Raw genomic sequence first — 144,179 nt, forward strand, 5'->3', positions numbered from 1 at the left:
GCATTACCCTTCCATCTTGTTGTTTGGATACAGAGCCTTATCCTCCTCCTTACCACATCATCCACTTCAAAGCTGCATCCCTGTCAGTGAACCCATACTGAGTGTAACAATTCATGTTTAGCAGGTTGACTGGATTCACATTTTGCTTTTGCTCAACAGAACTATCCCAGGACTTTATGGTGTGCACACACTGGTGAATAGGAGGCACATATACCCCTTTCACCATTAGCATGGATGTCTGGCATGGACCAGGTCCTCAACCCACTTATCACCAGCAAATACCTGTGCCCATTTTTGGCAACATTAGTCAATGTAACCAAATCACCTAGACCTAATATTTACACTCTTGAGAGGATAGCCCTGACATGGGGTGAAATCTGTGGCCCATGTTCTCTTATCAAGAGGATATTGCACACCACATTTGAGGCCCAAAGTGGTTGGTCCATACAACTATTCCCTGTGACAGCACCATCTAGAGTCTGTACTTCTACCCACAATTCCATTCCTGTTTGACTTTGAGGTGGAAACATCCAGCATGTTTTTGGAGGTGGGAGGAATCTCACAGAAACACTGGGAGAATATGTAAACTCCACACAGGCATTGGTTGGAGGTTAGGCTCAAATATTGTACCTTGAGCAGGGAAGGCAAAATACCTTAACCATTATGTCAGCTGTGCACAGGTATACAACCCTCCCATGTGACAACTGTTGTCTGTATGTGCACCAGTATTCGTTCCCTCAAATTACACAGCACATCTGCACATATCAGGACTGCTACCCGTGTCCCTATTTTTCAGATAGCACACCCTGACATACAGGCAGTTATAGCATATTTGCTGGCAGTTAGTGAGATTGCAGTGATGTGTAGCTGTAATGCTGTATTAGTATGCAGCCTTCAGTAGTCTGTTTCATATATTATATTATGTGTGTCTTATGCAAATGTTTATCTCTCTCTCTCTCTTCCCCCTTTACCTTCCTTTGTTACAATCATTTCTTTGAGAATTATTTGCTTTTATTTTATATATCTACATTTCTATTTGCATTTTGTACAACAAATACCACTACAGTGCCAGTAGTGTGGCCATTGCCTCCAGTCCCCCAGTAGGCCCCAGACAGTCCCTATGTGTATCCCACCCACATCCTGGCCTGCCCCTGTGGTGCTTCATTTAATGAAAGTGTCATTGTTCCCTCTGGTGACACTGTCAGAATGAAGAATTTGTGACACAGAGGAGTAGACTGGCAGCTACAAATCCACATCAGCCAGCTAAGAAGGGCCTTCTTTTAGCCAGCAGAGTTATGTGTTTTGCTATCAACACATGAAGTGAAGCTCAGTGGGAAGAGTGGTCAGGGTGCTTTATGACCCCCCCCCCCAGGTATCATACAGCCAGTGCAATACAGAAGATCATACCCACTCTAACCTCTGGCCTGGTGTCTCCTCCCTTGAGTGTTGGTGGCCTCCCCTGTTTGTTGTCCATTCCACTCCATAACCAGTTTCCTTCCTTTGTCTGTCTGTCTCTCTAAATCCACTATCCTCCTCTATCTCTCAGTGTGTCCACACCTCCCCTATTAGTCTTTGTCTACTTTATATGTTTGTGAGTCTGCACCTGCTTCTGATCCTCATCCTCCTACCGTACCTTTACCTCCCATAAAATCCTTCAAGATCTTCCTTTCTTAAGAAAATGGGCACCTGTTCCACTAAAAAAAGGTTGTACCCTTCCTCTCGCTCCGCACTACCATTCTTACCATGCTTGTTTCCTTTTTGTATTCTTCACTACTTGGTTCCCTCCCATTTCCATCCCTTTTTATGGTAAAAAACTCCACAGATTTAAACATTGCAGTGGGCCCTTTAAACTGATGTGCCCATTGCCCCGTATTGTTATGTAGTAGCATATGTGCTCTATTTTCCTCATCACACTCCTAGCCATGATTTTAGGATTTCCTTATTTACTGCAGGTCCTCTGCATTGCAGAAGCAGGTTTACTAATTAGCAATGAACTGGACTTTGAATTTCCACCTAGTTAACTGATAATTAGCTTTAGGCCACACTGCACAGTAAGTGAGGCACACTGCAATCATGCTATGCTTCTGAATCTCTGAGTAGTACAGAAATGTGTCTGCTGGAATATCTGTTACATCCTTTTGGGTGAGAAATCACCTCAGTTTTTGTTGACAACATAGTACATTCTCTATTCTCTCCCTTGAGTTTTCTATTGCAGTAAAAAAAATCCTGATTACTGTCATTGACCTTAGTTACCACGCTTATTTTGTTGTTTGATATAGATGATTTGATAAGTGTATTATTTGCTTTGGATGGTTAGGGTTATTTTTTAAAGAGCATGTGCTATACTTCTTTTCTCTTTTATTTATTTTACTGATTTTTCTGTTCTTATCATAGGGATTTATTTTTGTATTTCCATGTGTATTTATTTTGCAAATGTATACAGATTAGATTTTTTTATTTCATAATATCATAGAATTGTTAGGTTATCTCCTGAGGAGTTTTATTAGGATCATTAAGGATGGACTCCTAAACTTTGTGATAGTGTGGAGTATACACAGAGACAGACAGACAGACAGACACACACACACACACACACACACACACACACACACACACACACACACACACACACACACACACGCACGCACACACAGGCACACACACACACACACATGCACACACACACACACACACACACACACACACACACACACACACACACACACACACACACACACACACACACACATATACACATGGGGCACCGGCAAAAGATATAGAGAGACAATGTTAATCTGAGATCCCTTGCCTATGGTGAGTGTGGTGTTGTGCTTCAGAGCCATAAGCATATCACCAGAATGGAGGGAGAGCTTTCCCAAACTCAGTTCCTAACTCCTAGCACAAGCTGCCACATAGCATCTCTGAAACCCTGAATGCCCTAACACGTAGTGAAGACATTTAACTCTTCTTACTGAGCTGTGCGCCAGGCAAATAAGTAAGCACCGTTTCACTATCTGAGCCTTTCCCACCTGCATGCCTCCCATGTATGTGTTGTCATTTACATATAAGAATAATCCCATGTATTGTGATACTAAAGCCGTTATTAACAGAGTTCTCACACTTTTATTTGGTGAATGGAACTGATCCTATGGATGTTGTTATATAATTAGGCTGTCAGTTTCTTTTGTCTTAGTCTTGCAATTCTTTTCTTGTTGTGTTCATTATGTAGCATGGCTATCGTTAGCACTGTTAAGATTTTTGCTGCGACTGCTGCTTTGTTATATCACAATACTGATCAAAACATTGCGTACATTAGTGCTTGTCATACTGTAAACTACTTCACTGCTTGTAATATTGCCTAAATGAGCTTGCTGATGTATTAATTTCTTTTATTATCTGTAGCTCAGACAGGTTCTGTCTGGACAGTCTTCCTACAAAGTTAATAAATACAAAGATACAATGGTGGAGTTAGTTTCTCCTGTGCACTCCTTATATATCGAACCAGTTATTATGCCTTTGTTCCTCTATTGAATTTCTTTAACACTGCTTACATTTATTTTCATATTTCTCTTTTGAAATATGCATTTTACTCTCCTCTTATTATACTAGTTTCATTTTTTTCATTTACTGTACAGTGCTCCAATGAATTTGATTGATTGACTGATTATTTTCCACATATATTTTGCAGTTTTATTTTCTAATTCATTCTTCCATTAAAAAGTTTACAGGTTGATAGTTATTCTTTGTAAATCTGTTTATGTCATTCTTAGTTGAGTTACTACCTACAAAAATGTCACTATTTTTACCTTGATTCTCAGAAGGAAAGCAGATAAGAGGACTGTATAACACATGAACACTATGCAGTATTGGAGGCAATATCCCTTAAGGACATGTCTTTATGGGATTTACATTACATATAATATCCATAAAATAGGTTTTGATCATCTAAAAAAAAAACAAAAAAACGGAAGTTTTTGAACTAGTTTTAAACAGGTAGTTATTACTGTTAGGCAAGTTGAAATCTCCAGTAAGATATTATACTGTGTTTGACTGAATGGGTATAAAGGGTCAATTAAACCCTGAGATCTTATCAAATCTACTATCACTTGTTTGTAAACCTCTGTGTTGAAACACATGCAATCATATTGTTTCTGATTAAAACTTGTTAGAGAATAGGCAACCTGTAGATTGCACCCTGATTGGAGAACAAACATTCTCCAGCAGGGTATTAATCTACAGATAATGCCCGCTGAAAAATGAGTCCACCACTTCATGGCAGCATATCAAGCTGCCTTGGAGCTCAGACTAAAAAACCTAACGGCCGCCATTATTTTATGCTCGCTAAGCAGCACTTTTGCTGTTTTGCAGGTGTAAAATATAAAAGAAAAAATTAAAATAAAAATGTGTGTGTGTGTGTGTTTATGTCTGTGTGTGAATGTGTTTGTGAGAGAGAGTAAGTGAGTGAGATCAACCACTGGCAGCAGCAGTAAAGAGGTTTGCATACCTCTGCACTTTTCAGCTGAAGAAATCTGGATAAAGCCTAAAATAAAGGGGGAACAAAGTCTCAATAACAGGAACAAATTTTAATTATTTCTCTTATAAAATTAGAAATTTGCTTAAATAAAAGGATTTGTGTTAGCATGAATTTTCTGAAGAAAATAAAAGTCTGAAACTCAAATGTATGTCATTATTTAGCAACTCGAATCTTTAATAACTGGCAACAAACTGAATGTTTTAGGAGTAGGGGACCAAAAAATAAAGTATTTTTGAATATTTTTTAAAGTGTTATATTTTGGATGTAAAACGCTTCCTCCAACACCATTAACATATACTACAACAAGTTTGAATAATTAGGTGGAGGAAATATTTTACATCAAAAATATATATAAAAATGATATACTAATAAAAATAAATGAATGAATGAATAAATAAATAAAACACAAAAATTTTACAGACAACCCACTTTCTAAGTGCAATAATATCCTCCAGGGTATGTGTTATTGTGGAAATAACACCCTTCTAGGGATGTAGAGGCCCTCCACCTGTGGAGTCAGGCCTCAGAACACCCCTGGGTGGGTGTTATTTCCATAATAGTACACACCCTGTTGGGCATTATTGCTTGTGTACTAACTTAAGTTTTGCATTCTAATTTAGAAACACAGCAATTTCTCATCCCAACTCTTTGCCAAGCTTCCTATTGCATTTGTAGCTTCCAAAACGCATATATGGAGACAAGTCTTCATCTTTGGAACACATTTTTATGTTCAGCTCCATGTTACTATCAGTTTGAATTAAGTGTTCTCTCCATGTTTTAAATTTAGATTTTATATTCCTTGTACTCTTTAATAAAAAGTGAAGTGACCTAACCTTTAACTCGGATATTTGTTCACTGAACCTTCATCCAGAAAGGGTCTCTTGTATTAGCTCTTATTTTACACATATAAGAATGAGCTAAACTATTTTCCCAGCAACTTAAAGGTATTGGCCTTCTTTTGCAGTCGAATTCTATTTATTTTTGTTGACTTAATAAATATCTAGCTTACAAAAAGTCTTTTAACAGATACATTTATCATATCAGTATTTTTTCCATTTACTAGAATATTCCAATAAGTGTAGTATACTTGAAAAAATAGCTGTAAACTCAATACCCTTATTTTCAATAATACTTGTGCTATTTCTCTTTCAGTTTGATGCAGGATTTGTTTTTATATTGTTTGATCTCTTGTGTAGGTTGATAGTTTTATTTGTTTTTCATATTTTAGAATATCGAACAGAAAGAGACCTCTCCAATATCCTTGATTCTGGCTGTTGTTAGTGAAGTTGCAGATGGGATGTCACCTATGTTCTCACAAAATGAGTATTGAAATGCAGTTTCATGCTTGTATATTACAGTAGATTGTAATGTGTTTGTAGATAATGATTTTTTTCTATTAATTGTTCTTATTCTGTTGTAGGACACATGTCAATACTCTCTTCCCCTCCAGTCATTGTAAGTCCTTTTCTGATTTTAACATTTTTCATAAATATTCTCTTCAGTTTCTATATTTTTATAATTTTATTTTCCCCTTTTCATGATAATTATTTTATTATAGCATAATTGGGCTCTTTGTCATTCCTACCTTATAAATCCTTCTTTCAAGGGGACAAACCAGCCTTGCCATTGCTATGCCTAATGCTATTTTTAATAAAACCTGCAGTGTCTCACTTCCAATTTTTCAACAACTGGTAAGCCTTATATTATATCCCCAGTCATGCTGGATGGTGGGTTTATTTCACCCTTTCCATTAAGGGTCATTAAAATTATTGATTCTTCATGAATCAATTTTTCTGTTGGTCTGTATGTGGCAGAGATCATTATTTCCTTGCCCATAAACCCATATTTAAGTTATACTGTGTTAAAGCATTGCTGATACTAAAAGTTTGTCTTTTCAGTTTTTCCTCTGCAGTTTCACCTGAAACTTATTTGTTACAAGCAAGTTTAATTTGTGGTAAAGAGAAAACATCTTTCTAATATCAACATATACAAACTAACATGAACTAATACCTCATTAGTCCACGACTATACTAGTTAAATGTTTTGTAATTTGTCTCTGAGTCTTTCTTATCTCAAAATATTTCCTACAACATGGGTTTTCTAGACTCTCAGACTTCTCAACATATATTAAACATTGTATGTCTAAACAAGTATCCAGTTTTATAAGGTCTGGCATTACAAAATTATTGAGAAAAAAAACATGGATCAGAGATAACGTTGCAGACTGATTTTATTTCTGGAAAAGGTCAATGAATCGTATTGCATATTTCAGAGTAGTAATGTCATGCAAATTACATTCCACAGTGCTGAATATTATGCAGAGATTGTACTTGAGAACAGTGCAAAGCTAAAAACAGCAGTGGATGTCCAGTGATCCCGAATGCACCACTATACCCACCTGCATCCGTGGAACTGGACCTCTACAACACACCACCTTTTATCAACTTTGTGTGTCCTTTCAAAGTCTCATTGTTCCTAGTACTATTAGATGCACAATTAAGATGGTCAAAAGTTACTATCCTCATGTAATCAAAGAAACTGTAAAGGTGATATTAGTGCTAAAAATTATCTTTGCAAGAAACTTCTTATCTGAATAAATTGTCCATGTGACTGCTATCAACAATTCAACTCAGGAATATTAACACATTTTGCAAAATAAAATTAAACTGCATTCTATATAGGAATTTGTTAATACAGCTGTAGGGAAGTATTGCCACAGGACACAATGTCAACTCCGAAGTAATGATCACAGATTGTAAGACACGCATTTGGGCCAGCATGTTTCAAAGGCTTTGTATTCAGGTATTGTGTTAATGTAACACATGGTACTTGAAGAAGATATGTAAGCCAGATGACAAATGTTCAACAAGTGATTACCTAAAGCAAGACTCCAGTCGCCTTCCTCTCCCCTCCCCTAGCCACTCTGTCTCACACCATTTGATCATTGCATTCCTTCCTCGTCACACTCTGGCTTTCCCTTTACCCTCCCCTACCCTCCACCCTCAATCTCTCTGATCTTCTTAAAACATTCTTAATTACTTACATCATCTCAACTCCAAATACATCTCCAGCTGACTCACACCTACCTTCTTCTCACTACCATGACTACTACTCACTCAGTCTCTTCTCTTACTCCTCTATTTATTTTTTTATTTTATTTCATTTATTTTACATTTGTTAACCAGGTTAGTCTGGCTGAGCTTTTGGCTCATTTTCAGTGGAGACCCGGGAAGAAAAGCTCCTAAAGTTCTCTATCTTCCCCTTCCATCCAATCAGCCCTTCTAGCTTGTTCCACCTTCGTGTGGAGCATCTGCTTTATATCTGCTTGAGTTTAGTGCAATATTTGTATATAAGATTTAGGTATATGAATTTAGAATAGTACCTGTTTGAGCTTAGTACAATCTGTATATACATCCTACCTTTATTCTTAGCCTCTGGCTAGATATCGGTATATCTGTTCATTGCTATGTTTCATACTGTGTTATAGCTAATGTTTGCATATAGCTAATGTTTTCTGCAGTATATATTATTTGCTATTGTATGTATAATCAATTGTGCTTCATGTACTGTGCTGCTCATTTATTGTTCTGTGGAGCTTTTCTCCCTGGGCCTCCACTGAAAAAGGACCTGTGTCCAGTTGGAATTTCCCGGTAAACAAATGTAAATAAATAAAATAAATAAAACAAATGAATGTGGAAGAAGCCCACTGATATATGAGGTGATACCATCAGTGCAGTGACTGCCGTCATCGTTTTGTGGTGGCAGCCTCTTGGATGAATATATGCACAGACCTATAACAGAAGAAGTCAGCTTCACCAAAGCTGTTTCAGAAGAAGATGAGTGATCAGTTTTGCACCAGCAGAAGGATGGTAGACCAGACTGTAGACCTTGACCCTTTCCATAATGTGAGGCCTGAACGTTTTCACATTTCAAGAAGGATGACAGATTAGATGTTTGACCAAAGAAATGGTGGTATGAGGCCAAGTTGCACCAGTGGCACAGATGCTAATACTGTAGTATGACCAGTAGGGGGAACCCTGACAGAAGTATGCAGGTCACATATGCAAGCCCATTGGGGTCACAAAGAGGCTGCTCTGAGCATATGAGATGAATCCTAAGAGGCTCCATCTGTGAAGGAAGTGTATTTTTCATTAAAAAAATGTCAGTTCTACCAAAATGAGTGCAAAAAAGTACTAACATTAGTAAATAAGTACTGCTAAGTAATATATCATGTTTTATGCCATTATTATGGAAAACAAAAACCTTTTTCTTATTGAAATATGGCAGATATCTAGGTTTCAAGGACTACAAATCAAAGAGAATAATGACAAACTTTGCTAAGTGATATGTGCATTTGTAAACGTTTTCTGAAATGGTACTATTAAGTAATGAAGCCTTCTTATGTTGTTTTCTTATCCTAGCTTGAAATGTAAACATTAGTTGATGCAAGTTCAGAATATGTATGCATGTACTGGTTGGATACTCCAGTTCAGCCACAGCCATCATGTGTAAAAGATGCAATGAATACAAATGTCAGTCTCTCTGTATTTATTAATATGTTACTGCAAATGTACATTAGGGCAAATACACTACAACTGCCATCCAATTAAATGAATAGTCTGTCTGGATAGAGTTAGACAAGCATAAGCAAAAGAGAGAGCTGTGTTGCATCTGTCTTCTTCTTTCTGCTTTTCTCAGTTAGGGGTCGCCACAGCAGATCACCTGTCTGCTCATGACTGGCAGTATAGTTTTACAGTGTCGAAGGCACACACATGCACACACGCACACCTAGGGCCAATTTAGAGTGTCCAATCCACCTACAGCATGTCTTTGGGATGTGGGAGGAAACCGGAGCACCCGTAGGAAACCCACACGACCACAGGGAGGACATGCAGACTCCGCACAGAAGGTACCCAGACAGAAATATGTTTTCCAAGAGTTTCTAAGGAAAAGGTAGACACCACATCAATGGTCTATTGATTTTACATCCCTCATCAAAAGTAAGGTATTTAGCAGATTTTGCTTAGTGTTGGAAATATTAATCCTTAGAAATGCTTTTGTACAGAACTGTGGTTACTTCTTATGATTGTGTATTATTTAACATGTTACATGGTGGTTTGTGTGTATGCATTCATCTGCTGTAAAATAAGAAAAATAAAGCCGTCTCTGTGTGATGTTATTGCACACTTAAGACTTCTATCAGTCAGCTGAAAGATTCAGTTTAATCATACAGTTTCTTCAAAGTGTATCTTGGCAAGAACATTTTAATGAGCTGTTTCCTCCCATGCTCAGACTGTCAGCCAGCAGAGATGATGAAACCAAAGGTTAACTGGTTATAATGATGTGGTGCAATGAGGGTGTAGAAAACAAACAGCAACTCTTGCTTTTTCTGAGTAAGAGCAGATATAAAAACAAGGCTGCCTTCAGTGGGAGGTAAATAATGTAATACTTTTATGAATACCATTTTACATCATGATACATTTCTATTTGTTATTTATTTTGAATTGTGTAGGGTGTGTTTTTCAACCTTTTATCCTTAAAATACAAAGGACTGCCTCAGAAAACTTGGAACAGATTATCACAGTGAAAAATAATAACATACTCAAATAAGGAGCTCTGAACATATCTAGAATGTGCACATTTATGTTTACATTTTTATTATTTGCATATTTATTTTTTGTATTTACTACATTAATGCACTATAAATTAAAATACCCATTTCACTGATGACTAGGAGAGAACCTAAAGACTATTCAAAGTATATAACACTAGTATTAAACATTTGACGTTTAGACAAAAAAAATCAAGAAATGTGAGCATCTGCTATTATGTAAACTGAGGTAAAACACAATCCAGAAGGAGCAAAGTTCTAGAAAACTAACTCTATGAAAAAAGGAGTGAATGTGGTTAAGAAAAGTAATTTGTAATGGCTAAGAATCAGAGGCTTTATAAGAAGGCAGTAAGATTAAAGCACAATGGACTATGATGTGTTACCTAAAACTACAAGGTGAGTCCGTGCTCATTTAGCAGTGGACTATATGTAGGAACACAAATGTCTCAGCAGATCACATTCTCTGACAAACTCTCAGAGTTGTTCCTCTGATCCTCACCTGAAACTCTGTATTCAGAGGCTGTTATGATAAATATTTTCCAGAAGTGGGACACCAAAGAAAGCAACATATCTGTAATTAGGAAGAATGGCAGCCCTGCACCAATTCTGCTTAGCAGAAGTGGATGTGTTTTTAGCCTCTCTCTTACAACACATGAGATTCCTGTAAGGTTTATGCTGTTCTACTGATTCCACATCTTATCAGGTAAATCAGGGACAAAAGAATAGAATGCATTCTCATTACTTCTGGCTGGCGGAGAATCTTGTGGCTTCATGTACTCGGTCCCTTGTAGTACTTGAAACTCTTCCTGTCCATTTCAAATGTGTCCCTCATATATGAGATGATTCCACCACAAGGTTTGTTTTCTGATGCAAACCTTTGATTTTACCAGGTTTCCCAGATGGGGTCCTGTAGACACTGAGACTGCTAGAAAGTCCTTCACTCAGCAGGTCTATGTCTATAATAAGAAATGGATGTCAGTCTGTGCAGAGTGGTACTATGTACCCTCCCCAGTCAGTCAGATTATAGGTGAACATGACTTATTGCAGGCACCTCTATGATTTGGACCTCAGTTATTCCACAATCAGGATACATGTGTCAATTGGTTCTGTACATCATGATCTTGTGGAGGGTAGAACTGTGGAACAGCCCAAGCTGGTCTGGTAATTCCTTTCTTTCCGGGGAATTTCAACATCATAGTTGAAAGGCTTCCCAGTCCATTGTTTGAGACTGCTAGCTTTTGCAACACTGAAGTTTAGTTCTTGGAAAACATTTTTTACTAGTCATCACCTTTGTAAAAAAGATGTTAGAACTTCAGGGTCTTATGTAGGGAGCAATATCTGGTCTTTCGGAAAGACAGTATATTCCTCATGGTGATCCTATGCTATGTTTCCTTCCAAAGGTTTTCAAGAATTATCCCTGAACCAGTCAAGCCATCTTCCATTTTTTCTTTTTTCATTACATCTTATTAGATGTTTTAAAAAGCCAATTAGCAGTATGTAACATTAAAACTTTACTACAATACGTATCTATAAAACAGGATTTCTTATCAACAAATAACAAACAACTATTTACAAACGTGTCTACTAGGCAATAACATTTTTTGATAATTTCATTTTTGAACATTACTTACTTTATTATTATCTATTTTTTTCTAAAAAATCTATAAATTTCAGCCAAGAATTATAATATGAACTGACTCTATCTGAGCTTCTCTTGAGTATAGCTAGTTTAAGTTGACATACATTATTAGTAATGTTCTTAAATTCTTTCAAAGTAGGAGTAATCTCATTTTTCCAGTGTTTGGTAATGACCTTTCTTGCCATAGCCACTATAATTCAAAGAAGAGGGTATTTTGTTCCAGCAACACATGTATGGAATTGGTACATTAAATAGAATCAAATATTTATTTAAAATAAATTTATCATTAAAAATAGCCTGTAAAAAGGAATTCATGGTATCCCCAAAATGGCTTGAGCAATGTACAATCATAAAACATACGTTACCAATCAACTTTTATATCTGATTTACATCTCCAACATCTAAGTTCTTTTTTGTACATTAGTTTAATTTTATGTGGTGTAATGAAATTTCTATGTATAAATTTTCAGGATAATAAATGCACTGAAAGAGTAGTTTGGTTTGATGATAACATTTTTTTTTTGTCTTCCTCACTTGGAAAATAACTATTAATTGATCTAAAATAGTCCCATTAATTTTCTTCATAATATAATTTCATGCTTTTAACCATTACATTTATTTTCAAGGACAGGAACTGAGGGTAGGAGGCACGTTACTCCCAGTATGTACCAGTTTAGGTGCTACCAAGAAATGGATGCATGATTTTAGGAAGACAAACCAGTTGTTATTTTCATTTGTACCAGGAACGGAAAGGCACATGTTTATAAAATCAGACCTTCCATGTGGTTTATCAGCTGCATGCCTTTTGCCTTCAAGTGGCTAATCAGCTCCTTGCTAATGCTGTCAAACCTCATTCCACTAGTAAGTGATTGCCTCTAATGCTTGCTTCCAGAATGTCACCATTACAGGCATTTATGCCATGGACACTTGGTTTACAGTACACTCATTCACCAAGCATTAATGTCTTTTCATAGATTCATAGATTCATAGATTGTTACTAGGCTAATGACCCAGGGGCCTTTCTAGGCCTAGCCAAGTTTTCCAAAAAGAATAATGACATTCTATATCCTAATAGGACATTGAGGGCCATGCACTTATAAGCTACCTCTGTCCATAAGGGGTAGAGGTGCCAGGCTCGGTGTAAATTTAATATTCCCCATCCACTGGTCTCGGCTGCACTTAAACTGGGCAATAGATGAACTCAGCTTCACATGGATGGGAAGCCTGTTCCATATGATGGGCAGTCTTTGGGACATGTATCTGTCTCTCCAGCATGTTCTGTTTAAGTCACAAACAAAATTCAGGTCCTTAGACCTTGTATTTCTAGTACTGTTTGACTTGCAAATATGCAGGAATTTCATAAATGTGGGGTTTGAAGATGTCTTGTAAGCCAGGCATAGATCACCCCTCAGCAATCTATAGGAGACTGAGTAGAGGGAAAGAGCTGTAAGGTACTCTTTGTAAGGCTGGTTTGTTATGCCTTGTATTCTTTTTGTAAGGAACCTCTGAAGTCACTCTAGCTGCTGCATATGCCTGGCCAGGTACATACTGAAGGGAGCATTGTAATCTATGACTAGTCTGAAAGGGCAGAGTACAGTGGAATAATGACCTATTTGGACCTAGATGCCATGCCCTTACTTCTAAGATGTGCAACATAAAAGGATTTCCTTACACCATTGTGGCCATGTGGTGGTCGAAGATAAGGCTACTGTCTACATGCATACCCAGATACCTGACCTCTGGTTTGACTCTTAGGGGTGTATTATCAACATGGTAATTTTCCATGATGGTTGACTTCCCAAAGGGTGCAATTATGCATTATGTAGCACTGAGTTTAAGACCATGGCTTTGGCACCATTTGTTAGTCAAAGATAGGCCTTCTTGAAGAATGCTGGTGTCTGAAGGGGAATTGATAACTCCCGGTTTGCAATCATCTGTAAACTTAGTCATCATAAACCTTCAGCATTTGTTTCCATTTCAGAGAAATAGATAACAGAAAGGAATGGACCCAGTACTGGGCCTTGGGGGACTCCTGTAATGACTGGCCTCTTGGTGGAGGTGGCCTCACCTATTTTGACCTCCACGGCCCTATCAGTAAACCAGTTAGCTTTTCAGCAGGTAATAAAAAGGTTTATACCTAAACTAGTCAGCTTTCATATAGTGCCTTAGTGGGATAACGTATCAAAAGCCTTGGCTAGGTCAAGGTAAGCTGTGTTCACAGTCTTGTCCTCATCCATTGCTTTGGTGACCCTTTCAAAGAAGTCCACCAGATTTAATAGACATGACCTTCCTTTAAAGTGAACCTAGGAGGCAGCTTAGAAGTGGATGACATGATGATACAGAGGAGGCTGGACATCCTATGTATCCAAGAGACGAGATGGAAGGGCAGTGCAACAAAGCCAATTGGCTTGGGATCCAGACTCTACTACTCAGGTGGTGGACAGGCTAGAAATGGTGTAGGAATTGTGGTGAGACAGAGGCTTCAGAAGTCAGTGAGGGATATCATCAGAATTAATGACAGACTCATGGCAATCAGACTCCAGTGTAATGATAGGACAGTATTCATAATCTCAGCCTATGCCCCACAGCAGGGTTGTGATAGTGAGGAAAAGAGTGCATTCAGACAGCAGTTGCAGGACCTACTAGATAAAGCAGGACAACATGAATTGGTGTTGATAATGGGTGACTTCAATGCACATATCAGGACAGACAGAACAGGATATGAGGACTGCCTGGGTCCACATGGGTGGAGCAATAGGAATAAAGAAGGAGAAGCCATTCTAGACTTCTGTCTGGCAAATGGCTTGATAGTAGCCAACACATGGTTCAGAAAGAGAGACAGTCACAAGATCACATACAAGAGTAGCCAACATGCAACTCAGGTAGACTTCCTCCTAGTAAGGAAAAGGCATTGGGGTAGAATCCATGATTGCAAAGTCATCCCCAGTGAAACAGTCGGTTCACAGCATAAACCAGTAGTTGCCACAATCAGCTGCAAGCAGTGGTCAGAGAAGGCTCTAAGGTCAACAGAGACCAGGCTGAAGACCTGGAAGTTGACTGGAGAGAAAGTACAGCAGTTCAAGGAATTACTCAGGGCTCTAGCACCCCAAGAAGAGGGGGAAATTGGTGGAGTTGAAGAAGAGTGGCAGCACCTAAAAACAGCATGTGATAGGACTACAGAAAAGATATGTGGCTGAGCCAGGTATGGAAATAAGGTACATAAGGAAAACTGGTGGTGGAATGCAGAAGTGCAGGAAGTAATCAAAAGAAAGAAGGCGTGCAGGAAGAAGTGGGAGATTGAAAAGACTGACCAAGCTAGGAAGGACTACTGGTTGGCTAACAAAGAAACTAAGAAAGAAGTTGCAATAGCAAAGAATATGGCATCAGAGGCACTCTATCAGCTTCTGGAAAGTGACTCAGTAAGGGGCACAAAGAAACTATACCAGGTTGCAAGGCAAAGACAGAAAGATAAAGAAGATAGCCAGACACCCTTCATAAGGGATTCCAGCAACAACCTGCTTACCAGCCCACAGGACATCAAAGGCAGATGGAAGGAGTATTTCCAGCAGCTTCTGAATGAAGAAAACCCCACAGAAGTGGTACTGCCCCAGAAACAGCCTACAATGAGAGTAGAAGAGGAGCCCAGCTTAGAAGAAGTAAGAGCAGCACTAAGGAAAATGAAGTCAGGGAAAGCAGCAGACTCAGATGAGGTCACAGCAGATATGATAAAGATGCTGGGTGAGCTAGGGGAGAAATGGCTCCTGAGGGTACTAATTGCAGTGTGGAGAGAAAGGCATATTCCAGATGACTGGCGAATAAGCATACTCGTGCCAGTGTACAAGAACAAAGGGGACATCCACAACTGTGGACAGTACAGAGGCATCAAACTCCTACTACATTGCATGAAAGTTCTGGAGAGGGTGATTGATAAACGGATACACAGAATAGTAGAATGTAAGATGGGAGATGAACAGTTCGGATTCAGATCAGGATGCAGCACAATTGACCCGATGTTTGCATTGAGACAGATACTTGAGAAGAAACTAGAGAAGAGGAGAGAGTCAAACTGGGCTTTCCTAGACTTGGAGAAAGCATATGACAAGGTCCCAAGAAATCTGATCTGGGCAGTGCTGTAGTGGTTTGAAGTCCCAGAAACATTGGTAGAATTAGTACAGGCTATGTACAAGGACCCAGTGACTCAAGTACGAACAGTGTTTGGCCTCACTGAGGGGTTCCCAGTGGGATTGGGTGTACACCAGGGTTCAGCTCTGAGCCCACTGCGTTTCATACTGGTAATGGACTACATCAGCAAACAGGTTGGAGGGGTCAGAGCAACAAAGCTGCTGTATGCAGACGATGTGGCAGTACAGGCAGACTCTGATCTAGAACTTCAGCAAAGGATAGGAGAATGGAATGCAAATCTGAAGGCACATGGGATGAAACTAAGCACAGATAAGACAGTGGTAATGGCAGCAGATTAGGGAAATCAGAAGAAGCTGAGAATAGAGATAGATGGGAAGATAGTGGAACAGGTAAACAGCTTCAAGTATCTGGGAGGGGTGGTTGAGGAGAAGGGTAGTCTGAATGAAGAGGTCAAAGCTAGAATCAGAGGGGCTGCAGCCAACTGGCATAGAGTATCAGGTGTAGTATATGACAGAAGAATGCCAAAGAAGCTGAAAAGTAAGGTGTACAAGACAGTGGTGCGACCAGTACTACTATATGGTACAGAAACCTGGGCAGTAAAGGCAGAAAAGTTGAAGAAGCTAGAGGTGATGGAAATGAAGTGCCTGAGAAGGGTGGCAGGATGCACACTGCGGGACAGGCGAAGAAATGAGGACATAAGAGCAGAAGCCAAAGTAGCTCCAATTGCAGAAAAGATCAAAGAAAACAGATTACGATGGTATGGGCACATGTGTAGAAAAGCAGAAGACAGTCTGGTGAGGGAGATTTGGGACAGACAGGAAGAAGGTAAGAGGAAGCGAGGGCTTCCAGCAAAGAGGTGGATGGATTGTGTGAAAGAAGATCTGCGACAGTCAGGCATGAGTGTTGAAGAAGGCAGGAGAGTGGCACTGAATCGAGAGAGTTGGCGACAGTTAATACGATACCCCGACCCCATGTAAATGGGAAAAAGGGGGGTGATGATGATGATGATGATGATGATGACCTTCCTTTAACAAAGCTGAACTGTGATGGGTCCATTGTTTGTAGGTTATCTATGTCATCATTTGTCATGTCCATGATGATTCTTTCCATGGCCTTGCATATGAGGCAGATCAGACTTATGGACCTATAGTTACCCAGATCAGTGGCTGGACCTCCTTTGTGCAGAGAAATGACTGTAGCCATTTTCCATTTCTTGGGCACAAAACCTGACTATAGGCTCTAGTTGAAAAGTGATTCAAGTGGACCAGAGAGTTCATGTTTCATACTATTTAATAAGCATCTTGAGATAGTATCAGGCTCATTAATGCAGTGTTTTTGGCCTTGGGAAGTGCATTGATGACATGTTCCCAGTAATGGTTGATGGGATTATGGTATGCATTTTTTCCTTTGGACTACTGGGGGGAGTGGGGAGAGAAATTTGAGCTGAACCTGTCAGCCAGAAGGTTGGTAATGGCCTCCAGTTCAGTGTGGGTGATGACATTTACAATACATTCTGCATATTGTTGCATATTACTCTGAAGTTACTAACATAGCTGTAGAAAGCTTTGTGGTTGTCCTCTGCCTGACAAACTCTTTTTTTTTCTTCAAATATAGCCTTTGAAGTATTAATTTACCCTTTTAGCTGCCTATTTAGATTGGTCAGGGGGCTTTTAGTATGTAGGGTTTTGTTCCTGCTATGCTTAGCCAAGATTTTGTTTTTATAACAGATTGATATTGCGATTCCACCAGGGTGGCTTGTCTTTTGAGTTTGTCTTATTCTTAATACAAGTGGGCATAGCTCATTATATCCAGCTGTCTATATGGCTGGCTGTACAGAGTTTGTAAATAGCTTAGCATGTGCTATGGTGTTTACTAGGTTTGGTGGTGCTTGGAATTTAGCCAATGTGTCACTTAATAGAAAGAGTTTAGCCTTGGAATAGTTCCTAAAGGTTTTTGGTTTTGCTGGGTCCCCAGATTTACTTTTTGGTCAGATCTGATGAGTGAAGACATGACATTGGGTGAGGAACATTGCTCCCCATGCTTTTGAGTACATGGTCAGGGATGTTTGTACCCTGGTAGAAGAGTGGACCAACTGTTTCAGGATGTTGGTATTAATGAAGTTTAGGAATCACTGGGCTTGTACATTAGAAGTGGTATAAGATTCCCAATCTATAGAGGGGTAGTTGAGATTCTCCATGAAGATCATATTGGGTTGAATGATGAGGGACTTATAGTACATTGGGATAGGTAGTATGACTTTCCTGGGACGTGGAGTGGAATCTACAGATTGCAAGGATATAGTATGAGACCCGGTTTATGGAGAGTTGCACATTTATGACTTCCAGTGTGTCAGATACTTATCTAGTCTGGATGTGAGGTTGTTTTTAATATAGACTGAGACTCCTCCACATTTAGTTCCCTCCTATGCAGTAGCTGGTCTAAAGGTGTGAAAACCATTATAACCTTGATTGCTGGGGTACTCTCTGTGATGCCCCTGTACCGGCCCAGTAAGCAAGGAGCCTCAATCCTCACCACTGGCAACAGTGAGGGATGTACACACTGGGAGGATGACAAGTACACACACAATAAAGTGCAATTTTCCTTAAGAGCACACAGAAACCACAGTCAGTCTGGGGCTGGTTTCTCCCTCTTTCTCCAGATCCCCAATAAGACTCCATAGGGTTGAGATCTCAGCTGAGTGGTCAAGCCAAAACCTCCAGCACCCTCTCTGTCTAACCAATGCTTTGTGTCCCTGCCCAAGTAGCTGACACACACACACACACACACACACACACACACACACACACACACACACACACACACTTTGAGATATGATTTATATAGAAACACACACACACACACACACACACACACACACACACACACACACACACACACACACACACACACACACATGGGAAAGGCTGGCACAGGTTTACTAGCTATGCCTCTTCTGCCCAGACTATAAGATAGTTATTACTGCCACCAACCACTCTTATCCTACTGTGTAATGTTACTAATAATCCAAATGGTAGTTTTGACCAAGCACCAAGCTATTAGGAGTGGCCTGTACAGTGTCACCAAATACATATGCAAGTACTCTAAGAGCTTAAATATGTCTCACAAATAGCAGCCTCAAAGATAGGTTTAAATATATTTAATAATAAATAATAAAAGAACAAGACAATACTCAGTACACAAACACAGTAACTTCAGAGTTCAAAATCACAGGAAATATTTTAAAACAACATTGCAGGACAGTCTCAAATAAATAGAGAAAACATCTAACCCAATATTCACTATATTCCTAACTATATCTAAAATAAATCACTGTACTCTAGTTACTTGCTATTAGCAAGGCAAGTCCAGATGGTGATGATAAGTGGGTGTTCTTGCTAGGTCCAAGACAAAATACAAAATGCACAGTCTGTCTCTGAGAGAGTTATTAAATTAATATCAAATATTACTGCTGGGTTAGCTTGGATGACACAACTTTTTCCAAGCTAAACCCCTTTTGTCAGGGACTAGCAGAATTTAGCAGCTCTCTGTGAAAATACATAACCTTCAGATGTTTGCAAATGCTAGAAGACATAAAACAATAAAACATTTACAAACCAATGCAGAAGGCATCCTAGTTCTAGACATCCTGTCTCCTTGCTGCATTGAAACTAACTTTTATAACACAATTGTAAAATAATTTAATTTCAACTTATTTTCTTGAAGTTTTGCAAGTTAACTCTGTATGTTCCAGTTTCTACTATTAAAGCATACATTTGCACAGGAATGTAGTATATATATACATTTCTGTTCTTTTCCAGTAGAGTACACTGTGGACACATCCTTGAAGCTCATTACTGTACAAACCCTGTTCAACACACACTTCTGCACCAGTAGTTTAATATACACATAACATATAGTTCTGTATAAATCATATCAATATTCAAAAATTACATAGAATTATTTACAAAATTCCTGATACCTGGGCTGGCAGTGTGACACTCTATATAACTTTAAATCATGTCTCTGTTACTATACAGATGTCTATACTCTCCAGGGAGAAGAAGGCTAGCAGGGAGTAAAGTTTCTTGTTAAGACATCTAGCATTGAGCAGTACCACCTTCAGATATTCCTTCATAGATTCATTTAAGTCTGGAGTTTTATCAGTTTGGCATTTCCCAAAAAAGGCACTATGGGAGGAAAAGGTCTTTGCCAATATCTGAAAGCCTCAAAAAGGGGGGGGGGGTAAATACAGACCATCCCTGGCAAAGCAGCATGGTCTGTCAACCATGTCCTCCCAGGCCGTCAAATATTGTACCCCCTTGAATTGACACCAGAAGCTAAGCCATTTGTTAAAATCAATCATTTTCTGTTGGTAATGTGGCATCATCCTTGTAGATGGAAAGTCTCTACTACAATGCTGGCAGTTAGATCTCATTTGGAAAAATAGTACTCCAGGACTCATCTGTTTGAACTCTGCTTGTGTAGTCTTCCATTTCCTTCCACCATGCTAACTACTGCTTAGGATTTATCCCGATTAGTATGGACCCTCTAAGGAAGATCCTCAAAGTTAGATATAAAAGGGGTACGTTTATCAAATCAGGTGCTCTATGAGAAGAAATTCTTTGTTGAGTCAAGAATGTCCTCTTACTCCTATAGATGTGTCTCTTCATGAACCTTGGCTGTTGGATTTCCCTGTAAGCCAGGCAGTTATATACTTGTGTGTTATTTGTTTGCAATGCTGATATAAAATTTTCATTGTGGTTTCTTGCTTTTTGCAGAAAGGGCATTGCTAGTGGCAGTGTGGTGAACTGGCAGAATGAGGAGATATGGGACATGCATTCTTATATACTTGGTGTATTATATCATGGGATACACTGAAACAGACAATGGGGACATTCTCAGTTATAAAACCTATGTTTTTACTGAATGTAAATTTGTAGAAAAAATAATTCAGTGACTGGTTTTTGCAATTTATTTTACTTTGCCTTCACCTTATTTCCATGTGCTGTGAGTGGCAGTAAATCAATTGTTAGCAAAGTAGTTTTTGAGTAGTAGTGCTGTTTTCCATGTAGTATTGCTAAACAATGGCAATTGTCTTCATGATCCATAACAAAGCTATACTTCAGACAGCAGCTGATAGGTTCTGTATAGTAATACATGACACTATGGAAGCTTTTCTACAATTAAACTTACAATTTTCTGGTATCTAAACCAACCTTGTTCAGGCTATTCAGAGTTATAAACTACATCTAGTAAGAGAAACGCTCAAAATCTTCCTAAAGTTATATACAAATATGTGATGTCACTACATTGGTCTAGTGATGAAAATGAACATAAACACTCATGAACATAGTTTCTTCACTTCTTATACAAAAGGACTTGACTGTGCACTTCTACAAATATTTGAACTATTTTAACACCTATAATATAATATTTTTACAGCTATGGCCATAAATTGGGTAGTTATGTCACAAAATGTGACCTGTATTTGTCCTTTTATTATATGAACACCTTACTATTTGTAAGCAATGAGTTTGGTTGACTTCTGCAGTTCTTTAGAACAAGGCTTTTTAATATTTACTTATGTTAGAACACATCAATGCACTGCCTGGATACAATCTACAAAACATTGCATAGCCCCACAAAAAGGTGTCTGTACACAAAATATATTACTAGTCAGGCCATCAAATCACCAGCATGGGCATTTAAGTCACATTATTAAATTAATACCATACCCTACACATTTATCAGCAAAGATCTACTGCAAAATAAGTGCAGTGTTTTCACTACTGCATCCCTCTGTGTAGACAAATCTGCGATAACAAATATCATCCTGTATTCCCTAATGGAAAAAAATCATTATATTTTAAGTATCCTGTTTCAAAATTTACTACCTATTACTCATTGAGAAGCACTTGCAGAGGCATATCCATATTAATTACAGTTCTCATACCTGTGTTTCTCATCCCAAACTACCCAAGTCTTGATTCAGCATACACTGAAATCACTCTAAAGAAAATTAACTTTTGCTTTCATCTGTAATTATATGTCCCTCTATATCTCCCAGATGAAAGATATCAAATAATTAAACATGTGTCCCCACCTGGAAGTCAAACAAAAAGCTTTTTTATTAGGAGACTTTAATAACCCAAATATGAACTAAGCCACCTGCAATTCCAATAGTTTTTTTACGTCTAAGCGTTCGTTGACATCATCAATTTCAGATCTCTGAACCAAATAGTTATTCTCTGTAGGCACAGACCTCCTAGATCTTGTCTTAACTGACTCTTCTGTCCTTTCATCTGCCTCACAAGCAATCCTTTCTTAGTTAAATCAATCCATTTAGCCATCAACTTCTACCACAAGACTGGCCTCTTTTGTCTTAATAACCCATCTACATTCAGAGACTTCAGCAAAACAAACCTACTAAATTTTATCCACCTTCTCAAAAAATATATAATGTCTAATCACCCTGAATTTATGAGCACTGACACCCCAACATAGCCAGGGAATTTTATGACCTTTTATATTACTGTATAAAGAAAAATATCCCTTGTGTCACATGCAAAACAACAAATGCATCATACACCCAATTTAGTGGCATAACAGAATCAATAAATCATGTAAGAAGAAGCATAAGTATATAGCCTTATATAAATCTTGCTCCCAGTCAATTCATTGAACAAAACTTAACCAAATTAGTCAAAAACTTTAAAAAATTCTAAGAGAAAGAGCAAGGCTGCCTATGATCACAAGATAGCAATCAATACTAAACACAACTATAGGACATTTTTAGCTATCTATGTAAAATCCACAATAATATCCTGTAATACTCTGAACTCATTGTAAATGGTACTCTCCACACCAACCCAGAATCCATAGCTACCATCTTGGTTAAAAAAAATCAGCTTTAAGTTCAGTCCACCTACTATGCACTTGGCCCTCTCCCCATACCAGTTCAGGCCACCAGGCCAACCCCCCCAATCACCAATACTGACAAAGTTTCAACCACATTAAAAAAAAACTCCATGAGTCAGGCAACATACCTGGCTGCTTACTAGTAAGCTTGCATCACCTAACCATACCTCTATAAAACATCTTCTCTCAAAGCCATTCTGCAGAATGTGTACTTGGGGAATGGTGAAATGCCAAAATCACCCCCTTCTGTAAGGATAAGAAACTTATAAATTAAAAACATACATAACCCTATTTTATATCCCAACTACAACTATATACAAGAGTAGGGGGATGGAAGAGGAGTGTGGCAACTGCAGGATGAGGAATTCAAACATCTACTGCTATGGATAAGTGCAGCTTACACCACTGTACCATGTTCATTATTCTCACTGTTGCAGTAGCCCTTAGGCTATATGCATTGATTACCAAAGTGTATCAAATCTGGGAGAAAGAAAGGTATGGATCCAGGAGCTCCTAGAGAATGGTCATATCAAAGCTATCATTGGAACTTGGAAAGGAATCCAGTGTGCAATACTTTGTAAAAGTATATATGGAGGACCATGTAGCTGCCTCTAGAATGCCTCTAGAGTCAATTCCTTTCCAGTATGCCATCGAAGACAAGGCTGTAGTAGAATGTGCCCTGATACTGCCTGGAATGGATTTGCCATGGTGAGAAGAACAAAACACAACCACCTAGAAATTGACTGTTTAGAGACAGGCTGTCCCTTTTTTGTCCCAAGACAAGAAATAAATAGCTGATCAGTTTTGCTAAATAACTTAATTTTGTCAAGACAGTACCTGAGCTGTCTCTGCACATCCAAAATATGCAGAATCCTTTCTCTCTGGTTTTTAGGTTGGGGTAAAAAACTGGAAGATTGATGGCTTGATTCAATGCAAACTCTAAAACCATTTTGAGTATAAAAGAGGGGGGTTGTTCTTCGTTCTTAATGTTACCTTATCTCTTTGGTATATGAGATAAGGTTCACCCACCATTAGAACCAATCTACAGGAAAGTCCCATCTATTCCTGGGACTTTCCTGTAGATTGGTTATACATCATCATTTTTATCTCATCTCCTCCTAGCCTAACCATTAGTAATTGAGATTCATCTACCTATAACCTTGGCATATTTAATTCTTCCATAAACATTTTCCTTTGTATCTTCATTTTCCTTTGTATCTTTTCTTGATTTCCATATTTCTCTGCTTTATATAGACTTTCATAGAATTTCCAAAATAGGTCTAATACCTCTACAGGATCTCTTGTTACCTTCCTTGTTATAGGCTCCCTAAGCTTGGCAACAGTTCTTTTCAACTTTCCGTTGCCTGAGATATGCTAAAAGTTTTGTGTTCTACTGTTATTATATAAAAAAAGTTGCTTAAAAGCAATCTTTCTAAACCTGTGCATATTATCAAGGTAATCCCTTATCTGCTTAGCATTCTGCGTTGATCCTCTTCTTCTTCTGTGAGATCATCCCTATTCTGGAATATTTTAACATTTGTCAGTCCCTTTAAATAAGTCTTGTTACTTCTTAACCATAACTCCCCTTCTTTTATTTCCACACTATTTTTAAAACTCCATCTTAATTTTATCCCACTTTCTAGCTATATTTTCAGAAGAAATTTCTATCCTCTCCAATAGCTCCTGAATAATCTCCACTATCCATTCCTTAAATTCCTCTCTTTTCAACAAATAGGTGGGAAAGAGCCAGTGTCTACTTTTTATTTCTTTACCCTGTGTTTTTATTTTAGTTATTATTGGCGAATGATCTGAAATAGTTATCGGGTGCATAACAAGACCTTCAATTTAATACACATGTTCCTATGAAATGTAAGTTTTGTCTAGCGTAGCCCAGTTTTATATTATAGAGAATAATGTGGAAATTCCTATTACTAAATTCACATATTCCATGCCAAATATTTTCATAAATTTCTAGAAAAAAACTACCCAGCTTTGTTATACTTTCCCTTCTGGGCCCCCAGACACATCTTCACTGTTGCAAACCAAATTCCAGTCTCCACCTAGAAGTAATATTCCTTGCAGAATACTGATTATTCTCCCAGAATTTTCTTAAGCTCCATTATAGCAGTTTTAGGTGGAATACAAATAATGCCAGTGTAATCCTCCACCCTTGCCAGTAGCCCCTTAGCACTACAAAGCTGCCATTATTATCTTTTTTATCCTCTTCTATCACTATTGGAGCTCCTGTTGCAATTAATATAAGTACTCATGTTTTCCTTTGTCCCAGGTCTTCTTCTGAATAACCATCCTGAAAACCTTTCTTTATTAAATTCACATGCTCAGTTCTTTCTAAGTGTGTCTCCTGTAACACTACTATTTGCATTCTACATTTTTAATATAATTCACTACTCTTTCTTTTTTGTATTTATCTGTGAGACAACTGACATTTAAAGACATTATAGAAAGCATCACTGCATTAAAAAGTTATTATTCCCACCTTTTATGTATAACTCCTTTTTGTTAAATGTCTAGTTCCATCTTTTGTGTTGCATACATACACTGTTTGACAGGTTGAACTTTTATACAGTTGTTTCTTGTTATATCCATTTGAGCCTATGTCACATTTTATGAAATGCTTTAATAATGTTTTCACTATTTAATTGAAGTTGCCACATGATTCTTCATTGAATAGTATTTAAATGTCTTTTTTCTGCTGCACCAAATTTCTAAAGAAGTCTTGTTTTATAGTAAAGATGAAAGCACTAAGCTTCATACTGTGTAGTGGTCTCATTTGTTTCCGACAGCTATTTTGAGTATCGACTTTGCCAACATTTTGTTTTAAGTTAACAATTACAATATACATTGTATACAGTTACCTTTCCTTTGATGAGTTTCCAGTCATGGTCAAGACTACTACAGAATAAACTGTTATACATGACGCCATAGTTCTTTTATTTCATTGCAAATTTGAAGTATAACATTGATTACTTGAAATGCATAGTTATTAACACACTACACAATTCAACTGCAAAGTAATTGCACACTGTATATTTACAAGAAGCATATAATCCCTTAAGCAATAAAATTAAAAGTAAAAATTATTTTATATTTTTTAAATTAACATTTACAATTTTAAAATTAAAATTATAAAATGTAAAGGTATAAAAGTTTATAATTGTAAAATTTTAAAATTAAAATAAACAGAATGCAACAGTCATGGTTAAAATAGAAGAATTATGGAATGCAATGGTAAGTGTTGTTTACAGTTCCTTTTACCCTTAACTATTGCTGTTTATGAGACATAGGCTTCTGAAACCTTATTAATGATCTTTACTGTCAAGTGTTAGCAATTTGTTATTTTGGCAAGTTTCCAGACATATTGCAGTGAAAGAATTGTCAATATTTGCGTACAATGTGTGGTAAAGATGTATGCTAATGGTTTGTAGCCTAAATATTGTGAAGTGAGTAAATGCTATCCACTCTTTCCTACAGACATATGAAGGTCTGGGTATGCTCAGGAGTTCTGAGGACAACTTTTGATGAATTCAGTACTCTGACATTGAAGATGGACGTTGGTTCAACGTTGGTTGTAATAGTAAGCAAGTTGTATATATGGCAAAATATAAATCCTGCCCAGCATTTTATGTTGGAAAAACATCTAGAAGATTGTGTGACAGGATTTACAAACACTTACTTGATGTCAAAAAAAAAAAAAAAAACACCAATACACCTTATAGACATATAAGTCAGTATGAAAATCATTCCTTTTGTTTGTTTTTTTTTTTTTGTAGTAGAGCAAATTATGAATGATACCCAAAGAAAAATTGTTAGTGAACATTTGGACATTGCTGAATTAAAATGGCAACTGAAACTGGATGTTATGTACTCACCAGGATTAAATGATTCCTTTACTATCAGTGCTGTTTTAGGAATGAAATTTTACAATGATGCTTAATTGTTTTTATTACCTTAATTGGATTTTAAATTTTATTGGATGTATTGTCATGTGACCATTTTATTTGATATTTAAATACGTGGAGTGATGAAGTTTTTTAGTTCTAGTGAAGTTCCATGAGCATTAATGAACGAAAGTGCTTAATTATTAAAAGTGTGTTTGTGATACTGCTGGCTTGACATTCTCAGACTTTGTCCACTAGCCTGTTTTTGCTGATTGGTTTATATGGTACTACAATTTGGACATGCACTGCAAACACTGATAACACCTTCTGAACTAAGTGATTTTTATGGCTGTTAGTACATTTGTGTTTTCTTATAACAGTAATAAAATTATCTGTAGTGATGACATACAAACATTGTACCATGTTTTCTTGTTTTGAGTCATGACCCTATACGTCTATACAAGTTTACAGGATTTCCTGCTGCCATAACTGTACTATATGTTAAATTCCAGGGTAAACAACTGTGAATTACAGTTTCTACAGTAACTGATACAGATGGTTGTATACACACTCTTACTATATGTTAGTGGTGTTTTCACTGTTTTTTATTTATTTTATTTATTTTATTTTACATTTGTTGACAGGGATAGTCCGGCTGGATGCATGTCCATTTTCAGCAGAGGCCCGGGGAGAAAAGCTCCAAGGGTAAGCAGATACAGCATTACATAATACCAGCATTACATATTACAAACAGACTATTTACAGTGATTACATAAGTAAGCAAGTTAAACAAGTTCCACAGGTTAGAGTTAATCCCGAGCGTAAATCAGGATTAAATTAAATTACACAGTAAGCTGGTTAACAGATTTTTACACATTCTAGAGAGAGTTAGCCAGGCTTGATACATTGACATAGCCAGTTAAGTGCCAAATGTTGTTTGAGTCTAGTTTTAAATTGACCTAAGGTAGAAAGTAAGGTAATATCAGCTGGAAGTGAGTTCCAGGGTCTACTTACAGAGTTTGCAAAGAGAGAGTCTGTGTTATTAATTTTGCTAGTCTGAACTAGTAGTTTGTTAGAGGATCGAAGCGGTCTAGCAGCGTTATAGGGGGTGATAATATTTTTAAGTGCAGGAGTATTGTCCGGATTATAGAGAATTTTATAGGCCATAATCAGTTGGTTATACTGGATTAGGCTGGGTAGTTCAAGCCACCCAAGCTGATTTAGATTGATGCAATGATGTGTCCTAAAAGGCAGCCCAGTGGCAAACCTGGCAATGTGGTTGTAGCAAATTGAGTGTTTGTTAAGGACAGTCTTGTTTAAGTTCGAGAATAGAGGGGATGCATACAGAAGGGTTGAAAGAAGGTGAGAGTGAGCTATGCCAGTTTTAGTTGGAGAGGTTAGGAAGGCTTTTATTCTGTAAACTCTAGTTTTTTATTGATGGTTTTGATAGTTTGGTTAACATGTAGGTCTAATTTTAGATTATTATCTATGATGACACCTAATAGTTTTGTAGAGGGGTCAGGGGAGATTATTGTGCCATCATTTGATTTTATGGTAAAGGTGAAAGCGGTAGACCTACTTGTTGGTGAAAATAACAGCATTTTAGTTTTTTTGGGATTTAGGATCAGACGACGTTCAGAAAGCCAGTTTTCTATTGTATTGAAGGTGGTCTGGGTAGCTGACCATAACTCTATTGGAGATGTGGCTGAGCAAATCAGAGTAGAGTCATCAGCATATTGGATACAGCTGACTTTTGGGATGATAGTATAAAGGTCGTTAATGAAGATGGAGAACATCAAGGGCCCTAGTATAGAGCCTTGTGGTACTCCGAGGGTGTTAGGTAGAAGATTAGAGAGTTTGTTCTGCCAGAGAACAGCCTGCTGTCGACCATTCAGGTAGGATTGAAACCATTGAAGGGCTCTAGTAGCTAGACAGAATGTTTGCAGGGTGTGGATTAAAAGTTGGTGATCAACCATATCGAATGCCTTGGAAAGGTCCAAGAAGAGGGCTGAGGATATATAATTATTGTTGCGATTATGGTTTATGGTGTTGGTAAAGGCTAGGAGGGCTGAAGTAGTGCTGTGATGAGGACGGAAGCCATGCTGAGTGTCTACCATAAGGTGATTCTGGATTAGGTGGTGCATGAGTTGTCTGTGAATACATTTTTCCATAATCTTTGCAAGTGGAGAGAGTATAGTTATTGGCCTATAATTGGAGAATTCAGTAGAGCTGCCTCCTTTGTGAAGTGGGATTACATAGGATATTTTCCAGATGGTGGGAATTTTAACTTCTACTATGGTTCGACTGATTAGTATTGAGATGGAGTAAGCAATAGCATCAGCTGATTTTTGTAGTTACTCGGCAGGGAGTTGATCAGCAGAAAGTGTAGTGGGTTTTAATTTTTTGATCAAGGTACGGATAAGTGAAGTGGCGACTGGTTGGAAGCTGAATGCGAGTAGGTTTCTAGGGGTGGTACTTTCAGGACCAGGGGAGCTAGGAGATAGTCGGCTAGCTAGGGCTTGAGTTGTCTCAGTAAAGAATCGGTTAAAACTGTCAGAAACATCTTTATGGGTTTTATCAATAGTAGCAGCAGGGATTGGGGTTGAAGTTTGTCCAGGATGTAGTAGATTATTTAAACCTGCCCAAAACTTCTGAGGGTTATTTTGATTTACTGTCTGTAAATTACAGTAGTATTGTTTTTTGTCTTGTAAAATGGATTTTTTAGTTTCGTTTCTGGATTGCCTGTATTTAATGTGATCTTGGGGGTCTTTAGAAGAACACCATAAAGCCCATGCTTTGTTTCTAAAGGTAATTTTGAGTTTAGACTCTTTAGAAAGCCATGGCGCAGTTTTTGCCTTTGTTCTCTTTGAACGAACAGGTGCATGCAAATCAAGGATCTCAAGGAATTTGTTGTTAGTATGCTACTGCTTCCTCTAAGGGAAGGAGTTTTAGAATAGACCAATTACATGAGTTTAGTTCTTGTTGGAATTTTTAAGTACAGGGGAAGGAGGAAAACACTCAAGTAGAAAAAAGAGCCCTATGGCTGACCAAAATGGTGACCTGCTTAATTACACAGCACTGTAAGTGAAAGCTTAACAAATGCTTTTTGTGTGCAACCTACTCTGCTTAAATGCTGAGAGAAACTGATTTTGTTATGGTGACCAATCGCAGTCCAGTAGACTCTGTTTTGTAGGTAAATGTAGAGTTCAATTAGGAAAAGAGAAAAGCAGAGATTCTAGGGTAAGCATGAAGGCAACAACAGTTATTTTATAATAATACATTCAGAAAGGTTTGAGGGTGGGGGGGGGTAAAGTAGCACACTTCAGAATGAACTAAGATTTATAGCTAAGAAACCTAAGCAAGAGAGCAATGCAGTAAATAAACACTTGCTAGATTTTAAAGATATACCAGAAAAACTAAATCAATTGTTCACAATTGTACAACTGGAAAATTGACAGTAAAAGCACTTCAGGTATAGCTAGCCCAAGTTATTCAGGTCATAAAAGCACTTCTTCAACGTGTGTGTTCAATTTAAATATTAAAAACACATGCAGCAAGTAGGAGCTCTGATTACACATTTTCTCTAGGTACAGGTTCAGTTTAAACACAAATATGCTATTGCAGTTTACAATGTTTCCTAAGGTGTCCCAAAGCTATAAGGTAACTATTATAGCTCTTAATGTAAGAGTCAGTTTACTTAAGTTACAGGGGAAGGAGGCAAACATTCAAGCAGAAAAAAGAGCCCTATGGCTGACCAAAATGGTGACCTGCTTAATTACACAGTACTGTAAGTGAAAGCTTAACAAATGCTTTTTGTGTGCAACCTAATCTGCTTAAATGCTGAGAGAAACTGATTTTGTTATGGTGACCAATCGCAGTCCTGTAGACTCCATTTTGTAGTGTAGAGTTCAATCTGCTTAAATGCTGAGAGAAACTGATTTTATTATGGTGACCAATCGCAGTCCTGTAGACTCCGTTTTGTAGGTAAATGTAGAGGTCAATCTGCTTATATGCTGAGAGAAACTGATTTTGTTATGGTGACCAATCACAGTCCTGTAGACTCCATTTTGTAGGCAAATGTAGAGTTCAATCTGCTTAAATGCTGAGAGAAACTACTGTTTTTCCTCTGTGGATTCCTTGGGTAAGGGACACACCACTGCAACTCGCCATTTCAAGTTTGCCTCTGGCCACGATTAGAGCTGTAATTAAAGTAGGTTGCTGCTAACCATAATCTGTGGGAAAAATACCATTTGACTCTACATGTAGAACACACCATTACATTAAGATGAAATGCATTTCATTGGTGGAGTGCACATACAGCACTCACCAACAGCAATATGCTGCACAAAATATAATTAACATAGTGATATCTGTTTATAATCATGCATTCATTTCCTTTGTAGTTAGTACTTCGGTTAAGTTCTCCAAGTCTTTTGGGTCTCTAATAGCATGATGGGAATGCACCCCATTTCTAAGTCAAAGTATTATTAAAGTTTGTGAAATTAGTATTATTTCCGTCTTTGATGTTAGCCAAAAGTGCTCTTTGCAGCACCGGCAATGTGCCCAAAATTTAGTCCTTCTGCAATACATATGGAGTTACATGTATCAGTAGTATAGCTAAATATGACTGCAAATTCTTTTTTATGAGACCCATTGCTCCTACTACTATTGAAACTGCCTGGGTATACTTCTTTCATACTGTACTCATTTCTGCCTGCAAATCCTGGTATTTTATTAATTTGTGTCTCTCTGTATGTAGGACACTGTAATCACTTAAGCAATTTCAGGGATCAATGCTACTTTTGTACTTTTGTCTTCTTTTCATGGACTACTATATCTGTTTTTCTTGCATGTATTTTTTGGACTGTTGGTTGTTGTTGTTGTTGTGTCTTTCGGCTTTTCCCAGTAAGGGGTCACCACAGCGGAACTCCGGTCCGCTAATGATTGGCAGTCGATTTTTACGTGCCGAGTTGCCAGCCCTGATACACAACCTTCAACAAAGGCACGCCCATTCATGCATGTCTCCACATAGAAGACACTCTAGCTGAGAATCGAACAGGACAACGTCTTACTGTGAGGTGACAACGCTACTGCAGCACCACCACCGCAGTACGCATTTTTTGGACTGTTGGTAATGGGTGTTATAAACTTCATTCTGTTTAATGCTTTGTGGCTGATGTTCCCAGTGCTTCTCAGCTACTTCAGTGTTGTTATGTTTGCACAATCCCCAGTGCAACAGTCTTGTCACATTATCATGCCTTTCAGTTTACAGTCCCTCTGCCATTAGTGTATCACAACCAGCAACAAGATGTTCAACTGTTTCCAGTTCTGTTTTACAGAACTTGTATTTGTCTGTTTCTCCCACATATTCAATGGACTTTGTAAACCAACATGTGCATAGTCCACTATTCCGGGTTGCTAATATTGATCTTTCATCTTTTGGTTTAAATTCACCTCTTCTTCACCATACCTGAGTCGGATCTGGATTGACATGAGGATGTTCCAGGAGTTTTCTGTACTGACAACTATACTTATGCCTTTTTCACATTTCTTGCATTCTCATCTGATCCTTCTCCTTATATTCTTTATTTTGTTTTTTGACACATTCAATTGCTGACTGATTTTTATGTTCTTCTAGTTTGGTTTCCATTCCTGCTTGACACCAATACTTCAGTATGATTGCCTTGATTTAGGAAAACATATTCATTAAACACAAACAAGTAAGTATTAGGAATAACTGTTTTCTCATACCTCGCCTGTCATACAAAACATGGGCCATTTTAGGGGCAATAAAAATAACCACTCAGTGGAATGACTCCAGAGACTCAGTTTGATCTTTCGGTGATAATTGTAAAAGACCCCAAAAAAGAGCTGGACTAGTTACTATTCTTTCTAGTTCCTTGTATGGTTTGCCACCTGAAATGCAATTTGTTTTTTACAGTGATAGATCATTACTATTCAAAAATGTGCATGCTGATTGGTCAGCCCAACCAGCATGCCCATTGTAAATCACATTTTTGGTCTGTCCCTCATAAAATGTGTGGTTTTCCAACAAATCACTGAGGAGTGAAGTTAATATATAATAACATGTATTTCTGTTTCAGAATTCATATCCTTCAGACAATGCACGATAGCACAAATCTTGTTATTCTAGTAGCTTTCTAAGTTTATAAGAGCAGCTTTTACAATCAGTCCCTATTTTGGGGCCTTTGTCCCATATTATTTAAGGCTTTGTCCACATTTCTTAAGCTAATTGGTTGAGAGGTACATATGGAGGGCAGAGCAAATACAGTGGAAAATCAGGTATGTTCTTCAAAACTAAAATGTACCTAATTTTCCTTGTATTTTTGTCCTGACTCTCTCATACATCTAAACTGTTCAGATTTTATAATTAAAAAAAAAAAGAAAAGCAACAGAGATCTTCCTTTCTCCTTTGCTTGCTTTCAACAGCACTGATGTACTGTGTAAGTGAAGTCCCATATTCATGCGCTGTACATCAACAAATGCTGAAGAATGAGGAAACAATGTGGGGGGAACACTACACTGCCATTATACAAGGACATTATTTAAGGAAAGTAAGCAATTTCTTTCTTAAATAATGTCATTGCATAATAGCAATAACTGATTTGTGGGTGTGGGTATATGACAATTTACCCATTGTTGGCTTTGTGTAATCACTTGGGGCTTCGCTCTCTTGATCAAACCAGGACAACTAGGATAACTCCTCAATATACCCATGCCCACTCTTCAGTTATTGCTTAAATAATGAATGCATTACTGTCCAAAAGTCTTATTACTTCTAAATTCAGTTTCTCACTAAACAGTAGCTCTTGAATTTAGGGGTAACTATGCGACAGGAATTCATACTGTACTAACATTAATGAAACCTGCATAGTAAGAAATAATCATGCATTCATTTCCTTTGTAGTTAGTAGTTTGGTTGAATTTCTCCAAGTCTTTTGGGTTTCTAATAACCCTATTCCTAAGTCAAAGTATTATTAAAGTTTGTGAAATTAGTATTATTTCCGTCTTTGATGTTAGCCAAAAGTGCTCTTCGCAGCACCAGCAATGTGCCCAGAATTTACTCCTTGTGCAATACATATGGAGTTACATGTATCAGTAGCACAGCTAAATATGACTGCAAATACTTTTTTATGAGATCCATTGCTCCTACTACTATTGAAACTGTCTGGGTATAAATCTTTCATACTGTCCTCATTTCTGCCTGCAAATCCTGGTATTTTATGACTTTGTATCTCTCTGTACATAAGACACTGTAATCACTGGATGAAGCAATTTCAATGATCAATGCTATTTTTGCCTTCTTTTCTTGGACTACTATGTCTGGTTTTCTCACATCTATTTTTTGGACTGTTGGTAATGGGTAATCCTGTGTGATATAAGCTTCATCATTCTCTTTAATGCTTTGTGGCTTATGTTTCCAATGCTTCTCAGCTGCTTCAGAATTGAAATGTTTGCACAGTCCCCAGTGCAACAGTCTTGCCATGTTATTATGACTTTCTGCATGACTCTCAGCTACTTCAATATTGTAATGTTTGCACAATCTCCAGTGCAACAGTCTTTATTATGCTTTTCAGTGTACATGCCCTCTGCCATTAGTGCATCACACCCAGCAAAAAGATGTGCAACTTTCCAGTTCTGTTTTATAGAACTTGTGTTTCTTTGTTTCTCCCACATATTCAATGGACTTTGTAAACTAATGTGTGCATAGTCCACTACCCTGGGCTGCTAATATTAATCTTTCATATTTTGGTTTAAATTTACCTCTCCTTAACCATTCCTGCGTTACATCCTGAATGACTTGAGGTTGTTCCGGGAGTTTTCTGTACAGGCAACTATAGTTATGCCTTTTCCAGATTTCTTGCCTTCTCATCTGATCCTTCTCCTTATATTCAGCACAATGGTGTAGCGGTTAGCATTGTTGCCTCCATAGGTTCATAGGTTCATAGGTTCATACTAGGCTATCTGCCCTAGGGCATTTATAAGCCTAGCCAGAGTGTGTTTGGCTTTCGCCACCCATTTTAAATGAATTTTGCTATGCCCTTTTTCGAGGTTAGTATACTGTGCCTCTGTCTAACAGTGACACAGAAGTGATATCCGGGGTAAACCTATGATCTCCAATCCACTCATCAAGATTCCTCTTGAAGAGAGTCAATGAGGGACTCTGCCTAACCTGGACTGGGATTTTATTCCAGAGTGAAGGGAGCCTCTGGGTTATGAATCTGTCCCTCCAGCATGTCCTATTTATTTCAGTGCTGAGGTTCAAGTCTCTCGAGCGTAGCTCGATGGGATTTGGATTTTCTGAGGTGCAGCATGTCCATTAATTCCGGGTTGGACATGGCTTTATACGTCAGGCACAAATCACCTCTGAGCAGGCGGTATGCCACTGAGTAGAGCTGGAGTTTCTTTAACCGGGCAGCATATGGCATCTGTTTGAGCCCTTTGATCCTCTTGGTGAGGTACTTTTGGGGTCTTTCCAGTTGCTGCAGGTGTCTGGTAAGGTACATCCCAAAAGGGGGATTGTACTCAATTATGAGCCTGATGAGGGATGAGTAAAGAGGCATGATGACCTCCCCTGATCTAGATGTGAATCCCTTCATGATTAGGTGGGCTATATAAAATGTTTTTCTAACCACTTTGGCCACATGGTTTTCAAATGAGAGATTGCTATCAACTTGGGTCCCCAGGTCCCTAATTACTTCTTCCGTACTTAAGGGATTACCACCTATGTGGTAATTTGTGGGCACTTTGTTTTTGCCAAAGGGGATGACTATATACTTTTTGGCGTTTAGCTTGAGGCCATGGCTCTGGCACCAGTTGTCTGTTTCTATGAGGCCCTTTTGTAGGATGCTTGTGTCGGCTGGAGAGTCGATTATGGCGCCTAGTTTGCAGTCATCTGTGAACTTGGTCAGCCACAGTCCTTCCGTGTTGGCCTGTACCTCCGAGAAATATATACCGAACAAAAGAGGTCCCAGGACTGAGCCTTGTGGGACGCCACTTGTAACTGGTTTGGAGTCTGACATGGCTCGAGCAATTCTAACCATGTGGGTTCTGTCCTTGAGCCAGTTTGCAACCCATCTAGTGACATAGGGGTTTATATTTAAGCTGGTGAGCTTATCTATAATGCCCGAGTGGGGTATTGTATCGAAGGCTTTTGCGAGGTCCTGGTAGGCTGTGTGGACCACCTTCCCCTCGTCAATGGCCTTGGTGACTGTTTCAAAGAAATCGACCAGGTTTAAGAGGCAGGATCTGCCCTTAACAAAGCCGAACTGGGTAGGATCCAGTGTCTGTAGGTTCCCAATATCTTTTTTTATGAGGTCCATGATGATCCTTTCCATAGCTTTGCAGACCAAGCTAGTCAGGCTTAAGGGGCGATAGTTTCCAGATTCTGTTGAGGCACCACCTTTGTGGAGAGGGACCACTGTTTCTCTACGCCACTCTTTGGGTACATATCCTGTACAAAGGCTGAGATTGAGCAGTAGTTTTATGTTTGGGTTTAGCTTTTCTTGGAGTTCATGTAGGATGCAGCCCGGGACACAGTCTGGTCCCATTGATGCTGTGTTTTTTGCTTTGGAGAGGGCGGCTCTTACCTGAGCATCTGAGATGTTAGGGGGCAGCACTCTGCTGGGATAGATATTTGCCCTTTTGGTGGGGAGAAGTTTGCGCTGAACCTGTCAGCTAGGATGTTGGCAATGTCTGTGGGTTTGATGTATTTTTGTCATTTTGGACTAATTCTGAGCATATCTGGGAATTCCCACTCAGGTTCCTAACATAACTAAAGAAAGCCTTGTGATTATCCTTAGTGTCCTGTGCAATTTTTCTCTCAAAGCTGGCCTTAGATGATTTTATGAGTGCCCATAGTTTTTTGCTAATACTGATCAGAGATGCCTTCCCTTTTTGGGATTTTGCTCTATCATGTAGTAGCTATCTCCTTCTATTGTATAGTTTGTTTATGGCTGGGGTCCACCAGACAGGACGCCTGCCTTTGGAGGATTGGGTCTTGGTTTTATTTGGGATTGCATGATCCATGCATTCCTGAAGGTGTTCATAGAATGCGTTTATAAAGGATTCTGTGGTCTGGGCCGTATTTTCCACAGGCCCGTGGGGCTTTGAAGGATTCCACCTCGGTTTTGAGGAGTGTGAAATTTGCTTTAGAGAAGTTTTTCAAAGTGGTTTTCTGGGCAGGGGGTTGGGTCAGGATGTGAATATCCAGTGAGATTAGTTTATGGTCTGATCTTACCAGTGAGGGATACACTTCTGGTCTGGAACCTAGAGCCCCCATGTTGGTGATGATCAGGTCCAGTATGTTTTCCCCTCTTGTGGGAGTGGTAACAAGTTGTTCCATAGCATTTGAGTTTATAAATTCTAGGAACCTTTGGGCTAGGGTGTTGGAGCTAGAGTAATGCTCCCAGTCTATGTTTGGGTAGTTGAAGTCGCCCAATATAATGGTGTTTGGAGAGACCTTCATATTTTCCAGTGTTCTCAGGAAGGCCGAGTGGGGTTACTGGGTTTGAGAGGGTGGTCTGTAGCAGGCTATAAACTGGAAGGCAGTTTTACCCACTGTTAGTTGCACATGGATAGTCTCTGATGCTTCGTGCTGTGCCACCAACCTGGAGGTGTGGGTATCTTTGATGAATATTGATACTCCCCCTCCTTTTGTGGTTTGGTCCAAGTTTTGGGGCCGAAAAGCATGGTATGAGGTATAACCTGGTAGTGCTGGGGTGCTCTCCAGAGCCTTGAACCAGGTTTCTATTACTGCACAGACATCGATGTTCTCCATGCTAAGGAGAGTTTCGAGTGCATGCATCTTGAGGTTTAGACTTCTGGCATTGAGTAGCATTACTCTTAGTTTCTTATCCCTTGTGATACCTATGGAGGTGGGTTTGTCTTTTGAGCCTTGCCTAAAAAAGGCACTATGGGGGTGACAAGAGCCTTTGCCAATATTTGAAAGCCCAGGGGTGACAAGTGCAAGCCGTCCCGAGTGAAGCATCGTGGCTTGTCGAGCATGTCATCCCAGGCTGACAGGCATTGGATCCCCTTTGAATGACACCAATACTTAAGCCAATTGTTGAAATTGATCATCTTGTCTTCATATTGTGGCATCATTCTTGGTGAGGGTAAGATGCTACTCAAGGTCCAGCAAGAGGTTCACCAGTTTGAGTCTCAGCTGGGGTGCTTTCTGTTTGGAGTCTGGATGTCCTCACTGCGCATGTGTGGGTTTCCTCCCACATTCCAAAGGCATGTGTCTGCAGCATGCCTCCCCAGAAAATGGACTCTGTCCTAGTCAAACTTTCCTGGTAAACAAATGTTAAATAAATATTCTTTCTTTCTTTTTTTTTTTTTTGGCATATTGAATTGCTGACTGATTTTTATATACTTCTGGTTTGGTTTCCATGCCTACTTGACTGATACTTCAGTATGAATGCCTTGATGTAGGAAAAAGTACTCAGTAAACACAAACAAGTAGTTATTGGGAATAACTGTTTTCTCATACCTTGCCTGTATACTGTCATACAATACATGGGCCATTTTAGGGGGAATGAAAATGACCACTCTGTGAAATTACTCCAGAGACTTGGTTTGATCTTTCGGCGGTAATTGTACAAGATCCCATAAAAGAGCTGGACTAGTTACTATTCCTTCTAGCTCCTTGTATGGTTTGCCACCTGAAATGCAATTTGTTTTTACAATGATAGCTCATTACTATTCAAAAACGTGCATGCTGATTGGTCAGTCCAACCAGCATGCCTATTATAAATCACATTTTTGGTCTCTCCCTCATAATATGTGTGGTTTTCCAACAAATCACTGAGGAGTGAAGTCACTATATAATAACATGCATTTCATTTTCAGAATTTATATCCTTCAGACAATGCACAATAGCACAAATCTTGTTATTCTAGTAGCTTTCTACATTTATAAGAGCAACATTTACAGTCAGTCCCTATTTTGGGGCCTTTGTCCCATATTATTTAAGGCTTTGTTCACATTTCTTGAGCTAAGTGGTTGAGAGGTGTGTATGGAGGGCAGAGGAAAATGAAGTATGTTCTTCGAAACGAAAAAAATGTTCCTGATTTTCCTTGTATTTTTTTCCTGTATCTCTCATACTTCTAAACTGTCCGGATTTTATAGCTGGAAAAAAAACACAGAGATCTTCCTTTCCCCTTTGCTTGTTTTCAACAGCACTGATACACTGTGTAAGTGTGGCAATGTAAGTCCCATATTCATGCACTGTACATCAACAAAATGAGGATACAGTGTGGGGGAATGCTACGTTGCCATTATACAAGGACATTATTTAAGAAAAGTAAGCAATTTCTTTCTTAAATAATGTCATTGTATAATAGCAGTAACTGGTTTGTGGGTGTATGAGGATTTAGCCATGGTTGGCTTTGTTTAATCACTTGGGCTTTGCCCTCTTGATCAGATCACACCAACCTTGGATAAATCCTCAATATACCCACGCCCAGTCGGTTATTGTTTAAATAATGAATGCATTACTGCCCAAAAGTCTTATTACTTCTAAATTCAGTTTCTCACTAAACAGTAGATGTTGAATTCAGGGTATCTATGTGACAGGAATTATTTATAGTAACAAATTAAACTTTTGTTCTTGATACTGAATTGTCATAATGTTGTTGTTGTCTTTCGGCTTTTCCCGGTTAGGGGTCACCACAGCGGAACTCAGGTCCACTAATGATTGGCAGTAGATTTTTGACGAACGCTGAGGTACCAGATCGACATTCAACCTTCAACGAAGGCATGCCCATTTACGCATGTCTTTTGAACGCCTATACAAGACTAAATTGTAAAGAAAATCAGTGAAAGATGCAGACAAAAGTCAGGCTGTTACTGAGAAGTACTGTGACAGTAAACTCTCTTAATAAAAGCTTCAGTTTTCACATTTGCATATGTATGTGAGTGCACACCTTTGTTAACATGCATTCTCTTAGATATTCATGGCTACACATCACAAATGACTGACTTACATGTTTTGTGCACATTGCATATGTGATTTAAGAAGACGACTACATCTCAGTCACCACTTTCCCATCCGCATCACTGGAATTTGTGCACCAGTAAAAGTACCTGTCGTTAGATTGTTTCTAATGAAGTAAAACACCACACACCCAATGCTGTCCTCATTCTTCAATCTTCTTCTTAATTCCTACGGTGGAGCACATGGAATTTTGTAAATGGAATATTTTATAAAAAGGCTTTTTTCTATAATACCATTCCAATTAACAGTATCCATACTGACAATGTGCAATAGCTGACAACAAACAGCATTGCTTTGACATGTGGTGTGGCACATAAGGTGTTCTTAAACACAGAAAACTATATCCCTTCAGCTACTACAACACATAAAACAGCCAAGCAGTATTACTACAACATTACTGTAATTTATTCCCCAACTCATTAGGGAGTGATGATGTAATAGGTTTTCATTTTTCTGCATGGCAATTCAGGGATAGCAACAGTAACTGATACATACCTTTGGCAATGTGCCACACATCAAACCAGTGACTGATTTCTGGAACAATTTGATGCAGATACTTTTGAACTATGCAGTGATGGTCCATTTATATACCCACCATACACACCTTATGGGACTTCAGAAATACCTGAGATCTCCTGAATCCCTCCAACTCCATGACATTGAAGTTTCTGACTTAATTATGCTACAGTAATATAGGCATTACATAAACCGTACATCTTTTATAATTTCCATTGCATTAATTAAGAATCAGTGCAACTATTCTGGTAATACCGCAGTACTTATGAACAGTTAATCATACAAATTAATCAATGATGCTAACAGCAGTTCAGACATCAAGTGAAGATACTAGAATGTAAGTTGACTCACTGCTAGCAGCATTTTGCTTGTACTGTAACATTTCTACACTACTGCTGCAACACAGTAATAAATGCAATACAGTTCACAAACATGTACGTCTTGACTACATTAAACTTGCATCACCTGAATGTTGATGATCCTATTAGTGTCCAAATCCATCACTGAGTATGACCCTTATTTACCAATGTACCTTAGTGAGCAACAATGTGCATCACCCTCCAAGTGAACTGGATGTACATTAATTTGTGAAATAATGCTTTGTTGATGTTTAAAAAAAACATTTCTTACTGTAGGTATTAGGTTTGACTGCTAAGTTCTGTGACTGACAGCATCCATTCTCATTGTTAAGAGCGTACAGGTATAACACTGCATCTGCAGCAGTAAAGTAAATTGCAACACCCATTACTATGTTGTGTCAGCCAGCACGCATCCTAATCTCTGCTGTGTATTGAAATGGTTTACTATCAAAATTGCGAACGGCACTACGTCGACTGTCATATAGTCGAACACGGAAGTTCGAAATCGGTAATGTCGAAGACAAAATAATCAATCTAGGAATGGTTTTAACATGGGTCGAGGTAGGTGTTCAGTATTATTCCGAACTACAAACATCTCCCCTACCTCGACCCATGTTAAAACCATTCCTAGATTGATTATTTTGTCTTCGACATTACTGATTTCGAACTTCCGTGTTCGACTATATGACAGTCGACGTAGTGCCGTTCGCAATTTTGATAGTAAACCATTGAAACACCATCTATGGCCCTTTCTACATACCTGCAGTATGACCACAAATGATCCCAACATCTGCGTTATATAGACATGGCTGTACCCTAGACATGTAAGGCATGTGATCAAAATAGCCAGATGTGTGCTCTCAAAAAACAGAAATGTGCTTTGATGCTCTGGGGCTTTGCCATTTGCGAGTCTGGTGTGCCTGTGAAGTTTAATAAGTCAGAAGATACAGACATTCATCAAATTGATCACTGCTGCGGTAGTCATAACTATATGGGTTATATTCTGCCGAGGATATAACAGATAAGTTCCTTTTGGAGAACAAAAAAAACTTCTGTTTTCTTAATTTTGTTGATGTTTTATTACTTTCCTTTTCAGGAAAGTTATTTTAAAGTTAGGAGTGCTGTGTTGTAACAGACTGTCTAGAAACTGTAATATAATTTTAAACAGAGTACTCGTTTTTTCTGTCAGTTTAAAAGTAGTTTCAAGTAAGAGAAAACATTTTTTCTGTGGATAAATTCTGTTTATTTTACTTTTGTGGGGATGGAATAATGTTTTGAAGTGCATTTTACTGTATTTTTCCTGTCAAAAAAGTAACTTTTGTGGACTAGTAGTGTTTACTCGCAACTGCTGCATGTCTTCCCTAAGAAAGAGGCACCATTTTCAGACTGAGCATGGAACAGACTACTGTTCCCATGGTCAGTCCTTCTTCTAGCCACAAAAAGAAAAAGTTAAGCAAACAGCGTTCGCCATCACAGCAATTTGCCTGACAGGTGTCTGACTCTGCTATGGCCATTTGTAGCACCTCATACCACTCATCTATTATGCCAGATACCTCTGGTGTAGCACCTACAACAGCTATGGGCCAGGGATTAGGCACATCCTCTGCAGCTTTTGGGGGTCCCCTCAGTGCACAAGGGAGATCCACTGTTGTTGGTCCTGGGAGAGGGAACAGGGAAGGTTTCTCTGTTGTGTCAGAATGCTGTGTCCTACCCTGGGGAAGAAGCTACTGCCATTAGTAACATGATTTGCTCCATTTTTCCTGTAAAAAAGTAACAGAAAACCAAGCATGTATCTACTCCTTCTCAATTTTTTTTGGATAGGAGTGGTTTACAGGGTATGGCTCAGGGTTTGATTCAGGCTATTGATCCTTCTTGTACATAAGTTTCTGATAAAAGAAGGAGGGATCCCTCTTTTCCCGAAGAGATTCAATATTCTGAATCTGAACAGGAAGATGCAGGGACAGATACAGTTTTTTTCATCAGATTTCTGATTCAGACTCAGAGAAGAGCTCAGTGTCTGAGTCTCCCACTGGGGTTTTCTCCTTCTCTGAGACTATTGTTAGAGTGTACCAGCATTTTTAGTGGGGAACAGTGAGGTTTTTCAGTCCCTCAGAAAACACTATGAGTTGTTACAGAAGGATTTTACAGAACCCATCCCCATTCCTCCTGTTCTGTCTGCTTTAGGGGATGTTTGTGTTACTGCCTGCAGTTTTTCTTATAGTCATCCAGCTACCCCTAAAACGGCAGATATGATGTATAATGTTACTCAGACTTTAAATGTTATACACTGTTCCCATACCTGACCCAGCAGCTATAGTTTTAGTTGATCTCACTGCTGCTAAGCACTTAGTTAATTCCAATCCTGCTATTTCTGATTAGTATGGGAAAATTATTGGTTATATATTACATTATCGAAGTTTCAGTACTTCGAATACCATATGGTTGACACCATATGATCGAAGTACTAAAACTTCAAAAATCTAATTAAAAAAAAAAAAAAAAAAAAAAAAAGAAACACAAATAACTGCTGTGAGCAGGGGAGCAAGTCCCCCTGCACCCCCACCCCCTCCTTAAATATACCAACTCTGAGATCGCACTTTAACAGAGTTAAGCGCAGGAAAAGGAAGATTTCCCTTTCCTACGTTGTAGCATGATCTTGGAATTAGTGGGGGGTGCAGGGGGGCTTGCCCCCCTGCCTACACCCTTTAGTTTACCTTTTTTTTAATACATTTTTTAGAGCATTTGTTTGATCATTAAAGGTCGACCTTTAGCGATTCGAACAATTGCATTTTCGATGTTCCTATAGGAACCCAAAATTATTTATAGGTATGGGAAAAAGTGTGTGCTTCTGCAAGTTTGATTTTTAAAGTTTTGAATTGTCAGCCTCATACATTAAAGCTTGTGCTGGCAAATTGTGAAAGCATGAGGAATGTTTTATCTACAGTTTCTTCTCATTTGGGAAAATCTGCTTTAAATAACTTAGTTTCTTCTATTGCACAGGTCACTACTCATTGCTTGCAGAGTGCATATGTGACTCTGTTGATACTTCTTCCATTGCCAGTGCTATTCCTTTAAGGAGATTTTCTTGGCTGCATTCTTAGAACCTCCCAGATGGTATTAAAATAATATTTTAAATTCTCCCTTAGATAGAGATGTAGTGTTTGGCCCCTCTGCTACAGCGGTGATCAAAAAGTATGATGAAAGGGGCAAGCTGATCCAGGGAATCTCTAGGAGTTTTCAGCCTTCCTTTTCCAAATTGTCCGAGTGATTTTCTATCTCATCATCCAATTTTGACAAAACATCAGATTAAACAGTCTCAGCAAAATTCAGATAAACAGGCGTTTCAGAAGAAATGACAAAAGGGTTCCACAAACAAGTCTCATACCTCCGAAAACCAAGGACAGTCCAACAAGTCTACATGACCTTTCAAGAGAGTTTGTGACCCCCTCCCACCCTGACCCCTTTTTCTTCCAGAAAGTCTGAATCTCCATTTTTCCTCTTTATCAACACATTGTTTCAGATAAATACGTTCTGAAAATCATTCATCATGGTTACAATAATTTCTTCTTTCCAGGGGAACATTCCTCATCCTCCAGATCAGACTTGTTTGTTTCCACCTGTTCTTCATCCCATGCTATCTCAAGGAGTAATAGAACCAGTTCCTCTTTCCCAGGCAGGGAAGGGAATCCTATTGCCAAAGAAAGAAACTGCTTGGAGGCTATTTTGGATCTTTCTTTTCAAATCCTGTTTGTGATAATGCCCACATTCAAAATGATGTCACTTCACAACTTGTTACCTCTTCTTCCTCTATCAATTTTCCTGGAAACATTAAACTTAAAAGATGCTTTTCATCACATCCCTGTTCATCCAGGCTTCAGACGTTTCTTAAGGTTTTGTGTGTTTGGATCACATTATTAGTTCTCTACCTTACCGTTTGGACTATCAACTGCACCAGTTGTTCACAAATTGTTTAGCTCCAGTTATAGTTCACTGCTGGCTACATGGTATCCATATTTTTCCATATTTAGATGACTTGCTTACCTTTGCATGGTCTTTTTCAAAGTGTCAGGAATCTCTCTGTCTCTCTTGGGTGAGATATCTCTTACAGAAGCTAGGATTCAAAGAGAACATTCAAAAGTCTTTCTTGACTCCCACACACAGGATTGCATTTCTGGGATGCCAACTAGATACTTTAGTTCAAAGAGCTTTTCTTCCACAGGAGAAAATAGATCTTTATTCAGATGTATTTCTAAAGTTTTCCATTCAGAATTCAGTCACTACAATGGAATACCTCAGGATTTTGGATCTCGTGGCATCTGTTATTCTCATGCTATCCCTGGCAAGCCTCCAAATAAGAAAGATACAGCAGTATCTGAAATCCTTTTGGTCCCAGCATCAACACCCTTTATCCTTTCAAATCCCAATACTGGAGTTTGTCAGAAAAGAAGTTTTTTGTTGGAGACAACAGATATCCTTGAATCTAGGTCTCCCCTTCTCCTTCCTGCCCCAAAGCAGTTGATCACCACATACTGGGGAGCAGTTTCGGGAAGGATAAAAGTGCAGGGGGTGTGGGACACCAAGGACAGATGCAAGCACACAAATATCAAGGAAATGTTTGCCATGATCAAGGCACACAACTCTGAATGATCTTTGGTCCCTGGGACCACTTGAAATAATTACAGACCATACCACAGTCATGAGGTACATCATACCCCATTTGCAGACTAGCCATGTTAGCTTTGGATATATTTTCACAGAAAAATCTCACTCTTCAGGTATCCTACATTCTATCAGAGTAAAACGTCATGGCAGAAAAGCTGAGCAGGACCAGGGAAGACGCTCATGAATGGAAACTAGATGAGTGGGTCTGCCAAGATTTGATCCATGTGTGGGGAGTTCCTCTTTTTACCTCCTCTTTGAACAATTAACTGGAAAACTTCTGTTCCAGGTCTCCATGCAAGAAGGCCTGGACATCAGATTTATTTTCTTTTCTTTGGACAGGAATGTTACTGTATGCTTTTCACACTTTCCACTAATATCCATGGTACTTCTGAAGGTTCAGAAGGAATTCTCCAGGATTATTGTTGTGACTCCCTTCTGGCCTAGGCAACCTTGATTCTCCCTTCTTTTTGAAATGACCATGGGCAATTAGCATTATCTTCCTTACAGACTGGATCTACTCACACAAGAACAGGGGTGTTCGATACATGCCAACATCAGTCATCTTTAGTTGACTGCCTGGATGATAGGGTCTTAATGCCTTTTAGGCGCTTGTTTACTGAGGATGTGTAGCAGGTACTAATCAAGGCAATAAAGCCTGCTACAACAAAATCATACATTAGCAAATCGAAAAGGTTTTCTAGTTACTGCCAACAACATAACCAGTAGCCATTCAGGGCTGGTTGTTCTCTGGTTTCACAATATTTGTGTGAGTTATTATCCTATAGCCTTTCTTATCCCTCTGTCAAGGTTCATTTATCAGCCATTTCATCATGTCTGCCCATGGATCCTCATCTTTCAAGTCAGTCTCATGACAAAATGTTCTTGAAAGAGGTTCTACATAAGAGACCTCCAAAAAAAACGATAGCCTCCCTTGGGATCTTAATTTTGTGTTAGAGAAGCTTACACTTGTTCCATTTGAACCAGCTAATCTGGCTGACTTGAGGTTCTTAACATGGAAAACAGTTCTACTGATTGCTATGACCTCTGCAAGAAGGATATCTAAATTACAAGCTCTTATGGTGAGCCATCCCTATCTCATTTTCCACAGTGACAGGGTTTCTTTGAGAACTAATCCTTCTTTTATGCCTAAAAGTGGTATCCAAGTTTACTTTAAGCTAAATTATCCATCTTCCCACTTTATTTCCTGAACCTGAAAATGAGGGAGAAAGGCTATTCCATACTTTGGATGTCCACACAAAGCTCAGATTCTATTTTGACAGATAAAAATCTTTCAGATCTTCAGATTAATTGTTTATTTCTTGTGAAGATAAGAAGAAGAGACAACCTGTGTCAATGCTTGTCTAAGGCTATCAATTTTTTGTTAAACTCACCATAACAAAACTATTCCAGGCAGGGTCAAGGCCCACTCTACCAGGGCCTTGATTTCATCTATGGTTTTTGGAAAGGGCTAGATTCTATAAGTATTCTACAAGCTGCTACTTTGTGCTCTATATATACTTTTACAAAGCACTATAAACTTGATTTCTTCTCTAGGTCCAGCTCAAGCTTTACTGGGAACATTCTCCAGGGGTCCCTGGACTCTCCTCCTTCTATCTTTGTAATGTAGTTAGCTACAGTAATCTACCTGTAGAGATAAGGTTGCTGCAACATTGATCAATATGATGAACATAGCACAGTTGTGTAAGTTGAATTTACCATAACAGTAGCTGTTTGAATGATCACAGCTGCAGTAGCCACTCCCTCCACCCCCAGGGTATGGATGTTTATTTTTTGTTGTTCCTAACATTGTCCTTTTGGGCTCAGCCTCCCTTTCTCTGCTGTCAGGAAAGCTCTGAAGGGCTTTGTGTCCAAACTTGTCTTTTCGTCAGCTCAGCTTGAGCTGCTTGATAGTTTGGGTGCCTGGAAACTGCCCTTAAGCTTTGGAAGCTGGCCGGTTGTTATATCCTTGGCAGGATATAACCCATGTAGTTAATGCTACTGCAGCAGTGATCATTCAAACATCTCTTGTTATAGTAAGTTCAACTTACACAACTGTACTTTATGTAAAAGATAATGTAATACATTTATAAGTGAAACACTGAATCATTGCATAGATTTAGCGAAGAGGTATAAACTTCTACATATTTTTTTTCAGTATTCTTTAAGAAATCATTATATAGAACGTAGAGCATAGGTCAGCACTGCAGAGTCACTTAACAAGAAGATTGTCAAAATTGTTTCTGTGCTTGCAAAGAATGCTTCCTGTCATTCGTGTGTCCATATTACTGCCCTTTTGAGCACATCAGTCACACAGTGCTTTATGTTAATAGCACCACAAAAGATATGTTTCTTCTGAGTTACAACAGCTTCTGACAGACATCCAGTCAGAAGAGGAGTAATTTGTGAACGTATTATTCCCTTCCACTTCCGTAAGTAATTCCAAAGGTCATGCACCACATTGTGTAACTCTAACCACTTTTACTTGTTTCAAAATGGGGAAGTCTACCAGCACTCCTCTGTCAATATGTAAATGCTGAACTGCTGAAGTGGAGTGTTAGCACACCCTAGGCTTGAAGGATATACAAATGGAACTGCATCCAGATTCAGTCGTCACAGGTGTGGCTTGTGACCAATGGATTTCAGTATAAAATAACTCAAATCAAAGTGTTCAGCATAAATCACATCACACAATCCTGTGATGCCACCGCTTTTGTTAAGCAGCTTATGTTCAAATTATTTTAGCTTCAGTTTTTTTTTGGAAATCTATGTCTGTTACCCTTGCATTTCCTTTCATTCATACAACCATAAGTACTGCAAAACGTCATCACCAGTGACTGCAAAACATGAAACAGTACAGAGTTACATGTCATGAAGCAAGAATAAAACAATGAGAACATGTACAGTAAATGCATTACAAACACTGAAGAACTGTCAAGTGCATATTAAAGACACATTTATATTTCAGTAATCACCTCATTATATGAAACATGATAAACCCATCAGCAATTAAACTTCCATAATCTGGATCTACTTGATATATCCATCACTGAAGCAGATTAGAAATGCAAATAAATATGACATGCTAACCAATGCATCTGAAAACCAACTCTACTAAAAGTCACAGTTTTCTATTCCTGGAAAAAAAAAAAGAGTCCCAGACTGCCATGTATTACTACTTCTCTATTTATCCCCCTCCTGAAGCAAAGAAGCTATGAGTTATGGTTCTCGCCCTTACATCTTAACCCCTTTGCAAAGAAATACCTTTGGTAAAACCTGAAAATAAAAGTTAGCAAAAGTAACTTCTTTGATAGAAAGGATGGTATATAACACAGTGATGGCAATAATTACAGTAATGGGCTTGTTTCAGGACAGAGATTGTATTTTGACTGATGCATTTTCATCACCTGAACTTCTTCAAATGATAGTACTATTAATGTGAAAAGTGCCCCTGAATGACCTTGATTACTTAGGCAATAACCAACGACGTGGTGTGGTATATTGAAGATTTACCCATGGTTGGTGTGGTTTAATCATGAGGGTGAAGCCCGAGTGATTAAATAAAGCCAGCTGTGGGTAAATTTCAATATATCACAACCAAAGAGTTGGTTATTTCTATTATATAATGGCATTATTTAAGAAAATAAATACTTACTTTTCTTAAATAATGTCTTTGTATAACAGCGCATTACTGTTCTTCCGCTGGTTGTGGTACACTGCTTCCTTGTTTTGATGTGCTGAATATGCGTATGGATACCGAGTACATCAATGCTTTGAAATGGAAGAAACGGAGAAAAGACAGTCTCCATTGCTCCGTTTTTTTCTTTTTCTCATTTTTATTTGTCAAAAAAAATGTTTGTAGCACTTTATACCAATGGAAAAAAGTCCGGGCAACCGTACCTTTTTCCGTTGGTATATTGTGAGATTTACAATGGGCATGCTGGCCAATCAGCATGCATGTTTTGGAATATTAATGGGGGGTCATTGTATAATTCTTTATTTGTCCTCCTCCTTCTGTAGCATAGTGGCAAAGAGTTATGGCTTCTACCCATACCTCCTCATAACCTCTTTGCAAAGAATGCTTTATGTAAACCAGCAGAGAAACATTTACCAAAGACATACTGCCATAAAGGGTGGTAGAATACAGATAATTAGTAAGGGCAATTATAAGAGTGATTGGCTTGCTTCAGTTCAGAGAAGGCATGTTGACTAACATACCTGTAGTCCCTGAACTTTTTCACATTTTAGTACTAATACTGAAAACAAGTGTGCCTGCCTGACCTTGACTACTTCTCCATTCTCATCCCTTCCTCTTGCCTTCTTCTGCAAAGAGGATAAGAGTTTTGGTTCCCATCCATACCTCTCAACCACTTTGCACATAAATGACTTTGGCATACCATAAGAAAACAGCAAAGGTACATTCTTTGACAAAAAGGGTGGTGTATTACTCATAGTTAGTAATATCAATGATAAGAGTGATGAATTTGCTTCAGTTTAGAGAAGACACGTTGAGTGACATTTGCATTCTCTGAACTTTTTCACACACCATACGTAGTACTGAATTGTCTCCCTGGCTCTCCTTGTTTGCTCCAATTGACCCTCTTTAGGCAACATAGAGGGTCAGAGTGATGGTTCCCAACCATACCTCTCAAATTCTTTGCACCAAAATGCTTTTTAACAAAGGTACATTCTTTGACAGAAAGTGTGGTGTATTACTCAAAATTAGTAAGGACGGTAATAGGAATGATGGGCTAGCTTCATTTCAGAGAAGGCATGCTGGTGAGTGTACTTACATCCTGTGGACTTCTTCTCTTCCAGTAATATTGCTTTTAAATGTGTCCTGACAAATTATAATTACTTCTCTATTTGCTCCCCCTTTTGAAGCAAGGAGTCCAAGAGTTATGGTTCCCATCTATAAGTCTCATCCTCTTTGCGCAGAAATGTCTTTAGGATACCTAGAGAATAACTGTTATCAAAGGTATATTCTTTGACAGAAAGGGTGGTATATTACTCATCATTACTAAGGGCAATAATCAGAGTCATGGGTTTGATTCAGTTTAGAGAAGGCATGTGTGTTGATGAGCATACTTACATTCCATGAACTTCTCCACATTTCAGCAATATTACTGCAAAATATGTCTAAGACTGACCTTGATTAATTATCTATTTGCTCCGCCCGACACTTCTGAAGGATAATGGCTGAGAGGTAAGGTTCCTATTGATACCTCTAAAACTCTTTCCATGGAAATGGCTTTGGTACATCATGAGAATAACAACAACCATCTGTACATTCTTTGACAGGGGCAGTGCTAAATTACTCGTAATTAGTAACACTGACAGACACTAATTAATTATTTTATTGTCCCTGCCCTTGCCTTTTGGTACATTCTCAAAATAACATTTGCCAAATGGCTAAAAAACAATAATGTAAAATCTGATCCTGACTGCCCATAATTACTTTGGTAGTTGCCACGCATTCTGCAACACTGCTAACTTGTGTGCCAGAATACTGCCTTTACAACCAATCTGTTTTAAGAAATAAGAGGATGTCAAAATGATGAGTTGAATATAAAGACACTTGAATGTCTGTCTCTAAGTGAAACTACAATGCAGCAACTACTGTTATGAAACAAAACTGGACATTCTATCATATTCTCCAATTGGGGAAAACCAGTAAATAAACCAAATAGATCACTTGTGGGTTGCAATAGGGATGATTTAGGCAGTTGCCAGGGGCCCACAGCTTAATGGGGATTCCATATTTATTTTTATATTTAATATGCTGGCAGTCAGCCAGATTGGACAGGGGCAGTTATGCCATGGATGAAAACAACCTCCCCTCTTCATTTGCTCAATTTTAAACTCTGCCATTAAGGGCTGGAATTGATTTGTGTGAAATAAATTTAAATAGTTATTTGTATTTTTTTAAATATGCTGGCAGTCAATCAGATTTGAAGGGGGGGGGGCTATCTGAGCTTTGGATGAGATAAAATTGCCCCTTCATTTGCTCAATTTAAAGTTTGCCATTAAGAGTTGATATGGATGTCTGTTAAATAAACTGGGATAATTATTTATTTATTTTTAAAATATGCTGACAGTCAACCAGATTGGGGCTGAGGTACTTGTGCTGCAGGAGACCAAAATATGCCCACTTATTTTGCTCTGTTTTAAAGTCTGCCATTAAGAGTTTGTGTGGGTTGTTGTGAAATAAACTGGGATATTTACTGTCTTTTTTAATACACTGGTTGATAGCTAGATAAGAGAGGGATAGCTGTGCAACAGATGGAGGAAACTTCCCACTCCTCATTTACTCAGTTTAAAGTCCGGCATTAAGGGCAGGTGCAGATTTGTGTGAAATAAGTTGGAATACTAACTCTCTGGCCACCCCTTGTGTGAAACTAATTTGGAACTATTCCTAAATTCATAGAATACCCTTGTCTTTTTTAAACATCTTTATTACTGAATTATCTCTTATGACATAGACAAACTTACATTTATGTAAAAGTAATCAAACCATATTAACAAGTTCACATTTACAAACATTAAGCATCAAATATACTGTTATATATCCTATAATCAAGGCAACATTACATAAATTATTCAGTTCTTGCCTTCTCTTAAACCTCAGTCATATTCCAAAACATTTTTCTGCATATATTATTCCCAGACTTTCCATTTTTTATGTAATTTACTCCTCTCTTTTTCTAAAGAACTCACCTTCTGTTCTTTTATCTATGTTACAATATTCACTACTTCAAATATAGTTGGCTTAAATTTTGATTTCCATGTTCTAGTAATTGCTTTTGTAGCACCCAACAGAATTGAACTTAATAGGGTTTTAGAATGTCTAGGTAATTCAAGTCCTGTAACCCAGCTCAAAAAATCATTCATTTAGTTACACTCATTTATTCACCCAATATTTCTGACAATGTACTCTATGGAATTTTTAAAGTCTGCCAACTAATTACCCTCTCAAAACATGCGCTACCAGTTAACTCCTTTTTCCCCATCACACCTCCAACATTTGCCATCTATTTGAGGAAAAATTATTTGGAGTCTGCTTGGTGTACAAAAGTGCCTATGCAAACACTTCCAGGTAAAAAGTCTAAATCTTCTAGACTTTGTTGCATATTTTGGAGCCAAACATATGTTCTACAATTGTTACTTTGTAAATTGCGTATCTAATCTCCCTTCCCAGTCTTTTCTGACCTCTTTGGATTGATTCCTATAGTTACCGTCCAATATTTTATTTGCCCTAGTAGTTATCCCTTTTTTAATAGCAGCTTCTGTTCTAGATTCAATTAAAAACTCAACCAGTGCAGTCTTTTATTTAGGATTCCCCTATCCCTTTCTCCTTCTTTGTACTCTCATGTCAGTCCCTGATAAGGAAGGCAGTCACTAGCCTCCAATCCAAATGTCTTCTTGACCTCTTCTCATTCTGTCACCTTTCCTTCTTTAATTATTTGTTCACAATAACTTCATTCTTTTGCCAGATTCCTTCAGTAAATTCCACTCCTCTTGTCTATTTCTGTACCCCTAATTGCAGTCATCCCTATTAGCAGAATCTCCTTTATTCCTATGTTAGCTTAGTTCTTAGGGTAGTTTCTGCTGCTTTATGATTATAATATTCTGCATGACTGTTGTTATTCTCCTTAAGGATCTGCATCCAAAATCCCATTCTTTCCTTATTTCTTGAATTATCCCCTGCTTCATCTTCATCCCTTTCCACTGTGAATTGTAGCTTTCTGCTTGTGTTATGTATAGGAGCTTTAACTGTGTAGCTGTAAAGTATCCCTTCAAATCAGGTAATCCTAAACCTCCTTGTTCTGTTGGGAGGATCTGCTTACTCCACTTGTCTCACAGATTTATCACACAAGCTACAGAGCTTACTTGACTCTTGCCTTCTTCCCCTCCCAAACAAAATCTTTAATCTCCTTTTATTTATTTATTATATTTATTTATTTATATTTGTTGACCGGGAGTGTCTGACTGGACATAGGTCCATTTTCAGCGGAGGCTCGGGGAGAAAAGCTCCACAGTTAAAATAAACAGACAGTAGTTACATTGGATTACATAGCGATTAACAATTTACATAGCAATTACTTACAACATATTTACAGATGAAGAACATAGTACATCAGTAGACAACTAGAATATTTATCTGTGAAGTACATAACAGACATTAACAAATGTTAAAATAAGAAGTTCCTGCTACTGTCCACAACTTCTCTGGTTAATAAAAAGATGTCTGATCCATGTATAAAACTAATGGAACTAAAAATGTTTTTACTACATGTATTTTGCTTTCTATATCCATAGGTAAGAACTTCCAGTTTCTCAGTTTTGTATTTTCTTTTGTTTAGTCTCTTCCTACATAGCCTTAGCTGCCATAACCAAATCTGTTTTAATCCATACTCCTAAATATTTAATTTTATCATTTCCCTATAAATATGGGTAGTATGGGTACATAGTTTATTGTCTAATATTTTGATCTGCAACTTGACCTCTTGATGATTACCTGCCTAACAGTCTGGCCTTACAGGACTGGTGTGCATTTGTATGAAATAAATTGGGGTGTTTACCCTTGAGCTATTTGTGTCAAATCAAGTTGAAACTCTTCCTTACTTTGTAAAATGTCCCTGACACTACCTCATATTTTGATCTGTACTTCATAAAATGTATGTTTTTTCTGGCAAATCATTCTTTATCGTAGTCAGTAAATGGGGGGTGTTTATGAAGGCAACTCAGCATGCTGTTTTCTCACTTACAATCTGAGTTTACAGGGCTAATTTGCATTTCTATGATCTAAGTTTGGATGTTTACTCTCTCTTTGTGTGAGACCATGTTGAAACTATTCCTAATTTTGCAGAATCTCTATGTCTTTGCCATATACGTTTTGTGTGTGACTCATACAATTCATGTTTTATGGCAAATCATTGAGGATTGCAGTCGCAAAACAGAGGAGAGGAGTTCCTACAGATGAAAGAAACTTACCCGCTTGTCATTAGCTCAGTTTACAAACACATACACACACATACTCACACGCACTGTACTTGTAAAAATATGTAAACTGTTACTTTGATCAGGGTGCAACCCCTGTCGTATTTTGTGTTTTATTATACCAATCAGCATAACTTGTACTGCACAAACAGTGCACAACACTGATAACACAAATTCAGCGCATTACTGGGAAACATTAAATACATAAAACATTACACCTACAATGTCTTCTCTGTGCTTACTGCTGCAGATACAAATATAATGTACCTCATACTTGTGCGAGACTTGTGTGAGACAGAGGGCTATGAGCTAACCTCTTAAACATCCCATTTATATACTTCATACAGATTTCCAAGGAGCTTTTAAACACTATTGGTTGCATGTTGACTGCAGTACCCTTTCCAGTAGTTCCTCAAACAGCAACATTTTACAAATTTAGAAACATTTTACAAACTTCTTTTACTTCAAAAAATGTATACAAATGAACATTCCCTTTTTCTATCTCAAATTAATAATGCTAATATTTTATAATGTGCCGGTCATTATTTGCTATTTGCCCCTTGTTCTGGTGGCAAAAGATTGGCAGATAACTTCTCTCCATCTGCCAACTTCTCAGGTAAATACTGCAACCAAAAATAAATTCTCACCTAGACCTCAATGAAGAAATTATTCATGAATTAGAAACAGGTATATATTTAATTTGTTGATGCACCACCAAAAAAGAAGGCTAGATAACAATGACATCTAAGTAATTCTGACTTAATTTAATAAAAATACTACAAGAACCACTACATCTGTAGTGAACACATCCATCTACAATGCTTGCTCTCACTAGTACAGTTTTTACTTTCTTAGAAAATGCATGTCAAGCAGATTGCCTCCTGAAAAATAAGGATTTTAACACACTATTACAGTATAGTCCTACCCTACATTACCACTGACTGTTTCTGTAACAACACTTCTCACTGTAACGCTGCAAATAAATCCACCTGCTTCCCAGACCAGAGTCAGTGTCATCAACACAATGAGCATGACGATGCTAAACTCAGGAAGAAGAATTGGAGTCACACAGGATACCGCCATGATTTTAGAACTCAAAAAATAATAAGTAAAAAAACAATTGCCTTCAGTTATAACTGAGGTTGGTTTTCTTGTACTTCAGGAATCCAAGAACCCCCTTCAACTAAAACATAAGTAAATATTACTTTACACATGATCTTTAAAGCAGCATACCGCCAATGCTGTCAGAAAATCCTACAACTTCACTTATCACAGCTGTCATAGATTCTCGTTCAGATCCCAGCTCATCCTAATCCCCACTTTTTTCTAGCTATATTCACCCCATCATATAATGTAGTACTCTCTTTGGCATATATAGCTTTAAAAAATGTTTGCAGCTAGAAATATCTAATAGTTTTATACCCCAAAACATCAAAGTCTTCAAGAATTATTCTTATTCAAATAGACTAAAAGTCATCTCCATATTTTCTGTGGCCTATAGACTTCTGTGAGGTGATCTGTGCCTTGTTGTCTGTACTATTTCAAATAATGATGTCTGTGTAACCATGTATGGTATTGCCAGCTATGCCAGGAAATGTAGGGCAGTGGATGTGTAACATATGCCAGCATAGTTAGCTGGAATTTTGCAAACAATTATATGGCCTAGGCCATAAAGATGTTATCTCACAGTTTTGAATGAACCCAGAGATGCAGTGCCTATAAGAAGTATGGTTTATTAGCTTCTCTAGGAAGAATTTAAGTGTTTTATGGTTTTATGACTTCCAGGAGCTGCAATGGATCTTAGTAACACTCATTGTGTGTTTGCTGTTGACACATTGGCTAGGGTGTGCGAAGCCAAAGGACTGGTGCATGCCAATCTGACTATAGAGGAAATTATTTCAGCCTTATTCACAGCTCAGACCAGCAATCAGGATGATAACCAGTCTGGTTTTGGAATTTGCAGCCCTCAGAAACAGGACAGTTCACCTTTTCCTCGGAGGATTTAAAAACCCATCTGGAGTTAAAGAGACTTGATCTACAGGCCAAACATTTGGAATTAGAATCAGCAGAGAGACTGCGGTGTTTGGAGGCTGAAGGAAATGAGAGACTGTGGCATTTGGAGGCTGAAGAAAATGAGAAGTAGCATCAACATGAGAGGGAGATGTGATTATATTGCTATTAAGCACTTATTTTCATAGGTGGGTGAGTGGGTGTCAGGTCACCACTTTTGAAGGGCTGGCAGTCCTTTTAGTGAGGGAACAAGTCCTTAGTACTTTGTCTGTGGACATGAGAATGTGTTTGGCAGACCAAGAGTGTAACTCTGCAGATGAGCTGGGGGAAAAGGGAGATCTCTACTTAGCAAGCAGGGCATCACGGCACAGGAAAGGGATACCCAGTGCTGCACATGAATATAAGGAAACCCATGGTGGGCAGCCTAAACCACCCCAACAGAGTCTGCCAGTAGCAGAGGAAGCCACTAGTTCAGGTACACAGCCAGAATCAAGGGTTGTTGTTGTTGTGTCTTTCGGCTTTTCCCGGTTAGGGGCCGCCATAGTGGAACTCTGGTCCGCTAATGATTGGTAGTTGATTTTTACGTGCCGAGTTACCAGCGTGATGCACAACCTTCAACGAAGGTACGCCCATTCATGCATGTCTCCACGCAGAAGACGCTCTAACTGAGAATCAAACCGGACAGCGTCTTACTGTGAGGCGACAATGCTACCGCAGCACCACCACGTTTAAATGTTATAAATGTAACTAGTATGGCCATGTATCATATAGATGTCCATGAAGACAAGGTGGGGGAAAAAAGGTGGGGTCCCAGCAAGTGGGAATAACAGTATGCCGGTGGTAAGTTTTCTGGAGACAACAAGTGTGCCAAACTATCATCAGAGTTTATATCTGATCTTATTGGTTGGAAAACAGGCCACTGCTAAGAGACACAGTTTCTGACACAACCATTGTGACGTCTGCAGTGTCTAAAGAGGAGCAGTACTGGCTTGGACAGTCCACTCCACTCAGAGCTTTAGGAGGGGCTCCATTCCAAATGCCTTTAGCCAGGGTTCACCTTGAGTGGGAGGCTGGAATAGGAAGGCAGCAAGGAGGTATGTTTGAAGATATCCCTGCAGATGTCTTGCTAGGGAATTATTATAATAATGCAATACCTTGTGTGCATGCAGTTAGATCCAGTCAGGCTTGGAGACAGGCATGTCAGTCTGGTAGCCTGTTGGAGTCCCAGGCAGACCTCACAACTGAAGCTAGGGCTAGTGAGGTAGGTATTTCCAGGAAGCAGCTACCCGTAGCAGTGAGCCTGAAGGTGAGCCATAGCAGCTGCTAGGTACTGGTGTTCCCTTGGACAGGGTGACTGCAAGGGCAGAGGTGAGTGGTAGTACCCAGGCTGACAGTGAGGCACCACTGTCAGAGGATACCAGACTTCCCATGGAAGGGGACCAGGGAAGAGTTACAAAGACAGAGTTGAGAGAGGCTCAGCTCTCAGACCCTACACTGAGAGGCTTGAGGGAGGTGCCTGATTCTCAAGGAAAAGTGGAGTCTGTATACTGGAATAAAGGGTTACTGTATAGAGAGAGTGGACCCCTGAGAGAGGGCTAGATGGTGAGGTAATACAGCAGTTGGCAGTGCCTAGAGCCAACTGTCTGGCACTTCTAGCCATAGCCCTTAACATTCCTTTTGCAGGTCATATGAGCATAAAGCAACCCAAGAGATGTATTATGCAGAACTTTGGTCTGGGATTGCAAGGGATGTAACAGGGTACTGCAGGACCTGTGAACAGTGCCAAAATGTAGGCAAGGCAGGAGACAAGGTCAAGGCTCTTTGATGCCTTTGCCTGTGATTGAGGAGCCATTTCAGAGAGTAGCTATGGATAATGCTGTGCCTCTGAGTACCCCAAGTTCCATGGGGAAGAAATATATCCTGGTGTTAGTAGATTATGCTACTAGATACCTTAAGACGTTGACTCTGTCCTCCATTGAGGCAGAGAAGGTAGCAAATGCTTTGTTACAGATTTTCAGCAAGGTAGGTTTCCCAAGAGACATACTGGCTGACAGAGGTGCCAATTTCATGTCAGACCTGCTGGCTTGTCAATGGAAACACTGTGGGGTGAAGGGATTCCTATTACGTGATCAAAGATGCATTCTGTTGAATGTGTCTTGATCGACCGTAAAAGAACAAAAAGGCAAAATAGTGATGTGGCTTTTAAGCGAATTCACTTGGCCACTTATGTTACTTTGTCATTTTCGGCACTGTAGTGCGATCTTGGACTTGATATATTTAAGTAGGGGGGTGTGGGGGGCACAGCCCCCCATGTCGGGGGGTCTGGGGGCAAAGCCCCACATTTAATGTACTGTTTTAAAGTTTTTTGTTTGTTTGGTTTTTTTTTTTGGAACAGTGATTTTTTTTCCCTTGGAAAAAAATCTCTGTTCTGGGGTTTCGACAGTGTAAGCTTGGAGTTGGTATATTTAAGTAGGGGGTATGGGGGGCACAACCCCCCACATCAGGGGGGTGTGTGGGCGAAGCCCCTCACTTAATGTACTGTTTTAAAGTTTTTTTTTTGTTTGTTTTTTTTGGAACAGCGATTTTTTTTTTTCCCTTGGAAAAAAAATCTCTGTTCTGGGGTTTTGACATTGTAAGCTTTCGCTTACATGAGGTTGATTAATCATTGTTCACTTATTTAAGCATTTGATGATGTAATAGAGACCCGAATGAAGCACCTAAAGACCACATCCTACCATCCCCAGACTAATGGCCTTGTGGAGATGGTAAACTCTGCACTAAAGACCATGCTACTGGCATTTGCAGACCAGTTTAAGAAAGAGTTGGACAAATATTTGCCCCATCTGCTGTTTGCTTACAGAGAGGTACCCCAAGAATCCTCAGGTTTTTCACCCTTTGAGTTGCTGTATGGGCATAGGGTGAGGGGGCTTTTAGATTTGATTCATGATGAGTAGGAGGGTCTGTTGTGGTATATTCCTAAACCTCAGGACAAGGCTTAGGGAGCTCATGGACTTGACCCAGGAGAACCTAGCAGGAGCCTAACAGCAGAAAAAGGTCTAGTATGATAGCCCAAGCCCAAGAGTATGCTGTGGGAAAGCAGGTGATGGTTCTCATTCCTGTTAGACACAATAAGCTGCAGGCAGCTTGGAAGGGACCCTTCAAAGTGGTAAGGAAGGTCAGTGATGTTAACTACATGGTAGAACTGCTAGGGAGGAAGCAGGGGCACAAACTGTACCATGTTAACATGATGAAACTTTACCATGATAAGGAGGCTCTGGTGCTAAGTATTTGCAGTAGGAGGCAGGAGGAGTCTGTGGGGGTCTATGGCTATATCAACACAGTCAGCAAAATGCCAAATTATTAAGGTGGAACCTATGGTTGCAGGCATATGACATGACAGTGTATCACTGTAGTGGGGTCAGCAATGCCAATGCAGATGGGATCTCAAGAGAGACTATGGGTTAATGTATTCACAGATAAGCTCATTCCTCTCAAGCAATGTTTCTCAAGGGTCACTTGAAAAAGTAGCTTGAGTCTTCAAAGGGGGGGGAGATGTGATGATATGAGGTATTGCCAGCTACACCAGGAGAAGTAGGGCAGTGGATGTGTAACATATGCCAGTACAGTTAGCTGGAATTTTGTAAAGAAATATATGTCATGTGTATATCAAACTGATTTGTGCAGATGCTTGTGTTGAAAATGGATTTGTAAAGTTGCTTGTGTTAAAAATGTATCAACAGTGTTTTCTGCTGGACAGAGAAGGAAATGTACATGCATTATTGTAACTGTTTAGATGTACATGTTTTGAAGGAGGATGCTGGAAGAGAAGTGGTTAATCTCAAACTTTGAGAAATAGCAAGAAATTCAATTACTGGCCCAGGCCATAAAGATGTTATCTGACAGTTTTGAATGAAGCCAGAGACACACTGTCTGTAAGAGGTATGGCTTATTAGCTCCTGTAGGAAGATTGGAAATGTTTTATGGTTTTATGACTTCCAGGAGCTGCAGCAGATCTTACCAAGGCTGTGTGTGTGTGTGTGTGTGTGTGTGTGTGTGTGTGTGTGTGTGTGTGTGTGTGTGTGTGTGTGTGTGTGTGTGTGTGTTGTTGATGCATGGGTGCTGAATCCTGGCAATTTCTGGCAGTTGGGGTTGTGTGGGAGTCGGGGGTCGGATGACCAGATGTATGTGAAGTCATTCTGTACAGAAATAATGCTTTATTATTAGAGGAGAGAGAAGTCTCAAAGCAGTCTGTTTCTTGGAACCTGACATAGAAGGATCCCCCACCTACTTCATCTTGCCTTGTTCTATTAAGGGAGTAGGAACAGTAATTCTCTAGATCAGTCAGGAAAATATAGTGAGAATAGTTAAGTATTGCTTATCTGTAATTGTGTGAATCTTTCCAGCTGTGTTATTTTTAATATTTCGCGTGATTGAAACCCTGGTGTTTACTGTAAATAGATATTTCATATTTTCATGTTCTTTTATTATTTATTATTAAATATATCTAAACTTTTCATTGTGGCTGGTCCTTTAGAGAATATTTTAACCTTTGAGAGTGTTTATGTCTATTGGTGACAATGTGGCCACTCCTGAAGCCTGGCTGTTTGGTCAACATTACCATTTATATTAATAATAATTTCACTCAATATAATTGGGTACCCTTGCAAGAGCCTTAGGTAGCTGGCTTTGTAGTGTATAGTGGCAGCGATAACTACCTTATAGTCTGGGTAGAAGGGGGCACAGCAGATAAATCTATGCCAGCCTTTCCTAGGTGTGTGTGTGTGTGTGTGTGTGTGTGTGTGTGTGTGTGTGTGTGTGTGTGTGTGTGTGTGTGTGTGTGTGTGTGTGTGTGTGTGTGTATGTGTGAAAATCAAATCTCAAAGTGTGTGGGTGTCAGCTACTTGGCACAGGAACGAACACGAAGCACTGGTTTCACAGAGAGGGTGCTGGAGGACTTGGCTTAGACACTCGGCTGAGAACTTAACTCTACAGCTGTCCCAGTGGGAAATCTTACTGGGGACCTGGGGAGAAATGAAGAGAGAAACTCAGACCATGGGGTGAGTGTATTCCTTGTGTGTTCTTAAGGGAGACTGTACTTGATGCAGAGAGCTGCATCTGGAAATACTGGGTATATCCATTTTTGTTCCAAGTGGGTGTCCCTCTCCAGTGTCAGTGGTGTGGACTGAGGCTCCTTGATTACTAGCCAGAGTGGTGACATCACAATCTGCAACTTAGTTTTCCTTAAAAACAAAAGAAAAGCTTCTCAGTTAATACCCATTCCAAATACTTAGGTCTATAGAGAAATATCAACAAGTCCAAATTCTGGGATAAGGTTATCACCAGTCACTTCCCTTGTCTATGGAACAAGTTTCTCCTACATATTAGATACGTAAACCCTTGGCAGCATTCAAGCTTCCATCAGATGAATATAGGAGATCCCATTAATTCATCTCAAGAGTCATTGGTTTCAGACTTCTAACTATGCAAAACTAAACATTATAACATCTTAATTCTACACATTCCTTCACTGCTTCTCTTTCTCTCTTTTTCTTCACCTTATTCTTATTTCCTTTCCCTCCGAAATAATTAAACTTGAAAATGTTCTGTCTATAGCTCAAAAATGAACATCTACATCCTACTACCATCTTCAAAAATACTGCTTGCTTAATATAAACCCATGAACCTGTAAGGCTCAGACTGTTGGTGAAGTCTTACAAATGCCCATTTAGTTGTATTAATCCAGTAAAATGCTTACAGTACATATTTTCTGGAATTCTTTCTGTCTGTCTCTTTATCTTTGCCTTGTATGTTGTTATTTTTCTGGCTTCAGACCTTTGCATCACTAGATGGTAAACTACTTAAGTAAAGACATGCTTTCTATATGGGTGTAGATAAGGAAATCTCTAAAAATGTGACTACCAGGGTGAAACTTAATAAGTGAACTTCCTTTCTTGCAAACTGTACCACTCTCACCATGAAAATGTAGCAGGTCATGAAACCAAGAAAAGTAATATAACACTACTACAGCATTTGGCAATAATATAGACACGGCAATGTGAAATTAAGTATTATCAGCACTTCGATGAATATTTCAAGTACTCTGCATCTCATGTCTGCTAATTTACACAATCATTTTGTGGAAAGGCTCAGTGAGTAATAGAGAAACACTCAGCTGATCAGTTTGTGAGAGGAATGAATCAGAATTAGTTTTATAAACAACTGATAAAGAATGTCCACTATTTAAAAACAGTACAGAATAAATAATGGCTCATGAGCACAATATTCAAGCTGTTCATTCAATATTACTGAAGAATGAAAATGTTTAGTGTTCCTGGCAATGACATACTGTGTGTCAGCACAGAGAGTCTTGTTTGCATTTTAGTAGAATCTTTATCTCAAATGACTACAATGACCCAACCCACTTAACACTTTCCTGGCAGACAAATGTTATAATGAATGCAATGTTTTATAGACTTAGCATTACAAAATTGTAAACGGTTGCAAAATTATCTTCTTGTTCTTTCTTTCCAATGAAAATACAAGTGGGAAACTAATAATAAAAAAACGCAATGCAAAGTTTTGTAGCTAAAAACAGGAATAAAAATAAGCTGTCCTAGTTTAGTATTTTAATCTATTTCACCATATTATAAAAATGCATTGTTCAACTTTTCCTTTGAAAAAAGCAGTAATGTCATTGTAATGCCTGAGCCCTGTGACAGGCCAGAAGTGATGTAAAATTATATCCCTACTTCACTTAGAACAGCTGAAAGTCAAGGGCTGTAGTGGTTACTGTAGATCATTGTGTGGATTGTACCTAGTCAGCCACTGTAGCTAGACAGCACGTGCATATAAGTTACTGAGCACGTGCAAGATCAGTGCCATTTTGTATAGTCAGTCAGAGTGAATGCAGGCATGAATGGAGATGCATATGCCAGTTTGTCTGAAGTAATGAGCCAGTCAGTTAGCGTATATATATGTTTCAGTTACAGATCCTGATGTGTTTATGTACAATAAACAACTTGAACCCATCACAGTGCCTCAGTGTCTCATTTGATACACGAGACATGCGACATGGTGTCAGAATGGGATCCGAAGTGAAGCAACTCACAAATCATGAGGCACAAAGTGGAGGAATATACAGGAGCACAGGTCGGCGGTTATTCAAAGGTACTTAAACTCATTTAAATGATTTTTCAGTCACCGAATAAGTGGCAAAGCATTCAAAATATTCAAAATAATTACTGAGATAAACAAAATGTCCATAATTGTGACATACTGATAAAAGTATCCAAAATAAATACAAAAGTGCTCGAAATAATTTCCAAAGTGTTAAAATGTATGAAAAGGCTAAAACGACAGCATTTTTCACAATGCACTACTTCTTTGCATTAACCGAAACTTTTTGAGGTGTCCAAAGTGTCTGGAGTATTTGCAGTATTTGCAGTGTTAAAGTAAAGCCTTTTCAGAGAGATTATTGTGCATTTGAGCATAACTCCAGGTACCTGGTCCATGCTTATATTTAAATGTATTTTGTTTTTATGGCAGAGGATTTAGTAGACCTGGACCGCTGGTATTTGATAATAATATTGCTGAGGATTGGCAAGTGTTTGAGCAAAAATATGATATTTTTAAACAGGCTGCATTTTCTGATAAAGACACACATACAAAGGCATTTATACTTCTTAATTTAACTGGCTTGGAAGCCATTGGGAGGGAATGCTCATTTGTGTATTCACCTGCCATGTATACTGGGGAGGGGGATAACTGTCATATTGTGATACAGGTTGAAACGCGGGAAGACCCTGAGTACTTAAAACGTAAATTTAGAGAAATGTGTAACCCTCAAATGAATATTACAATGGAAAGGCGCATGTTTTACACAAGAAATCAAAAGCCTGGTGAAACTATAGCAGCATATATTACTGACTTGAGAAATAAAGCTAAAATGTGCAGATTTGGTTATCTGAGAGAAGAGTTGATAAAAGACAGGCTTGTGTGAAGTGTTAATAATGATCCTGTGAGAAAGATTTTGCTTTGAGACAGTGATTTAATGTTGAGCAAAGCCATTGAGATTTGTCAAATATATGAGCTTACAGAAAAGCATATGAATATACTTACAAATGAGAAAAATATACATGCAGTGTCTGCCAATGCGAATGTTGATAGTGTACAACACAAAGATAAGATGAAAATGAAACGTAAACTGAATAGGGCCATAACACCCAACCTCATTGTTAGCTGTCATAATTGTGGAGGCAGTCATGAATCTAAATGAGAACAGTGCATAGCTTTGGTCAGTGGTGTCAGATGTAAAAAGTGGAATAATTTCAAAAGGCTTTGCAAGTCTAAGGTGGCACATACTTTTATTAAAAGAGAGCTTCCAAAGAAGCAAGTAGATCAGAGTGGGGGCTGTGAGCTAACTTTCTGCGTTGATGGTGTCTCTGTGGGGTCTATATCAGCATTTCGAGTGCTGACAGTATCAAATACAATATTGTCGCTTCGAGAATACCGAAAGTGCAGAACATCGAACGGGTAAATGGAAATCTCTGTAAGGGGAGATTTCCATTTACTTCAATGTAGTGTGGTCTCGGAGTTGTTATATTTAAGTAGCGGGGGTGTGGGGGGTGCAGGGGGACTTGCCCCCCTGCCTACAGCCTTTAGTTTTTTTTTTTGTTATTTTATATCGGCATTCGAAAATTTAATAGGTCAGTCATTTCAGTTCGTCATTTAGTGAGTCAACCTATTAAATTTTCAAAATGCTGATATAGACCCATCTCTGTGATTGATGAAACAATTAACACAGTAGATTATCAGTTGGCATTGTTCTGCCTCCTTATTTGCGACTGCTTTTTCTCACCGAAAAGCAAGGTTTTTTAACTAAATAAGCTCTGCAAAGTTGTTTTATTGCATTCCTGCCTGTATTTTTGTGTTTTTGCACTTTTAAAGTCTGTTTTTTACCTAGTTAACTGGTAGGCTACACACTCAAGTGCGCTAGCCGAATTAAAGCATTTACTGTGTTTCTGTACCTAATATCTGTTACTATTTTTTAAAAAAAAGAAAAAAACAAAAAAAAATATCTTTGCTTCCCGCCTTTTCTGAACTAGAATAGTCCAGTCTTCAGGTATTGCTGATCTGTGGGCTGTGTCATACTATCTGTGTTGCCCATATCCTTATTTGGATAGGAGGAAGCTTCTTTGTTCACCAGTGAGAGTGGGGAGCTCTGAGCAGCCTATCTGTCCCTTGAGGAGTTGTTCCAGCCCAGTAACTTGTAGCTTATTGGCCGTTTTGGGCCATTTCCTATCTCTTTCTAACTCCCTGCTTTAAAGCCCGTTTTAGCACGCTTTTGCACGAATTTGCGCATAGCGCAGCATCGGACTGCGCTGGTTAATCGGGTTTAAACTATTCCCGGCTCCACAAAGTCTACTCTTCACTTTTTCCCTTGGAACTGCTCTAACTCTCAAATTAAACACTCTATTCTCAATCTAAAACTCTGCACTTGCTCATATAAACAAATTTTATAAGTGAAGCACTAATAAACTAAAAAAAGCACTACACCCTCATATACTCCCCTTGAGTACTTTATCCCCTATTGGTCCTTTTTGTTTCAGTTACAAAGGAGTTCCCTATACTATTCTAGCATGTCCAAAGGTCAGTTGCTGGTTTCCTCTCCAGTACAGCTGGTGAATCTGGGAATCTTGAGGCAATGTTACAACTGCCTCATGTACACAAACAACCCTCTCCTCCTCCCAACAAGTGCAAATATATGTGAGAGATGCAACCATATAGCCAAACTGGAGGCTGAGTTCTCTTGACTCAGTACTGGCGTAACCAGTCAGGGTGACAAGGCAACCACACACACCACAAATCCAGTCTCACATAGACCTACCACAACTGCAAACCAAACACATAAACACACAAAAACATACTCAGAGGCTCTAAATAAAAATCTGCCAAAGCAGCAGAGACCTCCAAAGCAGACATCCAAGCAACCGCTACCCCAAAACAAAACACATGCAACACATAGCTCACAAAGTCAGTGTGCCAAACAGTCACAGCCCTTAAGGCTTAACAACATACCTGATACACTTGTAATAGGTGACTCTATAGTCAGACACACTGACGTCCTGCTCACCAGGCTGAACAAGGAAAAGGTCACAGTGAGCTGCCTGTAGGGTGCTAGAATCCGCCACATAACACAAGCACTCAGGTCACTCCAAAGCAAGTACAAATATGTCTCAGTCATTGTCCAGGCTGCTGTGAATGACCTGAGACATACCTCCCTGGACTACATGAAAAGAGACATAGAGGAGCTCTCTGATCATATAGCCCAGGCCGGTATGACCCTGACCTTGAGCAGCATCTTACCCTCACCAAGAATGATGCCACAGTATAAAGACAAAATGATCAATTTCAACAATTGGCTTAAGTATTGGTGTCATTCAAAGGGGATCCAGTGTCTGTCAGCCTGGGATGACATGCTCGACAAGCCACATTGCTTCGCAAGGGACTGCTTGCACCTGTCACGCCTGGGTTTTCGGATATTGGCAAAGGCTCTTGCCACCCCCATAGTGCCTTTTTTAGGCAAGGCTCAAAAGACAAACCCACCTCCTTAGACAACATAAGTATGAATAAATTAAGGGTAATGCTGCTCAACGCCAGAAGTCTAAACCTTGAGATGCATGCTCTCAAAGCCCTCCTCAGTATGGAGAACATCGATGTCTGTGCAGTGACTGAAACCTGGTTCAAGGCTCCTGAGAGCACCCCAGCACTACCAGGTTATACCTCATATCATGCTTTTCGGCCCCAAAACTCGGAACGAACCACAAAAGGAGGGGGAGTATCCATATTCATATTCATCAAGGATACCCACACTTCTAGGTTAGTGGCATTGCACGAAGCATCGGAGACCATCCATGTGCAACTAACAGTGGGCAAAACTGCCTTTCATTTTGTAGCATGCTACAGACCACCCTCTCAAACTCAGGAACTCCACTCGGCCTTCCTGAAGACACTGGAGAATATGAAGGTTTCTCCAAACACCATCATATTGGGAGACTTCAACTACCCAAACATAGGCTGGGAGCATTACTCAAGCCCCAACACCCTAGCCCAAAGGTTCCTAGAATTCATAAACTCAAATGCTATGGAACAACTAGTCACCACTCCCACAAGAGGGGAAAACATACTAGATCTGATCATCACCAACATGGGGACACAATGTTCCATACCAGAAGTATGCCCCTCATTGGTAAGATCGGACCATAAATTAATCTCACTGGAAATTCACATCCCGCCCCCACCCCCAGCACAGAAGACCACAGTGAAGAACTTCTCAAAAGCTAACTTCACACTTCTTAAAACCGAAGTGGAATCCTTCATGGCCCCCGGGCCAGTGGAAACTACAGCCCAATCTGCTGAATCTTTTATAACCGCATTCTATGGACACCTCCAGGAATGCATGGATCATGCAATCCCAAATAAAACCAAGACCCAATCTCCCAAAGGCAGGCATCCTGTCTGGTGGACCCCAGCCATAAACAAGCTATACAACAGAAGGAGGAAGCTACTACATGATAAAGCAAAATCCCTAAAAGGGAAGGCATCTCTGATCAGTACTAGCAAAAAACTACGATCACTCATAAAATCTTCCAAGGCCAGCTTCGAGAGAAAAATTGCACAAGACACTAAAGATAATCATAAGGCTTTCTTTAGTTATGTTAGAAACCTGGGTGGCAACTCCCAGATATGCTCAGAGTTAGTCCATAATGACAAAAAATACACTGAACCCACAGACATTGCCAACACCCTGGCAGACAGGTTCAGTGCAAACTTCTCCCCCCCAAAAGGACAAATATCTATCCCAGCAGAGTATTGCCTCCCTGACATCTCAGATGCCCAGGTGAGAGCCACCCTCTCCAAAGCAAAAAACACAGCATCAATGGAACCAGACAGTGTCCCGGGCTGCGTGCTACATGAACTCCAAGAAGAGCTAAACCCTCACATAAAGCTGCTGTTCAATCTCAGCCTTACTACAGGATATGTACCCAAAGAATGGCGTACAGCAACAGTGGTCCCACTCCACAAAGAAGGTGCTTCTACAGACCCCGGAAACTACCGCCCCATAAGCCTGACTAGCCTGGTCTGCAAAGCTATGGAGAGGATCATTATGAATCTCATAAACAAAAACATTGGGGACCTACAGACACTGGATCCTACCTAATTCGGCTTTGTTAAGGGCAGATCCTGCCTCTTGAACCTGGTCGACTTCTTTGAAACAGTCACCAAGGCCATTGATGAGGGAAAGGTAGTTCACACAGCCTACCTGGACCTCGCAAAAGCCTTTGACACAATACCCCACTCGGGCATCATAGACAAACTCTCCAGCTTAAATATAAACCCCTATGTCATAAGATGGGTTGCAAACTGGCTCAAGGACAGAACCCACATGGTCAGAATTGCTGGAGCCATGTCAGACTCTAAACCAGTTACAAGTGGCATCCCACAGGGCTCAGTCCTGGGACCTCTCTTATTCGGTATATATTTTTCTGAGGTACAGGCTAACATGGGAGGACTGTGGCTGACCAAGTTCGCAGATGACTGCAAACTGGGCGCCATAATTGACTTCCCAGCTGACACAAGCATCCTTCAAAAGGGTCTCACAGAGACGGATAACTGGTGCCAGACCCATGGCCTTAAACTAAACGCCAAAAAGTGTATAGTCATACCCTTTAGCAAAAACAAAGTGCCCACAAATTACCACATAGGTGGTAATCCATTAAGTACGGAAGAAGTAATTAGGGACCTGGGGACCCAAGTTGATAGTAACCTCTCCTTTGACAACCACATTGCCAAAGTAGTTAGAAAGACCTTCTATATAGCCCACTTTATCATGAAAGGATTCACATCTAGATCAAGGGAGGTCATTGTGCCCCTTTACTCATCCCTCATCAGGCCCATAATTGAGTACAATGCCCCATTTGGGATGTACCTTACGCGACACCTGCAGCAACTAGAAAGACCCCAAAAGTACCTCACAAAGAGGATCAAGGGACTCAAACAGATGCCATATGCTGCTCGGCTAAATAAACTCCAGCTCTATTCAGTTGCATACCGCCTACTCAGAGGCGATCTATGCCTGACGTACAAAGCCGTGTCCAACCCAGAAATAATGGACATGCTCCACCTCAGAAAATCCAAATCCCTTAGAGCTACGCGCTCGAGAGACTTGAACCTCAGCACAGAAATAAATAGGACATGCTAGAGGGACAGATTCATAACCCAGGGGCTCCCTTCACTCTGGAATAGAATCCCAGTCCATGTTAGGCAGAGTCCCTCACTGACTCTCTTCAAGAGGAATCTTAACGAGTGGATGGGAGATCGTAGGTTTACCCCAGGGATCACTTCTATGTCACTGCTAGACAGAGGCACAGTAAACTAACCTTAATAAGGGCACAGTAAACTCACTCCAAGGGGTGGCAAAAGCCAATCACACTCTGGCTAGGCTTGTAAATGCCCTAGGGCAGATAGCCTAGTATGAACCTATGAACCTATGAACCTATGTTCAAATTAATGGGAAACCTGCAGAGCTTAAAGTAGACACTGGATCCAAGTGCAATGTTATATCAGCACAAATGTTCACCAGAGTAAGAGCTGGTGAGAAACTTGATTCAGCAAAGTGTGCAGAACTAGTTGCTTATGGTGGTGAAGAGATTCAAACTGATGGCACTGTAGCTCTCACATGACATTCTGCTGGGAACAGCTATAACTTGCAGTTTTACATAGTCAAAAGACACGTGCAGTCACTGTTAGGCCTCAAAAACAGTTTGAGAATGGGACTGATTTCATTTAATAAAGAGGTCCACCATATAAGACAGAACAACAATGATAGTTTTATGCAGAATATTTTTAGTGAATATGCTGATATTTTCAAAGATGAGCTTGGCAAACCTCCAGTCACATATTCTATGAGTTTAAACCATGAAGTAAACCCAGTTGACAGACCAGCAAGGAAAGTTCTGGTAGCAATGCAGAGCAAGGTAAAAGCAGAACTAGACAAAATGGTGAATTTAGGTGTCCTTACTCCAGTAAAAGAACCGACTGAATGGGTATCCTCCATGGTCGTAGCTCATAAGAAAAGCTCAGATGATATTTGAGTATGAATTGATCTGAGAGATTTAAACAAAGTGCTTAAACATCCTTATCATCCAATGTGCACAGTAGAAGAAGTAGTCACTCTCATGCCAAATGCCACTGTTTTTTCAGTCTTAGATGCAAAAAGTTCCTTTTTGCAAATTGCTCTGGATCACAAATCTTCATTGTTAACCACTTTCAGTACACCCTTTGAAAGACAGAAACTCTTGAGAATGCCATTTGGGATAAATTCTACCAATGAAGTATTTCAGCGTGCAATGGAGCAAATTATTTCTGGTTATAGTAGCCAACATTATTGTAGGGGACAATGGTGAAGACGAACATAATAGAAACCTCAAGAAAGTTCTAGATTGTGCACATGAATTAAATCTTAAACTGAATCCTCAGAAATGTAAATTCAAACTGAAAGAAGTTACTTATGTGGGTCATTTATTTACCAGTTCTGGCTTACGACCAGATCTGTCTAAACAAGCAGCAATTCTTGAGATGCCAGTTCCAGAAAATGTCACATCTTTACAACGTTTTCTTAGCATGGTCAACTATTTAGGAAAGTTCATGCCAGACCTGAGTGAGCTTTCAGCACCGTTACACGAGTTGACACGCAAAAATGTAAGCTGGTCCAGTGGTCTTGGTTGGAACAACACCATAAAGCATTTGACATTTTTAAACATAAAATTGCCAGTCCACCCACATTGAGATATTATGATGTTCATAAACCTGTAACTCTTTCATGTGATGCTTCAAAGTATGGTCTTGGTGCAGCATGTCTTGAAGAAGGCATACCAGTTGCCTATGCATCCAGAACTTTAACTCAGTCTGAAATGCAGTATGCATAAATTGAAAATGAGCTTTTGCTTGTAGTGTTTGCATGTTTGAAGTTCCATGATTGTATGTATAGCAAACCTGCTCAAATAGAGACTGATCACCAGCCTCGAGTGACAATTCTGAAAAAGCCAGTACATACAGCCCCAGCATGCTTGCAATGTATGATGCTAAAATTACAAAAGTACAATTTAAATATTGTCTATACAAAAGGCAGATTTCTATACCTTGCTGATGCTTTGTCAAGAGCACCCAGACAAACAACAGAAATGCATGATAATGAGAAAGCAGACTTTGAAGTCATAGTATTTTCCTCATCACATCTTGATGAACTTAGGATTCATATAGCTTCAGACCCAATTCTTCAGAAGCTGAAACATGATATCAGTCAAGGATGGCCAGCACGACAAACCAATTTACCACTTGACATACAAAAGTATTTTCTTTACAGAGATGAGCTTCTGATGGAAGATGGAATCATCATGAAAGGTCTTAAAGTGGTAATTGCTACAGTATTACAACAGGAATATATCAAAATTTTGCATTGTGGTCACCCGGGTACTGATTCAACCAAAAGAAGGGCAAGAGGCATAGTATTTTGGCCTTCTATGTCAAAAGATATAGAGAAAGAAACTCCAGCATGTTCCATTTGCAACAGTACTAAATCCCACCAACGAAAGGAACCACTTCAGCTAAAACAGATTCCTAAATTACCATGGTCGACAGTTTTTCGAATGGAATGGTCAACCTTACTTACTGTTAATAGACTCTTATTCAAATTGGTTTGAAATTGACCTTCTTCCTAACTTAACATCCAGCACTGTCATTACAAAATTGAAGAGACATTTTTCTGTTCATGGTAGTCTGCACAAAATCATATCTGACAATGGCGCAGTTTACAAGTCAGCAGTTCAAGAATTTTGCTGAGTCTTAGGACTTTGTCCATGTTACTAGTAGTCCTGAGTATCCACAGTCCCATGGATTAGCTGAGTGTGCAGTTCAAAGTGCAAAGCACTTGTTGGAGAAATCCAGAAGAGATGCTACAGATGTTTTTCTTGTTTTATTCTCTGAAACATTCCTTGAGATAACTTGCTTGCTTCACCTGCTTAGTGATTAATGTCCAGACAGATGAAAACAACCTTACTGATCAGTAAACATTTGTTAGTACCAAATATAAAGAACAACAGAGTGGTCAAGGCTTAACTTTCGAGAAAACATCAGTCCCAAAAGTTGTACTACGATAAGTCCAGCAAACCTCTTAGACCATTAAGACAAGGAGAAGTTGTGAGAATACAAACATTTAAAGGATATGACTGAGTGGGTATTGTCAAAAACCTTTGCAAAGAACCAAGATCATACATCATACAATCTGAAGGAATGAATTTCAGAAGGAATAGAAGACACTTATTGCCAGTCTACGAATCAGGGACGCAGCAGATTGCCTGTGCCAGAGACTCTGTTTCTCAGAGTGATGCTATACTTGTTCGAATTCCAGAGGACAGTGTACTTTCTTCAAGTAATCCTGATATAATCCCAAAAGGTCCAATGGTAAAAGAATCTCAGAGACTGTCCCTGTTGCTAAACCTAGTCAAAGTTTTTATGTAACCAGATCGGGTAGAATTTCCAAACCCATTTCAAGATACACAGCGACTTGGACTTGAATTCATTTGTTTTTATATGTTGATGTGATATCTAGCTTGTTAAAAATATCTTGTTCTCTTATTGCATGTCGAACAAATCAAAGAGGGAGGATGTATATCACTGTGTGTATTGTACCTAGTCAGCCACTGTAGCTAGACAGCATGTGCATATAAGTTACTGAGCACGTGCAAGATCAGTGCCATTTTGTATAGTCAGAGTGAATGCAGGCATGAATGGAGATGCACATATGAGTACATTTGAAGTAATAAGCCAGTCATTTAGCTTAAATACATGTTCCAGTCACAGCTCCTGATGTGTTTATGTACAATAAACAACTTGAACCTATCATAGTGCCTCAATGTCTCATTTGATACACGAGACATGGGACAGTTACAGCAGACCTCTCAACTGTCCCTACTTTAGAAGAACATACCTATTTTCAGGCCTGATTTACCCTTGCACATGATGTACATATTTTTGAAAGTACGTCCCTGTTTTCAGGTTTGACTTCACAAAACTTTCTGACTCTATCTTTTCACTTGTGATTTTTGAAGCTGTCTAGTGCACAGAAAACCACAGTGCATGACCAACATACTAGTAGCACTAATCATTTAAAGAAAGAGGACACACATCTTATAGCTTCCCTTTTCAGAAGCAAAAATAAATTACCTTGTGTGGTAGAGATTTGAAATACAGTTCATTAAAGTATATAGATTTTATGGTTTACTATCAAAACATCAAACATGTGAACGTAAACCTATCAAAAATGCGGTTCACATGTTCAACGTTTACAACAATACATAGGCTAAAATATCATAACTAAGGCAACTGAAGTTGAATTCGACTTCTGCAGTACGAAACTCCCCTTAGCAGCAGGCAGTACAGACCAGATCCGTACTGCACAGCCCTGACAGTCATGTGCCCCCCACACCCCCTACCATTTAAATATTCCAACTCTGAGATCGCACTACAGTGTGGAAAAGGGTAACTCTCCTGATCCGCATTGTCCCGTGATCTCAATGTATTCAGACTGCAGGGATACCTTTAGCCGACAATGTAAAGGTCGACTGCACATTTATAGCATTTACTGTCTGTTTTTCTTCTGTTTTCTGCAAAAAAGAAAAAAAAAAAAAAAAAAAATCTTGTTTTCCCGCCTTACTGAACTAGAATAGTCCAGTCTTCAGAGTTTGCTGACCTCTGGGCTTTGTCTTGGTTCCTGTGCTATTCCATATCCTTATTTGGATAAAAGGAAGCGTCTTTGTTCACTAGTGGGAGTGGTGAACACTGAGCGGCCTGTTTGTCCCTAGAGGAGTGGTTCCAGCCAGAAACTTGTAGTCTATTGTCAATTTTGGGTCAATTCCTAGCTCTTTTCAGCCCCCTGTAATAAAGCCCGCTTTAGCGTGCTTTTTCGCTTGTATTCAACTCAGCACAGCTCCTCGTGGTGTCCTGCAGAGTTCTACAAGCAGCAGAGAGCAAAAGAGTGACTTTTCCTGATTTAAGTATTTTTTTTCTGGCTTTTTGATTATTTACTGCTTAGCGACTGCATTTTCGCCTGTTTATACAGCTCTGCATTCTATTTAAACTGTTTTTGTGTTGATTAACTGTTTTGCACTTTTAAAAAGTTATTTGTTGCTTAATTTTACCTGTAGGCTAACACACTCAAGTGCGCTAGCCGTTTAAAAGCATTTATAGCATTCACTGTCTGTTCTTCCTCTGTTTTCTGCAAAAAAAAAAAAAAAAAAAAATCTTGTTTTCCCGCCTTACTGAACTAGAATAGTTCAGTCTTCAGAGTTTGCTGATCTCTGGGCTTTGGCTTGGTTCCTGTGCTATTCCATATCCTTATTTGGATAAAGGGAAGCTTCTTTGTTCACCAGTGGGAGTGGGGAGCACTGAGCAGCCTATTTGTCCCTAGAGCAGTGGTTCCAGCCAGAAACTTGTAGTCTATTGGCCATTTTGGGTCAATTCCTAGCTCTTTTCAACCCCCTGCTATAAAGCCCGCTTTAGCGTGATTTAGCGCGGAGGTGCCCATAGAGCACCATCGGGCAGCGCCGGTTAAACAAGGTTAAACTATTTCTGGCTCCGTAAAGTCTGCTCTTCAATTTTTCCCTTAGAACTTCTCTACTTGCAATCTAAACAGTCTATTCTCTATCTCAAAAGCTCAGCACTTGCTCCTAAAGCATTTTTATATAGGTAAAGTACTTGTATACTAAACAAAGTACTACATTAGCCTAGAATCCCCTTGAGTACCCATTTCCCTATAGGGCCCTTCTGACTCAGTTACACAGCAAACTTTTTCACTTTTTCTAGCATGTCGAAGGGTCAGTTGCTAGCGTCCTCTCCTGTTCAGCTGGTGAATCTGGGCATCTTGAGGCAATGTTACAATTGCCTCATGTACACAGACAACCCACTCCTTCTCCCACAAAACACAAATACATGTGAGAGATGCAACTATATAGCCAAACTGGAGGCTGAGCTCTCTCAACTCAGGACTGGCAAGACCAGACAGGAGGAGAAGGAAACCACGCACACCACAAACCCAGTTTCACATAGAACTATCACAACTGCAAAACAAACACATAAACACACAAAGACATACTCAGAGGCACTGATCAAAAATCTACCAAAACTACAGAGGCCTCCAAAGCAGACACCCAAGCAACTGCCACCTCAAGACATAAGACATGCAACACATAGTTCTCAAAGTCAGTGTGCTAAACAGTCACAGCCCTTAAGGCCAAACACAATGCCAGACACACTTGTTATAGGTGACTCCATAGTCAGACACACTGACATCCCACTCACCAGACTGAACAAGGAAAAGATCACAGTAAGCTGCCTGTCAGGCGCTAGAATCCGCCACATAACACAAGCAGTCAGGTCACTCCACAGCAAGTACAAGTATGACTCAGTCATTGTCCATGCCGGTGTGAACGACCTGAGACGTACCTCCCTGGACTACATGAAAAGAGACATAGAGGAGCACTCAGATTATGTAGCCCAGGCCGGTATGACCCTGACCCTGAGCAGTATCCTACCCTCACCAAGAATGATGCCACAATACAGAGACAAAATGATCAGCTTTAATAATTGGCTTAATTACTGGTGTCATTCTAAGGGGATCCAATGTCTATCTGCCTGGGATGACATGCTTGACAAGCCACGCTGCTGCAAGGGACGGCTTGCACCTGTCACCCCTGGGCTTCCGGATATTGGCAAAGGCTCTTGCCACCCCATAGTGCCTTTTTAGGCAAGGCTCAAATGATAAACCTACCGCCCTAGAAAACAAAAATGGAGAAAAACTAAGGGTAATACTGCTCAATGCCAGAAGTCTAAACCTCAAGATGCACGCCCTCGAAGCCCTCCTCAGTATGGAGAACATCGATGTCTGTGCTGTGACTGAAACCTGGTTCAAGGCTTCTGAGAGCACCCCAGCACTATCAGGTTATACCTCATATCATGCGTTCCGGCCCCAAAATCTGGACCGAACCACAAAAGGAGGGGGAGTATCCATATTCATAAAGGATACCCACACCTCCAAGTTAGTGGCAATGCACGAAGCATCAGAGACCATCCAGGTGCAATTAACCATAGGTAAAACTGCCCTACAGTTTGTAACATGCTACAGACCACCTTCTCAAACTCAGGAAACCCACACAGCCTTCCTGAAGACACTGGAGAGTATGAATGTCTCTCCAAACACCATCATATTGGGTGACTTCAACTACCCAAACATAGACTGGGAACATTACTCAAGCCCCAACACCCTAGCCCAAAGGTTCCTTGAGTTCATAAACTCAAATGCTATGGAACAACTAGTCACCATTCCCACAAGAGGAGAAAATATACTAGACCTGATCATCACAAACATGGGGACAAAATGCTCCACACGAAGTATATCCCTCATTGGTGAGATCAGACCATAAATTAATCTCACTGGAGATCCACATCCCGCCCCACCCCAGCAAAAGACCACAGTGAAGAACTTCTCAAAAGCAAACTTCACACTTCTTAAGACTGGAGTGGTATCCTTCAAGGCCCCCGAGCCAGTGGAAACCACAACCCACGCTGCTGAAACCCTTACAAATGCCTTCTACGAGCACCTCCAGGAATGTATGGATCAAGCAATCCCTAATAAAATCAAGACCCTTTCCACCAAAGGCAGGCGCCCGGTCTGGTGGACCCCAGCCATAAACAAACTCTACAACAAGAGGAGAAAGCTACTACATGACAGAGCAAAATCCCTAAAAGGGAAGGCATCTCTGATCAATACTAGCAAAAAACTACGATCACTCATAAAGCCTTAGAAACCTAGGTGGAAACTCCCAGATATGCTCAGAATTAGTCCAAAATGATAAAAAAATCACTGAACCCACAGACATTGCCAACATACTGGCAGACAGGTTCAGTGCAAATTTCTCCCCTTCCTCCCCCCCAAAACGAGAAATATCTATCCCACCAGAGTCTAGCCTCCCAAACATCTCAGATGCCCAGGTGAGAGCTGCTCTCTCTAAAGCAAAAAACACAGCATCAATGGAACCGGACGGTGTCCCCGGCTGTGTGCTACATGAACTCAATGAGGAACTAAACCCACACATAAGGCTGCTGTTTAATCTTAGCCTTACTACAGGATAATGCACCAAAGAATGGCGTACGGCAACTGTGGTCCCACTCCACAAAGGCGGTGCTTCTACGGACCCTGGAAATTACCGCCCCATAAGCTTGATGAGCCTTGTCTGCAAAGCTATGGAGAGGATCATAATGGAACTCATAAATAAAGACATTGGGGACCTACAGACACTGGATCCTACCCAATTTGGCTTTGTCAAGGGCAGATCCTGCCTCTTGAACTTGGTCGACTTTTTGAAACAGTCACTAAGGCCATTGATGAGGGTAAGGCAGTTCACACAGCCTACCTTGACCTAGCAAAAGCGTTGACACAATACCCCACTCGGGCATCATAGAAAAGCTCACCAGCTTAGATGTAAACCCATATGTCACAAGATGGGTTGCAAACTGGCTCAAGGACAGAACACACAGGGTTAGAGTTGCTGGTGCCATGTCAGACTCTAAGCCGGTCCCCTGCGGTGTCCCACGGGGCTCAGTGCTGGGCCCCCTCTTGTTCGGCATTTATTTTTCTGAAGTGCAGGCAAACATAGGGGATTGTGGCTGACAAAATTTGCAGATGACTGCAAACTGGGCACCATAATTGACACTCCATCAGACACAGACATCCTCCAGAGAGGTCTCATAGAAATGGATAACTGGTGCCAGAGCCATGGCCTTAAGCTAAATGCCAAAAAATGTATAGTCATACCCTTTGGGAAAAACAAGGTAACCCCTAATTACCACATAGGTGGTAATCCATTAAACATGGAAGAAGTTATCAGGGACCTGGGGACCCAAGTTGACAGTAACCTCTCTTTTGACACTCACATTGCCAAAGTGGTTAGGAAGACCTTCTACATTGCCCACCTGATCATGAAGGGATTCACATCCAGATCAGGAGAGGTCATTGTACCCTGTACTCTTCACTTATCAGACCAATGATTGAGTACAACGCCCCATTCGGAATGTACCTTACCCGACACCTGCAGTAGTTGGAAAGACCCCAAAAGTTCCTCACCAAAAGGATAAAGGGGCTCAAACATATGTCATACGATGCCCGACTGAAGAAACTCCAGCTCTATTCAGTCGCATACCGTCTGCTCAGAGGTGATCTGTGCCTGACATACAAGGCCATGTCCAACCGGGAATTAATGGACATGCTCCACTTCAAAAAATCCAAATCCACCAGAGCCACGAGAGCAAGAGACTTAAACCTCAACACGGATATAAATAGGACGTGCTGGAGGGACAGATTCATCACCCATAGACTCCCTACACTATGGAACAGAATCCCAGTCCATGTGAGGCAGAGCCCCTCACTGACTCTGTTCAAGAGAAATCTTGACGAGCGGATGGGAGATCGTAGGTTTACCCCGGGAATCATCTCTGTATCACTGCTGGACAGAGGCACAGCAAACTAATGGGTATAGTATTCTCATCCTAAGGGGTGGTGAAAGCCACACACACTCTGGCTAGGCTTATAAATGCCCTAGGGCAGATAGCCTAGTATGAACCTATGAACCTATGAACAGTCGGTCTTCCAGAGTCGACATTTCAATGTTCTACTAAAGGTATCTCTGCATTCTGAATATCGCACTTGTCAGTTCCACACAAGGCACACTCGACGTATTGATAGTAAACCAGATTTTACACTGTCTTTGATAATCTATTTATATTTTCCATCATTTTTGTCACTCTCGGTTTTTAAGCATGTTTTTCTGAGCAGTATCCCACATTCCTATTGGAAGTGGGAAGAGTTATATGCTATATGATATTCAAATTTATGCTAATTACAGTTCCATATTTTTGGCTGGATACACCTACTTTTCAAGGTCCTTTGTTTCTATTTTCAGCGTCTACAGGTTGAGAGGTATGATGGTGGGGGCTTTACAAGTCTATATATGTCAATATTCTAACAACTTATAGTCAATATGCAAAGACAGTTGAGCTAAATTCACTAAGGTTAGAATTATAGTGCCAGAAAAAACTTTTACTTCAGTTGCATTAAAGAGGTTTAGATTTTGGCAGAAGGATTTAATTTCTAGACATGAAAACATACATGGTGTGTAAGGTTTAAAATTTCCCATCAAATAAATTTCTATAATCTTCTTTGAGAGGAACACCAAATATTTCTTACTGTATTTTATCAGAAAGCCTCTCTGTTCTTAATTAAGTACCTGCATTTAGGGTCATCTGTAATTTTTCATCAGCAATCCATTTAGAGTCTGTTGCATGTGTCACAACAGTGTTTTTTACTTAGCAGTTAAAATCTGAACCATCTTTGCTGCCATCTCTCTACATTACAAATTAGGAAGAGTACCATCCCCATAATTCAAGACCATGTATCACATCAGTCTTATTTCATTTCATTTCTCATATCTCTTCTTTTGACATATTTCAGCTGTTCCCTCACTGAATGGTACTGTTCATTTAATGGCTATGACATAATGTATGCTTTATTTGTTTGTCTGTATGGCTGTCTGCCTGTTTGTTTGTTAAGGCACTGATGCACTTTCTGGTTAAGTGACTTGCTCATGTTATACAAATGGAGACTGAAGGACTCAAACCCTGGACTATAGGATGATGCTCAGTAGCAACTCATAACCAGGTTAACATTTCCTGCTGAATATACATAGTGAGTATACACATGTAATTTATCACTAGCCGTAGAAGACGTTTCCATATTTACATAGCCTAACCTCCACCCATTACTTCTTGGAAGTCTCTAACAGGCAACAATCCTTATTTTATTTCCAAAAACCTACCTTTTATTGACTCACTAGCACTATTTTGTATATAATGTGCCATAGTTTACATTCAGTGCAGCTAAGCAGATTGTTAAGTTATATGTCCCATCTTTAACTTATAGAAACACTTTTATCTGAATGGTTTACTTCACTTGCCTTTGCCTACATTGAAAGTATCCACTACTTAAAACATTGGCAGTAAAACTTAAAGCATATTTTGTTCATCTCTCATGTTTCCCCTTCCACAATCAACTAGGCATTGTCAGCCACCAGGTCATGCCAAATAAAATCAAGGATAATTAATGGGGTGGCACTTTGTTTTATGATTCTTTCATGTGATGGCCACTTCTGATGTTTAAGATATACAGTACCAAGAGAGTATACATTATATCTTTAGAGCATCCACAGAGGTACCTCATAAAAAGAATACATGATGTAGACAATATGGCTAATGTAGGCCACATCAAAGCCTTAGCTTTGTGCTCAGTCTCCCATAGACTGCTGTGAGGCAATCTATCTTCTAATCCAGCACTTACGGGCCAATTGTATTGTCACAAAACAAATATCATAAGAAACACCTTATCTAGGTACCTAAACCTCATCTGCAACATAAATAAGACATGTTGGAGGGACAAGTATGTGTCTCAGACACTACCCCTTATCTGGAACAGGTTTCCCATCCAGGTGAAGCAGAATTCCTCCATGGACTTATTCAAGCGCAACTTGGGTGAGTGGGTGGGTAATCATAAATGTATCCCTGGTCTGCCATCTATGTCCACGCTAAAAAGAGAAAGCTTGTAAATGCTCTATCACTCATACCCTAGCTATACTCCCTATAAAATGAGGGGTATCAAAACCTGTCAAATATGTTTGGGAAGCATGGCTAGACTTAAAAAGACCCTTTACGGTCATTAGCCTAGCAATCACCTATGAACCTATGCAAATATCCCTTCATATCCTTCGGATGACCAACAATACAAGTGAAAATGACATTGTTATATTAATTCCCTGAGACTGGTCCCTTTATATTGACTCACTGAATGGCTAGTATCTTGAAAGGTACAATTCACTTTAGCACCTGCACCCCTTTCCCTTGCTTCTATAACTGACAGCATCACCCTGCCACCATTTGGAGTAAGTGCAATGTTGAAGTTTCTCTGCCTTCTCTCTTTTTTGCTTGGCTCCCCTCAGTGCTTGTTGACTATCTGACTAAATGCTCAACACCTGCTCATTCGTTTCCCGCTGGACAATTGTGGTTTGTAGCATTCATGCATGGAATATAGGGATGCCTTGCAAAAATCCCCTGATGGCTGCTTATATAATGACAATGCTACAACTCGCATTTGTCCAGCAGAAATGAAAGAGGAGGCGTTGAGCGATTAGCCAAATAGTTGACAAGCACTGAGGTGAGGCAAAAAAATGAAAAAAGAGTGAAAGCAGACAACCCTCAGCATTGCACTGATTCCAAATGGTGGCACTTGGTAAGACTTACTATCCCACATGTTGCTGCATATTAGCAGTAGTTAAACAGGTATCAAGTACGTGGTAAGAGATGAGCATTATTTCTTCTAATTTTATGCACTCCTAATTAAGTGAATGACCTGACCCTAACACAGTCAATTTAAAAATAATTTCTTTCTATCAGTAAAAGCTTTTCTGTTTATGTTTTTCATGCTTTCAAACTCTGTTAGCATATAGTGATAAAATATTTATCATACGTAATAACTGATTGTCTTACTGCAAAACACTTGTGTTCATATCAGTGTTCAAGTTTTAGAAGCAGAATCCCTCATTGTGTACATTGGAACCCCCATCTCATCTCTGTCAACTACAAACTGCACGAAATCCCTTTTAATGAAACAATCTAAACTACCATCTTTCTAATGTCCGGCATTAAAAGGGCCATATGTCATATTATCCTGAAAAATAATCAACTTAGTTTTGAGAAGTCTGAAAATAATACTGTTTATTTTATTGTTCATAAAACTACTTTTCTCACCTGTCAGTGTCTCAAAATAAAAGCATATTATTCTGATTGTTTTAAATCTCTTTGTCATGCACAAAATGTCTTGCACAGAGATTTATATGCACCAGTTCACCTGTTTAGATTTACAATATGCTGATTGTTATGTAATGGATTGCTTGAACACTAAATTTCTGATTGCCAAGTGATGTCAGTTATCTCTGTCATTTAACAAAGTGTCACATATTTGAATACCCTTGTAGAATGAAAGTTACCACCTTATGTCCAGTGAAGTGTTAAATGTCTGCTTTCTGTTGCATATTTTTCTGTCTACTACCTTTCTAGCCAGTATTGTGTATAATTGTGTAATTTTATGTTACTACATATAATCCAGAGATCAATATTTAAGAGGTGCTCGGCAAGAAGTGAGTCTTTAAATGCCATTTTTATCTCCTGAATTTTCATGGAGTCAGGTATGTTCTCTCTGTGTGGAGGACATGGAAGTCATACTCAGCAATGCTGTTTTTAGATAGCTTAATTTCTCAGCGACACAACAAAACTGTCTAACACAAAGCAAACTTTTATATTTATCCTATTAGGTGAGGTAACCAGTGTGACTGGGATAGGGAAGAACGGAAGGTGGGATGTCAGGAATCCAGAGCAAGTTATTCTTATTAACTGCAACGGTTTTATTTGAGAAGTGTGGAATGAAACAACCATTCCTGTATATTTCAATGTGCTCCAATTATGTCAGCAGGACTGTGGCACAGAATTTAGTAACTCTATAAAATCATCAGTAGTATAATTAAAAAAATATAATAGTTTAATGGAAACTAAATTGAACTGGATTGTAAATACATGCTTTAAATAGAAAATAAAGATCAAAATGACTTCTTTCTGAAAAAGACTCACAGTTGATTCATTGGTTTTAGCATTTACTTTCATTATCCATTCACAGTGTGAATCTATAATCCAGTTCTGTTTTGCTTGCAGGTCCCATGCTGAACAGCACCTGCTGTTTGGTAACAGTTTAACTGCCTTATGTCTGTGGTTAATCTGCTCTGCTTTACAATAGCTGGCGGTTTCACTGCATCTGCCAACAGGCAGTAACAATTTATCCTGCTTATTCAGTAAATAATTTCTCCCTGTTTACTGTCTTTTTTAATAAAATGAAGCACCAGCACCTCAGCCACCTGTGACTTAGCCGAATAGATGGGAGAGACATCAGCATTCTAGAGAGTACTTTACAGTTTTCTCTATCTTGCCTTTTCAAGGCTTCTGTGAGCAGTCACAGCTCTAATACTTGCCTACTCAACAAACATTATCCTTTGCCACTGATGTTGCTGTCATTGTTGTCAGGCATCTCAGATGCAGGCAGGTATCTGATTGGATGAGGATGTGTGCTGAGAGCAGAGGGGGTGGATTTAAGACACTACAGAACCACTGCAGGTAAAGCTCCACTGTGAACATATAGCATACTACTCAACTTCTTTGCTCAAGAATTCACAGACCAAAAAATAATGGGGCGGGGGGGACAAAAGCCCCAAAACAGAGCAATTTTAAATATTACTCCAATTCACTTAAAGGTTAATAAAACAATGCAGCAGCATGCATTTTCTGAACAATAAGTAGGCAATTGTAATATTTATCAATACCAACTGACTGCAATTCTCAATGATTTACGAGAAAATTGGACATTTTAATAGAGACATGGCAAAAATATGAGGTAAAATCAGTGACTTCTGCAAAATCAGGGGCAGTTGAGAAGTATGAAGACAAGACTGCTATGATGACTCTGTAGGCCCTGTCTGAATAATGCTTCAATGGCAGCACACCTTATTTAAATGAAAGTGTATTGTACTGATGGCTGCCATTTTATGTTTTGTATACCTTTGGCTCAGGTAATAACTAGGTTCATCTAGTCACATAAAAGGGTCTGGCTACTTTGTTGCAGTCAGATGGCATTTGTTTTGGGAGTTGTGATCTGAGTTAATTAGCTGCAGGAGCTCAGTAGTAGGGACAGGTGAGGGAGAGGTAAAAGGTTATGACAGATAAGTTGGTTGAGGGCAAGCAGTTTAAAGATTTCTCTTTTCATCTGAACACAAGTCAAGCTTCAGCATTTTTCTTGTACTCAATATAGCAGCAAGCATTGTGGAGTTGTTTATAGGAACTTCCATGGCAGAACAGCAGTTCTATTGTGAAATAAGTTTATTTAAGGTACAATAAGTCAGGATAATAAGCTGGTTAATTGTAAGTTTGCTGAGGTAGTTTATTCTTAAGACTGAGTGGTGTGGCAAGCTTTACAGTTTTTAATAGATGACCATTAACAGTATTAATGCAGTCATCAGTCAAGACAGGATATATTGTAGGAGCAAGAAGATGTAAATCTATTTGGCAGGGGCTGTGGCTTTGAGCCCTGGCATTTGATCCTTGGTGCGTGTGCTTAAGTCCCATGTGACTCTCTTGTGAGGGTGGTTAGCACAGGTTAGGTAAGGTTGTGGGTGACTAACAATGCTCTTTGTGTAATACAGGGTCTGATCCCCTTCATGTAAGATTGAAAAATAAATACATAAAAGTTAAATAACAGGATTTAACAAAATTTGTGTAGGGTCTGTGTAGAACCTACACAGAATGTATCCATATACATGGTCACGGTTCCCCCTCAGCAGCCACCATGCATAATAATGATGGCCCGCTGCTAAGGGTGAGCATAGGAAGAGGATTATTGAATTGGTGTAGGGAGACATGTAGGGGCTACCCATGGTTCTGGAGGGCCTGTACTGCTCCTCACTACTGCTGAAACACTGTGAATTGGGTGAAATTTATAATATTTGATTTTAAAGTTTTTTTTCCATTTTTTGTATGCTTGTGTGGTGCGGAGTGTAGCAATGCCAAGCTGTGCTTACATATAGACAGCTGACACCTACCAGACATCTAAAAATAGAAACCAGATGCCATTAGTTATCATAATAATGTATTTTTTCTAATTTTAAATATTTTGTTGTTTTTCTGTTTTTTTCTTTAATTGCTGCTTGCACGATGTGGCACAGAGCACTGGAGAGCCAAGCGACTCTTGTACATACATAGCCGACAGTTGCTAGACATCTAAAAATAGAAACTGGATGTCATTAATTATGTCTGGGTCTATTTAAGAGCATTTGTATGGAGCGCCGTGGTGCTTAGCAATGCTAAGGGGTAGCCCAGTAGTATATGTGAAGGTATACTAGTTCTCATAGTATCCAAGTAGCTAAACAGGGAGAGATACAGCCTAATGTTTAGTAGGTCTTGGGTTCAAGTCTGTAGCAATGATAAAATGTGTATAAATTTAATTTATTATATATGTTTAATTTTAAAAACAAATCTGTGAAATATGGGACTGCTGCACTGGGCTGAGCACTGCTTAAACATGCTAATGGATACTTTTGTTTGTGTGGTGCTAAGCTTAGCTAAAACCTCAGTTGTGCGAGTTTTCACAATGCTTAGCTGTGTTTATCTAGTTTCCTTGATGCCAAGCAATATAGCACTTTTTTGAATGTTGCTCAATGACGTAATGACGTATAAGGGTGGGAAAACAGCCTATATTAAGTGCAATAGGTGGGAATTCTGCATCATTCCTTGGAGTCTAATCGATTGTGGATATGGTAGGCAGTGTTGGTGAAGGTGTGCATTTTTAGGCGCAGAGATGGGGTGTTCAGGAGTCCAGGGTCTTTGCTGGGCTCCTGGTGAAAAGTCATGAACCCAGGCTGCTGCAGGCTGGTTTCCAGGGCTCAGAGTGTAAGGTAGAAGCCTGGGACTGGTTGGCTAGGGAACTCACCAGTGTTACTGGAATCCTCTGCACAGGTGAGCAGTGTCGTCACCATTATGATGACCTGAAGAGGAGAAAGAGGGGGATCTTAGACACCTGGGTCCAAGAAGCTAGAGCTGGGAATGCCTCACAAATATGTAAGTATGTTTTCCTCTGTTTTACCAATATGCAAGCTGAATGTATGCCAAACTGGTATGCATAATGGTGTGTTCTCTCCCAACAGCTGCAGCTGAGAGGGCTCGCAATGTCTAGTCCCATGCCAGGCGCCTGGCCAGGTTGCACTGTGACTATGGTATGTATGGGTTTATTATGATAACTGTAGTTCAATAAGCAAGAAAGAGTAAATGATTTACTGCAATAAAGAATACACCATAAAAAAATGTAGTGCAATAAATGGGCAAGTAGAGCTGTATTGCAATAAATGAACAATAACAACTGTATTGCAATAAACAATACCAATACAGTAAGCAAAATGGTGTACAGCAGGATTGTGTTGTCATAACCATTGCAGTAGAGCTGTATGCATTACTTGTCTATGGTAAGGTTGCTGCAGTCAAGTGTAACACTGTAATAGCTGTACAATGCAAAAGTAATGGCCTGCAAACTGTATTGTTGAATCCATAGTATGATCTAAGGCTGTCTCCAGGCCAATATTGGTCACATAATGCTCTCTGTTCCTCCAACCTCAGGTAATAAAGGTATATGGGTGAGGTAGCCCAGTCTATTGGCAGATATTGTGTGGATTTCACAGACATTTATCAGCAATACGAATAAAGTATTGAGCAGCATTGTTAATCCCTACAGAAATCTGCTTTAATAAATGGATTATGTTCGTATTCCATGCATGTTTGTTCTACTGTCACTGCAGTCAAGTATACCACTGTAATAGTTCTGGAATACAAAACAAAATCAGTCACATTACGCTGTCTTTTTCTTCCACTCCAGGAACAAAAGTTATATGGGTGAGGTAGCCCATGTTATGAGCAGATATGATTGTGGTTACATTTCACAGACAGTTATCAGCAATACCAATAAAGTGTTAAGCAGCATAGGTGATTCCAAAAGAGATTTATTTTAATAAATGCAATATGGCTGTATGCCATGCATGTGTTTTCTACTGTCACTGCAGTCAAGTATAGCACTGTAATTGTTCTAGAATGCAAAACAAATTCAGTCACATAATGCTCTCTTTTTCTCCCACCCCAAGAAAAAATGGTATATGGTATATGGTTGAGGTAGCCCATGTTATGAGCAGATATGAGTGTGCTAGCATTTCACAGACAGTTATCAGCAATACCAATAAAGTTAAATTTATTACAGATGTCCCCTGCAGTCGCGGGTATTGGGTTCTAGTCCCATGCCTGCCAACTAAGGCATGATGAATGTCTAGATTATGTACTGTACACAAACATGCCTCTCAAGTGTCATGATTTCAGGTAATGTAATTAAAACTGCCTAATCCATCTGTCACTGGATTACCAGAAAAATGATTACTTGGAATGCAATGTATTACCAAATCTGCTTACAGAACACCTTGGTAGTTATAGACATCCAGATTACGTGAAAGTGTTCTGTGTAGTAGTGTACCTGCATTTGTTATTGCTTGACCCATACTGACCCATGCTAACAGCTTGAGAGGTATGTATGTGCCACATCAGCTATGGGAGAATTGTAGTCACTGTACTCAGAACTGACACTATATACCTGTAGAGTGTTTAGTATCAGTGTTTTCAGGGATATAGTCTGCATTGTCAGTAATGGATTGTTTCTTTCTCTCTCTCCCCATCCCTTATATTCATTTATTTATACTGTAATTTATTATTATGATTTAATATTAACATATGTTGTTAAACTAACTATATTTTGCAAAATGTGATGTAATAGTGTTATGAGTTATTATGATTCACTATTAACATACTTTGTTAAACTATTTTGCTGCCCTTATGGTTTACTTCTTACTGGCATGCTGTTAACCATACTGACTGTTATGTTATTTACTGTTGTGTTACACATAATATACATTAATATGTATATGGATGAATGAAAATAATGTTCCATTCTGTTAATACTAACATTGGTTTGGTTATTACTAACCTTAACATGTTGCTATGTCTCATTCACCACAGCACATCAAGGTAGGCTCGTTCCGGCTGACCCCCCTACCTTGCCTCAACCGGCTGTTGCACCGGGTCCCAGCACATCTGGGACCCATACCAGTGGTGCCCCCTCTGCTGCCCCTTCACTACCTGCAGCATCAGATAGTGCTGCCCTTCGGGACGGGGCTCAGCCCCCCTCTGAGAGTGGTGGAGGAGGGGATGTTGTCACCCGGAATGAGCTGCCAGTGTTGGTGCGCAGGATAGTCTACTGTGGGTGTGACCACTGCCTGCATTGGATTGAGGACATGCTGGCCAACGTGGTTGGGCAGTCTTGCCCCAGTACCCAGCCTCCAGCACTGCCACCCCCAGGGGAGTGAAGGTGCAGTGCCGACAGTCCCATGGGTGGGGATGTGAGTCACGCTGCTGCCATCTGAAGGCACATGGGACTTGGATTCCTCAACACCCTCCCTATCCAAGGTGTTCACTCCCCTCATGTGTCACACACTGTCCCTGTCTGCTGTCTTGTCTGTCTGTAAATGCATCCTCACCTACCCAACTTACCTCCCCCACACATACATATGTCCCTTCCCCAACATTCCACTCTCACCTTAAAAAACAAAATGGGCCCCTGTCCCTCCCCAAAAAAATTATCCCACACATAGCTCTCCATTTTACATACATGTCCACTGGACACACGTAATTTGGTTCAACTGGCTTGACAATGCACTTATGCTGTCCTCACCCCTCTCTCTGGGGTTGAGAGTTCAAAGTCATGTACAAATTCTGTCAAAGTGCACACTTGTTGCTGTACAAGACATGGATAACCATGGTTCTTTCCTTTACCCTTCATGCACATCCCTACCTGCCTTTCACTATGTATTACCCCCTGTTTGCACCCCATTTCACCACTTTCCTATCTCCCCGTTTTTCTTTTCTTTATATTATTTAGCGTGTTGCTGTGCAGTGTACCCCATCGCACAGCTTTGCTCAGCTCAGCTAAATAGTGCTATATTGACTATAAGTGTTTTTAAAGTTGTAACACACACTTAAAAAATAAATACCTGTCCCATATTTTGAACCCAAGATCATCACACTTGCAAAGCACTGCATTAACCTGCCATGCCACACAACTCTTACTTAAAATAGGTGGTTTAAAGTAAACATAGTAATTGCCAGTTACAGTCATTAATCATGTTTCAGCAGAGCGGTTTGTTGTGCCATGCCACGCAAACTTGATTAAAAAGTAATGGAAAAAATGGGACAGTACCTTGGACTCTGGAGCAATAGTACACCAATAGAAAGCCAAAGACATAAGAATGGATGTAAGCGAGGCCTGTGATAGCAGGTAAATGTGCCCTTCAGCAGCAGAATGTAGAAAGACACCTGCTGAGGCAGTAATGGCAAAATACATGTTCAGCTGGGACCTTGGTGCACACATGCATCCATATAAAGCCATGTACATATCAATGGATGTAGAAAATGTATGTCACAGCCTGTATGTGTGCACATATATCTTGCAAATACACCTGCCGCAACAGTGACTCAGTAGCTCAGTTTGTTAATTGCCTTGCAAATGGTATATTTGCCACATGCAGTCCTGGGTTTAAATCCAGTGGTGTATAGAAGTGAATTTGCAATATTGTGAAGGCAGCAATTAATGCCTGAGTCATGCACTCTTTATCCACACAATGCATTTCAAATGACATATCTGCTTTTCACTGATGGAGGTCACAGGCCTGCAGGTAGCAATACACCTCACATATCCCTATAGCAAAACTATATGTGCATAAAATGCCATGCCATACATTAATATGCATTCACACAGAATGTCAATGCAGGTACTGCAAATGAGGGCTACTAATATCAGAGTGCATCACAATCCTTCTAACATCACTATGTAGACAGCTGTACAGCTAACATACACATTGGAAGTCCCTGTTTGTAACACGGCCTGCCCTCATACACACTGCAAATTACTACCAGACTGTAACACATGGCCTGGCAGTTGCCCAAATGGTGGACATATTCTTATATTTATACCCCATCTTACCCAAGAACACACCAAACATGTTGCCTAGTACTCTGTTAGTGATACCATTGCCTAACATACTTACCGTAAACACATGCCTTATTTGGAGTGAAAAGGGTAGCCTCACTCTGGCTCTGCCTCTACAACAAGGCTGACACAGCTTCCACAGTTACTCCTACAGCTTGTTGTCCTCCAAAGTGTCACACTCGCTGCCTATGTATATTACCAGCAGCAACTGCTGCAGCCTGTATCACACACATCTCTATGGTAAGGTATCTGCTACAGACCTACCTTCTGTAACAATGTAGTGTCCTCTCCCCAGTAATGGCCAGCACAACATGTCAGAAAGGGGCCCTAATCTACATGAAGGCCTTATATATTGTACAGTGGTTGCATGTTATTGGCTGATGACAATGCAAATCAGCTGTGTTAGCTGCAGTTAGCATTTCAGACCCACAGATTGGTTTAGAGGCAATCACCTGCTGATGAGAAGCATGTTTAAAAGGCAAGCAGTTGGCTATGGGGAACCAGTCTGTATGAGAATCTCCTCACACAGAGCATGCCTTTGTGAAAACTTTACTATCACCACATATCAACAGAGAAGTACTGCACTCCATCAGGTATACAACTGATTGTGTGTACAACATGATGCATATGGGTGAATAGATGTACAGGTATAGCATTAAGCCTGTCATAGACCTGTGATAATGACATGTCATTGATCTCCTGCTGTCTTACACCTACACAGCATGTATTATACATCAAGGATACATTGTCTGTTGTCATTGTGGCACACTGGTCTCGTTGGACTGTCCATTTATAGTGGTTGTAATAGCACATTTCTAATTGTGTGGTACTGTTCCTATGATGTATTATTGTGGAGTTGCCCGTAGGGGACACACCACAGTAGACGCGAGTGTTGGGTGTATGATCATACAGCAGTATCTGTCATGGCACACATGGGAACACCTGACTACTGCTACTGTCTTAGTTGTATCCACACACTTAGTATGTTTAACACTGTGGAGTATGACATGTGTGAGCAAGCAGTGGATAGTGCCATCCATTTTTTCCTTGTTGTATGTCTACATAGTGTACTTGCATGTATGTGATCCTGTAATGTGTTCCCCTTTTTTTGTCTTTCAGGAATCATGTATTGTAGATGCCATGCACCCTTCTCTGATGTGGAAAATGAAATTATACGGCAAGGACTAAGGCAACATCATCACATCCTACTGTCCAGGGGAGGCAAAACAGGGAACAGCAGGCTGCATTGTGGGCAGATCTTGTCTGTGATGTGAATGGTATGGGCCATCAGGGCAGGATATATGAGCAGGTTTAATACCATGCAACAGACATTATCATTGCTGCAAGATGAAGGGCACCAGATGCAGCCGGGGATCATGCCATCACCGGTGGAGGACCTGAAGTGGAACAACCACTTACAGCCACTGAGGAATTCCTGGTAAACCTGGGCACACACAACAGCTCCCAGGTATCCATCACACCATACGTCATGGAGGGGGTCTATATTACATGACTGAATCCTTAAATTATCGAACACCTAAAGGTCAATCACAAAATATCGAACCCTTAACACTGAAAATGGCTGTTTTCACATAGGGAAACAATGCTGTTGGCCAAATTTTAAAAAAAAGTTTTAAACAGAAATTAAGTTGGGTGCTTCACCCCCTAAACTCCCTGATGTGGGGAGCTGTGCCCCCAACACCCCCACTAACTAAATATACCAACTCCGAGATCGCAGAACAGCGGAGAAAGAACCAAATCTGGGTAATAGTCAAACGACTCATTTCCCTGTGTGGAAACATCCGTTCGCAATTTTCAGACTTCAGCATTTAGTGATTGACCTTTAGGTGTTCGATAACCTAAAGTTTCAATCACATTATAGGGAACCCATGGAGGTGGACACCACAGTTTCCACAACAAAGGGGCATGCAGGTAGGCTTACTGTGATCAGCCTTGTAATACTGTGGCAGTCAGTGTGTCAGGCTGCACATACTTTTACGTGGGTGTCAGTTTTGTTGAGGGGAGGGTTTTACCTCAGTTGTACTCTCATACTCAGAATATGACCAATACAACCACTAATGCAGTAAGTACTGTAAATGTGAGATATATGGATGTATTACCTTGTTGTGCTGCAACATACATAAGTACTGACATTACCTCACCCTCAACTTTTCACAAGTTCATCAGGTAGTGGCCAAGGCCGTGGTCCTGCTCCTGGTAAGCATGTCACTGTTTCAAGGAGCATTTACATTCTATTAAAGTTAAGGGCCAGAATACTGCCCTATTTCAACATAATGTCATGTTTAAACAGGGTAGAATGTTTTTATTTTCCATTCTGGAACAGGTGCATAAGGATCTTAGAGGGGATAACCAAGGGAGTGTAGCTGAACAAATAGAAACACTTTGGTATTGACAGTTAAGACAAGATAAGCTAAGCTGCCTGGTTTAAATGAGGCATTTATTCTAAAATGCCTTTTAAAACACAAAAGGTTGAAAGGACATTAAATTAGGCAGTGAAACATGTATATCAATACATTTGTTATGATAGGTGTACTGGGTTTTTATGTGTTGTTTTATCAAATGCAGTGTCATATTGCTTAATTAAAAGGTAAATTGTACTGGGCATGTTTTACTTGATTTACTTGAAATGATTGTTATAAAGTTTTTGAGTTGAATGTGTATTTTGTTCTGAGGAAGTCTATTTTGGATGAAAGCGGACAAGATAAATTTAACCACTAATCCTGTTGTGGGTCTTTGTTATGAGTACTGGTGGATTTTTCATGCACAATAGTGCAGGTATTCATGTACTTTTTTTTTATTTCTTATCACGGGTGACCAGGGTGGTTGCTCTGTCCCCTACACAACCTAATGTCAGTTTCTCTTCAGACTCTGATGATGGTGGTGGACACAGTAAGGCACAGATGAGGGTGTTGGGGGCTGAATCTGTCCCAGATGTAGAAATCCTTTTTCTGCCTCCATTGGCACCACACACAGTCAGTATGCCCACACATACCCAGCCCCCAGAGGCCACAGATATTGGACAGTCAGAGGGTGGTGACATTGAACAGAAAAGTGTAACAACTATAGCTCCAGTGAGTGTAGACACTGGCCACTGCCAGAGAGCTGGTGAGGTCCCCCACACAGGCAGATTGACAAGGGTGCTTGTAGGAGGCCTGCTGTCCATCCACCATCTGTTGGAGGTGTCACATCATGGGTCACTTAGCGCATATTTTGGGCCATCATGGAGACACAGGCACATTCTGAACAGAACACCAGATGTATGCTTATGGTTATGGTTGCAACACAGTCTGACATCTGTGATTGCCTCCACTGCATTGGGGACACCCTGGATCAGTTGACTGATGCAGTGGGCAGAAGGTGGGCTGAGACAGTGCCTGTCTTGGACTGCACATTCTCTGTGCTGGAACATGTGACTGGAGTTGAACATTGGACTCATGGGCGTAGGTCAGCAACCCCATATGCTGGGAGTCCACATGGCCATGCACAATCACGGTCCTGTGGTGGCAGTACATCCGGTGCTACAGAGGGGAGTGTACTGTCGACACCATGATGTGGCAAGCCATGGGCTTGTGGTCCTGGGTGTTCCTGTAGGGGACACGGTCCCAGCAGACAGCAGTCACTGTCAGGTACTAGCATCGCTTGTGACCTTGGACATGGAGGTGCCAGTGCATCTCCTGGCAGAGCCAGTTCCCGTGTTTGGGACTGGATACTGTGAACTGTCAACTCTTCCATGTACAGTCCAAAGCTGTCCAACATACACACATGTGAGGCTAGCACTGAGCTTGACTGTGTACACGTACACACCACTGTCAAATGCAGATTACCTACAGACACACACAGCACCTTTACATGGCCCATCTTACCTGCTACCCTTCCTGACTCACACACATGCTGTCAACCGTTTGGGTTAGCCTAGGCCTCCTGCAGCCCCACACACAACACCCTGTGCAAGTGATGATACCCATGCCACATTCCTGTCATCCTCACCATCGATGCAGGGAAATTAAGCTATGTGCCTGATGCACAGGGTAACTATATTACTTAATATGTACCTGTGTAATGCATTGTTGTTTTACCATGCCACTTGTAGTGGTTACTGACAGATACTGTATGCTGGCATTTTTCATGAGTACACTACATACTTTTGTTGACCTGATGTTGTAATGGCTGTACAGTTACATAATGACAGGTGTGTCACAGACCTGTTTATGATTCTGTTTCAGATGTCTGTTGGGGTAACCTATGGATGCACAGTGGCAAAATACCAGCACAGAATGGCATGTCAGCACAGCATAAATATGTCTTCAGCAAGGTACAGCACTATAAGCACATGGCTCCATAGGTTCATATGTGTATAACAGGCAAACAAGGACAATGGCAGCATTCACTGTACTCATGCACCCCTAATCTGTGAACAGGTCTGCTACCCTTAGTAAGTGTCACCAGGGTTTTGTGAACACATCCATCTACAAGCTGTGGTGACAGAGATGACCTATCTACAAATAACATGTGTCCAGTACAGACAGTTGCCCGACATCAATTATGATTGTTGTATTCTGCAACCTATTTTATAACCTGCACATGCTGTGTCACAGGAGATGTGTGCTTCACATGCATGGGGGCCTGTTTCATGTACAGTGTACGTAATCTCTGTGTTACATACCTGTCTCTCCAGCATGTATTATGTATACCACAGTGATGTTGTAGGTGTATAGAACAGGTGAGACATGTGTTAGTCCTGTCATAGATACGCAGAGGGTTACACAGTGGAATCCCACACCTCCTTGTGTGGAGGCAGACACATCCCCTCCAAAGCATTTAGGGGACACACTACAAATGTACGGTCATGGCACAGACTCCATAGGACATGTTATCTACGCTGTGTATTGGTGTACCATGGCACCTGCGTGGCTGCTACAGTTGTATGATATGTCTGTGTAGTGACATAGCAAGGGTACCATTGCACACAATGATAGCTGTGATGACTGCCACATTCAGTATAGCAATGAGAGTCTAGGATTTACATCCCAAACCTGTTTGTGTAGGCTGTACAACAGTGAATGCATCCCCACATCTTACTGACCAATGAGAGTCAAAGGCTACATTACTCTCTGTGTACATAACTCCATGTGTAATGGCTCAGCTGTGTGTGATGTGTGGACACTACAATATTTTGCTGGGGTGGATGATATCCCACAGGATAGTATTGTGTAGTCACTGGCAGTTAGTCTTTGTTAGTGTCTCAAAGTGCAACTGACTGTGTCTTAGGTCATCCTGAATAATTGTTGGTGTCTGTGACAGCTCCCAATATGCAGTCACCTTCTAATGTACTCAGTCAGAGGTCAATGACAGTGGCTGTGACTGCAGAGAGGGAGTAGGTAGATGCTGTACGCCAGTAATGGAGGATGGTGACACCCATTGGTGACATTGCAGCACAGGTCACCCACTGCTATCTTCCCAGAGTATGACTGTCAGACACTTGCCTATCTATCAGCTGGCATAACACTGTACATGATGTACACAGTTTCAAGCAAGGCCTGCTGACCTACTATTGTCATATACCTTGTCAGGCCATGGTTGTTGGAATGAGACATAGGTTCGACATCCAATGCATAGTGTAACAGTCAATGGGCTCTGCCGGTTACAATTGGTAGGCATTATCTGGCCTTGAGCAAAAGTAACAGTGCTTGGTCCAGTGACACTAGGTGTATGACATTGTCAGTGCTTGTATCCATGCTAACTCCTATCATGGCATTTCAGATGACATGACTCAGAGATCTGGTGACACCACTTGACACTACCTGCTAGTTGTCCTCCATGCAAGTAGGTGTTGCAGTTACTTCCAGCATGTTGCAGGAAGAGAGTCATGCAAGCTGCTGTACAGAGCACAGACAAACACATTAGGGAAGTGTAATATGTACATACTGTGTTGCTTAGTTCTGCTACATCTCACTTGCCCAAAGGATGGTCCAGGTCCTTACCTACAATTCAGAAAAAAGTGCAAAGTAACCACTAATGAACAAAAAATGGCACACATGGAGCTGGAGAGCAGCTGATGCAGTAAAAACAAGAATGATATCACCAGTAGATTCAAAGTACAAACAATTTATTCCACACAAAGTATATGCACAAGCTTTCGACCCTGCTCAATCAGGAACTTCTTCAAAGTAATTCAGTTAGTGAAACACATTTCATTTTTGCCATTTTTTGTTCCTTACCTACAATGCCCTGCAGCAGTGCTGTGACATCCCCACATGGGGAACCCACATAGTGTATTATCTGTTTACCAATATGGATGACCAGTACAGCCCCCCCAATTTGAGGTCCTCCCTGGTGGGATCTGGTCACAGATCAGTCTCCTTAGAACTTCTGGCATTTACCCCCCCCCTGCATACAATACAGACATATATGTCAAGACAGCCATTTATTACCTCCTATGGGATGGTTGACATAGCATGACTGCACCTCCCCCTTCAGATGGGACAGGCAAGTATGCAGGGCTCTACACCCATGCATTACACCAGCAGCATTACAATGGCATGAACTTGGCTGTAAATGACAGGAGGGATGCAGTCTCATCATGGCTCAGCAAACCTGACTGTCGGACACCTGCTAGTAGCAGGCTGTACAATAACAGGTGGATAGTGCTGTGTGACAGTTGTGATAAAGGTGCCCCCCCCTAACATGGAGGCACTACCTCCTCAGCTAAAAGGAGCACATAGTGTTGTTGTGATGTTGAGTAGACACGGTAAGTGACAAAAGTAGCCACCCACTTAAGGCAGAACCACAATGCACAGTGTATTTACATGTGTGACCTCAAAGGATAGGCCCAGATTGTTGGTGACCTCATAAATCATGATGCCACATATGATGGGTCTGGACTCATACCTTACCTGTACACCCACACTGTCTGAATCAACTACAGTCCCTTGTCCCCACCACATATGACACATGACATTCCTACAGCGTGTCCCATAACTTCCATATTTACAGAGCAGTTCATACCTGGCCTGTCATTGGAAGATACACAGCATCTATTGCACATGCTAACATCCCAGGCTGCATCCCACATGTGATCTGACAAGGATGACTAACACCAATGGAAAACCCTTGCAATCATACTGACACCATTGGCTGCACACCCACTGAGTGGACAATGGCAACTGTTCTACCCTAGCACAGAGGTGGTACATCCACTAACCAACATAACTATACACCTCTTTGTCTGAGTATCCATATCTGTATGCCTGTAGGGGTGATCATCATGGAGCTGATCAGCACACACATATATGTATTCTAGACACAGTTGACTGCACATAATTTGGATGTGTGATGGGGAGCATAACTGTTACATGTGGTTGACATTTCCGAGACAGTCACTGTGGACCTGGGTGAGAGTACATCAGGGCATACAACCATGTAGACTCAGCCATGCCGTCTAACTATATCCCCTGCTCAGACAACATTTACAAAGCACCCACTTAGGCATCCACGGTACTATTATTGTAGTGGTTACTAAGTGGCCCATTGCTGGCACACATATGCAACATAGGGGCATCCGCCTCCAATAGCTGATCAGTCAACAGTAGTGCTCAACGGGGCACAGTCCTGCATCCTCTACTGCTTGGAATTCATTCAACCACAATACATGCAACTACTGACTGACTGTGGCTAACAGTGTTGGCTGATGCCTGCAAATTGTGACCACTCATAGAGTCTCTTGGTATGTCACTATCCTGCAAGATGGTATTGGGAACACATGCCTGTTAACATAGTAATGGCCATAAACTCCATGCATATATAAAGGTAGTATCAGTTCCATCAGTTAGACGTATGTACCTGGTAAGTAGCACATTAGTCACAACAGGTGATGCACATACTCATTGGTGAACGACATGGGGACACAGACCTGGCCATACAGGTTTACACCTAATGTGCCTCAGATCACCCTGTCTATACAGTGGTATGCCAGGAATCATATGGCATAGCTGAGGCCACAGTCACCTGTAAGTGACATGCTCATAACCTCCAAGTACTCTTCCCTCAGCATGCCAATATCCAAGTGCAATGGCCATTTGGTGATGTACCTTTCCAAGCAGTACTGGCAATTGCACACAACAGTATGGCCACTGACAAGGTCACTTCACGTCTCCAGCATGTGTTCAATGGGGATAGTCGGCAATGAGTGTCACTGTAACGTGTGGCATGTAGACTACGCAGAGGTGATCTGTACCTTGCATATGGGACAATGTGTGATCCTGATTTATTGCATATGCTGCCTATCTAAAGGAGGCATAGCAGATGGATAACCCACTGTAAAGACATTAACCTTGTATGTGATGTTGGTACTACATGCTTGTGGGAGATATTTGTCTAGCAGACTTAAATACACCCTTGAAACAGAACCCTGCCTAATGGCACACAGAGCACATCAGTGCACCTCACCATGAGCCATCTGTATGACTGGTTGGGGGACCATTATCTCAACACGGGGCATCTGCCTGTGTCCCTCTTGGACTGGGGCAATATGTGCTGATTATGTAACTATGGGTATAAAGATGTCTATGATTGTGAGGGCTGTATGGCCATTATGCCAGTGAAGTTCAAACATCCTCTGGTTCCATAGCATTATGCAACATGATGTAACAGCCTCACACACAACCGTGGCTACATTGAGGTTAGCACCACTTCCAATCACTGCATACAAGACATGCCAAGACACCACATAATTCAAGTGGCTGTATGTAGATGAGAACACTTACCTATGTAATGGTATACACTTCAGATCACAGTATGTGATGCACGCAGCACACCTCATTTCTGCAAGTATTATCAGTTTAGGACATGTTATGCTTGATTATATCAGCAGGCCTTGTTGTGGTCAGTCTTTTGGGGGGGGGCACATCACACACGACAAATAAAATACTGCAAACTCCTACTTATTTCTATGTTACCAAGATGATCATATTTATACTATTGGGACACACACGTGTGCACCAAGTAGCCTGAAGTGAGACTAGAACCGCTGTCTATCTAGTCTCACACACTATAGATCTCAGTATTTATCACACACGCCACGGTTTAAGTCTTGATGCTGCACTGCCAGCTGGTAGTCTTAAGGTGGATGACATCATCAGGCCTTGCAGAAGCGGGCAGTGTGGAAGCCAGCAGCAAGTTACAAGGCCAAAAAGTGCATAACCATTGCAGGTGGATAACCCATGAAGGCATGGCAGTTGTTTTCCACGGGTATATACAGACACACACACACACACACACACACACACACACACACACACACACACACACACACACACACACACACACACACACACACACACACACACACACAGACACCAAGTAGCCTGGAGTGAGATTAAAATGCCTACCTTTCTAGTTTTACACACTATAGATCACAGTATTTATCACATGTGCCATGGTTTAAGTCTTGATACTACCCTTTCAGCTGTTACTCTTACGGTGGATGACATCATCAGGCCTTGAAGAAGAGGGCAGTTTGGAAGCCAGCAGCAAGTTAAAGGGCCAAAAAGTGCATAATCACTGTAGGTAGATAGTCCTTGAGTGTATGGCAGTTGCTTTGCAGGGGTATACACACACATGCATGTACATCAAGTAGCATGGAGTGAGATTAGGTTCCTTAACTATCTAGTTTTACACACTATAGTTCACAGTATTTATCACATGCACCACGGCTTAGGTCTTGATACTACACTGTCAGCTGGTAGTCTTAAGGTGGATGACATCATCAGGCTTTGTAGAAGAGGGTAATGGGGAAGCCAGCAGCAAGTTACAGGGCCAAAAAGTGCATAACCATTGCAGGTGGATAGCCCATGAGGGCATGGCAGTTGTTTTACAGGGGTATATATATATATATATATATATATATATATATATATATATATATATATATATATATATATATATATATATGTATATACACACACACACACACACACACACACACACACACACACACACCAAGTAGCCTGTAGTGAGATTAAAACCCCTACCTATTTAGTCTTACACACTATAAATCACAGTATTTATTGCACACTGTTAGAAAAATATATAATAGTAATATGCATGCTTAGTGCATTCGAGGTTTAAAAGGGTTAATACATTTATTCTGTTCACACTGCATGAATCTGCACAGCTATTAGAAACTTAACAAGTGACATTTCATTTCTGCTAATGTCATGAAAATAACAAGAGACATTTCATTTCTGCTGATGTCAGGAAACTTAACAAAGAGATATTTCATTTCTGCTTATACCATGAGAAAATATGCAGCTGCTAGAAGCTTTGATAAAGAAAACAATAGATGCTTGAAAGTATAAACCATGGTCAGCATTACTTGTACTAAAGCTAGAAATGTACCTTGAATCTAGACAAAATGTAACACGTGTATTAGAACTGTACAATTGAAGAATTGAAAAGTTAAGGTGGGCTAAAATAAGCCCAAGGCCAGGTTGTTTTTCTCAAAATGTTTTTGCAAGACAGCAAATAATCCAACCATGTCAGCAACAAGTCTAGTAACAATTTCTGTGAAACATACAGAAAGCTGTGTCCAACTACGTCAGCAATAGGATAGTAACATTTTCTGTGTGACATGAAGAGAACTGTATAAGAATAACATACTGATCATCGAAGAGCCAGACAAATCCTGTACCTACATGCTTTGTCTCCTTGCTGCAAGTAATAAAGGGTGCCTTGCTTGAACCTAACGTGCATTGGTCTTTGAAGTTTTTTCCTTTTACACACACGTAATGATTTAAGTCTTAATATTACACTGTCAGTTGGTAATCTTAAGCTGGATGACATCATCAGGCCTTGTAGAAGAGGGAAGTGTGGAAGCCAGCAGCAAGTTATAGGGGGCAAAAACTCATAACCATTGCAGGTGTATAGCCCATGAGGGCATGGTACTTGTTTTGCAGGGGTATACACACACACACACACACACACACACACACACACACACACACACACACACACACACACACACACCAAGTAGCCTGGAGTGAGATTAGAACTCCTACCTATCTAGTCTTACATACTATAGATCAAAGTACTTACTGCACATGCCACAAGTAGAATCTGTTGTATATGTAATTGCAGGCACAGTACTTGTGCATTGTACAAACTAGGCTTGTGTTGAACAGCATGTGTGGTCTGCAGGGTGATATTACTTCATACTGTTATCTGCATCTAGTATCTTAGCAGTTATTCTAGGTATGTGTGTACATTTACCAGTATGGCCATATGTCACTGCTTGCAGTTAGATAGGCAAACCTGTGGGAAGGAACAATGTACCCTCTCCATATGTCCATTGACAGCATTATACATTACACCACCTGCTCACCTGCGTCTCTCTACATGGTGACATCCAGCAGGCACAGGGATCTGTAGGTAATTGGATTATGTACTATTGTACCCTTAGTTTGGATCCTTTGAACAACAGTATGGATGTGTGATAGTGCAGATTTACTCACCATTATTAGGGTATGTAGGACAATACAGACATCCACACACATATTTATGTAATTAACAGGGATTTATATATAAACTTAGCTGTGTGTGTGTATGATATGTATATGTGTTATGTAGATATATGGGGAGAGTCTATGTATCAATGTGATATATATAGCTATATATATTGGTATATATCTATTTGACACTACATAGCGATAGATATGTATGTGAAAGAGAAAAAGTGACAGATGGATATGTATACATATATGTCTGTATGTATAGACATATCTATACATAACTGGTCAGTCTGATGACAGGGCAACAGCATTGCGCTCATTTTAACTAAGTGTTTGGGCATGCCCAGTATGGCTGTCAGTACTTATAAGGTGACTCCAGGCCACACCTGCCTGTACTCCAGTCCGGGATTGTGTGTGTTACAGACTATAGCTCTCAACTTTCCAGAGTTTCGCAGAATGTCCAGAGTTTTGGCTCATAGTTTTGGTCTGTTTCTCATAATATTAGGATTGAAGATACTAAACAGTGACATACATTTGAGTGTCTGACTTCAAATCCTTCAGAAAACTGTCTGTTGAAACAAACACTATTATTTTAGCAACTGTTTACGTTTATGAGAGCAGTATTTCACATATGCCCCTATTTGTGGGCTTTTGTCCCCCCATTTTGTCAGGCTTTGAACAGATTTCTTGCACTAAGAGGTTGAGAGGTATGTTACAGACACTGACATCTGTCCCTGTTTCTGCAGTATTGCACTTCACTCAAATGTCCATGACATTCTCCAGCTGTCTGCTATATTTAATATGTGATTGAGGTTCATAATGTTATACCACACACAAGCTTACAGTCTGTGAAAATGCCAACATAATAATACCACACATGCAAAAGATGTGCCTACTTCCAGATGAGAAGCATCAACACCATCACCTATGCTAACTTTCCTAGTCCACTGAGCCACACAGGCTGCTAGACACATTGGAGTCATTCATCACACAATCAACAGCATAAATATGTATGTTGTTATTCCTGCTTTATGTGTGACATACAGTGTGTGATCAAGTTCTGTGTTACAGCTCTGAGATTGCCTGGTCTTCTTATATACCATTGCTGACTTGCTGTTAAAGCAGTTATATGGGAACACTGCTGTGTTGGGGATGGGGGAACAATAGCACATGATCTGCTGGGATAGGCAGTAGTCCAAATATCATGTGACCCACTGTTTAACATCTCCCTTGACTGATGTAATGCATCTTCCCACCATAAGGCCTAGTGATTATTAGGGAACACATACTATTCGACTGGGTACCTGTAGTCCCATGTGGATGTTACTTCTGTCCACATTGCCCACTATATTTCCTTGCATAACTGCATCAGAGCCGTAATCCATGTAATCCTTACAAGTAGTATGTAGGCTGAGACTTACCTTGCAAATGCAGCAGTTGACAGGACTGTAGTTCAGGGCTGATTCTGTGTGATGCAAGCAGTACACAGCCAATACATGGATAGGCACAGGTTGTGTGGATTGTCTGGCATCGATAATTTTACTATATATATCTGAGTAGGAGTAAGGTGTCAGTCCCTAGGGCCATAGGTTGTCAGTGAATGTGCTGTGTGTTGTCTCATAGCCAAAGCCAGGGCATACTGGGAGACCTACGTCTGCCTACAGGGACATCATCAGGGGGTTCCCCCTCCAAGTCCTCCTGTGAGTGTGGCTGTGGTGACCTAAGCACTGGTGGGGGGCTGTGTATCCCTTCCCTTTGCTGAACCTGCTGTAGCTGTTTCCACAGGATCAGATTGTGTAGCATGGCACATACTGTAAACATATGGGCACATGTGGCTGGAGAGTACAGCAGGGCTCCACCAGATATATTGAGGCATCGAAATCATGACTTCAGAAGCCCAAACACACACTCTATGATGTTCCTAGTTTGTGCGTGTGCCTCATTATGGCATTCTTCAATGGGTGTGTGTGCATTTCTGATGGGTGTCATCATTCACGGTTCCAGTGTGTAGCCAGCATTCCCCAGTAAATGGATGCATGGGATGTCCCCCCTAGCAAACATTTGGTACAGCTGTGATGCCTGCCAGATATGGAAGTTGTGATAACTGCCAGGGCTGCCAGCACACACATTCATAATAATGTCCTAGGCATTGCACATGACCTGGCAGTTGATGGAGTAGTACCCCTTGTGGGTGAAGTAGAGTCTACCCTCCTCACTGGGTGGTGTCTTGATATGTACATGAGTGCAACCTATGGCACCTAGTACCTCAGGGTAGTGTGCTACATGGTAGAAGTGCTGCATATTGCTGGCCCTTGCCTCAGGGATGAGGGGAAAAGAAATGTGCTCACTGGCATGTGTTGCATGACATTCAGGAACTGGTGGAGTACCCTGAAAGCAGATGCCTATGAGACCCCCATCATGTCCCCAGTTGGTCTTTGGAAAGTACCTGTAGCAAGTATCCTAAGGGCTACACATACCTTTGTTTCCACTGAGATGGGTTCCCCTCTGTTGGCTCTGGGTCTGAGTTGAGAGCGGCATAGCTCAGTGAGTTCTTGTAGTATGTCCCTGTCTACCCTATAGTGCTCTACAGTCTCCAGCTCATGTAGCTCCTGGAAGGTTATCCTGGGCCTGAACACTCTTCTTCTTCCCTGTCTAGGCCTATTGTCAGCAGCAGCAACAGCACTGACTACGGCATCTAGCACATACAGATGTAGCAGACCTGCAGCAGCCCCTAGTATTCTGTCAGTTAAAATTCCCAAGTTTGTACCCCAATGGTGCAGAATATAGGTTCATAGGGTCATAGGTGTGTACTAGGCTAATGGCCCTGGAGCCTTTACAAGCCTAGCCCACAGTATTACCCTGATCATGCCACCCAACCTTAGTTCCCAGTGCTGTGTGTGTATATATATATATATATATATATATATATATATATATATATATATGTTATATGTATGTATATATGTGTGTGTGTGTGTGTGTGTGTGTGTGTGTGTGTGTATATATATATATATATATATATATATATATATATATAGTGTATGGGGGAAACAATTCAGATTGTAGGGTGTGTGCATACTTTATAGTGCTCTACTGTAGGTGCTGACTGTGTGATTGGCTACCTATGATGCATTCCACCTGCTTAGTATATCATTATCATCATTTAATGGCCCTAGTTTAAGGTAAACAGGGGTCAAACCTAATTAATATGCCACTGGGTTTTAGATACAATCAGTACTGTGGCAAGCCAGGCAAACGTCCACCCTGTAGGGAAAGAAACCTTTGCAGTCAGTGTACACACACACCCAGACTTCCAAGCTAAGCATGGTGGTGCACCATACAAACACGCTGAAACTCACTCTCCTGAGCTAAACAAAAGGTAGAAGTGAGTACTCACACCCCCCTACAAGGATATTGTCAGCACTGTGGAGGGCCGTGCAAAGAGGCTGAAATAAGCTTAGAGGTCATTGGACACACCCTCCCCAGATGTCAGCTACCTCCACTGCAAACAACAACATGGTCCTCTGCCTACACGAAGGGGATATGCAGATAGGTTTACTCCTTTGTGCTGTTCAGTAACTCCACCTCGTTTGCATAGGGATCCATGCTCACGGCTTGGAAACTACACGCTTCAAACCCCTACCACTTTAACAACAGCAGTAATGCACCATTGCAGATACTCCACACAGAGTCCTGTAATACATTTCTTTCACATAATATTAATTTTGTTTTTTCATTTTTTTTTTTAATAAAGCATGTTTGTGCAATGTGGAGCACCATGCAAACATGCTCAGATTATTAAAAAAATAAATTTAACTTATTTCCTTTAATTTGTCAGACACACAGAGCATAGTTTCACTCATATCTGTATGTGGTATGCCTTTTCTGTCCATCTACCTACATTTTACAGCCCCTTTTGTCTGTCTATATTCCTGTACATGGAATTTTCCATGTGCATTACGGACATTTACATGCAGTCTGCAGAGCTTCCTATCTGCTTGCTGGGTCACTCTACCTTCCTCATTTGCTTGAGAGTTACCTGTTTTTGAGATGATTTGCATCCCATGGAAGTTTCCAGGTCGGCGTGCTTATGCACGCCACTCAGCAGTGCTTACTGAATCTAAAACCTGCTTACTTTCATGTAAGCAGTGCAGCATGCTGCCTACACGGTAAAAAAGACTGTGTAGGCTTTATTAAATTCCCCCAGAGTGTATTTGCACAGATTAGATTATTTTGTCTCACGTTTCATTTTGTCTGGAAATAAAGTTCCACATTCATGCACGAAGGACTGCACACTGGGTGTTTGGGCTGCATTAAGTTTGGCTGCTTGTGGGCTAGCTAGGGCTGCCCCCTTTACCAGGATAAATACAGTGCACTGTAATCAGGATTAAACTGTTGTTTAACAGCTGGAAGGCAGCAAAAGGCTTGGAGGATGTCCTGATTAACCATGTTGGGTTAGTCAGAGGTACTGCAATCAGCATTACAAACAGTACAGGACAGTTGTTTGGAAGAATACAAATACATGAAGAACAAGGTAAGGCAGTACAATTGTCATCAGAGAAGACAGGCAGTTTGGCAGGGTCATCAATGAGAGAAGTGTGCATTTAAAAAGTATAGGAAGCTTTCTGGCTTAGTTATTGAGGTTTCAGAATCAAAAGGTCTAGAGCTCAAAATAAGGTTACAGTTTCAAAAAGAAGCAAGAGAACAGAGCACACAGAAGGACATTTTGATTTGTGGTAAATACAACAAAGTACACTCATATGCTGAGTGGCAAGGTAGGGGTCTGAGAGGTAAAAGGTATTGGTTCTGAAAATGCAGTGCCACATTTTAAAAGTAAGTAATAATGCATGGAGTGAGATAATGGCAGACAAGCAATGTATATGAAATAAGAATGGCAGTTAAAAAACGAAAAAAAAACAAAAAACAAAACCTTAGGACAGAGGTATTAGAAAGGGCAGAGATGACAGATGATTAGCAGATATTATTAGTCAAACACTGTGAAAAAAATGAAAATCTGTTATTTAGGCAGGGGACATACATATGGTGTAATATTAAGAAGCTAGCTTTTGTTTAACATATATGTTTACTAGTCACATTTGCCATCACATACAGTGGTGCAGTAAGCATTTGCTGTGAGTGCTTATATTATAGCCTATGAAGGACAGGGACATGTTATACTACTTATCAGTAAACTGTAGAGTTTAGTATTCAGTAAGTTGCCATTCCTAGTCATAAGCATGTGCCATAACATTTTAATGCAAGTTTGAGCATTGTGTATAAAAGAAGTGGTGAGGTCATGGTTACATCTGAATGACGCCTCCAGGTGCATCTGCTGTTACCTCCTACTGCTCCTCTAGGCGTCAAATATTACTTATGCATATTTGCATTAATAATTCCAAAACCATGCTACATACAAGGTTTAAAAACATTTTATCTTGAAGCATACATGATGGCAAACACAATTGTATTGATATTTGACCTCTGTCAATGAGTATTTGTTAGAATTGTAAGGTGATAATTTAATTTTTAAAGGCTCGGGCCACACCGACTAGGAGTTAAAGGTACATACTCAAAATAGTTGCACTGGAGTGAATGAGTTTAACAATAGGCCATTCACCATGACCTCACCACTTCTTTTATGCACAATGCTCAAACTTGCATTAAAATGTTATGGCACATGCTTATGACCAGGAATGGCAACTTACTGAATACTAAACTCTACAGTTTACTGATAAAGGATCTTGCCTAGCAAGACTATACTTGACAACCCATGGTGTATATGTCTATCTACCCATGCAGTCATCAACACTATCCTTAAAAGTAGCCAAAGTAGTACTTTGTTTGACCTGTAGTGGTAAATTATTTCATGGATAAGGAATATGTTGAGTTAGGACCCTATCCCTCCAGTGAGTCTTGTTTATTTGTTGGTGTAGATTTAAGAGTACAGGTGTTTGCAGGGCCACTGGTTTTACAACAAAACAGGAGATCAAGTAGGGCTGAGTCATGGCTCAAAAAGTGAGGCATAGGCCACCTCTGAGTAGCTGGTAGGATACTGAGTATTATGAGAGTCATGCTAATCTAGCAGGATAGTTAGTTAGAAATATTTGGGGCCTTTCTACATGAGCAATATACTTGGACTTATGATGGGTCTAATAAGGGAGGAGTACAGTGGTAGGATGTCCTCTTTGGATCTTGAAGAAATTTCCTTCAAAATCATCTGGGTCAGATAGAAAGATTTCCTGATTAGGGTGGAAAGATGATCAAATGAGAGAGAGTATTGTCCACATAAGTACGAGATCTCTTATGACTATCCAACAAGGAGTACCATTTATAGCATATGAGACGGGAGTGGCTTTTTTGCCAAACATTTCTCTGCTGCACTTTTTTTTCATGTAGTTTGAGATTGTTTTCAGTACATCAGGCATGTGCATATTCCAGATCTTGATGAAGTTGCTTAGTATCAGTGGATGAGCAGATAACAGTGACATCAACTGAGAGAATATAAAAAGCTTAGGATGTTGGAAGTCAGCAGCTTACGGAGCATATTTATGTGCTCAGTTAACTCACTAATGTTTTTTTCATTATAGTTTACCCATTATCACCACAATGCATATGGGCAGTAGGGAATTTATTTAACAAGAGACTATGAGCGTGGCTACGACAATGAACTAAGAGGTCCACTTGGGTGAGCAAGCTGCTGAGATAACATTGCTTAGGTATGTCTGGAATGAGATTACACCAAGTAATCACAGAACTATAGGGCTTTCAGAAAGTGTGGGGGGATGCCAGTTGTGTGAAGAAAGAAGTCATTTAGGGCAAATGCCCATATAAATCTTAGAAACAGACATAGGATGAGATATGGCAACCACTAAAAAGAGGTGTCTGGGAATAAGGATGACATGGTCAGCGGCAGTGGACAGGCTGAAATGATATTCTGACACATAAGCCAGAGTAGCTTAAAGGGTAAGGCACACATTAAGTAACTTCATAAATAAGGCAATGTGAGTCTGTTTAGTCATAATGGTAGCTCATCTGTATATAAATGCTAAATGGAGGCCACTGCACTATGAGAATAGAGATTGTTTATTTAGCCTGGGGGTGTGGTTATACACTGAGGGGTTAGAACTGGCTTGATGGCATTACTCTGAGATTTATTTGATGCATACCTCTCAACCTCTTACAGCAGGAAATCTGAACAAAGCCATAAATAATGAGGGGACAAGGGCCCAAAAACAGGAACACTTTTTAAATATTGCTCTTACAAACTTAGAAAGTTGATAAAATAACAGGTTTTGCATTAGCAGGAATTTTCTGAGGGGTATGAAGTCTGAAACTCAAACGTCTGTCATTATTTTCTGACTTTAACCCAATGATTTGCCAGAAAACCACAATTTTATGAGAAACAGACCAGAATTATGAGGCAAAAATCTGGACATTTAGCAAAAATCTGTATGGTTGAGAGGTATGGTTTGATGACAGATATGTCCAAGAAGGATGGTAAATCTGGAGGATATAGAATGGTTTGGTCCTCACCAAATTGGGGATTGCCCCAGTGGGATATATGAGACTTGTTTGCCAGCCTCCCTCAGCAAATTGTAAGCTAGGTCAGGCTGAGCTGTGAAGACTACTAACGAAAACTTGAGTATTAAGTTTGGAATAATAGGAATGACAGGATGAGACAGTGCTCTGTAATCCACTATGCTTAGAGGAATTTGGTGCCCCCACCTTGGCATTTTGTCTGGGGCAAATGTAAGTTTAATTAGGCTCATTGGCTTAACAAACACATTGCTGTGCCCATCCGTTATATGTGCTTTTATAGTTCATATTATGTGAACAGTGTAATCTTTATGAAACTGTAAAATTAAAAGTGAAATGTGTATGAAAGTGGACTAAGGTGAGATGGAATGTATCGTGCACTGTGTATAAGAGGTGCTAAAATGGATCATACTCCATGTATAGGAGACACCAAATGAAGTCATGAAGAGGTTGGGAGGCTGAGAAACAGAACAGGTCAATGTCATCTCCCAGACTATGAAAGACACTGAATATCATGCATGCAATAGAGCAATGAGTAGCAGGTGTGAGTGCACTCTAAGTGCAGAGATGCATGAAACTGAGTCAGGCCACATAACAGGTGTGAGTGTACTCAAAGTGCAGAGATGTATGAAACTGAGTCAGGCCACATAACAGGTGTGAGTGTACTCTAAGTGCAGAGATGTATGAAACTGAGTCAGGTCACAATATCACAGTGTCAGTGGCTCCATAACTTTAGCAGGCACTGTGACTACACTTAAAACTGAGTTAATAGTCTGGTATCAATGGTGAATGGCTGTAACCCCAGATGCCAGTGTAACTGCCCTGCAAAACTGTGGTAAAAAAAAAAAACAACTTGAAGGCAGATTAATTGTGCTGGGGAACAGCCCAATCAAATAAAACATCTGCACTGGAAGAATTAGTCCCAGTCTAATAAAAATAAGTAACACTCCCACGGGTCTGTCAGAAATGCTTCTCTTAAATTTCAGAACAGAATATCCCATGTATGTAGTAAAAACAAAAATCTGCTGTCATATGCCAGATGGACCATCTGATACCTTTGAGCACAAAAATAAAATACATATTTAAATAATTCACACACTCCCACATGGTTAATAAAACTAGTAATTTTCCAAACAAATAAAGGAGGTATATGCTTTTCAGTACATTTCAGCTCTTTACTATCCATATAAACATCATATAACATCTGTGAACAGTAATTCATAATCAGAAACTGGATATTGCCCAGACTATTACTTTGACACAAGCAGTTTGCTTGCTTGCTTATTTATTTATCATTTTCTTAATAATTCCAGAAATTCGGAAAATCCAAAATTGCATAATTGCATACATACTTTTTCCCATTTTCTACATGGGATCATGGTACCATGTCAACTGACACCATCTCTCTTGATTCAATGCCACTTTCCTACCTTCTTCAGCAGTCATGCCTAACTGTCACAGGTCTTCTCTCACACAATCTATCCATCTCATTGCTAGATGCCCCTGTTTCCTATTGCCTTCTTCCTGTCAGTACTAAATCCTCTTCACCAGATTGTCTTCTGCTTTTCTGCACATGCCTGAACCATCATAATCTGTTCTTTTGACCTTTTCTGCAATTGGAGCTACTTTGGCTTCTGCTCTGATGTCCTTGTTTTTTAATTTGTTCCACACTGTGCATCCTACCATCCATCTCAGGCACTTCATCTTCATCACAGATAGCTTCCTTAACTGGTGTGCCCTTACTGCCCAGGTTTCTGTACCTGACAGTAGTACTGGTCACACCACTGTTTTGTGCACCTTACTTTTCAGCTTTTTTCACATTCTTTTACATGCAATACTCCTGACATTCTGTGCCAGTTGACTGTAAGCCCTCTGATTCTAGCTTTGACCTCATCATTCAGACTTCCTGTCTCCTCAACTGTCCCTTCAAGATAGTTGAAGCTGTTAACTTGTTCCACCGTTTTCCATTCTGTTTCTGTTTTTATCTTTTTCTGATTTCTCCCATTTGCTGCCATTACAGCTGTCTTATTTGTACTCAGCTTCATCCCATGTACCTTCAGATTTGCATTCTATTCCTTTATCCTTTGCAGATGTTCTTACTCGGAGTCTGCCTACAATGCCACATTGTTTGCATACAGCTACTCTGTTGATCTTTTCCTTCTGACCTGTTTGCTAATGTAGTCCATCACTGGCATGAACAGAAGTAGGCTCAGAGCTGAACCCTGATGCATACCCATTCCCACTGGGAATCTCTCCGTGAGAGCAAATGCTGCTCATATTTGAGTCACTGGGTCCCTGTACATAGCTACACTAATTCTACCAATATTTTTGGGACTTTAAACCACCTCAGGACTGCCTAATTAAACTTTCTTGAGACCTTGTCATATGCTTTCTGCAAATCTAGGAATGTCTATCTGGACTCTAACCTCATCTGTACCTTCTTCTCAACTATCTATTTCACTGCAAACATCAGTTGGTTGTGCTGCATCCCCATCTGAATCTAAACTGTTCATCCCCCATTTTACTTTCTACTACTCTGCATATTTGTTTATCAGGCACCCTTTCCAGAACTTTCATGCACTGTGACAGGGGTTTGATACCGCTATACTGCCCATAGTTCTGGATGTCCCGTATGTACTTGTATACAAGCACTAGCATGCTTATTCTCCAATCATCTGGGATACGCCTTTCTCTCCATACTGCTATGAGTACCCTCAGGAGCCATTTCTCCCCTGTCTCACTGAACATCTTTATCATGTCTAGTGTGACCTCATCTGAGCCTGCTGCATTCCCTGACTTCATTTTCCTTAAAGCTGTTCTTACTTCTAGGGTGGACTGCTCCTCTTCTTTCATTATAGGCTGTGTCTGGAACAGTACAGCTTCTGTGGGGTTTTCTTCATTCAGAAGCTGCTGGAAGTATTAGTTCCATCTGCCTTTGATATCCTGTGGACTGCTGAGCAGGTTGTTGCCGGCATCCCTTATGAAGGGTGTCTGACTATCTTCTTTATCTTTCTGTCTTTGCCTTGCAACCTGATATAGTTTTTTGTGCCATTTACAGTCACTTTCCAGAAGCTGGTAGAGTGCCTTTGATGCCTTGTTCTTTCCTATTACAGTTCCTTTCTTAGCATCTTTGTTAGCCAACCATTATTCCTTCCTAGACTGGTCCATCTTTTCTATCTCCCACTTTTTCATGCACTCCTTCTTTCTTTTGTTGACTTCCTGGACTTCTACATTCCACCACCAGTTTTCCTTATGTAACTTATTTCCATAAATGGCTTGGCCACATATCTGTTCTATAGTCCTTACACATGCACTCTTGAGGTAATGCCATTTTCCTTCAAGTCCACCTATTTTCTCTTCTTCCTAAGGTGCTAGAGTCCTGAGGAATCTCTTAAATTCTTGTACTTTCTCTCCAGTCAACTTCCAGTTCTTCAACTTAGTCTCTGTTGACCTTCTGTGACCACTGCTTGCAGCTGACTGTGGCAACCAGTGGTATATACTGTCTCTCTTGCTGAACCATTTGTTGACCACCAGCAAGCCATTTGTCATATAGAAGTCTAGAATGTCCTCACCTTCTTTATTCCTGTTGCCCCACCCATGTGGACCCAGACAGTCCTCATATCTTGTTATTTGTGTCCCAATATGTGCATTCATATCTCCCATTATCAGCACCAATTCATGTTGTCCTGCTTTAATTAGTAGGTCCTATAACTACTGTCTGAATGTACTTTTTTTCCCATTATGAAAGCAAAAAGGAAAGTGCCCAAACCAAAACTGCAAAACCAAAATAAGAGCACTGGACAGCCGTTGACCCGAAAAAGAATTTATTAGTGACACAGCAAACCAAAATTAGAACTTTAACGCTGAAATCTCAAACAGTACGTTTTTGTCCGCAACTTCCTCAGAATACAAACCAACACCCAATTCCAACATTATATAGGGTTTCCAGTTACATTAATTGCGTGCAATTAATCTCATAATAAACCTATTAACATTGTTTAATAACACATTCAACTTAAAACAGTATAAATAAGTATAAATAAATATGAAGTATATATATATATATATATATATATATATATATATATATATATATATATACAATGTAATTTATGTGTAACTAAGATGTAAAATGCACCATAAATGAACCTATAATGAATAATACAATTCTATCTATAATTTAATCAAGCAAATAAATGATATGCTCTAATCGACAAGCCTATTAAAATGTCAATATATACAATTGTGTATTGAGATATATGTAAACAAATACAAGTCCATCATGGAAAATATAAAATAAATAAAAAATATAAAATATAAAATATTAAATAATATTAGTATGATGGATACATCAAAACATTATCAAATCTAATATAAAAAAAAACTTTTAAAAAACTTATTGAAAAATTGAAAAATCTTTTTAAAAATCTTATTAAAAATAGAGGCACAACACTGTAAAAATATATATAAATATGTGGATATATGGTACCTGGTGAATATAAAGTGGTATGAATAAAATTTTTTAAAAGTTGTGTGAAAAAACATCCTCAATGAACCATTGAGTATAGTTAGGCATAGCATCTATAATTTGGCAGCCCGTAACTTTAAAATTGGTGCCAGGGATATCATGTCATTTAAACCAGGCCACTTATTGGCTTCTAGAATCAACTGCCAATAAATGTCACGGTATCCCAATTGTGTTTCCCATGGCCCCCCTCTGGCATCCTTTTGGACCACCTCAATGACAAAAAATTTAAATAATGTATGTCCACTAACCTCACCGTGTTTGGATAGTGCATTCTTTGCATTACCCTTTTTAATGTCTTATAAGTGTTCGTAAATCCTACGCCTTAAACACCTCTCAGTTTTCCCCACATAAAAACATTCACAGTTCTCACATGTCACAAGGTATACTACTGCTTTTGTTTCGCAATTACTGCAAACTGTTGCTAAAATGTTTTTATTATGACAGGTAATGTACACCTCTGATTTGTTAAGTATATGGGGACATTGTGGACTCTTCCACATTTGTAGGTACCTACTCTTTTAACTTTCTTTTTACCCCCACCATTGCTTTCTAAAATATTTTTTTATATTTCTTCCATTCCTATAAACATATCTAATAGGTACATCAAAATGGAGGTCCAAATCAGATAGGGCACTAAATCTCCCCCATTCATCCTTAAGGGATTCTGTAATTACATTACTGACCCTATTATAATCGAGCACGAAAACATTTTTGTACCCAATATCCTTACTTGTAGTCACTGCATCCCCTATTTTAGCCTCTTCAATACCTAATATGGGTGCAAATCTATCATGCCTGTGTGAAATCACTTCCTCAATAGTTTGCCCAATCATGCAAGCAGGATAGCCCCTTTCCAGAAACATATTCTCCAAAAGATTCACTTCCCTTGAGAAATCTGAATCCTCTGAGGTCATCCTGCTGCTCCTAACAAGCTGACCTTTAACAATACTTTTCTTTTGGGCAAATGGATGTGCGCTATTGAAATGAAGGAATGAATTGCAATAAGTATCTTTTCTGAAAACCTCAGATTTAAACTTTTTATTTTCTTTGTATTTAGTAATTTTCACGTCCAAGTAATCAATGGAATCAAATACAAATTTGTAGGTGAATTTCAAAAACTTGGTGGTAGAAGCAATGTATTGCATAAATTTGACTAACGTGTCCATCCCTCTCGTCCAAAAAATACAAATATCATCTAAAAACCGACAATATAAAACCCAATTTTCTTTATATATGGAATGAAATATATAGTTATGTTCCCACCATGCAAGCACCAGATTTGCATAGGTAGGTGCACACATTGCACCCATTGCCACTCCTTTTTCTTGACGATAAAACTCTCCTTCAAAATAAAGGAAGTTATTCTTAAGTACTACTTCCATCAGGGTATTGATCAAGTAAATGTCCCTATCGTTGAACTTCCCGTACTTCCTAAGACCCTCTGTTAAAAATTCCAACCCTTCAACATGCGGGATGGATGTAAACAGATCCACTACATCAATTGTTGCAAACATGACCTGATCAGAGAACAAATCATTTCTTACCTTCCTAAGGAAATCCCAAGATTCCTTAAGCGTATTCTGGAAATTCAAGGAAAATTCTTTCAACTTTACATTTAGATATTTAGCTATTGCTGCAGTGGCAGATTGACTAGCTGCCACTATTGGTCTCATTGGTGGGTCAAATATACTTTTGTGGGTCTTAGAAATACCAAAAATACTAGGTACTCTAGGTTCCCTGGTATATAGAAAATTAAACGTGTCAATATCAATAGTACTCTCCAATAATAGATCATTTAAAATAATAAAAATTTTCCTACTAGCAATGTTAATTTTGTTCATTGAAACCTTAGAATATTTGTCCTCATCCTATAAAAGCCCCATCATTTTGCTTTCATATATTATGGAATCCATAATAACAGTACCCCCACCCTTGTCTGGCTTCATAACCCTGACAAACATGTTTTCTTTCAGTCTATTCAAAACATAATTTCCCTCTTTAGATAAATTAGACCAAACCTTGTTGTTTGTCAACTCCTTTCTGAGTCTATTTTCCACCAGACACTCAAAATTCTTTAACTGTGGGTGTAGTGGAGGGTTCCATGTACTATTTCTCTTCAGAGAACCCTCACCCCCACTAGTTGGTTTAAATATTAGTTCCATGTTTTTCTTCCGGACAAACATTTTAAGGTCAATTAATACTTTGCTAATATCACATTTCTTTCTTGGTACAAATTTAAAACCTTTTATAAATAAGCTAAAAAATTATTTTGTAATGTCCAGATTACTGTAATTAAAATGGTGTACCCATTAAAGGTAAGCATGGCACCATTAGATACTATTCCATCAGATTCTAAATTTGATACATCCAGCCCATCCCTGTATGTGTGTTCTTCACTCTTCTGATAACCCCCTCTGTTGTTCCACCCATTCCAATTCCCCCGATGGTAAGTTGTTTTGTTCATCAACCTCTCGGAACGATGAGGGGGTGGGTACCCTAAAGGGTCGGCAGTATCCCCAGGACCATTGTCTCTGTCTTCATTAACCTCTACCTGCATATCCCTCTGATAGTGACTAGAGTTGTTGTTCCCCTCAGTGATTCTACCCCTAAACAAATCTTGATCACTGTTAGCATGATCCGTAAAACTCCTGGGTCTGGGGTAATGTGTGTTATGTTCATATTCAGATACATCCCTTAACATTTTAAGTTTTTTTCCTGTTAATAATGACATTAATTCTGTCATCAGTTTGCTTTCTTATCTCAAAATACTTCTTTTTTTCTTTTTCAACAGTAAACATCAGGTCATTTAATAAACAATTGTTAATTCTGTTAATCCTTTCATTCAAGTTAACCATGGTCATATCATTTTGTTTAATTATTGCACGCAAAATGTCAAAACCACAGTTGTCAAAAATTCTTAACAAATCCTTATGAAAGTCCGAACCTTCTATCACATTATTCGGGTATCTATATACCCTCAGTCCTTTCGGTACAACTTTCTTATGTAAACAATCATTGAGATAAGCATTATCCACACTTAAAACTTTGAATTTGTACAATTCATTTAATTTGTTCAAGTTATTAGCATGCGTCGGCCTGTGCCTCACCAAACGTTGGAACAGTGTTGTCGAAAGAAACGCTCTCATTTAACCAGTCCTCTAAATTAATACAGCTGCGTGAAGCATTTTTAGTTAAAACAATGTCAGAATCACCTCTAACTTCCACTGGTTCGTCCGCGTTATCCCCTTCATCAAGAATACTTGCTGGACTCGCATCTCCATGTTTAAAATGCTCCGGTGTATGCTTAGGATCAAACAAAACTGTTTTGGTAAAAGAACATGTATCACCACCACGTTTACTCTTGCAGCCACCAATGTTACCCCTTACAGGTCCCGCCTCCTGATTTCCTGGAATTATAAATTCAGGGCAAATGACAAATCGGCTCCAATAAATCCACTAGCTGTGTCATACATCCAAGCAAGGTTTCAAATGCCTTACTACCGCTATTTCCGACTGAAATAGCTTCAGGTTCAACAGTCAGCTCCTCCATCCTTAAAACACGACCAACAATGAAAGAAAAAAGGAAAGTGCCCAAACCAAAACTGCAAAACCAAAATAAGAGCACTGGACCGCCATTGACCCGAAAAAGAATTTATTAGTGACACAGCATAAAGGACACCCACACCTCAAGGTTGGTGGCAACGCACGATGCATCGGAGACCATCCAGGTGCAATTAACCATAGGCAAGACTGCTCTGCAATTTGTAGCATGTTACAGGCCACCCTCTCAAACTCAGGAACCTCACATGGCCTTCCTGAAAACATTGGAGGGGATAAATGTATCTCCAAACACCATCATACTAGGTGACTTCAACTACCCTAATATAGACTGGGAACACTACTCAAGCCCGAACACTCTAACCCAAAGATTCCTGGAGTTCATAAACTCAAATGCCATGGAACAACTAGTCACCATCCCCACAAGAGGTGAAAACATACTTGATCTCATCATCACGAACATGGGATCAAAATGTTCAACACCGAAGTATACCCTCACTGGTGAGATCAGATCATAAACTAATCTCGCTGGAGGTCCTCATCCCGCCCCACCTGAAACAAAAAGACCACAGTGAAAAACTTCTCAAAAGCCGATTTCACACTTCTAAAAACTAGTGTGGTCTCCTTTAAGGCCCCTGAGCCAGTGGTAAACATTACTCAAACCGCTGAATCACTTACAAATGCCTTCTACCAGCACCTACAGGACTGCATGGATCAGGCAATCCCAAACAAAACTAAGACTCTCTGTACCAAAGGCAAGCGTCCAGTCTGGTGGACCCCAGCCATAAACAAGCTCTACAACAAAAGGAGGAAGCTACTACAAGATAGAGCAAAATCCTTGAAAGGTAAGACACCTTTGATCATTATAAGTAAAAAACTAAGAGCTCTCATAAAATCATCAAAGGCAAATTTTGAGAGAAAAATCGCCAAGGACTCTAAAGACAATCATAAGGCCTTCTTTAGCTATGTTAGAAACCTAGGAGGAAACTCCCAGATATGCTCAGAATTAGTTCAAAATGATGTGAAAATTACTGAACCTACACACATTGCTAACATACTGGCTGACAGGTTCAGTGCAAACTTCTCTCCCCCCCCCCAAAAGGAGAGATATCTATTCCAGAGGATTGTAGCTCCCCAAACATCTCCAATGCCCAGGTGAGAACTGCCCTCACTAAGGCAAAAAACACAGCATCCATGGGACCGGATGGTGTCCCCGGCTGTGTGCTTCATGAACTCAACGAGGAATTAAACCCACAGTTAGGACAGCTGTTTAATCTTAGCCTCACCTCAGGATACGTACCCAAGGAGTGGCGCACGGCGACTGTGGTCCCACTTCATAAGGGCGGTGCCTCCACAGACCCTGGAAATTACCGCCCCATTAGCTTGACAAGCCTTATCTGCAAAGCCATGGAGAGGATCATAATGGAACTCATAAATAAAGACATAGGGAACTTGCAGACTTTGGATCCAACCCAGTTTGGCTTTGTCAAAGGCAGATCCTGCCTCTTAAACTTGGTTGACTTTTTCGAGACAGTCACCAAGGCCATTGATGAGGGAAAGGCAGTCCATACAGCCTACCTCGGCCTGGCAAAGGCCTTCAACACAATACCCCACTCAGGTATCATCGAAAAACTCATCAGCTTGAATGTAAACCCATACATCACAAGATGGGTTGCAAACTGGCTAAGCGACAGAACCCACAGGGTCAGAGTTGCTGGAGCCATGTCAGACTCAAAGCCTGTCACAAGTGGTGTCCCACAGGGCTCAGTCCTGGGTCCACTCTTGTTCGGCATCTACTTTTCTGAAGTACAAGCAAACACAGGAGGGTTATGGCTGACAAAGTTTGCAGATGACTGCAAACTGGGCGCCATAGTCGAAAACACATCTGACACAGATATCCTCCAGAAGGGCCTCACAGAAACAGATAACTGGTGCCAGAGCCATGGCCTGAAGTTAAACGCCAAAAAATGCATAGTCATACCCTTCGGGAAAAACAAGGTTACCCCTAGCTACCATATAGGTGACAATCCACTGAGCACAGAAAAGTCATCAGGGATCTGGGGACCCAAGTTGACAGTAGTCTGTCGTTTGACACTCATGTTGCTAAAGTAGTTAGGAAAACCTTCTATATCGCCCACCTGATCATGAAGGGATTCACATCTAGATCAAGGGAGGTCATCGTCCCCTGTACTCATCACTCATTAGACCTATGATTGAGTACAATGCCCGTTTGGAATGTATCTGACCAGACACCTGATGCAGCTTGAAAGGCCCCAAAAGTTCCTCACCAAAAGGATAAAGGGTCTCAAAAATATGTCTTATGCTGCCCGACTGAAAGAACTCCAGCTTTATTCAGTCTCATACCGCTTGCTCAGAGGTGACCTGTGCCTGACATATAAGGCCATGTCAAACCCAGATTTGATGAATATGCTTCACCTCAAAAAATCTAGATCCCTCAGAACCACAAGGGCGGGAGACTTAAACCTTGACACGGTTATAAATAAAACGTGCTGGAGGGACAGATTCATCATCCAGAGACTCCCTATGCTGTGGAACAAAATCCCGGTACATGTGAGGCAGAGCACCTCGCTGGCCATGTTCAAGAGGAATCTTGACCAATGGATGGGAGATCGCAGATATACCCCAGGGATTACTTCAGTGTCACTGCTTGACAGAGGCACAGAAAAATGATAGGCATAGTTTTTATTCAAACTAAAGGGGTGGCGAAAGCCACATAACTATGGGCTAGGCTTATAAATGCCCTTGGGCAGATAGCCTAGTATGAACCTATGAACCTATGAACCTAAGCAAACCAAAATTAAAACTTTAACGCTGAAATCTCAAACAGTACGTTTTCATCCGCAACTTCCTCAGAATACAAACCAACACCCAATTCCAACATTATATAGGGTTTCCAATTACATTAATTGCAAGCCCCCCTGCATCCCCATGTGGGGGGCTGCACCCCCACACCCCAGCTACTTAAATATATGGGAGGGTGGCCTAATGGTTAAGGTGCTTGCCTTGCAAGCACAAGGTGCAGGGTTTGAGTCTCACAAGGGATAATTGGCTAGGCTTAAAATGGCTCACAAGGGCAGTTAGCTTAGTACTAATCTATGAACCTATGAACCAATTAACATTATTTAATAACACATTCAACTTAAAACAGTATAAATAAATATGAAGTGTATATATATATATATATATATATATATATATATATATATATATATATATATATATATACAATGTAATTTATGTGTAACTAAGATGTAAAATGCACCATAAATGAACCTATAATGAATAATAAAATCCTATCTATAGTTTAATCAAGCAAATAAATGACATGCTCCAATCGACAAGCCTATTAAAATGTCAATATATACAATTGTGTATTGAGATATATGTAACTGTCTAGTGCTCTTTTTCCCATTATCACAATCCTACTGTGAGACACAGGATGAAATTGCGAATACTGCCCCACCCTTACACTGGAGTATGACTGCCATGAGTCTGTCACTAATTCTGATGGCATCCCTCACTGTCCTCTAAAGCCACCTATTCACCACCATTCACACACCATTTCTAGTCAGTCCTTCTCCTGAGTAGTAGACTCTGGGTCCTAAGCCAAATGGCTTTGCTGCATTGCCCTTCCATCTAGTCTCCCGGATGCAGAGGATGTCCGGCCTCCTTCTTACCATCATGTGTTCCACTTCCAGACTCTGTCCTGCCAGTGACCCTGTACAGAGTATAGTGTATATATATATATATATATATATATATATATATATATATATATATATATATAGTTTCACTTTATAATCTCGAAATACTAAAATACTGAATTTTAGTATTTCGAGACTATAAAGTTGAAAATGCAGTTACGCGAAACTGCACGAATGCGGAAATGTCGAATCTGCTATTGTGTTGTTGTGTACATGACATGTGGTGTGGTTTGTGGATTTAGCTGGGGATTCAGCTAAGTGGTGTTCTTGTAAGGGTATTGGGCAGGGATTTTAGTGTGTGTGAGTGTGTGTAGTGGTGGGTTTTCTGTGTTTTTGTGTTTAGTGCGACCTCGGAGTTAGTATATATAAGTATCAGGGGTGTAGGGGGCAAGGGGGCTTGCTCCCCTGCTTATAGGTAGGGTAGGTGTGGTTGTTTGTTGAGTTTTCAGGATTTTTGGGTGTCAGACTTATGGGATTCATTCGAGATTTTGGGTTTTCAGTCTTCTGAAGTGAATCCATATATATATATATATATATATATATATATATATATGTGTGTGTGTGTGTGTGTGGGGGGTCCACTTGAAAAGAATGAAAAAACACTTACCCAAATCTCTAAAGACCAAAATAGCTTCACTGAAACCATAATTTAATAAACACTGAGGTGATTAGAAAGTTACTGTGGAAAAGGAACCACTTGGCCACCACGGTGAACTTTGCCCCTTTCCTCACTGTAGTGCAGTCTCGGAGCTGGTATATTTATTAAGGGTGTGTGTGTGTGCAGGGGGGGGTGTGCAGCCCCCCACATGGATGGGTTTAATTTGCTTCTGTTTGATTTTTTTGTGGTGCAGGACACATGGTTACATTCCCAGAGTTTCTAATCAGTGATCTGAGTGTACATTAAATTGTGGCTTTAGTGAAGTCTTCTCAACATTTAGTGATTCAGGTAGGCGGGTTTTCATTCTTATGAAGTATACCCATACATATATATTTACATATTTATATATTTATATAAAGATATATATATATATATATATATATATATATATATATATATATATATATATATATATATATATATATTTATATATATATATATATATTTTTTTTTTATCATGGTTTGCCATCAAAATTTTGAAGGCTTGTGTTGGAAAACAGTGTGGCTGAAAGTAAGTTTTCAAAGTTTTACAATGCTGAACTGGAATAATATGAAATCATAATAACGAAAGTAAAGCTTGATTCATTATTATGAGTTTGGCACTGTGAATGGAGATCGCAGTACAATGAGGTTCGGGGAATTTACCCTTTTCCTCAATGTAGTGCGATCTCAGGATTGGTATACATAATTTGCAGGGGGTGTGGGGGGTGCAGGGGGCAAGGACATACAGACTTTCGAAACCGGAAGTCTGGTATGTCGAATGTCGTTTGTCGTGTTACTGATGTTTGACATTTAGGCTAAATGTTATGCTTGTTTTTGGAATATTATTTCATTCTTTTGATCACAAATTATTTTGCCTTCGAACTTTTGATGGTAAACCATGTATGACACTTAATCAAACATTTATATATTCAAAACCACAAAACATTAGTCTACAAATAATTGCAACTGAAATATTCCAAAAACAGAAAAAACATGAAAAACATCTTTAAGGCAAGCCTCCCTGTGCCCCCATACCCCCTGCAAATGATGTATAACAGCACTTAGATTGCACTATAGTCGGGAAAGGGCAAATTTCCTCATCCCTGCTATTCTGTGATCTCACACACATCAAAGCTGGTAATGCCAAGTTAGTTAAATTTTGATGAACTGAACCAGCTTTTTTAACATTCGAATGAACAATGCAGCATTTGATCAAACTTCAGGGTTCTACACACACACACACACACACACACACACACACACACACACATATATATATATATATTTATATATATATATATATATATATATATATATATATATATATATATATGTGTGTGTGTGTGTGTGTGTGTGTGTGTGTGTGTGTGTGTGTGTGTGTATAATATAATATATAGAAATTGAATGAAGCACCCAAATCTCAACGTTTACAAAATCAACAACAAAATGCTGACTTTGCAAATATCATCAGATCAGGCTTCTACACTGATAATCTCAGTACATGCAAAGCTTAACATAAAAAAATATTTAAAACATTTTTTTTTTCACAGGTAGACAAACCCCACTGGACTCACCATGTGCAGGGCTGCGCAGGGCTGTACCCCCCAATCCCTGCTTATTATATATACTAACTCCTAAATCACACAATTTCAGGGAAAGGGCATATTTCCCTACTTCAAGAATTGTGAGCTCTCGCACACTTGATCATTCATAGGTTCATAGGTAGGTACTAGGCTATCGGCCCAAGGGCCTACGTAAGCCTAGCCAACAAGGTTCCCTGGCTTACACCACCCAAAAAAGTTATTTTCCTGTGCCACTGTCGAGCAGAGACACAGAAGTGATCCCTGGGGTGTATTTCCTATTTCCCATCCACTCATCAAGATTTTTCTTGAAGAGTGCTAATGAAGAACTTTGCTTGACATAGATGGGTAGCCTGTTCCAGAGTATGGGAAGTCTCTGGGACAGGAATCTATCCCTCCAGCATGTCCTGTTTATTGTGGTGACAAGGTTTAGGTTCCCTAGAGCATGTAGCTTGGAGGGATTGGGATTTCTTTAGGTGTAGCATGTCCAACAGCTCTGGGTTTGAAATAGCTTTATATGTTAGGTAGAGATCACCTCAGAGTAGGCAATATGCTACAGAGTAAATCTGGAGTTTTTTGAGATGGTCAGTGTAGGGCATTTGTTTGAGGCCAGTAATCCTCTTTGTGAGATACTTCTGTGACCTTTCCAGCTGCTGCAGATGTCTTGTGAGGTACATTCCAAAAGGGGCGTTGTACTCTATAATGGGTCTAATGAGTGTCGAGTAGAGAGGAACAATGACCTCTTTTTTCCTGCATGAGAACCCTTTTATGATGAGGTGTGCCATGTAGAAGGACTTCCTGACTACTGTGGCGATGTGACTATCAAAGGAGAGACTACTGTCCACCTGGGTCCCAAGGTCCCTTATCACACATTCAGTGTTAAGTAGATTGCTGCCTATGTGGTAGTTCATGGGTACAGAGTTTTTATCAAAGGAGATGACACTGCACTTTTTGGCATTGAGCTTGAGGCCATGGCTCTGACACCAGGCAGCTGTCTCAGCGAGGCCCTTCTGTAGGATGTCCACATCATTTGGGGACTTGACTATGGCTCCTAGTTTACAGTCATCTGTGAACTTCATTAGCCAGAGGCCTTCTGTGTTAGCCTGTACTTCAGAGAAATAGAAACCAAACAGAAGAGATCCCAGGACGGAACCCTGTGGTACTCCATTTGTCACTGCTTTGAGGTCAGATTTGGAGTCTGCAACTTTTACAGTGTGGGTTCTGTCAGTGAGCCAGTTGGCAACCTATCTTGTGATGTAGGGATTTATACCTAGTGTAGTGAGTTTAACTATAATTCCATAATGGGGGATGGTGTTGAAAGCCTTGGCTAGGTCAAGATAGGCTGTGTGAACCACCTTACCCTCATCTACGGCTTTGTTGACTGCCTCAAAGAAGTCAATCAGGTTCAGGAGGCATGATCTGTCTTTCACAAACCCGAACTGGGTGGGATCCAGAGTTTGGAGGTTATCAATGTCTTTGTTAGTGAGTTCCATGATGATACGTTCCATGGCCTTGCAGACCAGGCTCGTCAGGCTAATAGGTCGATAGTTCCTGGGATAAGTGGTGGCTCCCCCTTTGTGGAGTGGGATAACTGTTGCTGTGCGCCATTCAGTGGGCACAAAGCCTGAAGCGAGGCTATTATTGAATGTGGTGCTTAAGTGGGGAGCCAGTTTTTTCTGAAGTTCGTGTAAAATGCAGCCTGGGATGTTGTCTGGTCCCATGAATGCTGTGTTTTTGGCTTTAGAGAGTGCAGCTTTTACCTGTGTAGTTGTGATTACAGGGACTCTGCATTCTTCCTGTATAGATATAAGCCCTTTAGGGGTTGGGGGGGTAAAGTTAGCATTGAACCTATCTGCCAGGATGTTGGCAATATCAGTTGGTTCTGTAATTTTCATGCTGTTGTGCTGTAACTCAGAGCAGATCTGGGTGTTGCCATCGAGATTCTTGACATAGCTATAGAATGCTTTGTGGTTGTCCTTAGAATTAGTAGCGATTTTGTTTTCATAGTTAGCTTTGGATGATCTTATAAGGGATCTCAGCTTCTTACTGAGGCTGACCATGGAGCTCCTCCACTCAAGGGATTTTACTCTCTTTTGCAACAGTTTCTTCCTTCTGTTGTACAGTTTGTTTATGGCAGGGGACCACCAGATTGGCTTCCTTTTTTTGGAGTATAGCGTCATGGTTCTGTTTGGGATAGCACGATCCATGCACTCGTGTAAGTGCTTATAGAGTGCATTTGTGTAGGATTCAGTAGTCGTAACTGTACTGTCCATCTGCATGGGTGTCATGAAGTTCACCACTTCTGTCTTAAGAAGCATGAAGTTGGCTTTGGAGAAATTTTTTACCATGGTTTCCTTAATGGGGGGTGGGGGCAGGATTGATCATCTGTTAAGTCGATCAAATTTTATCAGCTAAACAGATGTCAACCAAAGGTTGAGTCTACCAACTTCAGTCGACCTATACATGCATATAGACAGAGAGGTATCATTTATTTATTTGTTTGTTTGTTTGTTTATCTGTATTTGCTAACCAAGTAGATGGAATGTTGTAAGGACCCCTTTGAACCAGGCCAGAGACAAACACACAATATTGCAAAGCAAATACTACATGCATACCTACAGTACATATGTACAAACAAAATCTGAAAGCAGTACAGTAAATACATGAAAGGTGCATTCGTACTATAAGTGATTAAATAACTACTAGTCTTATGAAGAGGCCTAAAGAGAATGACATAATATTACTTGTAGGTGCTTACCAGTTAGACCTTACTAAAAAAGAAAAATATTTATATAACACAGGAAGTGAAAATATGGAGATAAAAGTTAAATATGTAAGTGATGAGTAGTAGGAAGGAAACACACATAAGAAAGGGAAGAAGGAAGGAGATAAAATAAGAAGTGGGCAGGGAGGACGATTACGTATGTGTGAACTAAGTACAGGAGAAAGCTGAAACAAGGATTGAGGTAGGGTATGAGAAAAAGTGGGCGTGGATGAGAGTAAAACATTCAAGTATTTTAAGTAGTAGTGAAATATTAACGGAACAAAAAGTGGTCTTAGTTGAATAGGAAAATCAGCACAGCAGCAAGGCTGCACACAGTCAACTGCTCAACTGATTAAAGTGCTTTGTCAGTGTTATAAGTGAGTGCCCAAGTGATCATAGCTTGTAGTTTAGCAAGATGCAGTTTAGTTGTGAGGGAGTTTCCTTCTTCCCCTATGTTGTGCAACCCTGGAGTTACCATATTTAGAGACACAATGCAATAACACTGTCAAAACATTTTATTTTATTCATGTAAGTGAACAGAAAAAAATTGGTGCTAAAATGTGTAATATTTGCCCAGGTATCTCACCTTAAAGTAGTTTGGTAAGGATTTTTTTCCCTTTGGTCACTGTTTTATGATCTCAGAGTTTGTATATTTAGAGATGCCCTTCAAAAAGTTTATTTTTCTGTATTTGCCAGACTTTTCACCTGATTATATCTAATTATCTACCTATTTATCTACACACACACACACACACACACACACACACACACACACACACACACACACACACACACAATACCTGCAAGATATTTTGTTCTGTCTAGAAGTCTATTTTAGGGACTGCTTGCTAGTTTTCCCAGTCATTCTCCCCATATACTTTTAAATCACATTTTCTCTATAATATGGGCAGTGTGAAACGTGACCATTAGCAGATAATTATCCTAATCACTATAATCTCTTCATTTTACATTTAAAATCAACAGAAATTCAGAAACATAACGAAAAGTCTGAGCTTTCTTTTAATGGTAAATTATCTATCTTCTAGCTGTGTTTCCTGTCTCCAGTAAAATGAAAAAATATATGCATGTACATTTTTTACACTAAAAGAATACAATGTTTATGGCAAAGGACTTGATCCAGGAAAAGTTTGAAGAAAAACAGTTTTCCATCATGTTTATATTTATAAAAATGTATGTGTGTGTGTGTGTGTGTGTGTGTGTGTGTGTGTGTGTGTGTGTGTGTATGTGTGTGTGTGTGTGTGTGTGTGTGTGTGTGTGTGTGTGTGTGTGTATATATATATATATATTAGTATTTGCATTATATTGTTATATTTGTTTATCCATTGCATTAAACACTGATGTTTACTTTTTACTTTTTCTTTTAAGTTTCATTTGGTAAAAGCAGCAGTTTTGAAAGAGAAGCAATGCTCATATTCAGCAGAAACTGTGGGATAAGGGGTTAAGAGGAATTTATCATTTTTGTGTCATTTTTGCTTCTTCCAAAAGTAGTGACCCTGTCTATTTGAAAAATAAATTAATACCCTCTCCATTCATATTACATAATCATTATTTATTTATGTTTTATTTATTTTAATTTGTTTACCAGTTGATTGGGCTGGTCTTAAGACCCTTTTCAGTCACAACCCAGGTCATAAGGCACTACAGTGCCAAACTGTAACATTTTACATATGTTTTTGATAAACATGATATTCTAAATATTCAGTATTAACAGATTTACAGTAAAGCTTTTGATATAGACAAGGCATGACTAACAGTTAAATATTTACAGCATATACAATGTTAGTGGCTCAACAAGTAGCACACTTGCTTTTGGTATTGGAAAATCATAAGTGTATGGATTCTATTCTCAAACCAGGTGCTCAGATAAATGTTTCACTTCTGACACTGCAGTGCAGCAGAATGGGGGTGCTACACTCCTGAATGTGCCAGCTGTCTGATGAGATATTAAACCCAGGTCTCATCTGTTTGAATTTATGGTAGTCCAGGTGGATGGAAAAGATCCCATGACACCTACCAAAAAGAGTATAGGGAGTCCTCCAGTACCCTGGACAAATTTCCCCTTGTCTCCCCCCAAAAAGGCCACAACTTAGTAGGACTAACCTGGTCAACAAGGAGTAAATAATTAAATAAATGAGTTTTATACACACACCCATTAATACACATAAGAAACATGACAGCTTACACTGCAAAATATATCAAAATATAGAAAGCTTGATTTCAAAACAGCAGTATTAGGAAACATCAACTGATCTTCTACCAGATCAAATAAAATACCTAAGAGCAAATTTTGTAAGAAGTCCTTTAGTGGGTAGATGCTTCACACTTCACTACTTTTTATACTGCATGATATAGGTAGGTACTATGCTAGGTACTCTTTTGGGTTATTTAAGCCTAATTTTTTTCAAAGGTGAGAATCAAACCTTGCACTTTGTGTTTGTAAGGTAAACACCTTAACCATTGTGTCAACTCCTCTCCCTCAAAATTATATCACCCCAGATAAGACTTGAACCACAATCTCATTGCCTTATCCATTAGTCCACTGGGGCCTGACAATAGGTGAATACTAGTCTAACTGCACTGAAAGGCCATTTTAAGCCTAGCGAATGACCCAAGGTCAGAATCAACTCCTATACCTTGTGTATATAAGGAAAAGACCTTACATTATACCAAACCATATATTAAATGGCAATTCTTTCCTTAGGGCATTATTCTCAGCTTTGTTAAGAATACAAATATTAAATGTTTCCCTAATTTAAAAAGTGATTTCTGAATCATTAACAATTCATTTTTTCCATACATGATTATCTAAGCTGAGTTAGTCAAACAGGAAATTTCATACACATTTTCATTTACTTTATGTAACATCAGTTTTATACCCTTTATCATGAATAACTAAGAAATAGATGATCTTGTCAGTTGTTTTGCACTGTGTCACATTTGACTACAGTGCAAACTGTAAGCCACTGTTCGTAAAATGGCCTTTCTCATGTGTCTCATCATCATCATCATCATCAACCACGTTTTTTGCCATTTTAAGTGGGGTCAGGGTGTTGCATCAAATGTCACCACCTCCCTTGATTCAGAGCCATTGTCCTATGTTCTTTGACAGTCATGCCTGCATGTCACAGGTCTTCTCTCATATATTCCAGCTATCTTTTGGTTGGGCGTCCTCATCTCCTCTTGCCTTTTTCCTGTCTCTCACAAATCTGCTTCACCAAATTGCCTTCTGCTTTCCTGTACATGTGACCTAACCAATGCAATCTGTTCTAATTGACCTTCTCTACAACTGGAGCGACTTTGGATTCTGCTCTCACATCCTCATTTCTCTGTCTGTCCCACAGTATGCAGTCTAGAGCATTTCATCTCCATCACCTCAAACTTCCTTAACTGATCTGCCTTCGCTGCACAGGTTTTTATGTCATGCAGCAGAATTGGTCACATTGCTGTTTTGCACATCTTACTTTTCAGCTTCTTTGTCATTCTTCTACCACACATACTATCCCGGCAGTGAATGCCACTGGGCTGAAACATCTCGGATTCTTACTTTGACCTCTTCATTCAGATTTCCCAGATACTTTAACCTATCTATGTTTTCAGCTTCTACTGATTTTCCTGATTTGCTGCTATGATCATTGTCTTCTCTGTATTCAGTGGCTTATTGTTGTTGTTTAATTGTTAAAAAGTTATCTTTTACTATCAGTTTGGAATTGGTTGTGGTATGTAGAAATAAGCCTGATTTCTATTTCTCCTGACTAGTTTACAGCTCAGTAACAATGTTAGTCTATCCACATATTTCATGTTGTTTACACCCCTATATTTTCTTTGGGGGGAACATCGGAGGTCACTCCAGCTGCTGTAAGTGTCTAGTCAACATGTCAAAATATCAAATGGCACATTGTACTCAATTATTGGTCTAATGAGGGCTGAGTACAGCTGGACTATAATTTCTTTGCATATGGATGCAATAACTTTAGTTATAAGTTGTGCCATGTAAAAGGACTTCCTTACCATTGTGGATACATGGCAGTCAAAGTTCATGTCAGGTTACTATCTATCTATCTATCTAGATATATCACCTCTGAGTCTTCTGTTAGGAGTGTGCTATTGATATTATAATTTGCAGGGGTATTTGACTTCCCAAAGGGTATGACAATGCATTTTTTTACATTTAGTTTTAGGCCATGGTTCTGGCACCAATCATTTGTCTGATCTAGACTCTACAGAAGGATATCTGTGTCACTGAGGGATTCAGTGATTGCCCACAGCTTGCAGTCGTCGGCAAATGTTGTCATCCAGAGGCCTTCCACATTAGCCTTGACTTCAGAGAAGTATATTCTGAACAGGAGTGGACCCAGAGTTGAACCCTGTGGTACACCTCTAGTAATTGGCCTTTTGTTGGATCTGGATTCACCCACATTAATCACATATATCCTGTTTGTGAGCCAATTGGCAGCCCATCTGGTGACATAGGGATTTATGAACAGTTTTGTAAATTTATTTATAATACCTGATTGGGAAATTGTGTCAAATTCCTTGGCCAGGTCAAGGTAGGTTTTTTTCCTCTGTTTATTTGATAAGTTTTTCTGAATAGCTGCCTAGTTTGAGCATTTTCTGGCTTGTTAAACTTGATTTCTGCATTAGTAACTGTATTTAGAGCACAACCAAAAGCTGTTTACTGAATTTCCTGTTTGCACTTAATTTTAAAATCATTTTTTTCTCAAAACTTGCATATTTTCTGTCTTTGACCTAGCACTCTTGTGTGGGGTCATTTACTGCACTGTTATAACTTGATATTACTTGTGAACCTCTGCTATCTCTGAAAAAACAAAAACAAAAAAAAAAAATCTTGCTTTTTTCCAACTTTTCTGAGATTTAAAAAGTTCAAGTTACAGGCTTGCTGTTCTTGAACTGTTTTGTAAGTTTCTGTGAGGCCATTTTGCTTGGGCTAGAGGAAAGTCTCTCTGTTGATCAGTGGCAGTGAAAACATTGAGCTGCTTCCCTGCCCCCCGTGGGAGTGGTTACTGACTTGAAACTGTAGTTTTATTGGCCGTTTTGGGTCAATTCCTGGCTCTTTCCAGCCCCTGCTATCAAGCACGCTTTAGAGTGCTTTAGCGCGATTTAGCGGAGTTGCCACTAGAGCAGCATCGGCAGCTGGTTTAACAAGGTTAAACTTTTTCTGGCTCCATAAAATCTGTTCTTCATTTTTTCCCTTAGAACTGCTCTACTAGTAATCTAAACAGTATACCCCTTAACTAAAAAGCGCAGCACTTGTTCCTAAAAGCTTTTACTTCTCTTAAAAGCATCTTCTTTTCAGGTTTAGCACTTCTGTATTATACAAAGTCCCTCACTAGCAAAATCCCCCCCCCACGAGTACCCACTTCCTTACTAAGTCCTCTCTTATTCAGTTACACCCCTAACTTCTAAATTTCTCTAGCATGTCGAAGGGCCAGATGCTGGCGTCCTCTCCTGTCCAGTTGGTGAATTTGGGAATTTTGAGGCAATGTTACAATTGCCTCATGTACACTGACAACCCTCTCCTCCTCCCACATAACACAAATACTTGCGAGAGATGCAGCTATTTAGCCAAACTGGAGGCTGAGCTCTCTCAACTCAGGACTGGCAAGACCAGACAGGAGGAGAAGGCAACTACACACACCACAAAACCAGTCTCTCATAAAGCTATCACAACAAGGAATCAAACACATAAACACACAAAGTCATACTCGGAGGCTCTGAGCAAAAATTTACCCAAACAGCAGAGGCCTCCAAAGCAGACATCCAAGCAACTGCCACCTCATGACACACCACAGGCAACACATAAACCACAAAATCAGTGTGCAAAGCAGTCACAGCCCTTAAGGCCAAATACAACACCAAACATACTTGTCATAGGTGACTCCATAGTCAGACACACTGACGTCCCACTCACCAGGCTGAACAAGGAGAGGGTCACAGTAAGCTGCCTATCGGGCGCTAGAATCCGCCACATAACACAAGCACTCGGGTCACTCCACAGCAAGTACAAATATGACACAATCATTGTCCATGCTGGTGTGAACGACCTGAGACGTACCTCCCTGGACTACATGAAAAGAGACATAGAGGAGCTCTCTGATTATGTAGCCCAGGCAGGTATAACCCTGACCCTGAGCAGTATCCTTCCTTCACCAGGAATGATGCCACAACATACAGACAAGATGATCAGCTTTAACAATTGGCTTAATTTCTGGTGTCATTCAAAGGGGATCCAGTGTCTGTCTGCCTGGGATGACATGCTTGACAAGCCACGCTGCTTCGCAAGGGACAGCTTGCACCTGTCACCCCTGGGATTCCGGATATTGGCTAATGCTCTTGCCACCCCCATAGTGCCTTTTTTAGGCAAGGCTCAAATTCTAAACCTACCACCCTAGAAAACAAAAATGGGAAGAAACTAAGGGTAATGCTGCTCAATGCCAGAAGCCTAAATCTCAAAATGCACTCACTCGAGGCCCTTCTCAGTATGGAGAACATCGATGTCTGTGCTGTGACTGAACCCTGGTTCAAGGCTCCTGAGAGCACCCCGGCACTATCAGGTTTTACCTCATATCATGCATTCCGGCCCCAAAACCCGGACCACACCACAAAAGGAGGGGGTGTATCCATATTCATCAAGGATACCCACACCTCCAGGTTGGTGGCAACGCACGAAACATCGGAAACCATCCAGGTGCAATTAACCATAGGCAAAACTGCTCTACAATTTGTAGCATACTACAGGCCACCCTCTCAAACTCAGGAACCCCACACAGCCTTCCTGAAGACACTGGAGGGTATAAATGTATCTCCAAACACCATTATATTGGGTGACTTCAACTACCCGAATATAGACTGGGAAAATTACTCAAGCCCCACCTTTCTAGCCCAAAGGTTCTTGGAGTTCATAAATTCAAATGCCATGGAACAACTAGTCACTGTTCCCACAAGAGGAGAAAATATACTAGATCTCATCATCACAAACATGGGGACAAAATGCTCCACACCGGAAGTATATCCCTCATTGGTGAGATCAGATCACAAACTTATCTCACTGGAAATTCACATCCCGCCCCCACCCCAAACAAAAAAGACCACAGTGAAGAACCTCTCTAAAGCAAACTTCACACTACTCAAGACTGGTGTGGTATCCTTCAAGGCCCCCGAGCCAGTGGAAACCACAACCCAAGCTGCGGAAGCCCTTACAAATGCCTTCTACGAACATCTCCAGGACTGCATGGATCAGGCAATCCCTAATAAAACCAAGACTCTTTCCACCAAGGGCAAACGTCCAGTCTGGTGGACCCCAGCCATAAACAAACTTTACAATAAGAGGAGAAAGCTGTTACATGATAGAGAAAAATCCATAAAAGAGAAGACACCCTTGATCATTATTAGTAAAAAAATACGAGCACTCATAAAATCATCCAAGGCCAACTTTGAGAGAAAAATTGCAATAGATTCAAAAGACAATCATAAGGCCTTCTTCAGCTATGTTAGAAACATGGGTGGAAACTCCCAGATATGCGCAGAATTAGTCCAAAATGATACAAAAATCACTGAACCCACAGACATTGCCAACATACTGGCAGACAGGTTCGGTGCAAACTTCACCCCCCTCTCCCCCCCAAAAGGAGAGATAACTATCCCAGCGGAGTGTAGCTTCCCAGACATCTCAAATGTGCAGGTGAAAGCTGCTCTCTCTAAAGCTAAAAACACAGCATCAATGGGACCGGATGGTGTCCCCGGCTGTGTGCTACACAAACTCAACGAGGAACTAAACTCGCATATAAGGCAGCTGTTTAATCTTAGCCTTACCACAGGATACGTGCCCAAGGAGTGGCATACGGCAACTGTGGTCCCACTCCACAAAGGTGGTACCTCTACGGACCCTGGTAATTACCGCCCCATAGGCTTAACAAGCCTGGTCTGCAAAGCTATGGAGAGGATCTTAATGGAACTCATAAACAAAGACATAGGGGACTTGCAGACATTGGACCCGACCCAGTTTGGCTTTGTCAAGGGCAGATCATGCCTTTTGAACTTGGTCGACTTCTTCGAAACAGTCACCAAGGCCATTGATGAGGGAAAGGCAGTCCATACAGCCTACCTTGACCTTGCAAAAGCTTTCGACACAATACCCCACTCGGGTATTATAGAGAAACTTACCAGCTTAAATGTAAACCCATATGTCACAAGATGGGTTGCAAACTGGCTAAAGGACAGAACCCACAGGGTTAGAGTTGCTGGCGCCATGTCAGACTCCAAGCCGGTCACAAGTGGTGTCCCACAGGGCTCAGTCCTTGGCCCCCTGTTGTTCAGCATCTACTTCTCAGAAGTACAGGCAAACATAGGAGGACTATGGCTGACAAAGCTTGCAGATGACTGCAAACTGGGCGCCATAGTGGAAAGTACATCGGACACAGATATCCTTCAGAGGAGTCTCACCGAAACTGATAACTGGTGCCAGAGCCATGGCCTGAAGTTAAATGCCAAAAAATGTATAGTCATACCTTTCGGGAAAAACAAGGTAACCCCAAGCTACCATATAGGTGGCAATCCATTAAGCACAGAAGAGGTTATCAGGGACCTGGGGACCCAGGTTGACAGTGGCCTTTCTTTTGACACTCACATTGCTAAAGTGGTTAGAAAGACCTTCTACATTGCCCACCTGATCATGAAGGGATTCACATCCAGATCAAGTGAGGTAATTGTTCCCCTGTACTCTTCACTTATCAGACCAATGATCGAGTACAATGCCTCATTCGGGATGTATCTCACCCGACACCTGCAGCAATTTGAGAGACCCCAAAAGTTCCTCACCAAAAGGATAAAGGGACTCCAAAATCTGTCATATGCTGCCAGACTGAAGAAACTCCAGCTCTATTCAGTCGCATACCGCCTGCTCAGAGGTGACCTGTGCCTGACATACAAGGCCATGTCCAACCCGGAATTAATGGACATGCTCCACCTCAAAAAATCCAAATCTACCAGATCAACTAGAGCAAGCGACTTAAACCTTAGCACGGATATAAATAGGACATGCTGGAGGGATAGATTTGTCACCCAGAGACTCCCTATGCTGTGGAATAAAATCCCGGTCCATGTGAGGCAGAGCACCTCACTGGCTCTGTTCAAGAGAAATCTTGACCGGTGGATGGGAGATCGTAGGATTACCCCGGGAATCATCTCTGTGTCACTGCTGGACAGAGGCACAACAAACTAATGGGCACAGTATTTTTTAACATAAGGGGTGGCGTAAGCCACAAAACTTTAGGCTAGGCTTATAAATGCCTTAGGGCAGATAGCCTAGTATAAACCTATGAACCTATGAACCTAATCTACTGTTTTACCCTCATCCATAGCTTTAGTGACTTTCTCAAAGAAATCCACCAGCTTCAGTAGGTATGACCTGTCAAATTGGGTCGAGTCCAGTGTTTGGAGGTTTCCTATGTGATTATTTACCTAGTTCATGATTATTCTTTCCATGGCCTTACACAGAAGACTATTCAAACTTATAGGTCTGTAATTTCCTGGGTCAGTAGATTGTCCACTTTTATGCAGCAGGATGACTGTTGGTGTCCTCTATCAGGACAAAGCCATTTCCAAGGCTGTGGTTAAATAGAGATCTTAATGTGCCTACTAATGCACACAGGTGGATTATATCTTATGTAGAAGGGCCAGTCTGAAGGAGACTGGAGACTGTAAAGTGGTGGCAGGGGAAAGTGTAGTTAGGCAGCATAGGATGATGGTTTGTAGGATGACATTGGTGATCAAGAAGAGAAGGATGAGTGTGAGGGCAGCACCAATGATCAAATGGTGGAAATTGAAAAAGGGTAATTGTGAGGTGATGTTCAGGGAAGAGTTAAGACAGGCACTGGGTGGCAGTGAAGAGTTACCAAATAGCTGGGTAACTACAGCAGAGCTTGTAAAAGAGATGGCTAGAAGGGTGCTTGGTGTGACATCTGGAAAGAGGAAGAAGGACAAGGAGACCTGGTGGTGGAATGAAGAATTACAGGAGAGTATACAGAGAAAGAGGATGGCGAAGAAGAAGTGGGATTGTCAAAGAGATGAAGAAAGTGGACAAAAGTATAAGGAGATGAGGTGCATGGCAAAGACAGAGGTGGCGAAGGCTAAGGATAAGACGTATGAAGAGTTGTATAAAAGGTTGGACACTAAGGAGGGAGAAAAAGACCTGTACCGATTGGCTAGGCAGAGGGACCGAGCTAGTAAAGATGTGCAGCAGGTAAGGGTGATAAAGGATAATGAGGGAAACGTACTCACAAGCAAGGAGAGTGTGTTGAGCAGATGGAAAGAGTACTTTGAGGGGTTGATGAATGAAGAGAATGAGAGGGAGAGAAGATTGGATGATTTGCGGATAGTGAATCATGAAGTGCAGTGGATTAGCAAGGCGGAAATAAGGATAGCTATGAAGAGGATAAAGAACAGAAAGGCTGTTGGTCCAGATGACATACCTGTGGAAGCATGGAGGTGTTTAGGTGAAATGGAAGTGGAGTTTTTAACTGGATTGTTTAATGAAATTTTGGAAAGTGAGAGGATGCTTGAGGAATGGAGAAAAAGTGTTTTGGTACCGATTTTTAAGAATAAGGGTGATGTGCATAGCTGTAGTAACTACAGAGAGATTAAACTGATCAGTCACAGCATGTAGTTATGGGAAACAGTAGTGGAAGCTAGGTTAAGAAGGGAGGTGATGATTAGTGATCAGCAGTATGGTTTCATGCCAGGAAAGAGCACTACAGATGCAATGTTCGTTCTGAGAGTGTTGATGGAGAAGTACAGAGAAGGTCAGAAGGAGTTGCATTGTGTCTTTGTGGATTTAGAGAAAGCATATGACAGGGTGCCTAGAGAGGAGTTGTGGTATTGTATGCGGAAGTCAGGAGTGTCAGAGAAGTATGTAAGAGTGGTACAGGATATGTACGAGGGTAGTGTGACAGCGGAGAGGTCTGCGGTGGGAGTGACGGATGCGTTTAAGGTGGAGGTGGGATTACATCAAGGATCAGCTCTGAGCCCTTTCTTATTTGCAATGGTAAAACACTAAAAGGCAATTCCCCTGGAGATGGAATCAAGATGCTGCAAGTCAATGTAAAAGTAAAAAATATATCTTCTCTTTATTACACTTTGTTAAGCGCTTTCATCTAACCATACTTAGACTTCTTCACCAGTTGTTGGACATTTACCAGTTTATTTGCAATGGTGATGGACAGGTTGACAGACAAGCTCAGACAGGAGTCTCCATGGACTATGATGTTTGCAGATGACATTGTGATCTGTAGTGAGAGTAGGGAACAGGTGGAGGAGACCTTGGAGAGGTGGAGATATGCTCTAGAGAGAAGAGGAATGAATGTCAGCAGGACTAAGGCAGAATATATGTGTGTGAATGAGAGGGAGGATAGAGGAATAGTGAGGATGCAGGGAGTAGAGGTGGCGAATGTGGATGAGTTTAAGTACTTGGGATCAACAGTTCAGAGTAATGGTGAGTGTGGAAGAGAGGTGAAGAAGAGAGTACAGGCAGGATGGAGTGGGTGGAGAAGAGTGTCAGGAGTGATTTGTGACAGACGTGTACCAGTAAGAGTGAAAGGGAAGGTCTACAAGAGGGTAGTGAGACCAGCTATGTTATATGGGTTGGAGACAGTGGCATAGACAAAAGACAGGAGTCAGATTTTGACGTGGCAGAGTTGAAGATGTTAAGATTTGCACTGGGTGTGAAGAGGATGGACAGGATTAGGAATAGGTATATTAGAGGGTCAGCCCAGGTTGGAATGTTTGGAGACAAAGCCAGAGAGGCAAGATTACATTGGTTTGGACATGTGCTGAGGAGGGATACAGAGTATAATGGGAAAAAGATGCTAAGGATGAAGCTGCCAGGTAACAGGAAAAGAGGAAGGCCTAAAATAAGGTTTATGGATGTGGTGAGAGAGGACATGCAGGTGGTTGGTGTTACAGAGCAAGATGTAGAGGACAGGAAGAAATGGAAACAGTTGATCTGCTGTGGCGACCCCTAACGGATGCAGCCGAAAGAACAAGAAGAAGAAGAATGTGCCTAATAAGTCCTGATTTAAGCTGTTTAAGAGACAACCTGGTATATTGTCAGGCCCCACTGAAGCCATGTTTTTAGCTTTAGAAATTGCAGTGGCAACCTGTTCTTTGGTGATAATTGGCGGTGGAGTGGTGGAGGGTATTTCTTGGGGGAAGAACTGGGGGTGATGAGGAAGTGAAATTTGAGCTGAATTTGTTGGCCAACAGATTTGATATATTGTCTGAGTATAGTTGATGCCATCTACAGCTAAGTCTACACATTGTTGGGCATTGGGTGCTGTCCTTAAGATTGTGGCTATAACTAAAATATGCCTTATGGTTATCCTTAGCTTTGGAGACCATTTTTCTACCCCCAGATTCTACTTTCAGAGACTTGACTAGTTCCCTGAGTCATTTGTTTAGACTAATGAGGGACTTTTTTGCTCTGTTGTGCATATTCCCTCTTACTTCTCAACAAGATTTTCTTTCTTTCTTTTGTTGTACAACCTATTAATGCCAGGAGTCCACCAGGTTGGCTTGTTTTAGCAGTTTGACCTGAGTTTATATTGGTCTGGTACTGCTGTTTCTATGCAGTTGTTTATATGCTCATGCAGGTCTTTTGTGTACACCTCTGCACATATTTCTGTGTTTTCTGGATTTGGGAGAGCTTGGAAACTAGCTAGGCCGTTCCTTAATAGGGGATAATTTACCTTAAGGAAGTTCTTAAAGTTTTTGGGGTTAGTTGGGGGGACTAGTTTTACCTGTATTTCAAGGGAGACCACTTTGTGATCTGATCTTACCAGTGAGGACGTCACATGTGGGTGGGGTGGGGATGCAGTACTCTCCCTTATTTAGTGAGTACCAGATCTAGAATATTTTTTTCCCTAGTGGGAGTACAGACTAGTTGTTCCAGGGAATTTAAATTTATAAAGTCAAGAAATCTTTGGGTCTGCATGTTATTGGTTGTGTACGCCTCCCAATTAGTAGAGGGGTAGTTAAAATCACACGAGTATGGTATTGGGCTGGATGGTGAGTGATTCTAGTAAATTCAGGTATGATGTACAGGTTTCTTGGTTCATGGTGGGGAAACCTGTTGCTAGCAAGAATATGGTAATGAATTTTTATCATGGTTAGTTGGACATGGAGTAGCTCAGCCATGTCATATTGTTTGACCAGCCTTGAGGTGTACTTACCCTTTATGTAGGTAGATACACCTCTGTGTTTTGCTCTTTCATGTTCAGTGGGTGGTCAGAATGTATGATAGGCATTATAGCTTTGCACTACCAGAGTGCTTTCTGTGGCTTTGAACCATGTTTCAGTAACTGCAAAGATGTCAGCATTCTCCAAGAATGAGGAGAGCTTCCAGGGAGTGCAGTTTCTTGTTGAAGCTCCTAGCACTGAGCAATAACAATTTTAGCTTGTCCTGAGTAGGATTTGTTATGTTGGAAGGTTTGTCTGTTTGGCAATGCCTAAAAGAAAGGCTCTATAGGGGTGGATAATGTTTTGGCCAATATCTGAAAGCCTAGAGGTGATGGGTGAAGACCATCCCTGGCAAAGCAGCATGGCCTGGCAACCATGTCCTCCCAGGCTAACAAGTATTGGACCCCTTTGGAATGACACCAGTAGCTAAGCCAATTGTTAAACTTGATAATTTTCGGCTGGTATTATGGCATCATCCCTGGAGATGGTAGAATGCTGCTCGATGCTAGGCTCATATCTGCCTGTGACACATATTCTTAGAGCTCAGGCATGTTTCTCTTCATATAGTCCAAAGAGGTATGTCTCAGGTCATTCATGCCCACATGGACTGTGAGTGAGTCATACTGGTACTTAGGGGTAAGTAACCTGAGTGCTTGCGTGATCTGGTGAATCCTGGCCCCTGACAGGCAACTAACCTTCCCCTTATCCAGCCTGGTAAGGGGGACATCAATGTGTATCATAATGGAGTCTCCTATGACCAGAATATTGAGTTGTGGAGTATTTCGCCTTATGGGCTTGGTAGTTGAGGCACAATGAGATGTGACTTTATGTGTTGTGATGGGAATTGTCTTGTTCGTGTACTTGTGGAGTTTCTGAGGGCTGCGCCTGAGAGGCCTTTGAAGTTTGGGTAAGTTACATGTCAGTGTCTCTGCAAATCTGGGTCTATGTGTCGGTCCTTTGTGGGTGCAGTGGGTGGTGTGTGTGAGTTGCTGACAACGTGTTTGTTACTTTTTGTGTCTGTATGTGAGAGTATAGCCTCCAGTGACAATGTGTAACTACATCCCTCACATAACTGTATTTGTCTGTTTGAGAATGAAGTGGTTGTCAGTGTAAACTGCTTGTTTTTAAATGTCTACCACTTCCAGGATTTGTCTTGATGTTTCTAATAATGTAAATTACAGTTGTATATACTCTTTACATTTTAATGGCTCACAATAGTATTTTACAGATGAGTATTTTTATTATATTCTTGCTGTCTCTCACTAAATGTAATTCAGATTTTCTTTGTATTCCCTGGCTGAGACTGAAACTGGTCTTTTGCGATTAATGCTCTACCCTGGTATACAAATGTTAAATAAATAAATATATATAAAAAACAGCTCAAAGGCTGCCTTTTCTTGAACTGGCCCTAGCACTAGTTGTTTGAGGCCTGCTCCTGTATGGAATCAGGGCGCTACTCGTCTGAGGAACACTGCAGTGAATGGCCTGTATGTTACATTTAGCATATTAAAGTCTCTTAACAACAATCATTTACCTTTCTTTAGCATTCAGTGAATGTAACCAATCATTTTCATATACTGCCTTCCCATAAGAAGAAGTTTTGTATGAAATCCTTGTATGGCTTGTTCAGCCATTTCTAAGATCTGGTGTGGCCAAAATTGGGCCCCTTGCTTACTTATATGTTTTGTTAGTTTAACCCCTTCTATTTTAAAAAAAGGGCTGCATATCCTCATGTTTTAACCTTCCTTTCTTTGTAGACATTCCTGCATGGTTACATCCCAGTCATGGTTATCTGTACCACATCTCCGTTGCTGCCATAGCATTAGAACATTGTTCTACTATCTATTCCATTAGTTCAGATAATATTTCACTCAGAATGTTGGTAGTCGTACCTGTTACCTTCCACTTTTTTATTTGCTTGCCCTTCTTTCTTTACTTTTTTCCCCTATTAACAATATGTCTTCAGTACATTTTCGTACTAATGAAGTTTTTCTTCATCAACAAAGATGATATTTACAAAGTACAAACCAATGTTGCCTCCCTGCTTACCTCCCTGTACCACCACCACCCCTTGTTTAGTTTAAATGCTTATTAATGGAACCTCTGACACCATCACCTAAGATTCTCCTACCACCTTTCATACAGATGCAGGCCTTTATGCCAGTATAGACCAGAATCATGTCATATGAATTCTTACACTCAGATGGCACCAAAATCCTAAGGTATGGACCATTTTATCAACCATCTTCAAAGCAGTGTGATGCAAAGTATCCTATTACTAAACCGTGGACAGGCAACACTTGTGTGAATGTCACTGTATGCATTGCATGTCTAAGGCCCCTAACTAGTTCTTTAGACTAATTCTGCACTGCTCTGATCTCTTTCCTAGCCAGATCATGTGTCCCTACACGAACAATGGCATCAAACGCTTTACCTTGTACTGCTACTTCTGCAGTCATAACAGTTCAGTCCTGCTCCTGTTAGTCAAGGAACCCAAATGCACCTTACTTCCCTCCTCTCTCTTGAGATTGTGAACCTGGACAGCATTGCTGGCCTTAACGATAGACAAAGCTCTGTCACTGGATTCACCTTATCAGCTCTGCGAAGTGCACTTTGCCACTGCCATAAATCAGAGACATGGGATTGTTATGCAGAGAATGATGGATGTCAATCAACAAATCAGGGACAAATCACAGAAGAATCAGGGACAAATTCAGAAATAATCAGGGACACTTTTAAAATAGCACTATTAACTTGAGACATTGAGAGAATAAGAGAATCAAAATTAATTTACATTTTCTGAAGTAAAATAAGTCTATAAATATCACTATTTATCAAGTGTACCATTTTTTTCCTCCAAATGTCACTAGGTTTAGGAGGGATTAAGAGGGACAGAGCAATCAGGGACAGTTGAGATGTATGGTCAGGGCCAATGTGCACTGCACTTCATTTATAAAACAAGTTGTTGGTCAACACAGGAGTCAGACTTGAGGAGAATCACATGGGTGGTGAAAGTCAGTTAGTGAGTCAGTGTGGGTCATAGTTTTTCTTTTTTTTTTACTTTTAGCTGTAAATGCAGACAGCTAAGCTATGATGCCACACAGTACTGAAGTAGCATGCCAAGTTCATGTTACTGCTGTATTACAGACCATTAGCATGCCAGGTTCATGGTACAGCTGTACTAGAGACCACTAGCATGATAGGCTTATGTTACGGCAGTACTAGAGACCACTAACAAGGCACTATAATGGTAAGACGTTGTGCCAGTGGGAAAAATATATGACAAGTCTGTCAACTTGAGTTTTTTTTTCAGGTGTTGTATTAGGCATATATTACAAGTGTGAACATCAGAATTCTGCATGTTGACTAAGAATTATATTGACTAAATGTGTACAAAACATATACATAAATCATTATTTTGTGCATTGTACTAAAACAATTCAGCATAGTGCAGACAGTGGTACAAGAAGGTAGAGAGGTAAGAGTGGGTCTGTCCCTAGGAACCTAGCATTACTATATTGTTACAAATTGGCTGTAGTAACCCTGAACAGTCGGCAGAATTTCTGTTGTTGTAAGGAGGTGGAGGCTTTCACAGTGACTGTCTTTGGCAAGGGACATCCCAGTCAGTTGTCGTGACTTTACATGTATTTAAACTAAAGAGGAGACCATAGACAATGAGAATATATTCCGTGGGTTGGGTGGTGGGTTGTAAGGGAAATAAGTATTGTATTGTATTATAATATAATATAATACAATATAATTATATTATTAATTGTACCTGATTGGAGATAGTTTTCTTAGCAGTTGTGGTGGGGCCAGGGCTCTACCCTCTTCATTCACCATTGCTACACTCAGGCTCACTCCACCACCTACCCTACCCCCAATTCCCATACACCCAACTACACCTACATTTATTTTTAACCTAACCAGACCCACCTCAACCAACTATCCAATCACAAACCTGTTTAACTCAATATTACTTAACACCCACTAATTAACCCCATCCATACCCAATCCCCAATCCCTCCCTGCCTCACAAAGCATTCAAACTCTTAAAGCAATATATCCTTCTTAGATAACTTAGATTACCTTTCCCTTCACACACCCACAAAATAACAATGCTACTCTTTCACATTTCTACACTCAGCTTACTCATAGTAACCATCCATCTCACCACTTTTCACAATCACATTATTATTACAAACAAACATTCTCCCACCTACCCCTTCCCCTCCCCTCCATATACTTATTTCACTAGCACCTCCATAGCAACACACCTCTTTAATAGTTCAAAGATAAAACTATTTAATTATAAATACATACACTCATTAACCTCACCTCATGCAGTCTGCAAATATACTAGATTATCACCTAAATTATTATATCCATTTCTACACATAAAACCACAGCTGCAATTAAGTAGTGGCATCCACCCAAACCCAGGCCCTAAACATACACAAGAACTAACTCAAACATCAAATACCAATAATTCACTGCCTTTCTCTAACATGCCTTGAAATGGCTCTGACATTCTACTGACTAATATGAATCTTAGGAGCCTCTTAAATAAAATACACAAATTCCACACTTCCCTCTCCCTGTACACCCCTGACATAACAGTATTAACAGAAACTTAGCTAAAACCTCACATAAACAATAATGAAATCCTACCCCAAGGTTACAACATCCATGGACTAGATAGAATTCAAAAGCGAGACAGACGAGTAGCTATAATATGCAAAGATACTCTAAATCTGGAGCACCTACAAATAAATACCCCAGACCTCAATAATACTGAAATATTAGCCTCTTGCCTCAAAGTCAGCCCCAATAAACACATTGCCATTGTGACAAAAGGA

The sequence above is a fragment of the Protopterus annectens genome, chromosome 1.part0 (assembly GCF_019279795.1).
Source record: "Protopterus annectens isolate FY-2018-M chromosome 1.part0, PAN1.0, whole genome shotgun sequence".
NCBI classification, from domain to species: domain Eukaryota; kingdom Metazoa; phylum Chordata; order Ceratodontiformes; family Protopteridae; genus Protopterus; species Protopterus annectens.